The sequence below is a fragment of the Cydia amplana genome, chromosome Z (assembly GCF_948474715.1).
Source record: "Cydia amplana chromosome Z, ilCydAmpl1.1, whole genome shotgun sequence".
Lineage (NCBI taxonomy): Eukaryota > Metazoa > Arthropoda > Insecta > Lepidoptera > Tortricidae > Cydia > Cydia amplana.
In genome coordinates, this window is record NC_086096.1 from 11,041,861 (window position 1) to 11,171,351 (window position 129,491).

General features: G+C 37.9%; 2 protein-coding genes across 3 annotated transcripts; both read right to left on the bottom strand.

The window, feature by feature from the left end:
* Window positions 1–642: 642 nt before the first annotated feature.
* On the bottom strand, window positions 643–8,063 carry LOC134661601 (uncharacterized). Its single transcript, XM_063517741.1, has 10 exons — window positions 8,048–8,063; window positions 7,647–7,884; window positions 6,749–6,962; window positions 6,127–6,248; window positions 5,160–5,338; window positions 4,452–4,624; window positions 3,698–3,830; window positions 1,547–1,711; window positions 1,000–1,158; window positions 643–811 (listed from the first exon to the last, which is right to left on the bottom strand). The coding sequence occupies exons 1-10, from the start codon at window positions 8,061–8,063 to the stop codon at window positions 666–668; spliced, it is 1,545 nt and encodes a 514-aa protein (XP_063373811.1). The 3' UTR covers window positions 643–665.
* Window positions 8,064–14,096: 6,033 nt separating this feature from the next.
* LOC134661324 (amyloid beta A4 precursor protein-binding family B member 1-interacting protein) lies at window positions 14,097–104,185 on the bottom strand. 2 transcript variants are annotated; one of them, XM_063517336.1, is made up of 15 exons: window positions 103,915–104,185; window positions 69,291–69,334; window positions 41,382–41,477; window positions 22,481–22,670; window positions 21,454–21,584; window positions 21,026–21,115; window positions 20,653–20,887; window positions 20,237–20,386; window positions 19,112–19,303; window positions 18,665–18,912; window positions 17,593–17,685; window positions 16,683–16,801; window positions 16,305–16,396; window positions 15,793–15,975; window positions 14,097–15,698 (listed from the first exon to the last, which is right to left on the bottom strand). In XM_063517336.1, the coding sequence occupies exons 3-15, from the start codon at window positions 41,475–41,477 to the stop codon at window positions 14,488–14,490; spliced, it is 3,030 nt and encodes a 1,009-aa protein (XP_063373406.1). In that variant the 5' UTR covers window positions 69,291–69,334; window positions 103,915–104,185; the 3' UTR covers window positions 14,097–14,487. The 2 variants fall into 2 exon arrangements, with proteins under 2 accessions (XP_063373406.1, XP_063373405.1); XM_063517335.1 differs by lacking the exons at window positions 41,382–41,477; window positions 69,291–69,334; window positions 103,915–104,185 and adding an exon at window positions 31,824–32,118.
* Window positions 104,186–129,491: the final 25,306 nt, after the last annotated feature.

Consider the following 129,491-nt stretch of genomic DNA (forward strand, 5'->3'; position numbering starts at 1 on the left):
ATATATCAGACTCTGGCGGTTAAAGGGTTAATACACCTGTTATGTAGACAAAGAATCTGGTAGCATAATAATCATAATTATGTGCAATGCAATGTATACCCAAAACACACAACTCACATTGATAAATTCACGCGGAGCGTGCAATAGGCAAGGCATTTTCACCTCGGCAGCTCGGTTTGTTCCTGGTTCGTCGGATTCCTGTTTCGTCGGATTCCCTATTCGTCGAAATGTGCTAAAAATGCTAGAAAAAGTACGATCACTGGTGATTACATTAAATTTTCATATTTAGGTAGTAAATACTGGTTTACTGCACGACATTTAATTATATGTATATAATTCCCACGAAACAAGAATACGACGAATCAGGAATCCGACGAAACAGGAATACGACGAACCAGGAACAAACCGGCAGCTCGAACAAGAGTACTTTACTTCGCTGCTTGAAATAAAAACTGAGCAATACCACATTTTACTCACTGCGAGAAAAGTTACCTGTATACTATTCAAATGTCACTTCAACGTGCAGGGCCTTATAATACAAGTTAGAAATACTTTAATAGTATTGCATATATAGCGCCATCTTCTTCAGCTGTCAAACTCTGCTAAATAAAAGTTTAGTTTCATAAAAAAAACTAAGTGCTACTGTTTATTTATCATATTTTTATTTAGCTTTTATAAATTTCTAATTCAAATCTAATTTCCAATACTTGCATTATATCTTTATATTCTTCCAAAATATTTTCTATTACACTTTTCCAATAATCCCGCTTCGCCATTTCATCTTGAATTTGTATTTTCAAATGTTTCAGTTCTATAAAGAAGTAAAAAGTAATTAATATTTGTGGCCAATACTTTTTCAACCGACTTCAAAAGGAAGTTGCATTTTTAAAGCTAAAACTGGGATGTGAGAAGTTATGGTAATTTTTTATACTCTTATTACATATAATCAAAATTATAGGAATATTTCTAAATAGGTATCTAGTATTAGTGGTTTTATACTATCGCAAACTCCTGATGCAATAATGTGCAGCATTCGCTGGAGGTCGACTTCATCTTGGCAGCTGCCGACGTAGAAGAAACGCACCAGCCGCGGCATCAGCTCGAACACGCGCCGCAGCGGGAATACAGCGAAACGCCATTGGTGGATACTCAGGGCCGCTGCCGACAACAGTACCCCACGGATAGAATGGTCGCGCTTTTATCGCTTGGCGTGTCATGGGTATGGGTCACTCGCGCTCAAAGGACGTGACAGGAACAATGACAGATAACAACTTAAGGTTATTTCGGTTCCTAGAGTGAGACCAAGATAAGGTCTACAACGATTTTGATAGCACACGCAGTGCAAGTTTTATTTTAAATGTCAAACTTCTATGAATGTGTGGCCAAGTGTGGCAATATGTTGCACTTTAGGTATCGGGAAGAATAAGTGTTCCGAACGGCCACGCTCCACCACCACCAGATAGACAAAATCTAGTTCGAATAGCAACACGAACCCTGAGTATATTACCTAGGTATTATGAAATAACTAAACTAAACCTATTCCCACCTAGAGTGCTCGCATAATAGAACGCGACATGCCGCACGATGCAGCTCACGTCAGAATCCTGTCTCTGGGTCTGCGTCAGGTCTATTCCGAGCTGAAAGTGCGCCTCACGCAGCGGGATGCTGGGAGACAGGAACCGACGAATGTCGTCGTAGTTGCGAATGCGGCCTGCAACCACCAGCAATATATGTAGGTACAGTCAGCAGCAGAAGTTGTTAAGCAGGCCAGGTGTTCAAAATGATCTTGCATTATGAACACCTCGACCGCTTAAGCAACTTCTGCTGCTGTCTGCTAGTAAATATTTTGTGTTACACTTGGTGGCAAATTTTGTTTAACCCTCGTGCCTTGAATCTAGAGATGCCCCGAATAGTGGTTTTGGCCGAATACCGAATATTCGGCCCCTCTCTTGGCCGAATACCGAATATTCGGCATGAAAAGCGAACATTTTGAATCACAATTATTATGAAAACTGATCGCCAACAAAGCTCAACGTTAGATTACGTTAGCTAAGATATTATTTTGTTGAACAGAATTAATGAATAGAGTCAAGCAAATCAGACTCATGATAAAAATAAAATGTTTTTTAACCAACAAATATATGCTCAAAAACAACTTACCAAGAACACATTCTAAATATACCTACATTAGTTTTTGGTTATTTTTATTGTGCAATTTTTCTTTTTAGGTAGGTGCAACAGATATTCGGTATTCGGCCGAATAGTAGGCAACATTTGGCCGAATACCGAATATTCGGCAAAGTGGCCGAATACCGAATAGTTGCCGAATATTCGTGGCACGAGCCTTGAATTCAAGGCACGATTCAAGGTACGAGCCTTGAATCTAGAGATGCCCCGAATAGTGGTTTTGGCCGAATACCGAATATTCGGCCCCTCTCTTGGCCGAATACCGAATATTCGGCATGAAAAGCGAACATTTTGAATCACAATTATTATGAAAACTGATCGCCAACAAAGCTCAACGTTAGATTACGTTAGCTAAGATATTATTTTGTTGAACAGAATTAATGAATAGAGTCAAGCAAATCAGACTCATGATAAAAATAAAATGTTTTTTAACCAACAAATATATGCTCAAAAACAACTTACCAAGAACACATTCTAAATATACCTACATTAGTTTTTGGTTATTTTTATTGTGCAATTTTTCTTTTTAGGTAGGTGCAACAGATATTCGGTGTTCGGCCGAATAGTAGGCAACATTTGGCCGAATACCGAATATTCGGCAAAGTGGCCGAATACCGAATAGTTGCCGAATATTCGTGGCATCTCTACTTGAAACCCTCGGAACGCTCAAGATTCCGCTACGCGCGTGGTTCAATTTTGGAATCTTTCGCTTGCTCGGGTATCAATATTAGCACGAGCGGTTAAACAGAAAATTTTCCCCGTAGTAAATTAAATAACTATTGTCACTTTCAGCTGCATAAGTGGGTGGATCAACTATTTCTTGTTGTTATTCTGTCCGGTCAGCCAAGAGGCAATAGTGGCATAGTTTGTTAGAAGACATCGCCCACCGCCTTCTTCTGACACGTTTGGTAGACGACCCTCTATGGAAAGGGTTTACAAGTTTCACATAAAAGCATGTTTGGAGAATTTAAATGCCTAAAAATGAGGTTTTAAAGAGTGACCCAGGGGAACGTAACCATGACAACGAGTGAAAGAAAATGTTGATTCACCCAAGTAACATCTTTGTATTTCTAGTCCGAGCCTGATGAGGCCGAAAATATGGTCCGCTATCTTCGATTTGTTAATTTTACAAACGCCACAGATTAAGAAAAATTTAGCATAGGTAAATTAATCGCGTTAATAAAATTGTTATCTGCGTAATCTAGCAACAGTTTTCAACGCCATAGTCGCCATAAGTCGGACCAAGCTTACTCTGCATCGCATTTGCAATCACAAAGTATGGCCATGTCATCATTAATGTCAAATTTCTATGAAAATATGACGTTTATAATGTCACTCCTTCACTTTGTTCTGTTCAAGTCCGTGCAAATAAGTTTGCTTAGACGGACCCTACCTAATTGACTTCTCGGTCTCCCAGAATAGGTGGGTACATTTTCAATTCATGTGCAAAAACACATTATTAAGGGCCCACTTTTTACACCGTTGACTACTTGACTTTTAAAAAACTTACAGAAAGCCATGAGCAGGTAGAGATCTGGACAGGTGGTGGCGACCCGCCTCCAAGCCAAGTCGGGGATGACATAGCCACCTGCGCCCAGCGACTGGTCCGCTCGCCCGGGAATCTGGTCTTCCCGGCACATCAACTAAAATCATGTGCTCATTAACCTTTTGCCTAGTACATTTTAGTAGTCTTCTAGAAAATTATCGTTCTATTTATTATTGAATCAACTACCGTAAAACGGGGTGAGTAGGTTTCGCGGGGAGAGGTGGGTTACGAATGGGGAGAGAAGGTTTGAGAGGGGGGTGAGAAGGGATTTTAAGGCTACTGCTACAAAAATAATGTATTCTAATTTAAAATGGAGCTATAGTAATACGCATAATAAAAAAAAATCGATCCAACAATCTTCCAAAATCACCTATGTATGAAAACCCCTCTCACCCTAAATACGAGGCACTACGGGGTGAGGTGGGTTTTCCTCTTTATCGTCAAAGTTATGAAATAGAACTACCCAAAATAAAATAAAAACTAAAATACAAACGTCCGGAACACTTATTATATACACCATTCAGTTTACATATGTAAAAATAAAATGTTATCGAGGTTTGAATTTCAGTTTTGACCCTACTCACCCCATTTTACGGTACCTATCAAAAAGTCATTTTCATTTGGCTCTATTGAGGATAAATGCGCAAAGCTCAACGCACGGTGATCGTTTAGGTTCCAGCTTCGGGTAGGTAGTTCAAATTCCGGTCGTATTCCGTACCTGTAATCTCATACGGGGCCGTTTGAGGACCGTGATGAGGGCGATGAGCGCGCCGCCCGTGGCGTCGGCGAGGTGCGCGTACTCCAGCGCCAGCACGCGCAGGTTGCGCAGCTCGCCCAGGCTACGCAGGAAACAGCGCCGCGTCTCCGGCCGCGGTATGTATTGCCCGCTTCCTGAAGGCCCATTACAGTAGGTACAAACGAATCAATTGGTAATTTTACTTTGGTTACAATTTAATATAAGTTCACACATGTTTTTTTTTAACCTTAAGATTTTATTTAACAACGACAAATTGTGTCCTAACGGATTTAAAATCCTGTCATACTTACGCCACACGCCTGTCGTGCCATCCGCATCGAAACGGTTAAAGAAATTGTTGTCGACAGGTGTTATGAAGCTGGCGAGTGGCGACTTATCACGTGGTGATCGGTATTAAGAAGCTTATATGTATATGAAAGAGATTTCATACTTACAGGGAAATATTGTAAGTTCCCTTTGTGAGTTTGACAATTATTTATGTTTCTGTTCTGGGTTTTCATTCATATTTAATACGCCTTCGTAAATTCCTATGTTTAATACGAGAAAATGTACGTATCGACTAGATATAGCCGAAGTGTAGTTTAACGCCAGTAGATCTTACTTCCACTGTATATATCTATAGTAGATACTCAGCGTCTCGTTACCGGGAATGGGAAATCTCAAACTAACCAGTGATGTAGGAATAGTTGATGAGGATAGGGTTCTCGTTGGGCAGCACGAAGCGCCACAGGAACAGGTACTTGAGCGAGTGCGCGGCGAAGCAGGCCAGCTGCTGCAGCAGCCGCGCGCCCTCCAGCCGCGAGCAGCACAGGTTTTCCAGCGATACCAGCTGCAGCCGGTCCTGGAAACTGTATCATGCTTGCAATACGCCGTTGCAACCGAACAAGAACAATGTTTTTTTCGTTAGCCTACTTAATATCTCACTGATAGCGCAGCAAGACTTTATCCCACCACTCGAGCCTCGAGCTATTGGCGACTTTTTTTTACAGAAATGAGGCAATTATACGACTATATACTAGTACCAACCTACCTATAACGATTTCGGCTGGTGGTACCTACACATTTACTTAAATACTAGAATATGGGTGACCGAGCTTCGCTCGGAAAACATATAAAAACTCGAAAATGCGCGTTTTCCCAGAGATAAGACCTAGCTAGATCGATTTTTCGCCCCCGAAAACCCCCGTATAGCAAATTTCATCGAAATCGTTAGAGCCGTTTCCGAGATCGCCGAAATATATATATATGAGCAATTCTTGTTTATTTATTTATTTATTTATATATATATTTCGGCGATCTTGGAAACGGCTGTAACGATTTCGATGAAATTTGGTATATGGGGGTTTTCGGGGGCAAAAAATCGATCTAGCTAGGTCTTATCTCTAGGAAAACGCTCATTTTTGAGTTTTTACATGTTTACCGAGCAAAGCTCGGTCTATCAGATATTAAATAAATAAACAAGAATTGCTCGTTTAAAGGTATTAGATAGATAGATAGATAGATGTATAGGTTAGGTAATACTAGCACGTTGCAGGGTCGAGTTTCAAAGACATCGATCTTTACTTTTGGAGCATTGATACTTACTTACCTGAGTTTAGTAGATACCCAAGTTGTGATTGATAATTTTCAGTCATACCTTAAAATGTTATTAAGCAAGCGAAAAAAGGTTTTTCGCTTAAAATAATCAAGGCAGTTAACGTTCACTATTTGGTCCGAGATAATAAGACGATCCATTTGTTCCTCCTTCATTTGCATTTTCTAGAAAAAGGAAAAAACCCGATTTAGTGTCATATCGTCTTTAAAGAAAGCTCTACTACCTAACTTTTATGTTGCGGGTTGTCGTTACCCGATTGATGACGGCAGGTTATAATAGGGTATTTGACTGTATTTAAAATCATAGAAGGATCCTATAGAAGTGGTATACGCGTGCCTCCGTGAGGGACAAAAAATACGCAATGCGACAGTATGATTTGTCGAATTTATTTGTTGCCCACCATAATTCATACTAATTTATGGTGGGGAATAAAAAAAATGTGAGACTGTGACAAGGACAAACAATAATAGCGCTTTCGCCGCTACTCCTACCGAAAGATACATAAGACTATCCCGTTCGGTCATTTTCCCCCACCCCTCATGCCAGATCCAGTTATATATAGGTACTAGAATTACTAGATTCATGATTTAAAATAAATTATTTTACACCATCTAGAAATAAAGCACCAAAGCTAAAATCTCTAGTGGGATCGTATAACTCTAACCAATAAGGTAGTTTCCAAGGCTCTGTGGAACTCTTTAAGATACAGCCTGGTGGGCAGTTTGAGCGCCGTGTTGGAGCTCCAGAAGTGCGCGCCGAGGCGCGAGGGCAGGCGCAGCGTCGGGTACTGGCACGTGAACAGCACGTTCTCGCAGTGCAGCATCAGCTCGGAGTAGCGCTGCACGTCGTGGATGCTCCAGTACCGAGTGTCCGTACTTCTGCACTTAACAAACCGGTTGGTTTGCACCTAGTTAGATGCAATCCAATTATGCCGAATATTTGACGAACCTATTGGGTAAATACTTAAAAACCATTTACCTACCTAATAACAGCACAGAATAACTAATAGTATAACAGTTAGGTAATCTGGAGTTCGTTGGACTTATTAGGGGCGCGTGGGACGGGGGAGGCTTTTGGATATGGGTTGCTCCGGCGCTGCGGAAGAGCAGCCCTTCCGCTTCGCGTGACGAAGCTACTCTCCCTCCGCGCCTCCGATTTCGTAATTGCTCTCTAGGGGTAGGACAGACAAGGCCACGTGGATAGTGGGATACCCTGATTCGGTTTTGGGTGACCATGAGATGTTGGTGGCCTTGACAATAATGCTGTGATATTAAAGTTATACCTAAATTGATAAAACAGCAAACCATAGTCACCCTCTGCAGATAACCAGCACGTTTACGTTAACACTATTGAGCGCACTAATAATTCGGCAATTAGCAAACGTGAAAACGTTTGTAAAATGACGACGCCGTTTGTAAAATGCCGAATCTTACAATTTGCCTGCGACATATCTACGGCATTATGCATAGGTAGGACACGGCGTGAAACTTTACAATTTTTCTACAAATATCAGAACAGCTAGTTGGGTGGTTTAGGTAAAGTGAGAGTTAAGCATAGCATACCTCAGCACGTCATCGTGGGGGAGTAAGCCGTCGGCGCTGGGGACGTAGTGCAGCCACACGTGGTGGTCGCGCGTCCAGTCGCCCAGCGCCAGCGCGCCCGCCGAGGGCCGGTAGTCGCGCGGCCGCAGCTGCCAACGCACCGCTTCCAAGTGGCCGATCACTTTCGCACATTTACAGTCCGCTACCACAACATTAAACGTTTTGTTGAAGTAGATAGAATAAAATCTACCGCTGTCCGCTAATATCGTTATCTGCCTCTCTCATCGAGCGCGACAATGACAGGTCTGTGGCCTCTCTATCGCTAGAATGGGTATACGATAGGCCGATAAAGACAATTCGATTTTCGCGGTGAACCCTCAGGTTTGCGATGACATATATTCATTCATTAGTTGTCTACTCACCTTCGGTTTTGTCCATAATTTTTAAATACAATCACTTAATTAACAAATAGAGAAAAAGTAAGTAATAAAAAATATCAAAAATATGAAAAGGTAAAACAACACAAATTGTTGAAAAATGTCATTTTTTTATGTCATGCCTAATCTATAATTGGTCAAACCAAATTGTCAGTAAATAAGAACAAACAAAACTATACTCATCCCTTTTCTTTTGGGTGCTATTACTAGTGTAAGACAAAGATAGTATGATTCTATCTGTCTATGTTTGAAATGAGGCAGTCCTTTGACAAACTATATTCGGGATCAGAGCGCCTACCGCGAACCACGTTCGACGTGTTGCCTTGTCACACTTGCGTACGAATTTACAAGTGCGACAGAGAGGCAACACGTCGAACGTGGTTCGCGGTAGGCTCTCAGACATGAGGTGTGGGGCGAAATTACCGAACGGGATAGTCTAATGTATCTTTCAGTAGGAGTAGCAGCGAAAGCGCTATTATTGTTGGTCCTTGTCACAGTCTCACATTTTTTTTATTCCCCACCATAAATTAGTATGGGTTATGGCGGGCAATAAATAAATTTGACCAATCATAGTGTCGCATTGCCTATGTTTGTCCGTCACGCGTATACCACATCTATTAGGATCCTACCATCTATGATATTTAGCAATGTAAACTATGTAAAGCAATGGAGAAGTATGGTATCCCTAGGAATCGAACATATATACTTGGTCAACCAGATCTTGACAGTAGAAAAAGTCGGCAAAGTTGAAAAATGTAGGCGATATCGTCCCATAGAAAATTTGAATTTCGCGCCTTTTTTACTGACAAGGTTTGGTTGACCATCTATAATATAAAGTTGGTCAAATTTGTCATTTCAAACATAGACAGAGAGAATCATACTATTATATTTGTATTACACTAGTATACTAGCACCCAAAAGAGAAAGATGAGTATAGTTTTCTTTGTCCTTATTTACTGACAATTTGGTTTGACCGACTATAAATCACTTCCAAGATAAGATATAAATGACATGCGATTTTTTTTTAATATTTCAAACGTAGTGTTGCTACTCCGCGATTTTTCAAACTTGCCGCTTTTTCTACTGACAAGATTTCAATCAATCAAGTATGTTATGAAAATTCAACTAGCCACTAAAAAACGTAGTGGTTAAGTATGGGTTAAGTATATTCTCTTTGCTAGCCACTCCGAACAAATCAGAAAGAAATAAGTCAAGCAAGTGATTATATTATATGCCCTTATTGTTATGAGTGATTGATGGCGAATTACTATGTAGCGTCCAATATTGTTATTGTTACTATAGCAGTCACCCTATAATTGATTTAAGTACCTAAATATAGATTACACTTTACAGTATGATTCTCTGTCTTTGTTTAAAATGCGACCAAACAAAGTATGTCGGTAGTTGCGGCCTTCGTTGTCGAACATATAACTGGTCAAGCAAATTTTGTCAGTAAAAAAAGACACGAAATTCAAATTTTCTATGGCACGAAATTCCGTTCGTGCCTACATTTTTCAAATTTGCCACCTTTTTCTACTGACAAGATCTGCTTGACCAAGTATAGGTACTATTGCAGCCTGCAATAGGTACAGTCACCTGCAATTTGCATGATGATGATGATGAGATGGTTTTTAAAAAAAGTAAAAAAACCTAAAAAAACAATACCTATACTTGGTCAACCAGATCTTGACAGTAGAAAAAGGCGGCAAATTTGAAAAATGTAGGCGCGAAGGAATATCGTCCCATAGAAAATTTGAATTTCGCGCCTTTTTTTACTGTCAAGATATGGTTGACCAGCTATAGTAAGTTTAAGATTTATACTGGGTCAACCAAATCTTGTCAGTAAATAGGAACAAAAAACTATATTCATCCTTTTCTTTTGGGTGCTAGTACTAGTGTTAGACAAAGATAGTATGATTCTCTCTATCTATGTTTGAAATCAAACAGACCTTTGACACACTATATGTACCTACCTATATTTTTATTATTATGACTAATTATGAGACGAAGTGTACAAGATTATATAGCTGGTCAACCCAATCTTGTCAGTAAAAAAAGGCGCGAAATTCAAATTTTCTATGCGACGATATCCCTTCGCGCCTACATTTTTCAAATTTGCCACCTTTTTCCTTTTTCTACTGTCAAGATAACTTAGCCAACCAATGAGATTTTATAAATTTAAAATCCACCTTGGGTCCAGTTCCAGTACCCTACTATAAACTGATAACAGTCTCTTGTGTCAATGAAACACATATCCAATTTGAAATTTCGTTATATTTGAAAAAATATACAAAGAACTAATATTATAATTAATTTGTTCTGTACAATTTAAACTTAGATATCCATGAATACTAATAAATGCGTTACATATAATAGTTTTAGAACTAAATCGTATCGAATACCTACATAAATTTATAACGGCTGTTGAAAATAGTAGAACCCGTATCTAATATTCCAGTTTTCATTTTTATATTTAAATGCTTAACATAGGACACATTCATTAGTAGGTACAATATCAACTGTTCATTTACAAAAGTTAGCTACATAGCTTCCTACCCCATACTATTTATTAGTCTTGGTTGCCCTATGTTTAAAGATCAATGGTAATAATTAAGCATTGTATAACTAAATAATTATTCAAATTATTCCTCGTTAATTAACAAGTTATTGGTGAATAATAACACACATTAAGGGTGGGTTGCACTATACCACCAGTACCTAATCACAATAATTACGTCTCTTTATTTATTGTAAAGGGAAGTTGACAGTTCTCTGTCGAGCTATGTTAATCAGTCCATTGGTAGTGGTTAGTGCACCCGGACCTAGGTCTTGTCATGTCTTGTTTACACAATAATGGACTGCGGACTCACCGGAGTCATAGAGAAAAAAATACATAGAGTGCTCACACCATACATCAGTTTTAGTACCAAAAAGACTATTAGCATCTAGCGTCGAGTAGCGGAACTATCAGTACTGCTACTTGACAATAGATGTGGCACCGACCGGAAAGTCTTATGCTGTTGAGATAAGACTTTCCGGTTGGTGCTACATCTATTGTCAAGCAGCAGTACTGATAGTTCCGCTACTCGATGCTAGATGTAGACACTGAAATTAATAGTCTGAACTGATGTATGGAGTGAGCACTCTTGTCTTACTATATTGCTCTATGCCGGAGTTGACATACGCACCATTTAAAAAATAATATTTATTGTGCCAGTGCTTGACACTGGTCCAGTAGTTGCCATTTTCAATTTTAATTCCAGTAACGTCAACTATTGGAATTAGCCGTTAAGCAAGTAAATTAAGTAAGTGGGACCTCTCTATGCCAACATTGGACGCAAGTTTATTGTCAAAATCGGATCAATTATGTTTTCAGTCTTCGTAATCCGAATTTGAATCTGGATGGATTCTCGTTGCCTATTTATACGTGCGGTGATTACTTAATGACGCTAACATGTATAATAATTATGTCTCAAACGGTCTGTTCGTCATCGGCAATATTCAATAGTATGAACACTAGGTAGGTAGGTATAAGAAGGTACAATCTTACAATGTCATAGTGTACAGTTTCACCTGAGTTATTACATATATAAATTAGGTATATACTTAATGCTGAAAAAGTTATCTCTAGGATCACCCGATGGTAAATGTAGGGAGTTAGACTAGCTAAATATTTAGCTTTTATATTTCGTAAACGAAGTAATATTAACCCGACTTAACTATAACTAGGTACAGTGTAACGTGTTCTTTTATCAGTTTTATTAAATATTTTGATGTCTACGTGCCACCAGCCAGAGCCTGTCCATCGCTTTTCTTCCCTAGAGTGGTGTAAAGCTTATCAAGTATGAAACATAAAATATTTGTTACCATGGAATAGAATCTTTAAAATTTGCGCAAGTAGCATTCACTTCAGATCCAAGTAACCTTTTTTTATTGGGTAGGTACGTATACAACTCAATATCAGAAACTAAGCCAGACACAAAAAAGAAATCACAGCCCGAACATAAAAATAAGTAACGCATTCTGACTACAGTACAGTGAGATCTTAATGATATTGGAGTTATGTATTTTTTTTTCATTGCCTATATTTCGTGTTTGCGCAAACGTTATATAAATTGCAGCTGTAGGTACGTACGCTTCACATTTCTGCATGCTTCAGTACGCACATATAGTTACTATGTGTTTTTTAGCTAAATAAATGAAAAAAATATATTAACCTTGCTAAAAAACAACAAAATATGTTTTCATAATTATGGCACTAAATTAGGAATTGTGAAGTATATAGCTATACCTATTTTATTTGCCGTCTAATGTTAAGGTCATGACATATCTTTAAATAAAATAGTTTCCCTAAAATGTTAACCGATTCTGTATTTTAATAATTTACAATAGTTACACAATATGTTCTGAAACGAGTGCAGGCCTGAATACACCCAGGGTGTGTCTAGTTGTTGTATGTGTAAATTAGCCGGTTTCATTTCGCGAATAAAACCAGAATAAAAGACCCAATCAAATTATGTCTTAAAGTAGGCAATAATCAATATTTTAGGGAGTGATTAAACTCATGTTTTTCGTATGTAGAATAAATGCAAGGTGGAATGGTAGATATCCTTAATTAGTGCTACCACAATTCAACTACAATACAAACTATTTAGCTGCATTCTGCTTTGGATAAAATAGGGCATTCATAAGGAGTAACTGCAACATATAGTGAAAATAATAGGTAACTGTTTAATATCATCGACTCCGTTCCAAGGACAAGCCACTCTGTAACTCTGTATGTATAATCCTACGTTTAAGCAGCATCCAATGTTTAACATTGCAGGATATCTACCATAAAATATCATAGCATATTAAAATACATAGTACATTCCAAGTAATTATAAATTGTGCCAGCAATTAGAGTCAAGTACACTAACAAGTGCAACTCTCTTGATTAAGTAGGTATATATTAAACAGGAGGCCGGGGTAACTTCCACGCCGCCGGCTTCATGTCATGTCAGTTAGCGTTTGTAAGATGACGCATTTGATTCAAATAGAACATTAACAATTTTACATTTATCCCTCCTTAAGCCGCAAGTTTGAAGTTCTTGTCAGTCAGGTACTTTATTTCCTGACATCACTTGAATGTACCAAGATTTTTAAATGATTATATCTTGTTTCACTAGGAACACAAAAAAAAAATTGACACAAAACTCCAACTAGCAACTCATGCCCTGAACCATTTTGACTGTCTACTTGTAATAAACTAACTTAGTTAATTAAATTAAACTGTCATGTTATTAAATTTAAAAATAAATAAATAAAGATACTTTTCTAAAGAATACTTAGAAATTATTTTTAGCCTAGAACTATATTAGGTAGCTCATTTTTTAAGCAGTTTCATTACAAGTAGACTTGCAAATTACCTACAATACATTAGTATACCTTTTCAAAATAGCACCGCCATTCAAATTACGATAAATTATTTATTATATTTTTTAAAATAATAACATTTTAACATCGAAATTGGTCTTCACTTTTCTTGTCAGAAATACACTTCTGTAAAATTATCTAGATACATCACTTTTAGCAGGTAGAATATATAATATAAGCTTCAACTAGCACACTTATAAGTTTAGACCACATTTGTCTTTTCCACAGAACAAGTTAGAATGGCGATGCGAGCAGGGTACGTCTCGCCGCCGGTTCTGAGCAAACGCTCGCATGCTACTCGCCCGCGCTGACCGAAAACGAAGTAAACATGCCTTTTGCGCCAATAGCCTTCAGATTAAGAAGCCAGACATCAAATCTGTCTAAAGGAGGCGTATCCATTCACCACGCACACAAGTTTTTACTACCGTTGCGCGAGTGTTAGTAAATGTGGAGAGGAACGAGCGGCGACACCGGTTCCGATACTAACTGTGCGCGATAGCCATTCTAACCTCTTTAATATGTTCTGTGTGGTCTTTTCTTACATTACTTGTTTAAATTTAACGCGCTGAACGTATTTTGCAAACGATTTATTGGATACAACAAAACAAACTGTGCTCGCGCAGTTTGGTACATACTAGTAATATCGGTACCTTACCTACTTGAAATATTATCATAATAAAATTTGTTACTAGTATAGGCATATGTCCACTTGTTGGTTACTTATTAAATTACTCCTAAACACCCAGAGCATTTAGTAATCAGTTGTGTAAATGTAATAATTATAACTATTCAATATAAAACAGAAAAACTACACCATTCACCTCAACGTCCAACAATCTCTGCCCGTGCGTTATACACTATACAAAACGATATCACGCGCGACCGTCAACCGTACTAGTGGAACTGTTCAAAGTACCGCAGAACCGGCGAGTTGTAAACTCGTCATGTATGTCGTCGGCGCCGGGCGGCCGGCCCGTCCACAGCCAGCAGCACGCGCGCCACAGCGGGTTTCAAGCGGAGGGGTGCACGGCGGACGGCAGGGGGTGCGAGCTCAGGTGCGTGGAGTCGCTGCGGCGCGGCGGCGCGGGCGGCGGCCTCTTCTTGATGGGCTTGGGCTCCTCGCGGCGCGGCGCCGAGCTCGCCTCGCGCCCGTACACGTTCTCGTAGAACGGGTCCTCCACTGCGCTGCCGTAATGCTCCTGCACCCACATCGACACGCTCGTCTCTTTGTAGTCCTCCGACAGGGGATATTCTCGGAAGCCCAGTACTTCGTGAGGTGTCGTCGCAGGCTCCAACTTACATTTTTGTGCGACCTGCCACTTCTTTCTCATCACACGTTGTAGATCTTTAAGAAATTCTTTGGGCGGGTTGCTGTTGGAATCCGCCAACTTCTTGGGAGACGACAGTCGTGTGCTTTCGTTGCGTTTCGGCGGGGGCGGCTTGCGCGGTGACGACGGCGGTGCATCCTTCAAGTTAAATGTGATTTTCTTGTTCTTTTTCGCAGAGTCGGTGCATGTCGGCAAATCGTCAGCGAAATTCACTTTCTTCATTGATCCCGTGCGTTCCTTCGTTGGCTCCGCCAATATTTTCTTTTGAATGGAAGGACTGCCGTTGCTCAACTTCTTGTTTTGAAGTTCAGCCAAACAGGCACCGTACGCTACGTTCTGTTGACCGTAAATGCTCTTATCGGAATGAAGGGAGGAAGTCCGCGACGTGCCAGAGCTGACGCTGTCCAGGGAGGGCTGCCGCGGGAACGAGCGGCTCAGGTCGGAGTTTCGAGAGTTGGCTCGTGACAAGCCCGCTCGGGCGGTCTGTTCGATCTGATGCGAAGTCAGCTGATTGACGATGTCGTGCACGCGGCCCGGTTGAGTGTCTATGGTGTGTTCAGGCGGCGGAGGAGGCAGGCTGAGCTGAGAACCCGACAGGTCCTCGACGGGATCGGGGGGCGGCGGGGGCGGTGGCAACGAGTCCAGGCTCAGTGTGGAGCTGAACATGGCGTCGGGCTCCAGGGCGGGCGGGAGGGGCAGGTCGTCGGCGGGCGGCGCGTGCGCCGGCTCGTACAGGCCGACGTACCCGTAGAGCGAGGAGGCGGTATCGGCGGCCGCCGGCGCGGCATCGCGCGGGATGCTCTCGTAGATGCCGTAACCCGGAGACGTCGCCTCGTCGCGTGCAGGGCTGTTCATTAGTGTCGTTCTGCCATAAATTGCACTTTCTGACGGATCTGTAAAAATAAAGCTTGTATTAGTGGACCTTCTGAATCAATTTATACCAACTTGAAGTGAATTGGCCGAGTGAGCGTCATTTAGAGCACGTACTGATGTGGTGCCTGCGCTTGAGCGTGGAGTCGTCGCAGGCGGCGCGCGGCGTGCGCGTGAGCGTGCCGCCGTCGCCGGCCTCCTCCGCCTCGGCCGCCTCCGTCTCCGCCATCTCCTTCAGCTGCCGCGTCATCCACGTCAGCGGGATGTTCGGCTTCATCGACGGTTTTCGCTTTATCGTTCCTGCAACCAAGTACATAAGTTAACGATATTTAATTACCATTTTTTGGCGAAAATTCCTGGCAGGACTGATTTTTAATTATATTATTTTGGTGTTACGTCGCAATAGAAGGAAATCCCCAGGTGTATTTTGTCCTTAGCAACAGGTGCACGTAGCAGCGACACGTAAAACCAGTTTTATTTTTCAAAAATCATTAAAGACCCTTCCCATGTACCTTTTCGCTCGCCAAAAACTTCAAGCCAGTACTGAGTACGATCAAGACTCGTTTAAAACTAAAATCAGCTATGTATTGAGGCGCTGCACACGCCACCCAGTATGTTATGCGACTCACCCATGGGGAACTCGCAGTCGAAGGCGCTCTCGGAGGCCGTGCCGCCGTCGGACAGGCAGCCGCTCGAGCTGGAGGACGAGGCGCGCGAGTGCCTGCACACAACAGCACCATCACTGCACCACCCATCATTATAAACGTGACAACACGCCTAAGGCGTAAGTTTTGTAAATATCTCTTACTGATTTCAACGCTAACCAATCTACTGCTCAAGCAGTTTGAAAGCGCAGGGCTACGTTTTGGAAATAAATAATGGATGTGTGTGACTACTATTTTAGAGTACTTAAAGACATCCAAAGAAAGAAAACTAAAGCAAATTAAGAACCGAACAAATCATGGTGACTATAGGTATAGGGGCGCAAAGTAATTAGCAACACGTACCTGCCGCTGCTGATGTCGGAGTTGGCGACGCTGGCGCTGCTGGAGATGCTGGAGGCCTGCGCCGGGCTGCTGGCGCCCACCGAGGCCGCGCCGCCCGTCTTCGTGGGGATCGACGTTATCTGCACACACGTCATAGTCAGCATGTCTTCGCAGAACCACCACCGAAATCGGACGGTACTTAAAAATATTTTATTGCACAAAAAGTATACAGCAGTTGTTTCTAAGAGTTGGCGCATAACAAGGTGGACTACGGAGTTTCCAGGAGTCGCCGCACTAGGCTAGGCCTGTATGGCGGGGACCGATGTACATTTAAATGTAATGCAAGTCAACGAGAAAATAAAAGATATTATTAGTTGTGAGGTGATTTTCTATCATAATGTTTACCTACCATCCAGCCTTTTAGGTTTAGGTTGAGTTAAATTGAGGCAGGCGTGTCTCACTCCGCGATTTCGTCGCTTTGCTACAGGTAGCTAAAAGTACATCCGTTCGGCCCCAATTTTGGGGAAAGCCATAAGCCGCGCGTGGCGCTGTCGCCACCTAGCGGCCATATCTGTGCTGATCGTAACAGACGCGTTTTGTTAGAGAGTGAGTCTTCTGTACTTATTAGTACTATTATTTATTCTGTGGTTGAGGTGCAAGAAAATAGGTATACAGAGAAAAAGGAGGGAGGAATGTGATGCAGACTATAATGATAGACAGGTCGTACGAGTACAAAGACAGTCACAGGGCTACATAAATATTTCGGGAAAAAATTAGGCCCAAGCTTATCTTAACGTGCCGTTGCCAATTACAACATTAGTTACAAACTTTCATTTGAAGAACATTTGCATTGCCATGTATAGGTACCATACGGGACATGGTTACATATGGAAGTTGCCTTTAGTTAGAAAATGAATGTGAGCCGTCTCACCGAGCAGGAGCGCGCGTGCGCGAGGTGGTCCAGGTCCTCCTGCGTGAGTTCCTCCACCAGCGAGCGGTGGTTCTCCAGCAGCTGCCTCCCATGCTGCGGGTGCAACACAAACATATGTCACCTATTTACGACACCTTACAATGCTTTATCCTCTAGCCCAGTGGTTCCAACCTGGGGGTAATTACCCCCGTGGGGGTAAAACTGGTATTTTACGGGGGTAATAAGCTAACCTAATATAACAATACAACAAACGTACACGTTTTATTTTTTATTACCATTGGGAGGAGGGGTAAAATCAGGTTCCCTAGTTAGTCATAGGGGTAACCGGACTGAAAAGGTTAGGAACCACTGCTCTAGTCGCCCAGAGCTATAAAAAGGTCTCCCGTTCCGTTGAAATTTGAATCTTTAAGTAATTTGACAAATCAAAATTGCATTTGTCATGGCAGGTTTTGATTCGTGGGCGGCTTAGAGGATATGTATATAATTACCTGATCATGTTACAACAAAAAATTAGAATTAGAATATAAGTTCAGATTAGCCCTATAATGTTGTATTTGACGAGTATTGTAGGCCCAGTAGTTAAGAAAGATTATTCAACTCTTTTTTTATAACGTTTTTTTGCAACTCTGCACAATTAACAGCAATTGATTACATTCGCGTCTCTGCAAAGACTATTTTTTACATAATTATATATTCTGGATTACCTGAATACCGAATAGGTAATCAGTTCAAAGTTTAAAATGAGTAAAACCAAGCTGGGCATTTGGTTCCATAGTAGATGCTAAAATATTAATACATTTCATTTATTAATTACGAGTACAATCAAACAATTATGTACCTAGTTTGTAATTAAATGAAGCGATCATCGAAAACTTGAGTTGAGCCTAGATAAGCTTTACTGGGGCTACAATCGCTTTGCCAGAGTCAAGAAACCAAGAAACTATTGACTTACAGAGTTCGATCTATATTGGATTCCTTAAACACATTTCACAGCTGCCAAGGCAAGGCAGCATGATAGTAAATTTATGAAAGATTTATTCATAAATGCATGTGATAATATATCGGAGCTCACCTTGGCTATCCTCATGGCGGTGACCCATCGCTCCAGCGTCCGCTGGTCGTCCGCGCACAGGAACTTAATAAACTTAACACTCTTTGGTTGTTGTAGCCTCGGGTGCTTGATAGCAAAACAGTAGTCGGTCGGGGACTTGTATTTCTTCTTCCAATTCAATCCTAAGTAAACTTCGTTCGTGTCGAAAGTCGCTAAGCAGACTAGTTCTTTCAGCGTCTTCACTTTATCCTTCGGCGAATAGTATAGACCTATTTGAGGGACAAAACATAATGTAATGGCAAACAGAAAATATTGCATCAGCGTAAACGGTATGTATTCGCAATGGCATATAAATCGCAGAGCATTAAACTAATAAGTGTGGCCACACAAATAGTTGCACCCTCAATGTTTCCTTATTTAATTTGATCGGAAAGCAGAGAGGGGACAACAGATAGAAGGACAGTTTACCGGAAGGCCTGAGGACGAAGTGGTACTTCTTCCAGCCCTTCTTGGCGTCGCTCTTGAGGTAGAGCGGGCCCTCCATGGGTGGCACGGGGTGGCCCGACACGGACGGCGCCGCGCTGCTCGCCGCGCCGCTTTGACCGAAGAATTCTTCTAATATCACTTGTCTCGAATGCTCATCCTGCTCGCTTGACCATCCTACGACAAACAATATTCAATACAACCATGCAAGCAATGCTTTTTAAACACAGTAAAATAGTTGGTATATATATATACAGTGAAACCTGGTTAAGTGGGACCTGGATAAGTGAGAAACCTCTATAGCTGGGACTCATGGTGCGGTCCCGACACTTTAGCACTGAATTACCTCTGTTAGTGAGAAAAAACGAACCTCTATAACTGGGATTAGCTGTTGTGATTTTATAGTCACATTTACCTCTATAAGTGAGACAGAGAGTGTATTTTACCTCTATTACTGAGGCTATATTTATAAGACTACATTTTTCTAATTGTTTTTTTAGAATTGTATAGGAATTGACCTCTATATCTGAGATAACGTCAATCTATGACTTCTCTAACTTGGACTTTATTGATCAATTTCCTTATTCTTACTAACTCTTAGTCTATGCACAAATTCCGCATTTGCTTAATTGTGTATAAACAACTTCAAGTTTCATTTAGTTACTTTATGTAGTTAAAACTATCGAAACGAAAGCTGAAATTTTGATAAGTAACACGAATAAACAGATTTTCATTTAATACATTTCTAAGACGCAATGAAGTCCGTATCAAATTTAATTGAAAAAATCTATCCTTTGGAGAATCATTCAAAATAAATTCAAAGAAATATTTAAACAGACTTAAAAAATATTTAGGGACAAGGATTATTTTACCTTATTTATTTTTAAAGATAATTACAAAATACCTTATTAACCACCTCTATAACTGAAATATATCCTCTATTCTCACCTCTATTAATGGGACCCTCTGTAAATGAGACAGACATTTATTTGTACCTGGCTAACTGAGAGCCTGGGTAAGTGAAATACCTCTTTAAGTGAGACAAATCTGCTCGTCCCTTGAAGTCTCACTTATCCAGGTTTCACTGTATATACATGTAAGTTAAATTACCTCTATCATCCTCCGATAAAAGGAACTTCTCCGGAGTTTGAAACAATGATATTTTGTCTGGTCTTTCGGCGAATAATATTTTATTTTTCGACTCTCTTGTCCATAACATTAAATTATCCACTAACATTTCGTGGTCTTCATACACACGCTCTGCAAAAAAGTAAATATTTACTGAATATAAACTGCATTTTATAAATATTTCGCAATGAAGTGAAATAAAATATACCTAACTATATGTATAATCGATTCAACTACCAAATGCGTGAATTGTGCTCATATTGCAGTCATTAGCAAGACACTTAAAAATTTAACTCGTACGGCCCAAAGATTGACCCTTCAGGGTACAGCTTATTAGCACATAGTGACAGAAATAGTTGTGTTGACTACATCTACATGTGTAAGGCATTGCGACTGACCCATATGCAGATCGGGCAGCTGCTCGACTACGGCCCACTTGGGCTCCATGGAGACGTGGTTCTTGTCGGCGAGCAGGCGCGTCACGTAGCCGCAGCTCATCTTCTCGTCCACCAGCAGGCTCTTCGACGAGCCGTCCGTCGAGAACGCCTTGATAAACAACTTCTTGATGTTGGCCTCGCGCATGCGCTCTAACGCTAGCTTTATCTTGTCAGCCTTCTGTTGGAAACTCGCATTCTGAAATTATCCATGTGTTAATCAACTCAACTGAGTTTTTCTAAATCGGTGTTCAACCAATATAAAAATATATACACTCCAGCAATAACTCTCAACATGGCATGGTAGTTATCAAGCGATGTCGACGCATGTATTTACCTTTTGATCTTGTTGCAGATTGAGTTTTATCGCTTTACATTTTGCACTAGTACTACTCGACGCCGAGGATTCGCTCGACAGCATTGAAACCTATAAAACATACAATTTTAGGCAAGGCAGACAAGACATCACTACCTACTGGCCAAAATCTTCTTATTACAGATACATAAATATGTAGTTTCTGGTTTGGACTAGTCTTGTTCTGTTGTTGTGTTGTTGTTTGTCTTGTTATTGTACTAGATCCTTGAATTTTTTAGACCCTTCAGCACAAAAGATTTCGAATATGGAAAAAACGCTTTTAAACGCATCTTAAATATCATCATGTTTGTTACAGAAGTATGTAAGATATGAAATGGAATAGTAATATACTGTAGGTAATGTAACAGAAAAAACTAAAGGAATAGGATTGATGAAGAAAAGTTAGTTACAGTATCACTAAAGGCGGAGTCATTGTCGGGCGAGTCTGTCCTCGCCACGGACGCGCCGTCGCAGCTGTCTTTGCACTCCTGCCGGCGCGGGCAGCCCGGCCCGTCGCGCTCTTTGCTGCTCGACGAGTAACCTGCACACACACCTATCAAATGTGTCGTTTCCAAGCAAAAAGTCCCATTTTGACGATTCGCTTGCCATAAGGACTCTTTGACTGGCTATTCGTATAAAGATAAGAAGCAAAGCTCGTCCTTATGGTAAGTGACAAAATGGGACCTTTGCTACACTTCGACACAGATATTAATTTACTTAAACGCGGCGACATATATGCGCTGCAAGAGTCCAGTTCACTAAAGGCTTGGCCAGACACAGAGCGCGACGCAGCGCCGCGTCCGCGCCGCGCGACCGCGGCACATGCTAACAGGTTACCGACGTCAAACAGACTGCGTCCCGCCGGTATCACGCCCCGCTTCTGTCGCGCCCCGCGCCGCGCGGACGCGGCGGGACGCGGCGGGCCGCCGCGTCGCGCTGGGTCACATCAGTCGGATCGGACGTTAGGCAGCGAGCGGTGGCGCGCGGCCGCGCCGCGTTCCCGCGCGGCCGCGCCGCGTTCGCGCGCGCGATGAAGCGTGTTGAGAGCGCGGTCCGCGCGCGCCCTGTTTGAACAGTCATCGCGTCGGCATCACGCGGCGCTGCGTCGCGCTCTGTGTCTGGCCAAGCCTTAAGTTCGGCCTAAGGGCGCCTGTACACGGTGCCGCCGCCGCACCTTCGCGCTATGTAAGTACACGAGACGCGTAAAGCCCGCCGCCGCGCCGCCGCCGCACCGCCGCCGCGCCGCCGCCGCACCGCCGCCGCGCCGCCGGTATCGGCGCGGAGGCGGCACCGTGTACACGCGCCCGCGCCCTAACTAGTTAGGTTTAACTTTAACTGACATGGCATTAGTTGAACATTATAAGAATTCAGGAAACTCTATGCAGTTGTTACGAATTGAATAATAAGAGCTCTATACATAGTGGCAGTTGAAGTTACCTGAAGAGACCCTAGATATCTCCTCGTCGTATTCGGAGTCGAGCGCGCAGAGCTCGCCCAGAATGGCGTCGAGGTCAGCATCGTGCGTCTCCTCCAGGTTGGCCATCGAAAATCGGTAGCTGTCGATGCGCGGCGCCACTATCTCGAGCGGCCTCAGCGCGCTCTCGCCCTCGTTACACGCATTTAGACCCTGAAACAGACATTTTCTTTTTAAACTCACGTGTAGCTGACGTTTTGTTAAAATTGTTAAATCAGCTATACCTTTATGGGGTCGGAAGAGTTTAAATAACTTATTAATATTTAGGAACCTTGGTTTGGTCAGAGACATGCATCATATATAAACTTTTTGGTACACTAGTCAAACTGTATTCAAGTATTATTCAATCCTATTCATTGAATATCTCAGTCAACATCTGTGCCCCTGAACAGAGACTCAGTTATCTCTCAGCGACGATGAATGGTGTCTATTAGACAGTACACTTGTTGATAACAGGTACGAGTCCTACCGAGCCGATTAAGCATTCCAACGAGCACCTTTAATGAGCCCCAGGAAACTAATTGTGAGCTATAAATGTGGACACACGGTTTGAATACTAACTAAGAGCCCTTTAACGTTTAAGAATCAATTATTCGTGAAGCTACAGTATACTTGTAATCACTTAAACAGCACAAAGTTCTACATTCCTATACGTTACGAATGGCCAGTTAAATCAATCGTACCTATATAGAATTTGTGATGTTTGTAGGTTGTCAATTAAACGGAACCCTGGAGTCCCTATATACGACTCCTTTTATTATATTTAAATGGGTAAACTGTGGGTAAATCTGTAGTCGAATTTGAATTTCTTAATCTACCTATCTATAGAGGGAAAAGTTGTTGAAATGAAAATAGCATACCTAGGGGTTCAGGCGGAGTATGTCACTTTCTTAGGACGTCACATTCTGAGTTCGTCACTTTCTGACTTTGTCACTTTCTGAGATCGTCACATTCTGAGTACGACACTTTCTGAGGACGTCACTTTCTGAGTACGTCACTTTATGAGAACGCCACTTTCTGAGGACGTCACTTTCTGAGTTCGTCACTTTCTGAGTTCGTCACTTTTTTAGCATAGGTACGATTTAACAGTATAATATACCTGCATGAAAGATGTATACTGCCAGCAACCAGATTAGCTGTTCGACATACGGTCGCTTTTATATCCTACATACCAATACCAATCTCTGTTTGCCTTACGCCTGACTGGTAGAGAATTCCATTTGGCAAAACGTCCTATGTGTCGTGCAATAAAGTGAAAATAGAGAAATAAATAATAATAAAAAACAATGTAATTATGTTTCAATCAGAGTATTTAATTCAGAATAAATACCTACTTAGAAACTACAAGCACCAAAACATTTAGCCACAGATTGGAGTTAGGCCGGCAACAGCTTCGATTCAATACACATAAATGTTTCACACAGTAGGAACCATGATTTTATCATTCGCCGCTGTGATTAGCTCGTGAAGGTATCACGGCAAGCTCGCTGACACCAGTAGAAGGTCATAATTCCAACATATTTACATTTAAACGGACTGCCGCTCCTTTCGTGACAACATATTCTTCAGCATACCGCGTCTTCTGTCATGTCTCCATAAACTCAAACGTCTATTTTCTGATGATAGTGTAAATTTTGGATACCTATCTGCGTATAAAATCAGCATTGCAGTTTTGTTTCAGACAATATTTCTTCTCGTGTCATCTGTGGAGAATAGGCGAGGCGTCAATGGATTTTTTCTTCAAAGCGTTGCCGAATTTCAGAATATATGTTCAGCTATCAATTACTTCTGCGTATGGAGTGATCCATACTCTCATAGTTCTCATGTTCTTTATTTGTTTGTTTTCTTCCTATATAGGTTACACGATGAATTTTTAAATTATTATTACATTATACTTTTAGCCTGACAATAAAAATCTAGCATGTCGCCGATTTGACAACGCTGATTTTTTTCTATTTAAAATGCGAAACTACAAAAAGGTTATTTATATATAGTTTGTCAAAGGACTGTCTCATTTCAAACAGACAGAGATAATCATCTTTGTCTTACTCTAGTACTAGCACCCAAAAGAAAAGGATGAGTATAGTTTGTATTGTTCTTATTTAATGACAAATTGGTTTGACCAACTATAATTAGATAATATGGTGCGCTAGCTTCGACCCACGACTTCATCTGCGTGGAAATATGATGATGATAATAATTATGTCCTTCCCCGGGCCTCAAATCAAGGGGAACGAAAATTTGATTATTTTTGCGCTACGACGTACAGTTTAGGAGATACAGCATTATATATTTTTTTTGTTTTTTTTTTAATTTCTTTTTTGTTTTAATTTTTTTTATATATTAATATAAAAAAATTAAAACAAAATTAATTATACTAATTATAGGGGTTTCTTACAGAGGAATGAACATTTTATTATTTTTGCGCTACGACACACGGTTTAAGAGATACAACCCATAAACCTTTTTCTTTCTTTTTTTTATATTTTTTGTTTTTCGTGTTTTTGAAACATTACTTAGGCATTTCAGAGGGGAACGAGAATTTGATTATTTTTGCGCTACGGCGCACGGTTTAGGAGATGCATTATAAAGTTTTTTATTGTTTTATTTTTATTTCTTTTTTGTGTTTTTTTTTAATATTAATTAGGGGTTTCTTACAGAGGAATGAACATTTTATTATTTTTGCGCTACGACGCACGGTTTAGGAGATACAACCCATAAACATTTTTCTTTCTTTTTTTCTTTTTTATTTGTTTTTCGTGTTTTGAAATATTACTTACGGATTTCAAAGGGGAACGAAAATTTGATTATTTTTGCGCTACGACGCGAAGGACCTAATTATTGTTTATAAATCATCATCATCATCATTATATTTCCACGCAGATGAAGTCGCGGGTCGAAGCTAGTGCAACATATTATCTACAGTCCGTTAACTCTAATGACCTTCGGATTTTAGAAAGATACTTACATCGGGTATCGGCGGTAACACGCGAAGGTGATATACTGCTGTTCTGCTTTCTTACTCACTCACAAAAAGTTTTAAGCTTACCGCAAAAAGTAAGGGATACCTATTGTCTCAATGTAAAATAAGCCCTAATTTAATGACGTTATGCTTAATATTTGGTTGATGACTATATTGCTATTTGACTTTTTGTCATATTCTATATAAAATAGAATCAGAATTTGAAAGCAGAACGTCACACCGTCATTTACTACTTCTGGCTGAAATTATATAGAGTGGTAATAACACTAATAACAGTCACATTTTTTTTTGGAAATAAGTAAGTATATTTTATAGTTTGTGTTGTTTATTTTATCTCTAGTTTTAATTCAAAATTACTTTAAAATAAAAGAATAAATTAAAACAATAATTTTAAATTTAATTTGTAAATATACAGTAAGTACTTAAAAGTCACATATAGTGCGTCAAGCAAATCTTGTCAGTAGCAATGTACTGCAAATTAAAGTAGGGTAACACCATGTAACACTCAAAGAGCAGAATTGCTCTAAGAAAAGCAGCAATGTTGAATGTACATCGAACCAAAACTTGTTTATTTTTCCGCCCTTCATACGTCAGTTCGAGTGAATTATCATAACCTCAAATTTTAGTAATGATTACCGTCAACGAGCATGATTGTACATTGTAGGCACCTTAGCTTTGCTTGAGGTCATGCATAATCTTGGTATTTAATGGTGGCAGCAGAAATTTCTCTTGAAATAGAAACGATTCAGAATGTAAACAATAAGATGATGGCTGTCATTCACGATCCACATTCCACAGATAACACACATATGACACGCGATTTTGGAATTATTCGAACACAGTGTTGCTAACCCGCGATTTTTCAAATTTGCCGCCTTTTACTACTGACAAGATTTGACAAGGTGGTACAAACCTCGATGTCCAAAAATTTTTTTAGATTCTTCACTACGTGGGCTATCAGATTACTATACTTGGTCAGCCAGATCTTGACAGTAGAAAAAAGGCGGCAAATTTGAAAAATGTAGGCGCGAAGGGATATCGTCTCATAGAAAATTTGAATTTCTCGCCTTTTTTTACTGACAAGATTTGGTTGACCATCTATAATTTGGGAAGTTTCCACCTCGGTTCCTTTGACCGGCAACTCTGTCAAATTATGATGTTATTATGGTGTTAAGGTCCCTTTTTAGAGTTTTTCGTAAATAACTCTTGAACGGTGGCCCGTAGCAAAAAATGTTCTACTACATAAGTAATCCATATAAAATTTCCTTTTTCCAATGTTTGGTGTTCGTTTGGTGTACTATAGTATAGGTACATAGGGTATCGTCCTGGTAGAATGTTCGCGATCCCAGGACGCCTCCCCAAACGGCATATTGTGGGAAACGCCGGTGTGGGTTTAGTGGGTATACACTGAAAAGAGCTGGGAGGTGAGAGTCCCACATACCCCCCATTATGGGCCCACGTCGGGGCCAGGGGGACGATGCGTAACAGCATTCCCACATCGACAAAAAAAAAAGGTACATAGGGTATATTCTAAAAAAAATATTGGATGTCGTGGTATAGACCACCCTGTATAGTTTTAGTGTTGGATTGCAACTAAATGTGCAGTACGACGCTGTCATTTTCTATTACGCGACTACGTCCGATTTTACCCGAAAAACGAAGTTCATTCTGAGAGTTAATGGACTGTAAGTATAGTTCGTCAAACCAATTTGTCATTAAATAAGAACAATACAAACTATACTCATGCTTTTCTTTTGGGTGCTAGTACTAGAGTAAGACAAAGACAGTATATTTATCTCTGTCTATGTTTGAAATGAGACAGTCCTTTGACAAACTATATATAAATATGTAACCTTTTTGTAGTTTCGCATTTTAAATAGAAAAAAAATCAGCGATGTCAAATCGGCGACATGCTAGATTTTTATTTTCAGGCTAAAAGTATAATGTAATAATAATTTAAAAATTCATCGTGTAACCTATATAGGAAGAAAACAAACAAATAAAGAACATGAGAACTATGAGAGTATGGATCACTCCATACGCAGAAGTAATTGATAGCTGAACATATATTCTGAAATTCGGCAACGCTTTGAAGAAAAAATCCATTGACGCCTATTCTCCACAGATGACACGAGAAGAAATATTGTCTGAAACAAAACTGCAATGCTGATTTTATACGCAGATAGGTATCCAAAATTTACACTATCATCAGAAAAAAAGACGTTTGAGTTTATGGAGACATGACAGAAGACGCGGTATGCTGAAGAACATGTTGTCACAAAAGGAGCGGCAGTCCGTTTAAATGTAAATATGTTGGAATTATGACCTTCTCCTGGTGTCAGCGAGCTTGCTGTGATACCTTCACGAGCTAATCACAGCGGCGAATGATAAAATCATGGTTCCTACTGTGCGAAATATTTGTGTGTATTGAATCGAAGCTGTTGCCGGCCTAACTCCAATCTGTGGCTAAATGTTTTGGTGCTTGTAGTTCCTAAGTAGGTACTTATTCTGAATTAAATACTTGAAACATAATTACATTGTTTTTTATTATTATTTATTTCTCTATTTTCACTTTATTGTACGACACATAGGACGTTTTGCCAAATGGAATTCTCTACCAGTCAGGCGTAAGGCAAACACTGATTGGTATTGGTATGTAGGATATAAAAGCGACCGTATGTCGAACAGCTAATCTGGTTGCTGGCAGTATACATCTTTCGTGCAGGTATATTATACTGTTAAATCGTACCTATGCTAAAAAAGTGACGAACTCAGAAAGTGACGAACTCAGAAAGTGACGTCCTCAGAAAGTGGCGTTCTCAGAAAGTGACGTACTCAGAAAGTGACGTCCTCAGAAAGTGTCGTACTCAGAATGTGACGATCTCAGAAAGTGACAAAGTCAGAAAGTGACGAACTCAGAATGTGACGATCTCAGAAAGTGACAAAGTCAGAAAGTGACGAACTCAGAATGTGACGTCCTAAGAAAGTGACATACTCCGCCTGAACCTACCTAGGTAGATTAGGTAGGTATGTACCCAATTAGCCCTACATAAATGTAGTGGAAGGAGACGTAGATAGCTATCAGAGGAAGTGACGTAAATATTTTATAGAACCACAACACTATAGATAGAACATTGTTCCCTGGCCTAAAAACAGGTCGTTTAATTAGCTCGACCTATTTCGGGCTCCTATAGGAGCCTATATGTGCATGGCGATTGATGCACATATAGGCTCCTATAGGAGCGGCGGCTCATACCTACATAAGGTATCCTCATGTGCAGGGTTTCTCAAAATTTTACGTCGCGGGGTACGCAATTTCCTAATTAACTGCGAACAACTTGAGGAAAAATAAAGCACCACACTGTATTTAAGAACGACTGGTTATGGAACATATGGATATTTGTCGCTTGTTGCAAATCCTTTTACATATACGAGTATATATTAAACAGTGGACGCCCAGAAAGCAGCGGTGCTGACAGCCCTGACCGTCGCGTCCCTTATCAGATTCCTTCTGTCAGATTCCTAGAAGGCGTACGGGCATGTCGGGCATGCAGGGCATGCCAGCAGGTGCGCCACGGTTTGCGGTGCTGTGTCGCTAGCACATTGGGTAAGAGTCTGATGGTAAGAGTAAGAGTGGCCACGACCTCATTTACATCTCTTGCGAATTGCGAACCCTTGTGGGTCCGCGTACCGCTCTTTGGGAATCCCTGCTCGTACAGTACAACAACCGAGGTAATATCAAGTATATATATTACTAAGTACTTATTGCGTCTCATCATCATCTTCCTCGCGTTATCCCGGCATATTGCCACGGCTCATGGGAGCCTGGGGTCCGCTTGACAACTAATCCCAAGAATTGACATAGGCACTAGTTTTTACGAAAGCGACTGGCATCTGACCTTCCAACCTAGAGGGGAAACTAGGCCTTATTAGGATTAGTCCGCTTTCCTCACGATGTTTTCCTTCACCGAAAAGCGACTGGTAGTAAATATCAAATGATATTTCGTACGTAAGTTCCGAAAAAGTCATTGGTACGTGTTTTGAACCCGCGACTTCCGGATTGAAAGTCACACGCTCTTACCGCTAGGCCACCAGCGCTTTTTTGAAAAACAGTGGCAAAGTTATTTTGGTCCGACCCTATATAGTTAAGTATATTGTAATTATTGTACCTGTATAAGTATGTCGTAATTGTAAGGTGTTGTAAAAGTAGGCATCTCCTTACTTAGGTGGATTTGTATTTAGCTATGCATTGAATACTTTTACTTCTGATTCTGATTAGCTTTCCCTCGAGACTTCGCCTGTGTGGCGCCTGCAGCCCAGTCAGCACCAAAAAGAAGCTTCGCAGACAATAATATTCGGGTAGGTTTTAGTTTATTCTATTTTATTTCAGTTAGGTTTAGTTATATAGTATATTTATTTTATTTCAAAAGTACCTACCTATAATAATTTTTTTCTACTCCAGCACTTAAATGTGTCAATTAAATGACTGACAGTGATATCTAAAGCAATGTCATTTGAATGCTTTGTCTATAGGCTCATAAGATGACTGCTAGCAGTCATCTTATGAGTATAATACAACTGCTTTATTTTTTTTAAAGATACAAGTTCCGATCATCTTGATTGAAAGAGGTATGTTTTCATTTACAATAATAACTCTTTTTTTTTTTAATTATAACTCAATTTTTTTTAAATAATAACTCTTTTTTTTTAAATAATAACTCTTTTTTTTTAATAATAACTCTTTTTTTTTTTAATAATAACTCTTTTTTTTTAATAATAATTTTTTTTTTTTTGCTGCAGCTGTCATAGAAAAAGTAATGTATGCAACAGCTCATAATTGGTTCTTAAAATTCTCGGGTCTTTTTTTACAAAACTCGACTACGTCTCGTTTTGTAACTTCGACCCTTGAATTTTAAGAACCCTTATTATATCACTGTTGCATAAACTACTATAGATAGTTTCGTTTGTATAGGTACATTATTATGAATGCATTAAAGTTTCTTCCCTGGACATTCTCTTCTGGACCATTCCAGGGCTTTTGCTTAAAGCCAATGATATTATACAAATATAGATAGATTATACTCATAATTTAATTTTAATTTAATTCAGTACCTACGAATGAATCGATTTTTGCAGATGAATTTTCGCATATACAGAGTGACATTTGAGTCGTGATCAGTAATATGTTTTTCTAACTCCATAAACAACGAGAAATTTAATGCCTCTACTCTTACTAAAATACGTACCATTCATCTTTGTCATACTCGTTGTTAAACGTATGCTTGTCTCCTTCTCTTCCGGGAGCTCGTAAGCACGTGCACACATCTCGCTTGCCTAATTGCGATTAAAGCCAACTTGTACAATTTCTACGCTTCAATTTTGGAACGCCTATAACGTGGTAACTGAAGTTATAATATTATCATTGTTTATAGCCATATTCTGTGGGTCGACCTGGGGATCACGTGATTTTTCGTAGCATCTGTCATCCTGATATTATTTTCTTTTCGACCGGCGTTTGTCGATTGTACGATTATCATCTTGACTAGGCCCCCGGTTCAGTAACCTACTCTCACGGTTAAAATATATAAATCGTGGATTGCATATATTTGGATTACCTACTAGCAAATTATACTGCGATGCGATACGATTCTTATGTTTGTATCGGATAGGTAAAATAGGTAATGAGATTTTTGATGACATTTAGGTATAGTATGGCTCTTCTCAGGTGAACTTTTCGCTTCGAACCTTAATCTTGGCCTTTGTTTGAAAGATTAAGGTTCGAAGCGAAAAGTTCACCTGAGAAGAGCCATACTATAGGTAGGTATGTCGTTGAACAAAATAAACTTGCCTAGGCAATCTAGGCATAGGTGTAAAACGTGTATACGAAGGTATTCGAAGCTGTGGTGGACAAACAATCGGAATTTAGTGAGATAACACTCCCATTTCCGACATGTAAGCTAGTAACAGAATAGGGAGGGCTTAACTTATGGTCCGGGCCTAAGTTCCTTGTTCCGGAGCCGGGTCGGCCTACAGTATACTCGTACCTACTGCGCTGAGCATGTGTGGCGGCTGCCGGTCGACGCTCCAGCCGCTGCCACCCTCCGCCTCCTCTCGCGGTCTTTTTCCACGCATAGCAGGCACGCAGATCACTACACGTGTTATTATTTTTACTCTACAAATTACCACGGGGACTTCCAGAGGACGCTTTTCAGCAAGCGTTAAGCTGCCCTCATCCCCCATCCGTAGTTCCGCTTCCATTGGATGCGTCAACATGCAACAGCACTGTTTGTGTACAGTCGAAAACTATGGAGGTACCTACTCACCGTCGATGACATCTCAGGAATGCTTATAATTGGTCTGCTTTCGATATGAGCGTTTTTGGATCTGCCACTGGCCAGCCGAAAACTTCTGTTAAGCGTATACAAGAGACCCCCACGATGCCATTTGTTCGGCTCGTTCACTTGAACATCCATCATTCCGCTTACATTGCAACTCGTGACTCATAAACCAGAACTTCACATTTTATCGGCTAAGTATGCCAATGCGCCGGCACGGCAATGCACTTTAAAACTTATTAAAAACAGTTCATAACTGCTGTAATTTTGAATGGTGTCTTGTACTTCAGGAAATACTAAAGAGAAAATATGCAACACGGTAGGAAGTCCTAAAAGGAGTAAAATGTCGGAGTGAGTGCCACAGGAGTCTGCGCGCGACCTAATACAGACACAGTTATTCGTACACTGCTGACCTCGCCCATTCACTTAGACGATATTGAATCTTAATACATAAATACTCGATTACGACTTGAAACTACTTGTTTATACATTGTACGACAAAGACATTTTACACTGCCCGCTTACAAAACGCGTATAACGTACGCAATCTCAAACACAACTAGAGTTTTGACACATTATGGACCGCGAGCGCCCGCCAAGCAGCAGCGAGCAAGCTACAGCGCAGGGGAAGGGAGGCCAGTATAAGCACTGCGTAATGTGCACGTGTGCGGGGCGCGCGGCTTGTTTGTGTGTGCGTGAGTCCCCCCGGCTGAAGCTCGCCTGGCACCCGGCGCTTCCCTACTGTCCCGATCACGTCGGGCGCACCCACACTCCCCAGACGCACGCACACAAAAACGTTGACCACGACGCGTTGTAGGCATTATGTTATGTCACGAACATCAACCGTACCGTACCAATCTTCACCCGCATATGACCAAACCCACAACTCATGATGGGGTGGAAAACAGAAATCAAGCCCTCACATTCATATTCATTCACAAGAACGTTAAAAAGTCGAGTAGATATATAGTGAAATCTTTTTCTGCACACCAGGTCGATAAGGCCCTCTATATTCTACAAAAACTGATGGTGATGAGATAGTTGCATTTTATCCACAAGAGTGGCAAAGTAATTTCATGCAATGTTCAAGTTGTTTCCTCATTTTAGCTGGTAGCATAGCCTTTTCAACGATGATTTTGAATGATAAATATTTATAAGCATTCATTTGGATGTGATTTGTAGGTAGTGTTGCACAGTTAGTATTCACTATTTTCTTCATTCATTCATTCTTATTTCATTCGATAGCAAAGTTTGTGTAACACACAAATCGTGGCTTGAAACAGTTGAAACCCTCGCAACGATTAAGATTGAACTCGCTACGCTCGTGGTTCAATTTGGGAATCATCCACTTGCTCGAGTATCAATATTATATAGTACGAGGGGTTAAACAACAACTTTGCCCCCTTGTAAAACAAATAACTACTTATTACGATCATGAACTTAAAAATAAATAAAGAGAAAATAACCACACCACAATATTATGTATTAGTGTTATCCTCTTGGAAAAAAAGTATGTGTGTCTGACGCACGACGGAAGTTTGCTCCTTACGTTACGTTACGAACGATAATAAAATATGTAGAGTCTGTGCGGAAAGAGAAGAGTCGTGGATTATAGGGGAACCAATAATGAACTAATACATTCTACGACTCTTCTCTTTCCGCACAGACTCTACATTAATTCTCTATAGTATTCTACATTCATACAACTCTACGTTGTTATTGTTGACATTGAATAGTAAATAGAGTGATTCATGCTGCAGCCAATAATAAAGAAGTGTTCCGCATGAAACATAACGTAACGTATAAATGTTCATACCCCGGGCTTATATAGTACTGTAATGAAAATCGATTATTATGGAGTAAACTCCAATAAACTCCAAAATTTAGTTTGGTGGTAAAGATTATATCTATTGGGGTTACTTCGATATCGCCCGTCATTTCGACGGAATTTGATAGTACTTACTCGTATAAAACTCCAAAACACAAAAAAAAACTCCGTTCGCAGGTTTAGGATTCATAATAACAGCCTAAAACATTATACCAAAACAACTCCTTCAGAACCTCATTCGATGTGCATAATAATTAATAGTAAATTACGATACAATTGCGAAAAATAGGAAATTTGCCACGAGTGGTGATAAATAAATAAAAACCCGATCGAAGGGAGTGTTTTAACTAAACTAGGTACACTAAAAGTGCCTTTAATTGCATAGGAAGAGCTTAAGTACATGTCCAGTGCCTTTAGGTACCCTTCCCAAGCTGTTATGTTATCGCTATTAAATTAATCTCTGCTTCCGGACGGATTCTGTAAGCATACGGCATTAGGAGGTACCGCAGTCCGCAACCCGCATAAAAAAGATGGCTGAGCATAAAAAAAGCAACAGGTGGTGTCTGCCTCCACCTGCCGCCGCGACAGATGTGTCATCGGCATTAAATCTTCGGCGCTGACAGACGCATCAATTAAATACGCCGAAACACGACCACTTTGCTCTCAACCTGTACTTTAATAAATACATAATAGCAACTCGTAGTGTGCGTAGTCGGCAATTATGTTGACTATAAGATAAATCACAATATATTGCCATGCAATGCACCCCCCTGCGGTTCGGCAACAATACAGTAGAACGGTATTGGTTTGGTACACGTTAAAATTAATTAAGGCCGCGTTTACATTTAAACAGGTACATTTTTAGGGTTCCGTAGCCAAATGGCAAAAAACGGAACCCTTATAGATTCGTCATGTCTGTCTGTCTGTCCGTCTGTCCGTCCGTATGTCACAGTCACTTTTCTCCGAAACTATAAGAACTATACTGTTGAAACTTGGTAAGTAGATGTATTCTGTGAACCGCATTAAGATTTTCACACAAAAATAGAAAAAAACCAATAAATTTTTGGGGTTCCCCATACTTAGAACTGAAACTGAAAAATTTTTTTTTCATCAAACCCGTACGTGTGGGGTATCTATAGATAGTCTTCAAAAATCATATTGAGGTTTCTAATATCATTTTTTTCTAAATTGAATAGTTTGCGCGAGAGACACTTCCAAAGTGGTAAAATGTGTGTCCCCCCCCCCCTGTAACTTCTAAAATAACAGAATGATAAAACAAAAAAAAATATATGATGTACATTACCATGTAAACTTCCACCGAAAATTGGTTTGAACGAGATCTAGTAAGTAGTTTTTTTTTAATACGTCATAAATCGCCTAAATACGGAACCCTTCATGGGCGAGTCCGACTCGCACTTGGCCGCTTTTTTTATAATTATCAGTAGTCAGTACCTAATCTTAATCATGCTTGATCGGACTGATATGTTAATAACACCTAAAACAATATTAATATTATACCACTGTTACGAAGTAGATGTGCAAATTGCAAAGGTTATTAGGTATAGAAATAACATCTTTGAATATTATGCGATTCGCTATTGACCGAACTTTATTAATTTCTTGGATAAATTACACAAATAGATATCTGCCTCCAAACTTTTTTGCAGTAAAAGGAGTACATCGTGAGATTGTTTTTTTTTTACATGTACCAACCTACTAATTGTTTTTTATGGGACCAACAAATAGTAAATGCTCGAGCCACATTGAAGCGAAAGTAAAGTCAAGTCATGGTTACCGGGAGGATGTTAAAACAAAATCAGTGGCGGGTGCACCTGCCACACCACGCCACGCCACGCAAGGTGACTGAGAGCAATCTGCTCTGCGCGGCGCACCACTGCCGGATAATAGCGCACACCTGGCTTACAACTTACAAGCCAACACAAAATATTTTACATTATACATTTAATTAATTTTAGGTACAATGTTATTAAGATATTGCTTAATAAAATAATGTCGTGTTCGGCATAAGGTCAGGTGGGGTAACTGGGTCTACGGGATAAGTGAACCTATACGTCAGAAATCAAAAACTAAACATTGTAGCGTGATGTTACCCAGTCGTTAAGATAGTACTTATAGGCTGGATACATTTTTTCTGAAAAATATGAGGTTAGATCACATATGTGAGAAAGGAGGGTATGCCAAAAAAATCAGTCAGCTGCCCGTCTAACATCGAGTTATCGAACAAATATTCCTGCTGCTGTAAATATAATAAATAAAAGTGCTTAGGAGCTGATTTTAAAGGTAAGTGCAAGGTTATAGTTAGTGTTCCGTTTCCTTGGCGTTATTTTATTGAAATACCGTTGATTTGTAGTTTTATTGATAGTGGAAAAAATATAACCTATGATATATCAAGTAGGGGAAGTGGGTCTAGTAATACCGGGTCAAGAGAAACATATGTCCCACTTTCCCTGTATCAGATGTAACAAACATTTTCATTGCCTGTAAAAAATTATAATAAATTTTAAATCTGTTATAATCAAATCGTAATAATTTAGAAATTATAATGGTAGCAACATTAATTTAAAGAGATTCAATATTTTTGAGCTTATGGATATTTTTAGATGTGCCATGAAGTCCCAGGATATTTTTAGCAGATGTTTTAGGAAAACGTCTCTTTGCATAATATTAATTATCGTTTTATTTTTATAATTAGGTTTAAAATATACAGTGTGTCACCAGCACCCGGGTTTCTTTAAATTAGGTTAAAATAACGTCGATCTGTAACATAACCATGACATTAGCTGAATTACAAAACAGCAACCAACTTAAAATTAAACTTATTTCCCATTAAGTATGCAAGTATGAATTCAGAATGTTTAAAAAAAATTACATGTTGCATACCAATTACTCTCCGTAAGATGACGATTAAAGTAACTACGTAAGTACTTACTATAATAACCTAATGATAAAAACGTAATACGTATACGTATTTTCACAAAAATAATTGCGTTAATTATTTATCTTTACCCTGATTTGCAAAATCAATCGTTATTTCTCGTAATATATTTCTAAATAAGGACTTCAACTATTTATTTATAAAAAACACTACCAACTGTTGTAAACGACTGATTGTGACCTATATGTTTCACTTGCCCCATTTTGGTAATGTCACCTCTGGTAGGGAAACTAGATCCTTTATCAATGCAGTAAGTAATATTTTGGACTAAGATAATTATCCTTAAAATGTTGTTCCACGAGATATTCTGCTATCGCTAAAGATTGGTAAGTAATAAAAACAGTTTCTCTTACCCCAAAACAAGGGAAAGAGAAACTAATTGGGTCTATGTGGTTTACTTGGTAATTTCAGCTTTATACAGTGCATGTGGAAATTTAGATGAAAGGGTACGTTAAGCTTAATATTATACCATTATGAAACACTTAATTAAAAAACGAAAATATGCTTTAGAACTGAGTAAAATCGTTTTATAAGTAACAACAAGTAAAGTATGTTTCTCTTACCCCACCTGACCTTAAATAAATATATTTTGAAAAAACTTGTAAATAAAACGAATAACTTGCATAAAGCAGCTAACAAATAATTCTCTTCTTCTTCTTCTTTTTAGCACTTTTCAATCTTAAGATGTAGGCCTCCTTAATTTTTTGCCATTATGTTCTATTTTGTGCTCTTTGCACCCATTTTGATCAAGCCGTTCTTTTGATGTCGTCATACCAACGCATTTTTGGTTTTCCTGCTCGGCGTGACTCTCCCCACGGTCTCCACTCTACCAGCCTCTTACACCACGAGCCGTCTTTACGGGCCACATGTCCAGCCCACAACAAATAATTAACAAGACACATTAATATTAGGTGTGAGTTAAAACAATACCTAGAACATATTACGATTAGCTACAGGTATATACTATATTGACAATTTAGCTAGGCGTGAGCACACGCTGGCAAAGAACTGTTCACGCATACAGAACCAACTGGCCGGCTTTCGCTAAGAAAGTAAAACAAAATTTACATTTGCATGAGGGAAGACTCTTTGTAATTCGCGAAATCTCTAATCTATTGTGTGATTTGTGTGGACTATTAATATGACTGCAGATGTTAAATATACTATTAAATATTTGATCGAAGGTACAAATGCTCATAAGAGGCATAAAAATAAAGAGTGTTATGTTATGGTGTAATTACACTTATATACACCTCTGTATAAGGCCCCGTGGGTGCAGTAAGTAGGTACCTAGTGGTCCTTCTCTTAATCTCACTGAGCGTAAGCGTGGCTGTGCGTGCCTGGGAGCGGATATCACGTTTATGATTATTTTTTTGGTAAGTTTGAACAACAAAAAGTAATCAATGAGTTCGGTCAAAAATAAAATTTCGCCTTTTAGAAGCCACATACATATTTTTACCTTTAGTGCAAAAGGCCTATAGGTTGCTAATTAAATTTTTGAGCTAAAGATGTAGTGCTAGAGCACCGGCTAGAGCTAGTTATGATAGAGCCCATAATTCTGTAGGTAAGTATCTACGGACTAAATTAACGTCTAATAGAGGCAACGGGCGGAAAGAGCATGCACGTGCTTATTCACGGACCCGCACAGCATGTGATGATTGTGATGTGCCTAAATTTCGAAGAGGCGTTGTTTTTTGGCCGGTTCAGGCGGATGACGGGCCACAGCTGTCGTTGCTTTAGTGGTTGCGAACGAAAAAATAAAACGCTAGCTTTCCTTTATTCATAGAGAAAAAAATACATAGAGTGCTCACTCCATACATCAGTTTTAGTACCAAAAAGACTATTAGCATCTAGCATCGAGTAGCGGAACTATCAGTACTGCTACATCTATTGTCAAGTAGCAGTACTGATAGTTCCGCTACTCAATGCTAGATGTAGACACTGAAATTAATAGTCTGAACTGATGTATGGAGTGAGCACTCTATGTATTTTTTTCTCTATGCTTTATTGCAAGTGATAGTTCTTGAAATAATCCAGTTTCAAAGCACACTTTAAATAACTAACAATGACACGTTTGCAACTAGGTACTTATGTCTACTTCAATTATGTATGTTGTTGTATTCCGTTGTATTCATATGAAAATTTGCTTTTTAATTTAAAAATTAATTCAATCATATCAGTGAAACTCTCGGGGTTTGGCTTAAATAATTTGTGTGGACGAATCCGATTACTTTGATGTTTGATTTGAGATTTTTGAGAGCGTAAAGTACAGTCGGCAATAATAATCGTGTGTCAAAACTGTCAAAAGTTCATTATGACTAGGTATTTAAGGTTACTAAGAACTTTAGAAGATAAGATTGTACATTTTATGACTACCTACGTAGAATTTCAACGACATCCTCTGATAGAGCCGCAGGCAGGGCAGGTATTTAACATTTATAGGTAATAGGTAACCATATAGAATAAAAGTATCGGGCAAAAATTAAAAGGAAAGGGAAAATAATCATACAGTGTGAATGTATCGACGTAGGTAAATAAAAACTCTTTAATTACAATTTTAATATGTAATATGTAATCAACAAAGCTAAGTACTTTTTTAATGTGATTCTGTGTTAGATTTTATTTTGTAAAGATTTTATAAAATGTATGCAATATTGTAATCACTTGTACTTTAATATTTGCTGTAATAAATGTATTTATTTATAATGCTAAATACAAAGCTACATGAGGCGTAACCTTCGAATCTCGTAACCTACCTATAGGTACTTAGCATAGATACCAATTTGTATAATTGTTAAGTACCTGAACTTAAAATTGCTACTCGAGAATTTAATAGCCGCGACTGCCAATTAAACTACCACTATAAAGAAACACTGTCCCGTGTTCATATCCGTTGCAGTTTAAGAGCCTGTAGTAAAAGGTGTTTTGAACAGGCTGAACATTGTTCCTATTCGGAGACGAGAAGATAATAAATATAATAATTTAAAAGCTTTCGAGCACGAGCAAAATCATGGCGCGGGCGCATACGGTCGCGCACCTGCCGGCTGCCGCGGGCCGGCTGCGGCTGCATGCTCCACACGTGTGCGTATACGCAGATCTTCATTTTTTTTATATTTAACCATCTCGTTATGTCGATTCGCTGTTTTGACCAGGTGGTGTTTTTGAATCATTAACAACGCATGTCGAAACCCAGTTTATATAGATACCTAAGATACTTCTAAGTATTTCATGTGCTTAACAGAAATAAAATATATGTATGTATTACGACATCTATTTCAGTTGAGGTACATACATATATGTACTGTAGGGCCTGTAGGGAAGTGTCGTAAGCGTATTATACCTTGGCATTCTTATTTGCATTATTTGACACATTATGACTGACGTTTAAAGAGATGTAACTAACCCAAATCGATCGTCACAGCAAGCGATTACGATTGGATGGCACCTAGACTGAGGTATCGAATTGTGACGTTTAATGAATTTTTATTTAAATAAAGCTAGAATTATATGGTTAATAAATAATAATAAGAGGATATAATAAATTTAATAATGCTTGTAATATGAATGATTTATAACAAAATTTACCTAGATTTAATAATGTTTAAAAATTTGACGTGTAAAATGTATATTTTATGAATAAAACATTGAATTGAACTGAATTATTTCGACCTAAAATGAAAAAAATATATCGATTTACTTAGACGACTACCGATTCATAACGGTGGTGTCCGGCCAACCCTAAATTAAAAAAAACAACGGGTTGCACTCCGGGAGTGCCGACAGAAGTGAAAACTCAATGACTAGTCCAAAATGTCTGCAGCACTATGTATAATTGACCCATCCTCCTTTCTATTGAAAAACTTTAGTTCCGAAATTGCTGGCCAGTGAATTTGTATAAATTCGTAATTCAAATTTGTAGCGTTAATTGTTTAACGTAAAGCCTCAAACGCCGCAAATATGCGACACTAGGTAGTAGCTACATATTTGCGGCGTTTGGGGTGGAAACCCTGGGGCCGTGGGGACCTAGCGCACGTAGCCTCTATAAGGAGCTCTCAAAGCGCCTTATAGAGGCTTCTGGCGACCAGAGGGCTGGCCAATATTTTGCCCAGCGGATCAGCATTGCCATCCAGCGGGGCAATGCGGCCAGCCTTCTGGGTACCCTACCGAGCGACCACGACCTAGGCCAAATTTTTTATTTATAAGTTTTTATTTTTTAAGTGTTATTAAGTTTTTCATTAATAATTATATGTGTTATTGTTTAAAATTCGAATAGAAATTGTAAAGTTACCTTGCAGACCTCGCATCTAAATATATTTGGTCATGATATTTTGAGTTTTATTCACCAGTACTAGAGTTTACTTTTATTAGCGATTTCAAGAAGTAGCTTTATTGAATTATATTTGAGTGATATAAAGTTAGAATGTAACTGTGAGATCCTCGTATTTCAGCCCGTACAAGATTAGAACCTTTTTCATGTAATGTCATTGAGTTTTCTTTATTGATATAAATGCCATCTAAATGAGTGGCCATCTAAACCTTACGGTCACGTGATCGCCTTACGGTCACGAGATATTTACGATACGAGAGATTTTCACTTCAAAAAAGACGTAGAACGTAAACGTTCGCAGTGCAATTGTCTTCCTTTGTGATTTCGATGTGCAAGACATTCTACGTTGTATTGCTATTGTGAGTGACATGTGTCAAATAATGCAAATACGAATACGGAATAATGCCACTATAGTAAGAGGTGGTAGGGTCTTACCGCCGTGAGCACGGTGAGCTCGCCGAGCCACTCGTTGAGCAGCGCCTCCGGGTCGTCGGCGGCGGCGCCCGCGCCTGCCTCCTCCACCAGCGCCATCTGCAACGAACAACACCATACATCACACCATCTGCCAACACACGGCCCAGCTGAAACTACAAGCACGAATTTACTTAAGTGTGCGTAAGCACGTACGTCTACGAGGAGCAAGATGGCGGTACCTAATCATACAAGTTATCTTTACTTACAAATACTGTCATTCCTTCGCCGAATGGCTAGGTAAAAACAATATAACAACTTGTTTATTTAGGTATGCTTTCATACGATCATTCGATGTCTTTCTATTTTGAAACACAACCACAGAATAACTAATAGTACTACCGTACAGAAAATTCACTCCTTCACAAAAGTCAGATTTAGGTATAAAATTACACCTATATCGCCGCCTGCAAGCAAAATTGAAACTTATAACCGCGCATGAACCGTGAATCTCCTTTGCGCGCCGCAGTTTTATGACCGAGCTGTAAGTGTCGGCACGGGGTTATCACTTGACAAGTTTTTATACCTATACCCACTGATTTATTATTTTTAAGATAAATATGTAGGAATTACAAACGTTGATTATGTAAACATACATTTTTTATCCGGAGATAGTATGTCTGATTCTCACGGAAGTAAGTTTCGAAGCCATTGTGTATTTTCAATTCTGCGCGAGCGCCGCGTGACACGACTATCGTGCACGCCGAGCGGCAGCAGGGGGGTGTCACTCCGCAGTTTAGGTACATTTGGCCGGCGCGCCCATCAGACAGGCGTATGGTAGTGGGCTGCCGCTCGGCGTGCACGATAGTCGTGTCACGCGGCGCTCGCGCAGAATTGAAAATACACAATGGCTTCGAAACTTACTTCCGTGAGAATCAGACATACTATCTCCGGATAAAAAATGTATGTTTACATAATCAACGTTTGTAATTCCTACATATTTATCTTAAAAATAATAAATCAGTGGGTATAGGTATAAAAACTTGTCAAGTGATAACCCCGTGCCGACACTTACAGCTCGGTCATAAAACTGCGGCGCGCAAAGGAGATTCACGGTTCATGCGCGGTTATAAGTTTCAATTTTGCTTGCAGGCGGCGATATAGGTGTAATTTTATACCTAAATCTGACTTTTGTGAAGGAGTGAATTTTCTGTACGGTATTAGTTATTCTGTGGCGGCAGCCCACTGCCATACGCCTGTCTGATGGGCGCGCCGGCCAAATGTACCTAAACTGCGGAGTGACACCCCCCTGACACAACGTCATTGAGTTGTAATAGGGATGTTATTCCTCTACTTAAAATAAATTATTTCACACCGTGCACGAAGTAAATGTAATACCTTTAAACGAGCAATTATATATATATATTTCGGGGATCTCGGAAACGGCTCTAACGATTTCGATGAAATTTGGTATATGGGAGCTTTTCGGGGGCGAAAAATCGATCTAGCTAGGTCTTATCTCTGGGAAAACGCAAATTTTTGAGATTTTATATGTTTTTCGAGCAAAGCTCGGTCTCCCAGATATTAACTATATAGATAATTAGATAAATCGGATGAAATAAAAAAAGTAGGCGAGTTGACCGTGACAGAATTAATGGAAAGAGCACGTGTGCCTAAATGACCTTTGGAAAAGAGCTGGGGCCCGTTTCTCAAAAGCTTGTAACTTGTAATACAAGTGGAAGTCCCTTTCTAACAAAGGCTGTCAAAAAGTGACATCCGCTTGTATTACAAGTTACAAGCTTTTGAGAAACGATCAGAGTCCCTGCTGCTCTCTTAATTTCGTTGTTTTGCGAACTGGGGGCCGATTTTTGAAATTCGACCGCTCGATTTCGCGTATTTCGTTCAGTAATATATCCACTACTAGGCATGTAAATTCTACTAAATAGAATTGAAAACGAGTGGACAATACCACTAGATTCCCAATTTCTATCGCTCGTATTTCAAAAATCAGCATATCGCCGTTTTCCACCGATTTTCGAGTGACGAAATCGAGCGATCGAATTTAAAAAATCGGCCCCCTGAACCAGGGAAACGCCTTTCTTGCTTGTTTTACTAAAAAGCAAAAAATACGTGGTTTTTGTTGTCGAATAACAAATACGAACAGTACTGAGCAGATAGCTTACATAAGTTACTCTTATTATTATGCATGTTGTAAAGCGTTGGCCTGGCCTGTGGCCATATCATTGCATCTCCGTGCAACTCTACTATCTTGATGTGCAAACAGGCCACTTACCTAATATAAATATATTATTATATCTCTTATAGGTTTAGTTAGATATACGAACTTTCATTTCTTTTGGAAGGGTTTCCACGGAAGACCAGCGTCAAGGTACTCATAAGATGTGTACCTTGACACCAAGCTGAGTGGAAACCTTTTCAGCGACGTTTTAAACCTTTTTTGTGACATATTTTTGTAAAATGTTGTATAAGCGTCCTGAATAAATTTTATTTTATTCTATTCTATATATATATCTGGCTGAACTCGCGGCTAACCGAGTGAGAGTTTACGACAATAAGCTTAATGCTCTGATCATATCAACAGATTTGTATATGACGACCCACTTGATATGGCGGCTATCCGTAAGTCCGTTTATCTTGCGAAAGGTTTCATTGTTCCATACTTGAGCAAATGCAGCGATACATTTCTAAATACATTTTAACTGTGATAAGTACCTTTTACTCGGTAAGAACGTAGTTTTAATCATTTTCATACTTAGTTCTCATCAGATAGAAATAAATTAATAAGTTAGTTACTCTTTCTATAACCTCGTAAGATCGAGGGCAATTTTGGAGCGTAGTAAATAGTTAGCAATTATCCTCTATAAATACGTAAATCGTATACATGTTCGCACGTGACATTATAATGACGTCTCGTGACCTGACCCTCTTCCTTCGACACCGACCATAATATCTATAAGATACGTACTTAAGCATAAGTCATACATATAAATTGCAGTAGTCAACGAAAGCGGAACGTCGCAATACTGGCAATTTAGCTATCGGCAGTCAATCGGCCACATCGGCCCTTAGCATTAAGTTTTTGTTATAATATCGCCATAACCAGGAAGGAAAGCCGGCCCACTGTAACGTCTTATATAACGTCTATCACAACAAAATATAACGCGCCAATTCGTTGCTGGATTAACAAAGGAGTCTGCGAACATATATCTAGTGAATAAAGCAAGGAACACATTTAATTAGTTCTTTTTTCAGGCTATAGTTTTAGTGCAATAAGAAAATTGAGAGACCCGGCTGCAATTGTTGATGATGATGATAGTAAAAAAATCTAAAGTCGTATTACCTATATCGGAGAAAGTAAAATAAAGGGGGTAGGTGAGCATGGGGCACTTTTTTACTTAAGATGGTGTTATTTTTTAACTTAATCAACTTATCTGTGTCGTATATACATATCATTAGCACACATATTTGGAAATGATTACCCAGAACACTTACACATTATACTTTGTCTCAACATTGCAAGGGATTATGGTATCGTCTTGGGTCGTCCCATTCGTTTATCGTCAAGTTCTTAAATTAGTCCTATTCTGCTTTCGTCAGGCATTCTACATTGAAAGCCACCGACGATTGTGACGAATGTAGAATGGGTGACGAAAGCAGAATAGGACTAATTTAAGAACTTGACGAAAAACGAATGGGACGACCCAAGACGATACTGGGATTATCTTAACGCCTGTCAAAAGTGGCCAAACCTCCCCATGGGTCGGGTGGTTAGGGCACCATGGTAAATTACTTCAATAGTAAATGATAAAACTCTAAAAACTTTCTATAAAATTGAGAAACAATCCACTGTTTTCAACTAAATATAAGCTTTGATGGTTGCGACTCTGCGTAGCACATGAATGATAATACATATTTATGTTCAAACATTATTACAACTAGGTACTTCCTGATAGAGAACTTGAATGTTTTTATTTATGTAAGTACTAATTCATTGAAATATTTTTTGTAGTCGTATTTTTTGTAATATTGTACCTCAATTATAATACCACTACTTTGACGTGCAAGTGCAATGAAACGTTATGATTATCGAATACAGGTAAAAATTTTTTACAAAGATTTAAGTGGGGCTCCCATACAACAAACGTGATTTTTGACCGAAGTTAAGCAACGTCGGGCGGGGTCAGTACTTGGATGGGTGACCGTTTTTTGCTTATTTTGCTATATTTTTTGTTGATGGTGCGGAACCCTCCGTGCGCGAGTCCGACTCGCACTTGGCCGGTTTTTTATTTAATCTGGAGGGGGCAGTTTAGAATTTATTAAAGTAGCTATTCATTGTAATTAATGTTTGGTTCTTTTAATTTATTACTGATTAATTGGAAATAAATTTTAATTCAAAAGTAATGAAACGGAATTAGAGCTATGAATAAAAAACTCACGATACATTTTTATTCGTAGCTCTTAGAGACCGCATCCTATCTTCACTCAACGTCGCGGGCGGACCGAACCGGCGTGTTCTTAAGATACGTGAAGCCGTGATCACGCCTACACGGATCTACACGGATTCACGTACCCTAATTTCACGTAACCGAATGTCACGTGCGGAACGGACCAGAAAACCGTTGCCGTGATTCACGAAACCGGGCGCACGGCTACGGGTTCACGAATCACGGACACGACCGCGAGCCCTAGAAAAATCCGTAACTAGTGTAACTACATAAAACACCAGCACGAAAATATAATTGTATTGTTGTCATCGTAATTCATAAAGCGGCAATAAGACTGAGTGAGTTCTAAATCTGAATACCAAGTATACCAGCTATAAATCACATTTACAGTACATATGAGGCTACTTTTCCGCACTAGTGCGTAAAATAGCACTTTTCGTGCGTATGTCGAAACTTTAAAGTGCCATATGTACTGTAAAACGTTGTTCGATACACGTGCGAATAGGTAATTCGCAACTCGTGTCGATTTAAAACACTCCCTTCGGTCGTGTTTTAATTTATCGCCACTCGTTTCGAATTTCCTCTTTTTCGCACTTGTATCGAAAATAACTATTTCTGACAGCTCACTATAATTGCTCTTTCAAGCGAAGCCACAATAACAACAACTTTTACTGAAGCTAGTGCTAATTCCGCTTGACTGCCAACCCGAATTACCGATAGTAAAGATCCAGCTTCAGAGCTAGTCAAAACTAGCTCGTGGCTCTGAATGTAATTGCGTTGTCATATCGTGCTGTAATGTATAGTCATACACTTAATACATAGATGGTAGACTTAATACATCGGGCTAGGCTAGTCCCGTTTAGTGGGGGAAAGTGTAACGTCAGTTGTGTTAGATTAAGAGTCACACGAACCCTCCGACAAAAAGCCGCTACCAAACATTCTAAAACCACACACTTAGATTACCTACATGAAAAGCATGAAAATATACGTAACATATAGGTACATATTTATGTCTGTTACATACCCACAACTTTTCGTTGGTATAAATTGTTATACAAAGGAAATAGAGCTAGTAGAAGTTTTACATACAAAACTTCTACTAGCTCTAATTTATTTGTATTACAATTTCTAGCAACGAAACATAGTACCAGACATAGAAACCTATGGTAACTATAGGTATTTGAATTTTCCTATCAAATTTCATGTTATTTTATTACAGAATGTTGTTTTAAAATAAGACCGTAACTTAAATTGTACGTATACTTATTGTAGACGATTCATATAGGTATATAAGACTTATAGAGGTACATATTACATTAATCATCCATCACGCAATATACAAGTGGCGCCTGTGATGTCACAATAAAACATTAAGAAGTGACGCATCAGATTGTAATATCAATTAGTTGATGTTTTAAAGTATTTCTTTAAGATTAAATTTAATTGATCACAACAACTGTAGGGGACGTTTAAACCTAAAATTAAAAAGCGGCCAAGTGCGAGTCGGACTCGCCCATGAAGGGTTCCGTATTTAGGCGATTTATGACGTATAAAAAAAAATACTTACTAGATCTCGTTCAAACCAATTTTCGGTGGAAGTTTACATGGTAATGTACATCATATATTTTTTTTAGTTTTATCATTCTCTTATTTTAGAAGTTACAGGGGGGGGGGGGACACACATTTTACCACTTTGGAAGTGTCTCTCGCGCAAACTATTCAGTTTAGAAAAAAATGATATTAGAAACCTCAATATCATTTTTGAAGACCTATCCATAGATACCACACACGTATGGGTTTGATGAAAAAAAAATTTTTGAGTTTCAGTTCGAAGTATGGGGAACCCCAAAAATTTATTGTTTTTTTTCTATTTTTGTGTGAAAATCTTAATGCGGTTTACAGAATACATCTACTTACCAAGTTTCAACAGTATAGTTCTTATAGTTTCGGAGAAAAGTGGCTGTGACATACGGACGGACAGACAGACGGACAGACAGACAGACATGACGAATCTATAAGGGTTCCGTTTTTTGCCATTTGGCTACGGAACCCTAAAAATGATGTCCTTGCATAGATAATTATTTAGATGACAGTTTATTTTGCTGAAAATCTAGTACCTATCAAGCGACGATCAATTGCTAGTTCCGTAAATTCCCTTTGAACACTCTATTCATGCAAATGTAATGGTTTCCTTAAAACCCCTAATCTAATAGGACCTTCATGAGAATTAGCATCTTATTGCTACAAGGTTACGTCGAGTATAAAAAGTCTAATACCTACCTACTTTTTACTAGCGATACCGTCCGTGATACACAAACTGTATAAAATGGGAATGTGATTAGCAGCAGTAATTATAATTCACTTTGTGGGCACCAGCACTGTTTAGTGCGCTAGCTTCCAACACGCCTAATACAATTTGTGCATTATTTGTGTTCTGTCTAACTAAAGCACCCGCATAATATTATCTAGTTTTAAGTATTTTATCCATCCATTGATTACATTATATTTAGTTACAAGTGCGTTGCGTTCGAATAACCGCGGAATATTAAAATATAGATACCTTTCTTCAGTTTCTTCAACGTTCGTGCCTAGTCAGTTTTTAGGGTTCCGTACCCAAAGGGTAAAAACGGGACCCTATTACTAAGACTCCGCTGTCCGTCCGTCCGTCCGTCCATCCGTCCGTCCGTCCGTCCTTCCGTCCGTCCGTCCTTCCGTCCGTCCGTCCGTCCGTCCGTCTGTCACCAGGCTGTATCTCACGAACCGTGATAGCTAGACAGTTGAAATTTTCACAGATGATGTATTTCTGTTGCCGCTATAACAACAAATACTAAAAACAGAATAAAATAAAGATTTATGTGGGGCTCCCATACAACAAACGTGATTTTTGACCGAAGTTAAGCAACGTCGGGCGGGGTCAGTACTTGGATGGGTGACCGTTTTTTTGCTTGTTTTGCTCTATTTTTTGTTGATGGTGCGGAACCCTCCGTGCGCAAGTCCGACTCGCACTTGGCCGGTTTTTATTTAGGTCTAAGACAATTAACTATTCGCTTGACCTCCACCGGTCGGCGTCTATCACGATATCACAGCGACAAACGAGTACAATTGTTACTAAATGCTGATGTTGAGTCAAACCCCATAGCTCACTCACTATTGGGTTTGTCTTTCCAAGCTCATGACTGACCACTCTTTATTCAAAGCTCAAAATTAATATTATTTAATAATCAATTCTAGTTAGAAGTGACTAGGTACTACATTAGAAGTGGAACCCCGAAAGCAAAATAATAATCGAGGATTTACATATTATTTATTGTACTGACCTACTTCCTACTTGTACTTACTGGCGTGAATATGTGGGACTACCTAATAGGTAACTACTATATTTGATGAATTACGTAGGTATTCCAAATAGGTACGTTGCACTTGTAGATAAATGTAAATGTACAACAATAACACCAGAACATTATCATTATCAAATCATTCACCTAATGTGTTATGCGGCTACTTTGTAAAGCCGGATTATATAAATACGGCCGTGAGAAACTAACACGGTGGCACAATAGGCGGTAAAATTATTCAATCATCGTCAATCAATGCTCTAACTAAAAGGCATGTCACTGCTTTTGACTGATAGGAACATAATACAGGTATAATGGTATATTTCACAAGCAACCTACCTTATTGACATTCGCAATGTGGCCTTAGATATCGCTGTCTCTTTCCATAATGGAAATAGCCTTTAGAAGGATCAACTCTTCAATACCAAAACTGTCACAGTCACATAGATATGTACAACACTACTGCGCTAGCGATGTTGCACTGCAGTACAAACGCAGTCTCCATCTCCATTGCAGTCGACAAGGACGACTGGCAATTCACTCACAATCGACTCACATTCAACTCAATTCGTTTAACGATTCTCGACATAAATGATAACGCGTTATTACATGTTTGCTTCGGCTGCCAACGTTTAAATGAATGAATAAAGTGCTCATATACTGCTAGGCAAGTGACGTCATCGCTATGATAGATATAGTAAAAAATGTAAATTGCGTCATGTCATCATGTGTCTGAGTCTGACTAATTCCTCCGAGGCGCCGTGGCAGAAAAAGCGAGGAAATGCCACGACTTCACTGTAAGTAATTTCCGAGTCACAGGTTTGCTATGCCTGGCGCTGGCGTGCGACGAGCTCAATGTAAACTCTCTATAGCCGGCCTTAGGTTGAAAAGCGAACGCTTTTCACTAGGTTTACTGCTCTCGGGTAAATGACTCATTTAAGATGTTTTGCCAAAACTCTCACAGCCTCAGTTTGTTTCTCTCTATCTCTCATCATAACTACGAGTAGGTATCTCCACTGGATACGTTACGTGAATTACAATAATAAAATACAGTAAGTAGGGTACCTTAAGTAAGTAAGTAGGTGTTCAGTATGTATAGATTTATACTGGCAGGTTACTTATTATGAATCTTGACTAGAGTTCTATGTCAGATGTCACAGCGTTACAAAACGAATATCTATATTGTGTTATGTATGTTATATAATGATTTAATTTAAAATATATTTATTATGTTTCCAACATCTGTGTATCATTCATTCAACAAATTGTATAAACAATATTGAGGTTGTCTTTGACGGATAAAGTATCCTGTAGGTATACATGTCTGACCTACCTACTTAAAGAACATTGACCTACAAAAATAAACTAAGGCGAAAACAAAGTTATCGCAATCACAGAAAAATGTGTTTGTGTAATATAATAAATACAATATTACCCGACGGTTCTGTTGTCGCCCGTTAAACTGCAATGGATTAAACATATAAGGCCGTACATGTGCATGTGATGCAAGCGCGGGTTATTTTGGTGCGCAAGTCCACTCGTATTAAAATTAACTCGATTATAGCCACTTACCCGAATATAGTTCTTAACTCTTTTACATAAGGTTGTACATAATCTTTTACAAGGTTATGGTTTATTGTAGGTACAATCGTTACACGGCATTCGTCGTGCCCGATACCATGTACTGATGTCGACTAGATACCTATCTAAAAAATCGACTTACTAATGGTTGTCGCAGACACTGTCAAGTCAACGTTTCTTATAAGTTTATTTTAAGTTTGTTGATTAATACATGAAGATTACTTAGTTTATTTAATTTTAAATTTTACTGTATTTTGTCGTTTTATGTCCCAATAAACTCCCATCTATTTTCTATTATTCCTGGGTAAACGTTAAATAATTACTACAATATAACAGTGATGTTATTTGTACAGAGATGAGTTAATATTTAATAATTAAATTTGGAGATGTAAAAGTTCCCCGATGTCAGAGTACTATATACTAATAAGATTTGGAAGTGTTAATTTAACTTACCTACCTAAATCAGTTTAAAGTTCCTAAGTTTACACTATTTACGCAAGTGTGCGCATCAATAACATGTTACTGTTTAGAAAACAGATATACCTAAGTACAATTATTTTTTACTAAATTGTATTTTACTGTTTCGTCGGCGTGTTTGATAAACATTTTTGGTGTGTTTAATAACAACAATAAGATTACTCATTAAAATTCAGCCCCCTCACACTGCTCGGTCCATGTAATTTAGAACTAGATTTTTTTCTAGATATGTGGTACGTATTTCTTTATGTTAACTTATGTTATACATTGCCATGGTTTGTTTTATAATTAACTAGCGACCCGCCCCGGCTTCGCACGGGTTAACAAATTACATATAAACTTTCCTCGAGTCACTCTATCTATTAAAAAAACCGCATCAAAATCCGTTGCGTAGTTTTAAAGATCAAAGCATACAGACAGACAGACAGACAGACAGCGGGAAGCGACTTTGTTTTATACTATGTAGTGATACAGAGATAATCATTAGCTCTATGCGTATACCGAATGCTCTCACGTACGTCGTTAAACGGCTGAATAACCAGGAATTTCATAACTTAGGGGAGAGTGAGGTCTTAATTAAAATGAATTCTTCGAAAGAGCGAGTGCGAGCGTAACGAGTCGGTTGTAGCTGTCAGCGCTGAGTGAGGCTGGCCCCGTAGACAACATACCATTCGCTAACGCTACGTAGCGAACGAAACGCAACTGTCACTGTCACACTAATATGGAAGAGTGATAGAGAGACATAAAGCGATTCGATAGCGAAGCGCAAGCGATCGTCACCTTGGCTAGGCCGCCGTTCCCTTGCTCCTCGGGCTGACTACAGACTTCATCGGCTATACAACTATGACTAGAGAATATTGCTGCTACGGTTCAGGAATGAGCCTCGCTTGTTACCTTTAAAAACCGTTTTGTACCATATAGGACAATATGTATCAAATTGACCATGAACCTATAATATTACGGACAGAGTTGCGCTTACAACACAACTGTGATTCCAACATCCACCAGTTTCATAGTATTTACGCGTGACACACACATATTGACAGCCCACATCCACCAGTTTGCCGTCAGACGAATCGAAACGTCATTGAAGTAAACATGTCGAAGAAAAATATAAAATATGCCGGCATGCGTAGTTAAATCCTGCTAGAATTGTACCGATCGAAAGAAAAAAAGTCACGGAATAACTTTTCATACTTAAGTTTATTAATTAGTACGTAAAATCACGATAATTTGTTGTTTATAAATTATCAAACTGCAAAACAGGAGTGTGACCAGTAACATGAATAGGGTAATTTCCCGAAAGTAGGGTAATAGGTATCTATTTATTATTAATTATATCTATCCTTCTTATTAAATCATTATATATTAAGAGATCATTTAGGTAAATGGTTAAATTATTGATTGTGCATTTAAACTAGGTCGGTATGGTAATTTCCCGATACTAAGGAGATTAGACGCTTACATGCATGTTTGATAGTTAACGTTTGTTTGTTATGTACTATATTTTTTTTGTTGAAAACCAGATATGTTTCAAGTTAAATGTATAAATTAAAAAAACATGACGAACTGATTTCATTACGATGCTAAATATCATTAGGTATTGAAAATAATGTTTGCACAAAATAATTGTGCAATATTGCGTATTTTCAAGACCTATAAAATCAGATACGTACACACCTTTTTTATTGTCTAACGTAAAACTATCCAATTTTTTTTATTTGAAAACAAGGACGATATTAAAAATAATTGTTTCACCATTAGGGGTGAATTTGTGTTACATGGTAACACTCGTCTACACGCACACATTCAAACCGTCCGCCATTGCAGTGTCACAGTTTGTCTTAGGTGACAGTCCGTCCGTAATATTCTAGGTCCATGAAATTGACATTCATTAACTGTAATGGAAAATAAACTTTATCCTCGATTTGGAAATTTCCTCAAATTTTAGCCTAGCTAAATAAGCTAGCTATAGTGTCCGACCGAAGGTTCGGTTTCGGTTTCGGTTTCGGCCAGTTTCGGCCAAAAAATCATGTTTCGGCCGTAGTTTCGGTTTCGGCCAAAAAACGGCCGAACCTTTCGGCCGGGCCGAAACATACGCAATGGTAGTTCGTTCTATGAAACTAAACTATGTGACAAAGACCAAAAGTTGTGGAACAAGTAGGACAACAATATTAATATGTATACTGATTTATGTATACAGAAATTAATCGGTTTATTATTAAACACAATTCCACTAATGATGGGGCCACTGAACGGTCGACGCAGTCTTAAGAGGATGTCAATACCTAAAACGCGCACACTGTAATTGTATCGTAGTAAATGAGATAGCACTGTCGCATGTTACTGGGCCTGGGAAAGGGAGTAATAAGAAAACTCATCATCTTCCTCGCGTTATCCCAGCATTTTGGCCACGGCTCATGGGAGCGTGGGGTCCACTTGACAACTAAACCCAAGAATTGGCGTTGGCACTAGTTTTTACGAAAGCGACTGCCATCAGACTGACCTTCCAATCCAGAGGTAAACTAGACTTTATCGGGCTAGTCCGGCTTCCTCAATGGTAAATATCAAATGATATTTCGTACATAAGTTCCGAAAAACTCATTGGTACGAGCCGGGGTTTGTAGTGTTTGTATCTGCGACCTTTGGATTGAAAGTCGCACGCTCTTGCTCACCGCTAGGCCACCAGCGCTTAATGTGGATTATTTGTGTAATATTACTCGTTAGCGGTTTAGGTTAGGTATAATTAAATGTTTTGATAAATAGATTTTAATTTCACACACATAAGTCAAGAAATAAAGACATTAGAACCGTTTAATGGTGATTTTAAGACCAATCTTTGCAATTATTTTCTATCGAGCCGATGTCGTTCAATCATGTATCGAGTGCGGCCACGGTCTTAAAATATAATAAATATTAACATAGGTATACCTAAATATATTTTTTTCTTTACTAAATCAAATAGTTTTTCTTAAAAGGGGCTACCTGCGGTTTTCATAGATTTTTGACAGGTTTTGAATTGTATCTCCTACTTTTGCACTACAGATAGATTTTTATAATACAAACGGCTATCGGTTCTTCAATCTTTATCTCCATTATTGTCTACCGGATTTTGAAATAAATTGATACTATTTTATGATTTTTTTAAACATTGTCTAAAAGAACACTGTTTTCGTATCTAGATTGCTGTGAAGGATATTACTTTACGAAATCTACTTATTTGGGTTCGTCTTTGACGTGTCGTAAAACGTGTCTAGGGTTTTAATTTTAAACGAATTAACACAAAAGTTATGGCCAGAAAACCAGTTTATATTGCTTAAAGCCGTTGTTGTTAACATGATAAGCTACAAAAAACATAAGAAAACTAAGGGATTCAGATCGAAGGTCATTGGCGTGGCGGAGCCCCTTAAGTAACATCGATTTCCAGGACATTGGGTGTTGACAGCCCCTTAATATGAGTTTAAAGCGGTTTTGTGACATTTTTTCAACGATTTTAACAAGTCTTCAAAAGTTTCGGTTTCGGTTTCGGTTTCGGCCGAAACTAGAGCCAAAGCCGAACATTCGGTTTCGGTTTCGGTTTCGGCAAAAAAACATGTTTCGGTCGGACACTAGCTAGCTAATGGCCTTTTTAAACGGTTGTTCACTAAAAATCACAAACCAACTAGATATTAGATATACATATTCATCTATATATTGATTCTTCTCCTGTGTAATACTCATTAAATTTAGGGTTCACCTAATTTAATCTAAAACGTCTCTGAGTGGCGTGCTGAGCAAGGTTTACTCAAGACCAGTGGCCTATTTTATAAAGCTACAAGTTACAATTTACAAGCGGAAGTCTCGTTCTAACACATAGGGTTAGAAAGAGACTTCCGCCTGTAACTTGTAGCTTTATAAAATAGGCCACAGGAAGTCGTTTATTAGCGTTTTTATCGAAGAACTTACACCGATTGCACGCTGACTTACTTTTCTATAAGTACATAATTATTTCATTGCCCATCAATAGTTTCTACTCTACACCTTTCGGTAAATGGATTTCTTAATTACACGGTCCATCTTATTTTAATTAGGTATAAGGTAATTAAAAGTAAAAAAATAAAGGTTTATAGATTTTTTGTTGAGATTTAAAGTTTGTTACTTCAAATCTCCACTCGGAACAAATTTTTAATTTTAGGCTGAAGCTGACATTTTAAACTACAAGCAACAACGGTTGCACTCCGGGAGTGCCGATAGAAGAAAAACTCACCTCACTATGTTACCGACGCCCGGTAACACGATACATACGTTTAGCGGAGGTATTCTATTTATTTATTATATATTATTATCATTCTCAAATAAGATCACACTTTTTCATTGACATGTTTATTTACATACTGCCATATTATGACAACGTCAAATTATTTGAACATAGGTAAAGAGTCTTGAAAAGGAGTCCGCAACATAAATGTCAAATAACATTGAGTTTTTCTTTATTGATTTAAATGCCATTTAAATTATGAGTGGTCACCTTACGGGGCTTACGGTCACGTGATCGCCTTACGCCCCTTACGGTCACGTGATCGCCTTACGCTGTCTCGAGTTTATCATTTTTTCCCCACCTCAAAAAGTGTCCAGCGCCGCTAAAGAAGTTTTCACTTCAAAAACTGTGGAATTAATTCAGAATTACAAAGCCTAATAGACAATAAAAAAACTCTTTCGGTAAGCGTAGGAAACAGACAAGAATTCGTCAATGCTATGTTTTATAATATAACCTACGCTCCGATTTCATGAATACATTTTTCAATAGATATCGCGTTCGAATCGCCCGACGCCCAGGAAATCGATTTGATATATGGAATAAAATAAAATGGAGATGAGCTAATGTGGATTATGTGGAAAGGTGATTTAAATTCGCAGAATTATTTCGTTGGAGCGGACGGGAAACGAGCCGCATTACATTTGTTTTCGATGGCATTTTCAGAGCATGTTGAAATTGTTGACAATAATGGATCAAACATTGAAAGTTAGCATAGTTACTAGTACATAATTATATCTTTGGCAGGTTTACAAATTCCTGGTACAGTAATACATAATTAACTCAATATCTCATATTACTACAACGAACAAGACCAAACTAAGTAGAGATTCCTCAAATCCTAAATAATTTCTAAAAATCTCCGGACATTGGGCTTCTCCTCTCAACAGACATATAGGTACAAATTATTTAATATTTGGTTCATCATAGTGTTGATTGTTTGATAGGTAAAGTATGATAATGAATAGATGATCGTTGGGGTCGTGAGTCTGCCGAGGCGGGCGGTGGCGGTGGAGGTGCACGCTCGCGCTGGCCGGGGCGGGGGCTGGGGCGCGCCCCAGTACGGCGGGAGGCAGAGGGATATTGATCGGCGCTGTTGGCGAACGGCACTGCACCACCTGGCGTTGCAACTCGAAAAATCACAATTCCTCTTCTCCACTAATAGATATTGCGCGAAAATTAAGGACAGTTTATTTGTTTGCCGATTCAATTCAAAAGTCTGCCATTTTATCCGAGAAAATAAATGTGCCTAATATCGTCGTAAAGGCTTTAATGGATCGATTAAACAATATTTATTTTGCGACATACATGCAGTGCCACCCTGGACCACTCTCCACGTAAAAGCTGTTACGTACTCGACTTTATTCAACGATATCTCGGTGTGGGTACCTAATCTCTTAGTCGGGTCAAATTTATTTATACATACTAGCAAAAAGCAGAGCTTTGTAAGGGCTCGCGGAGTTTTCCTACCTAAACGTACCGGACCGCGACATTGATCCAGTCCGAGGCTTGTTCCATGATCGATCGAGTGGGTACCTATGTAATAAGTCCGTTAAGAACGCAGCTATAAGTGAGAGCAAGAAAGAAAATATACTGACCGGATTCCGGTTGCTGTCCGGTACGCCTGTCTGTTACAGCTTTTACTTTGTCCATTAAAAACGTGTCCAGACGACAAAATCAAATTGCCAATTACATCCACATGTAATATACAATTTCATAAGTGCTTATTATTACATCCTACACGGTCGCCCAGTACTTTTGTACTGGCTTTCCTACATAATGTTAGGTCAGCGAGCCAATGTCCTTGAATTAAATTTTTGCGTCCACACCACACAATTGAGCGAAAAACTATCCCGTCTGGACACCTACTGGCGGTAATCACGCTGCTCCGCACATAAACACACACACACAGTTCCACTAGGTACACCCAGGGTTCAGCATCAGCTCTATCTTGGATACTGCTCTTCTAAGTGCTCATTAAGACGTGTCAGATGACCAAAACAGCGTGTGCCTATGTTGCACCAAACCTATCTTGGGTACTAATCTCCTAAGTGCTTATCAAGACGAGTCGGATGACTAAAACAGCGCTGACTAAAACAGTTGCAACAAACCTGAGTTCCACTTGGTACTGCCAGGGTTCAATATCAGCTCTATCTTGGGTACTGCTCTCCCAAGTACTCATCATAACGAGTCGGATGTCCAAAACAGCGTGTGTCTATGTTGCACCAAACCTGAGTTCCAATAAGTACAGCCAAGGTTCAGCATCAGCTTTATCTTGGGTACTACTCTCCTAAGTGCTCATCGATACGAGTCGGATGACGAAAACAGCGTTTCAGCAACAAACCTGAGTTTCACTAGGTACAGTCACCAGCAAAAATATATGACTGTGGGCAGGCGTGCAAAAATATCTGATGCTCCATTGGAGGCATAAGTAGGTATATGACGACACTACCTCGGTAAAATATGTGATGCTTTGTAGCTGGCTAAAACATCGTTAGTCTGTATCCGCATAAATATCGGATCGGGACGCTTACAAATATTTGACGACTCATAAAAATCAAAATTATGTGATTACTCTCATCTGGCATAAATATCTCTCCACTGTGAATGCAAATACATCGGACGGCAAACGGACCGCCTATATATCTGACACGAAATTATGAAATATGTCATCAATCGGCAAAAACAAACCATACCAGGATAGCATAGAGCCTTAAATTGCAATGAAGTGATTTGACAATTCACGACAAGAGTGCAGACTTGTCATTGCATATGTCTTCGTGAATTGTCAAATCACTTCATACAATTTACGGCCCTATACCAAACCTGTATGATTCGTTTTTGAAGGTCGATAACATATATGTGATTTTCCAACGTGTTTCTTACATAGGTAAGAAATAATAAGAATATACTGACCCCCTCCCCCTACCCCCCTACCCCCCTACCATATACATATTACGTAAGAATCTAAAGGAAAAAACGAGTACGCGTTTGATTTGTTTTAGTGTTTATTTTTCAAAAAAATATTTTTATGAAAGTTTATTTGTACGTACGTTTGTACACTGACTGAGTGTAACACAAAGTCAGGAGATGATCCGCTATACTTGGAACGTGGTATCATTGCATGCAAACAGGACAAAGGTACTTGAGCTCGTTTAAGCTAACTCTGCACCGTGTTTGATAGCATAGAGTGTGGAAGTACTATTCTTATTTTAAACGTCACAATTTCATAGAAATTAAAAAAAATCGCATCTTTGTGATCTTACGTAAGAACTATAAAAACCCCCTCCCTCCCCCAAGTAAGAAAAAAATTGAAAAAATAAGATATCTACGACACCCCTCCACCCCAAAATCGTCTTACGTAATGAATGAATGGCGCCAAAACTGTTTCTCGAACTGAAAATACCCGATTTATGTTTGCTAACACAACATGACTGATCAGTTCCTCAGCGTCACAAAACATACGAGTAAATTGACCTCCGCCAGGCGTGTCTCACTCCGCGATTTCGTCGCTTTGCTACAGGTAGCTAAAAGTAAATCCGTTCGGCCCCAATTTTGGGAAAAGCCATAAGCCGCGCGTGGCGCTGTCGCCACCTAGCGGCCATATCTGTGCTGATCGTAACAGACGCGTTTTGTTAGAGAGTGAGTCTTCTGTACTTAGTACTATTATTTATTCTGTGCCTCCGCAGTGAATATACAGCGAGATTGATTGTTCTAGTAGGTATTCACAGAAACTTAATTGCTAAATTAGGAATCAAACCAAGCGAAGCGAGGTGGGTCTGAATCCAAAATTTTAACCCACTTTTGTATTCATCGTTGTTAATGGCATACGCGCCATCGACATTATTGAAATTGAAAACACCACATAGGTATCTTTGTCTGAGTACCCACAACGCAAGCCTTCTTGAGCTTTTCTGGGGCTTAGTCAATTTGTAAAACAACGTCCAATATTTATTTATTTATTTACTACTAACGCCATCTGTTAGAGAAATATAACATTACCACGAATGTTAATTCATTGTTTTGCCAAAAGATGGCGCTAGTAGTAATACAAAGTGTTATTACATTATTTTATGTTTTTAGGTTTATAAAATGATATTTTTATGTTTGATAACACATCTAGACATGAATTTAAATTACTATGTTAAATCTCAAGCCTAACAGTGCAGTAGTTTTTCCGTAAAGTGTACCACAAGAATGCATAGTTTGTCGAATAGTGATAGGGCTCGCTTCGCTCGCCCTAATAATAGTTTTCCCTTTTTATATGAGCATGCGGTATGTAAGTTGTAACGCAAGAACTAAATTAACAACACACTCTACTGCGTTTTTTACCAAGAATTTAAAACACATCGTATGTATGTATATGACTTTAAATTGTAACTTTTTGTTTATAATTACTGATATAATAAATGTAGGTTGATGTAGGTAATATTTGTCCAATTTAATTGTTTCGACACTACCGACCCAGGCGCCTCCTTAGCCAGTTAGCCACAGTCGAAGCTGGAAGGTGAGTGGATGAACGTGGGTGTCAGAAATAGCATCCGGCGAGAGGGTGGGTGTCGGAGAAGAGAATGGGAGGTGGGTGAGCAACGGCCCAGACCTTCAACTAACGGTGCTATTGACCTGCAAACAGATTTTGTAACGTCATGTGAGCGTAATCGAGCGTTAACAAGCGAGCGGGCTCGCGGCGCAGACATCGACAGAAGCCGCCAAAGTAATGCATACCGACACTTAGGTATTCATGTATGTATATACTATTAGACGACAGTCAGTTGCTCCGATACGCCTATGCAATTGTGTCGAGAAAATGCTACTTGTGAGTACTAGACTTGATTTTTGGATGGGGGTTTTCATTTAGCCAGGGGGTGCGGTGCGGTCCTTCAGGAAGCTTAAGCAGTGCGGTGGCCGGCGCTGGTCGGCTGCAAGGTCTGGGTTTCTGGGGTCGACGCCCGCCGCCCGCCGCCCTGCCAGCTGTCTCCGCCCGCTTATATTTAGACCGGATGGCAAAGCTCTCACTGAAACAGTTTCTCCCTTCTGTTTGCATAACTATTCACATTACTCGATCACGGGGTATTCATTTCGGGGACGGAAGGCGACGCGGCGTTATTTGCATCGACTGTCGACCAGCGCAAATCAATCGCCGCCTACGAGTAGGTACTTAATTATTAACTGGGAATCTTAATTGTTCAGTGCATTATTGAACGATGGATGCGCGTAGCAATTTCTATCAGTCGTCTCCGTCGTTCATGTGGTAGGGTGCACTCCACTCCATGCCACTCACATTTAAACGATTGTAAATTAATTCTATTCCTAAAAGGGCGTGGTACCGTTATTTTACTAATGCAGTGAGATGCAAACGACGCGCCTGAGGAGCGCCGGTGTGCACAGTTATATACACAACACGGCGCGACACGACATGTCGGTGTGAATCTCGCCTCTTAAACCAGGGACCACATAAAAGTATTAAGCAAACCATTATTTCTGTATAGAACAAAACACAATATCATTAATACATACAAAGCCTGGGAATTACCGGCCGAGCGTGATATAAAGGACCGAGCGAAGCGGGCCATTTTATACCTACACACCCCAGCTGAGGCGTGATGAGGCTTTTCTCAAAAAGCGGCCAAGTGCGAGTCGGACTCGCCCATGAAGGGTTCCGTATTTAGGCGATTTATGACGTATAAAAAAAAACTACTTACTAGATCTCGTTCAAACCAATTTTCGGTGGAAGTTTACATGGTAATGTACATCATATATTTTTTTTAGTTTTATCATTCTCTTATTTTAGAAGTTACAGGGGGGGGGGGGACACACATTTTACCACTTTGGAAGTGTCTCTCGCGCAAACTATTCAGTTTAGAAAAAAATGATATTAGAAACCTCAATATCATTTTTGCAGACCTATCCATAGATACCCCACACGTATGGGTTTAATGAAAAAAAAATTTTTGAGTTTCAGTTCGAAGTATGGGGAACCCCAAAAATTTATTGTTTTTTTTCTATTTTTGTGTGAAAATCTTAATGCGGTTCACAGAATACATCTACTTACCAAGTTTCAACAGTATAGTTCTTATAGTTTCGGAGAAAAGTGGCTGTGACATACGGACGGACAGACAGACGGACAGACGGACAGACAGACAGACATGACGAATCTATAAGGGTTCCGTTTTTTGCCATTTGGCTACGGAACCCTAAAAACGCTTGGAAACAATCTAAAAACCAACAATAACTTAAAAGGCGAAGTGTGACACGCGCTCAAGTTGTGCCTTGAAAAGAAGTAAACAAAAGTTATTTGTACAACAAGTGATCAAAGTTTGATATTTCTTCGAGTGCTTATTTTGAGTCCCGTGCAAGCGAAAGATTCTATAATAGATTCACGAGCGTAGCGAGTGAATCTAATTTAGAATCTTGAGCGTAGTAAGGGACTCAAAGCGCACGAGATGTAAATAACTTTGATCTCGTGTAGTACACAACATTTTTCACCTCAGAGCAGTGAGAACATACCTATTAGACAACTTGAAAAATGTAATCCTTCTTCATCACTTAATACCTGTAGGGCTATGATGGTCGACTGTATAAATGATATAGTTGTATAAATGATGATAAAACTGACATTTTATCCAGTTTTTATTGATTTGTCGTCTTCTCCACTTTTGACAGCGATAGTCGTTAAACGATTAACTGCAGAACATGCTCGTTGGATAATATGTCATTTGTCTACTTTTCCAACTTAAACTTAGTTGATAAGTGGATAAGTTAAATGATATAAAAGACACTTGTCTAGATTTATACATTTTTATAACATTCATACCGTTTTGTCCACTTTGACAGCGATAGACGGTAAATGGCTACGTTTGTTGGATAATTAGACATATAGTCGATTTTTGACGGCTAGCCTTTGATTAATTTATCGTAGTGCTCACTGGGCACGACAAGGTGCTCTCATGGTATAGAAGTGGTGAAAAATACAATTTTTAGGGTTCACTCGTGCGTCTGCCTGTCCGTCTGTCACAGCCTATTTTCACGGAAACGACTAGACCAAAATTAAGTTGAAATTTAGTACACAATGTAAATTAGTGACCCATCACCCAAAGACGGACATGGCTTCCTCGCGTTGTCCCGGAATTTGCCACGGCTCATGGGAGCCTGGGGCAGCTTGGCAGCTAATCCCAGGAACTGGCGTGGGCACTAGTTTTTACGAAAGCGACTGTCATCTGACCTTCCAACCCAGAGGGTAAACTAGGCCAGTATTGGGATTAGTCCGGTTTCCTCACGATGTTTTCCTTCTCCGAAAAGGGACTGGTAAATATCAAATGATATTTCGTGCATAAGTTCTGAAAAACTTATTGGTACGAGCCGGGGTTTGAACCCGCGACCTCTGGATTGCAAGTTGCATGCTCTTACCGCTAGACCACCAGCGATTTTTTAAGTACAATAAATAGGTTAGAAGTTATTTAAGAAAATAGCCAAAAAATTACCCCCTCTCCCCACTTTTATCTCCGAAATTACTGGGTCTAAAATTTTGGACTCGCACTTGGCCGGTATAGTTTTTTTTTCCAAATATAATATATACTATTTGAACTCCATTTGTATTCATATAAGAATATCATTACATTATTTGTAGGGATGGCAAAGATATCATTTCTTCTTGGCAGCTGCTGCCATGGAAGAAAAGCATCAACAAAGAAAAATTCAACGACGTGCCATAAGGGATACATGGAACCCTTTGGATATGCCCAACGAGGAGTTTCGGCACATATATAGAGTGCTCAAAGACTTGGCACTCTATGTGTGTGCCGAACTAGACGCCGACCTCAAACTCAACATGGCGACGGATTGCCGGCACATCTTAAAGTACTTAATTATGCCATTACTTACTTTCAAGAAACTGGTCAAAGCACACTTTCTCGAGTTGCAAAAGGGAAACCACCCCCTCACTTAAACTCCTAACTAGCTCATAGGAAATCAAATAAAATCAATAAAATAAAATCAATAATCTAAATCAAAGTTTAATTAATTACATACACGTACACTCATACACAAACAATTTATATATATTGTATACAGTCGCACACATCTTGCAACCTATTCTTAGTTAGCCGTATAGTGAAACAGACCGACCGGAAAGAAAAATATATAAATAAATAAATAAATAAAAAAAATATATATATATATGTTTATGTTATACGTATATCTATATATATATATAAGGGACCAGGCTGAAAATCAGCGCTGGATATATGCATGCCACATATCTAGCACGAGCTGAGACTGGTACCCATTGCCTATAACAATATGAAATTTAAATTAATGTTAGTTCCTACCTACTATGTTTAAGGTGTTTATTCTAATTGTAAGATTTCTAGTTGTAAGAATGTAAGATTTCTAGTTGTGGCAATAAACTGTTTTTTATCTTTTATCTTTATCTTTAATTAAAGATATAATGTTGCACTGAGGACGTCACTTTCTGAGAACGCCACTTTCTGAGGACGTCACATTCGGAGTTCGTCACTTTTTTAGCATAGGTACGATTTAACAGTATAAAATACCAGCACGAAAGATGTATGTAATGCCAGCAACCAGATTATCTGTTCGACATACGGTCGCTTTTATATCCTACATACCAACACCAATCTCTGTTTGCCTTACGCCTGACTGGTAGAGAATTCCATTTGGCAAAACGTCCTATGTTTCGTGCAATAAAGTGAAAATAGAGAGATTAATAATAATAAAAAAACAATCTAATTATGTTTAAATCAGAGTATTTAATTCAGAATACTTAAAAACTACAAGCACCAAAACATTTAGCCACAGATTGGAGTAAGGCCGGAAACAGCTTCGATTCCATACACATAAGGGCGCGTGTACACGGTGCCGCCTCCGCGCCGCCGCCGCACTTTCGCGCTATGTACACGAGACGCGTAAAACCCGCGGCGGCGGACTATACTTGTCTCGTGTACATAGCGCGAAGGTGCAGCGGCGGCGCAGTGGCGGCGCGGCAGCGGGCTTTACGCGTCTCGTGTAAATAGCGCGAAGGTGCGGCGGCGGCGCGGCAGCAGCGCGGAGGCGGGACCGTGTACACGCGCCCTAAATGTTTCGCACAGTAGAAACTATGATTTTATCATACGCCGCTGTGATTAGCTCGTGAAGGTATCACGGCAAGCTCGCTGACACCAGTTGAAGGTCATTGCAACATATTTACATTTAAACGGACTGTCGCTCCTTTTGTGACAACATATTCTTCAGCATACCGCGTCTTCTGTCATGTCTCCATAAACTCTAACGTCTTTTTTATCTGCGTATAAAATCAGCTCTTGCAGTTTTTTTTTTCAGACAATATTTCCTCTCATGTCACCTGTGGAGAATAGGCGTCCAAGGATTTTTTCTTCATAGCGTTGCCGAATTTCAGAATATATGTTCAGCCATCAATCACTTCTGCGTATGGAGTGATCCATACTCTCATAGTTCTCATGTTCTGCATATATTTAATGCAATTTATTTGTTTGTTTTCTTCCTATAGGTATATGTTACGCAATGAATTTTTAAATTAATATTACATTGTACTTTTAGCCTGACTGACAATGAAAATCTATCATGTCGCCGATTTGACATCGCTGATTTTTTTTCTATAGATGGTCAACCAAACCTTGTCAGTAGAAAAAGGCGCGAAATTCAAATTTTCTATGGGACGATATCCCTTCGCGCCTACATTTTTCAAATTTGCCAACTTTTTCTACTGTCAAGATCTGGTTGACCAAGTATAACACTTGCACTGCGTGGGCTATCAATATCGCTGCAGACTTTACGAGTAGCAAGGACCTAGGACCGCCTTAGATTGCGATGGACAGTCTTTGCATCAGGAAAAATCCGGAGCGGGGGTCAAGGCTCCTTTCAAACAGGCGAGGTCCCAGCTCCCGGAGCATCCCGAAGTCTCGACACCGAGGGAGACGAATAAATACCCGCTCAGCGCCGAGTATTTATCTTTTTAGGGTTTCAGGAAAAACGGGACCCTATTACTAAGACTCCGCTGTCCGTCGGTCTGTCTGTCTATTTAGATGATATATTTCTGTTGCCAACAACAAATAATAAGTACTAACAACAAAATAAAATAAATATTTAAGTGGAGCTCCCATACAACAAACGTGATTTTGTTGCCGTTTTTTGCGTACCTAATGGTACGGAACCCTTCGTGCGCGAGTCCGACTCGCACTTGGCCGGTTTTTAAGAGACGCCGCATGCTCAGCAGCCGCTCCTGCCGACCGCATTGTACGACTAAGATGCGGGGCGGCAAAAGTACTGACGCACGTGGCGTCCCACAGTAAGCACTTACCTCTTTCCCACGGCACCAGGGTCTAGCCGTCAGGCCTTATGCCGTCCGATCGGCTAAAGCCTGGCGGCTCAAGCATACATGGGATATTAGGTAACTCTGACAATAAGGCTCTCCTAACGATGTCATTAAGAACATGGTGCCGTGGGAACCTCCCAGCGCAACGGCAGCAGCTCAAGACATGGTGGCCGTTGCTCCCCACAGTGGAACCGTAGATGCATTGGTGGGGTTGGCATACCCATGGCAACCTATTAGGCGGAGAGCAACGGCCACATGCATCGAGCAGTTGTCTTAGTAAGGTGGCTAAGTTTGGGGAGGGCCTACAATTTAGTTGATTTTGACAGATGGTTTGACGTATAAAATTCACCGTATTTGAGGTTAATAAGGTCTACTGTCCTTAAAATTTTGTATGAATTTACAAGCAAATATGAGCCTTCGTTAATTAAGTATTGCAGCCGGTTCTACCTTAATTCGATAATGTAGCTTATTTCAAAGACTATAAACTCTAAGTACTTAGAAATAAAGCTTCAAAAGCTTTAACCGTGGATAACTTTTAACTATCAACGTCACATGTGGATAAGTGGTGATAGGATGTCATTCGTTAAAATACGCTTTAAGTAAACTTGTTTAGAATTGATTTTTCAAAAGCTCAAACCACGGATGATTTTTATCAGTCAATGGCAAAAGTAGATAAGTGGTGGAATGTGATTAAGTAATCTATTCTTTAAAATAGGCCTTAAGTCATCGAGATTAAAATTGATTTTTCAAACGCTCAAATCATGTCACGCTATCGTTAGTCACTTGTACTTTATCCTCGCGTCTTTTTACCACATTTAATCACTTATCAGGTATTTCACATATCACGCAATAAATGATTAATGATTTGGTGACAAAGCATCATAGCCCTCCTGCACTCATGTTTTCTTAAGATATACAAACAATGAAGTTTAATTACCGCAATGGAACACAAAAACAAAACGTAATAATAAATTCCAGTAAAATAATATAGAAATAACAAACATTAACTGAAACTTCAATCGACAACTTTTTTTGTAAAAAAAATCTTTGTAAGATACGGTCCGAATTGCGGATACGTATCCTATTTGTCAACTATGGTAGAAATTCTTAAAAGTAAAATAATTAATTTTGCATGATGATCTGTGTACTTTTTGAGTTCGTTATTTAAATTGTACAATAAAATACCTAAAATATAGTATTTTATCAGTTTTTATCAAATCTTAAACTTTATTTTTATTTATTAATTAATAAGAATTCATACTCGTACGTGGTTTGGAGTCGGTCTGAAGTTTTTCGGGGGTCTATTATAAACTGTAAATATACTGTTGAATGTCGTTTTAACTTTTTTTTTGTGTTTCTTTTTGCTAACAGTGTGAAAGGGACAGAGATAATAGAACCCAAGTATTTCGAACTTTTATTAGACCCCGCATGTTAAAATGACATTTGACTATAAAGGTCACTTGAATGTCATTTTGTCTCACTCAGTGAGCAAAATCGCATTTTGCTCACTGTTTTTATGAATCAAAGTACCCTTGTTCGAGCTGCTGAGGTGAAAAATGTTGTACGAAATTACATTGCCAGCGGGCATCGCTAATACGCGTGCAACTCGATGTTTCGCAACCTATTATTATGAACGTAATGACAATATGATTGAGAAAAAGTTTTAATTCACTTACTTGGTTGTGTCGCTCTCTATTCGTCCACCCGGCACGCGGGTACACTATATGACTATTAGCAACGACGCAAAGAGGTATAGGAACGGCCAACTCGGTTTTAACAAAGCTGCGTTATCACACATACGCTCGCTTCTCAACTTCAGATGACAGTTTGCAAAGCCAGTATTATCTCCTTTGCAAAGCTTGATCATACCGACACGTATACATCGTAAGGATTGTTAGTATGGATGCCAAAAAAGTTACAATACGCTAAAATGATACAAATGTCGTAGCTTTATGTAACGCAGCGTTATCAAACAATAAATACCTACAGTATTCGGTATCAACCGTCTCATTAAGGTATCTGATCTGAACCAGGAGAAGGACCTATCGTGTTATAAATATAATATATTATATGGCCTAAGGCCTAACCCTTAAATGCATGACTTTTCCTTTCTGCCCGAAATTAATATATGTATCACATAATTGTTTGCCGATTCTAGGAAAAATAACTGCGAAATCAGTGTTAGAAGTTGAATTGGCTAAATCATATTTATGTAAATATGTAATTTTCAGTAATAGATATATGAAATTTTTTACTACCATTAGAAAGGTACACTATTTGTGATATACCTATGATAAAGTTTGTAAATATAAAATAATTACAAACCCCGAAAAATCTGCCCAAAATCACATACTAAAAATCATCAACTTCCAGGTTTTTCTAAGTTTTCCGACATTTCGTCTATAAACAAATGTAATTTTTATAAATTAAAATACTGCGTAAATTTATGTAATAATTCGGAAAGTTTATTAGTTTTACTATTGAAATAATATACAGGAACAAACAGAATTTGATTAACCATTAATCTGTGAGCTGTCTAATGCTTTGTAGACATTTGGCAACACTATGCATTTAAGGGTTAATGTAATATGTACTACATCCCCTGACCCCTGTGTTTATACATATAGGTACCTACACCTACTACACCTACATATGTATACCGAAGTCCTTAGTTAAAAAAAAGGACGGAAATGCCACTAATCTAATAGAAGCCGGTAAAAGAAAATTGTAATGTCCGAGAAGAAGTCAGATGATAATGACTAATAAACTTGATAATAAGTATACCCCAAAATATACATCCCAGTAGATAATGCTTATACCTGTGTCATGCACACTACGCAGTTCTGGGAGTTAGCCAGTCAGTTTAAATCTGGCGCCCCCATGAAAACAGGGCTAACCGTAAACGTTGCCGATTCCCGGGAGAGATTCGTCATTCAAAGAGTAATTGCGCGGGTGTCCGCCCTTTGAAGCCTGCTGTGTGTGTCCCTCGGCCCGTGAGCTTCAAAGTACACCTCGGTGCGTTCGAAAATGAGCCAACCACACAACTCAGCTTTAACTGCATAACAGCATATACGTAGCATGTACTCGTACTTATTCAAATTGCAATTGCGCCAAGAGTGAGAGCTCCATGTTTGAACTTGAATATATATGTTCGAGATCGGAGCTGGAGTAAAATTTCGCTCATATTGCGATATAAATACACGCCGAGTAAAAACTTTCAAGGTAACGGGTGGCTTTTTTGTGGGAATTACAAGATTCGACATATGACTTAACGATATAATTGAAAAAAAAAAACGTTACCTCCCTAGGGATTCATTTTTCCATTTAGTATCGTTAAACTTGCGTGGAGCAAAGAGTAATGAAAATTATGAAAAATAATTAACAATTACAAGTGCTATTCATTAACTTAAATATCACTCTTCTTTTACTCACCCGCTACTTCAAGAAGGTAATTGGAACTGCATTCTCTCCAATATCTGAAATAAAAGACAGAAGGTATAGATACAATTAACTAGATATATTTAAACTAGATTTTTCTTTATTTTCGCCTGCATTTTACAAATTTTTAAAACAAGTTTCTTGATTATCTGTTAGCTTTCCATGACGTGCTTATGTATAGTTTGTAGATAAGTAGGTAAAGTAAAATGTATTGTTTTGTAATGCAGCTCGCAAAGCACCTAAAGGAATGGTGCTGGCTTAGAGACGTACGAGCCATTTCCATTCATGGCAGCTAAATGTCGCAAGCAGGAAACCGCGGGCCATGTATGGCCGTATGGCGCACTAACAATTTACAACAAACATATTTTTCTATAAACATGTTGGCATTAATGTACGTAACTCCTTATGTAAAGCGATAAGCTATATTATTATGGTAAGTTTACTATTTTTATAAAATCTGTAGGTCTATCTATAAACGATTGTCAGTTGGCTAGGCCAGGTACACTTTTAACTCGGAATAATAAACCAACAGGAACCGCCATTAACAGGCGTTCCCCTCTGCCAAAAGTCGGCGGCCGCCGGTCAAGGAGGTTATATAAAACTAGTTGCCATACGTCATACGCCATTCAGCAAACGTCAGTCTAAGTGGAATGTTAGGAGCAGAAAATGCCGAATTGTAGCGTTTTCTCCTGTAAAAACCGATCGGACACATCTAGCGTACTTAAAGAACACGTTTCTTTTCATATGTAAGTACTATTACATGTAAATATTATCAAATAGTCCACTAATTTAGCAAAAAACTAAAAAACATTGTCAGTCTGAAAGTGATACCACTTCATGGTACTAGATCTAATTTAGGGTAATATTTAAAGAAGACTTTCTAAATATTCATTAGGTATACCTAACTTCTAATTTGCGTTGCTTATTATTATATAATTTATATAACAAATTATTTTTCTATAACACCTTATTTTTATATCAACATAATCCATTCAAAGAAATAAATAGTATAAATCATAAGTAACGTGATATTACCGATCTGGTCATTGTGCTAGTTTCCGTCCATGCTCTAGTCTCTAGTTTTCGTCCACATGACAAAATAAATAAAAAATAGCAAATTAAATATCAAATATGTTATTTGCTGATTAGCAAATAACATATTTGATATTTAATTTGCTACTTGCCAAATACATTTTTTATGTAGATAGATACTCGTATATTGTCTCGACATTAAGGATTGCTTTAAGTCCAAATTTTTGCAGCAATGTAGATTTATATTCAATTTCTTCAAGTGGACGAAAACTAACGCACCTACCCTACTACTGTTTGAAAATTCATTTTTCTCTTAGTTGCTATCGTATATTTTTTATTTTACATGTCCAATATTTGTATTGTATTTTATTTATTTTAAGGTATTTACTGCCGTCATTTTCCATAAATAGGCACTTTTAATTTATTACTCTGGTATCACTCTACCATAGTTAGCGATGGGACACCATAAAAACCAATATCGATAAAATCTATATGAACATTATAAATATATTGTTATTTTGATTTATTTTTTATAGATTTCCAAAAGATGCAATAAATTTTAAACATAAGTAGTTTTCAGCTTACCAAGCCATCGAAAACCTAAAAAATATTGCAATATCAGTCGCGTTTTAAAGTTCTAAGAACTGCATAAGTAAGTTTGTAATTCCATATAAATATATGCTATTACAAAGTTACTGTTGCAGTTCCTACAAATAGTAGGTAAAGTAAAGGTACACTACGATGATAACCGACTTGGTTTCACATTAGCATTACATCTCAAAACTTTTTTGTAGTAGAAGCGTTGCGAGACTTGCACCTTTTTAGGGTTCCGTACCAAAAGGGTAAAAACGGGATCCTATTACTAAGACTCCGCTGTCCGTCCGTCCGTCCGTCCGTCTGTTACCAGGCTGTATCTCACGAACCGTGATAGCTAGACAGTTGAAATTTTCACAGATGATGTATTTCTGTTGCCGCTATAACAACAAATACTAAAAGCAGAATAAAATAAAGATTTAAGTGGGGCTCCCATACAACAAACGTGATTTTTGACCGAAGTTAAGCAACGTCGGGCGGGGTCAGTACTTGGATGGGTGACCGTTTTTTGCTTGTTTTGCTCTATTTTTTGTTGATGGTGCCCCCGTGCGCGGAGGGTTCCCCGTGCGCGAGTCCGACTCGCACTTGGCCGGTTTTCACATGTAATGTTTTTGATGGTTATAATTGACTAAAGCAGACAGTTAAAATTCAGTCAATAAAATATCGACAATATTATCGACAAGTCCCTCGCACTTTTACGTTTACTTAAAACTGACATCATCTCGTTCACGGACAGGGTTGTCTGTGTTTGTTCTTGTATTTGTGTGAATATAGTTTATGCTAGTGTTTGATAATTTTGTCGTGTGCGTGTGTAGCGACGCATGCAAAAAATGCATTAGTGTTTACATTATTTGTGTGCGTTCCTCGCCCCCCGCGCCGAAAACGGCAGAATTTTTCACATAGAAATTAGTGCGTGTCACCACTCCATATTGGATTATTCCTCCGAGACTTTTAACGACAAACTAGTGGTACATTTTTTTTAAGCAAACTGGTGGTAGCTACTATTTTATACTTTTTAATTTCGGAGTTGGGCGGGTTTTGATTAACATTCTTATAGATAGGGTCAATCAAATCTTGTCAGTAGAAAAAGGAGCGAAATTCAAATTTTCTATGGGACAATTGATATCCCTTCGCGCCTACATTTCTCAAATTTACCGCCCTTTTCTACTGACAAGATCTGCTTGACATCTATATTTACATTTCTTTGAAGGAACAAAGACAATGCGTAGGCACAGCTATCAAACTTACTAACACTATTCCATTTAATGAATAAGATTCCTACTACTACTGTGTACCTATGATCTATCATTAAAACCGGCCAAGTGCGAGTCAGACTCGCGCACGGAGAGTTCCGCACCATCAACAAAAAATAGAGCAAAACAAGCAAAAAAACGGTCACCCATCCAAGTACTGACCCCGCCCGACGTTGCTTAACTTCGGTCAAAAATCACGTTTGTTGTATGGGAGCCCCACTTAAATCTTTATTTTATTCTGTTTTTAGTATTTGTTGTTATAGCGGCAACAGAAATACATCATCTGTGAAAATTTCAACTGTCTAGCTATCACGGTTCGTGAGATACAGCCTGGTGACAGACGGACGGACGGACGGACGGACGGACAGCGAAGTCTTAGTAATAGGGTCCCGTTTTTTACCCTTTGGGTACGGAACCCTAAAAATTATCATTAGGCAACAAGTATTGTATTTTCTACACCACCACCAAACTAGAAAGTTTGTTTAACCCTTAAGCCATTTAATACTTATCTCTAGACTCTATAGTCATTCCATTTCGAATCGTAATTCTTATTGTGAGATGCGTAAGTATGTTGCCGCTATGGACTTAAAAAGAGTTAAAATTGGTATTTGAGTAAGCCTAGTTCGGTTAGGTACACTATGTTCTGCGGGAATTCGTTTATTCCGCCCTAGGAACTCTTCAAACTTACCAAATGTCAAAATCTGATAAAATGAAAATTAACAAAAAAAAAGCGGCCATGTGCGAGTCGGACTCGCCCATGAAAGGTTCCGTCTTTAGTAGGGGATTTATGACGTATTAAAAAAAAACTACTTACTAGATCTCGTTCAAACCAATTTTCGGTGGAAGTTTGCATGGTAATGTACAACATATATATTTTTTAGTTTTATCATTGTTTACCACTTTGGAAGTGTCTCATGCGCAAATTATTCAGTTTAGAAAAAAATGATATTAGAAACCTCAATATCATTTTTGAAGACCTATCCATAGATACCCCACACGTATGGGTTAGATGAAAAAAAAATTTTTTTGAGTTTCAGTTCTATGGGGAACCCCCAAAATTTATTGTTTTTAGGGTTCCGTAGCCAACTGGCAAAAAACGGAACCCTTATAGATTCGTCATGTCTGTCTGTCTGTCCGTCCGTATGTCACAGCCACTTTTCTCCGAAACTATAAGAACTATACTGTTGAAACTTGGTAAGTAGATGTATTCTGTGAACCGCATTAAGATTTTCACACAAAAATAGAAAAAAAAACAATAAATTTTTGGGGTTCCCCATACTTCGAACTGAAACTAAAAAAATTTTTTTTCATCAAACCCATACGTGTGGGGTATCTATGGATAGGTCTTCAAAAATGATATTGAGGTTTCTAATATCATTTTTTTCTAAACTGAATAGTTTGCGCGAGAGACACTTCCAAAGTGGTAAAATGTGTCCCCCCCCCCCCCCTGTAACTTCTAAAATAAGAGAATGATAAAACTAAAAAAAATATATGATGTACATTACCATGTAAACTTTCACCGAAAATTGGTTTGAACGAGATCTAGTAAGTAGTTTTTTTTTATACGTCTTAAATCTCCTAAATACGGAACCCTTCATGGGCGAGTCCGACTCGCACTTGGCCGCTTTTTTTTTCTATTTTTGTGTGAAAATCTTAATGCAGTTCACAGAATACATCTACTTACTAGGTTTCAACAGTATAGTTCTTATAGTTTCAGAAAAAAGTAGCTGTGACATACGGACGGACGGACAGACAGACAGACATGACGAATCCATAAGGGTTCCGTTTTTTGCCATTCGGCTACGGAACCCTAAAAAGCAGCCAAAAATAACCTTTTTTTTTATAAATAAGGTTGACTGGTAGAGAATGCTTTTGGCATTAAGTCCGCTTTTTGTACGATAAGTTTTTCTTTTGTGCAATAAAGATTAAATAAATAAATAAATGCTTTGTTTACATTACTAAAGAAAAAGGATTGTAGGGTTTATATCAAAAGGTTAACCTCATAAGGGTTTTCTGCATTTATTTAACTTGCCCAATTTTAAGCAAAGAAACGATGAAAAAAGAAATGATCACAGAAATAGTGCTAATGCCCTATTACAGCGGTCGGCAACCTGCGGCCCGCGGGCCGCATGCGGCCCGTGAACCTGTCATTTGCGGCCCGCGAGCCTCCCTGGCAATTTTGTATGTAATATTGACAAAGGACAATGTTTGATAAAGTCATAAACTACTATGTGGCCCTTGGCTGCTAAAAGGTTGCCGACCGCTGCCCTATTACATAGGTACTAGCTACTTTCAAACAAACACAGTAAAATAATGTTACGTAAATTAAACTATGTAGTATTGTCAAAGACGTCGTGGTAGTAATTTCGTAGCTAAGTAATATGTATTCATTGTTGTTGACGCTGTTTGACTTTTTTTAAGTTAAAAATCATTAAGCCTGGGTATCATCTCGTATGCCACAGGAGTCCTCTTTTCTCGTCCTTTCCTTACTGGACGGATTTAGAACTTGTATTCTAGGTAATTATAACTTATAAGTTATACCTTTAAGGCTCCGTTAACGATTTTAGGGCCAAAATGTAAAATTGATAGATTTAGTCGTTGAAATTGTACTCCTTTTGTTACGTAATATCTAAATAACAAGTATTAGTTTCTATTAACACGTCTTCTCATCTTGCCTTTTAATAATCAGGTCCCAAGCGTGCGTCACCGGAAATATATGACGAGAAGGGGCAGTTTTTAAAAATTCATCAAAAAATTATAGTTATAAATTATAAAAAATGATGTATAAGAACATTTTCAGGAAATGTTGTAGATTGTTTAAGTATCAAAATTACGTTGAAATTAAGTCGATTTTCACGAAAAATGTTCACTTGTTTTGAAGTAATTTCTGGTGAAAATTGATTTCGTCTAACTTTCATTTACTCTTGTCAATATCATATAACAAAAATGTAGTCTATGAAAGTTGGAGTACAGGATATGTGTAATACAAAATTACCATTTTTAGCAGTCACAAATAAGATCGACTAAATCAGTGCTTTACGCGCATTTACCTAAACGTCCATCAGAAAAAAAATCATTACTAATTTAGTGAGTCAGTTTTCAAAAAAATGATCTGTACAAATGCAAGATAAGAAGACGTGCTAATAGATACCAGTACTTGTTGTTTCTATTACGTAACAAAAGGTGGACAATTTCATCGACTCAATCTATCAATTTTACATTTTTGCGACTAAAATCGATACCGGCCTCTTAAGAAGAAAAGTAAATTATTCCCGAGTAGGCACAATCGAATCGAAATTCTCAAATCAATAAAATGTTTCTTTGACCATTACGATAATTTATTTTATAATTATCTATTTAACCTGGCAATTAAATACCAACCCGGGTCCTAAAACCTACCTATTCATATAAATAAATAGGTACATTAACTTTATGTCGACATTACATTAGGTAACCATAGGTAACTACCAATAGCCTGCGTGACACTGACGGAAGGTTAATATTTATTATTTAACTAATCGTGGACAGCATCCAGCGTGATAGCCGATAGCGACATCCCGGATGTACTTATACTTCAAAATAAAATATAATTCAATACCTAGTGAAATAAATACTGGCCTCCCTTTAGTACGTTTTTACCTAATTTTAACGGCTCCTCCATCATGTAATTTTAAGCAACTATAGCGCTGGATGGAGTATAGATAGTGACGTGGGGGAACGATGGAACCTCACAGCTACGGGGATAGAATAAATATGTATATTAATAGCGGAAAGACAAAATTAAATAAGATACAAAATAGCGCAAAATATCGTTTTAATAGCGCCATCTGATGGTCAGTGGGGTACAATGTACATGCATAAAATTTCAATTTCATAATGTTTGTTAAATGACACGTTCTATTTTTTTTAGATTTAAGTAGTTTTTAAGTTGTATAGGTTATTTATTAATTATATTTTATTTATAGGTGTGTCATGTTATATTTTATACATATTAACCTTTTGGACGCCAATATGACCGATATATCCGCATCGTAGGTTCTACGCCAAAGACCGATTAATCGGTCACAGACCACAGAGCAACTTCGACCTACGTGCATATACATAAAACTTCAAATTCAGTTTTGACACTTTAATGATGTGGCGTCTGAGTGACAGCTTTTGTGTTTGTCACGGCGTGGAAAAGGTTAAGTTTGTATGCAATAAATTCGTACTTAGGTATGTTCATTATGAATATACATATCTATATGCGAAATTTATATGTAAATGCGAAAGTAACTCTGCCTCTGTCTCTGTTATCTCTTCACGCTTAAACCGCTGAACCTTACATTTAGATGAAATTTCGTGCAGAGATCATTCCACGCGGACGAAGTCGCGAACAGAAGCTAGTTCATTATAAAACTTACACGTCATGCAAAAAAATGCATTTATTTTGTGAATAGAACAATTGTAAAAGCTATTTTCATTAACGATGTCGAGAACCATACGTGAGTAAATGTGGGTCCATTATTACCAAAAGCAAACAAGAAGTTATTGTCCTGTGCGTGGGTTGAGACGTTGGGAGAGACAATGTCCTCAGACAGTCACGGATTCGAGCTGTTTCGGACGGAGCGTTTAGTCGACTCGATGGGCCGAGAATCAGAACGGCAAACAAGTTATTAGGCAGCGGATTTTAAGCTGATAGAAAATATACTTTTTGCGGAATCCCGAAGAGGTTTTTTTTTTCTTAGCCTATGTGTGTCCCACTGTTGGGCAAAGGACTCTCCCCTGGTTCTCCATGACTCCCGATTCAGCGCTTTTTCCGGCCAGTTGTTAAGGAAGGCGTCAAAATCGTCCCGCCATCTCTGCCTCCCAAAGAAGTTAAATTCTAGTCTACGCTGATTAACTTTTTCGCCTAAGTATTTCAAAGGCAAGTATGGCTTTGGACTGGTTCATGCAGCTCATTAAGTATGTGTTTGAGGTACCTTTGTCGGCGAACTCTCGGGAATATGCAACCAAGTCACGAGCGACATCTGCACGACTTGCAGCGACTGTGTATGATATGAATTTGAAACATCCTTATTTTACACTAAATTCTGTTCTGCAGATATTGTCCCAGGGGAAATAAAGACAAATATAGGTAGGTACTTAGTTTTTTTAGCATTAGAAAGAACTTAGCAGCAGTAAGCTAGTGGGTCCAAATTGGGCACTTTTTGCGGTACCTACTTAAAATATGATCGGCTACGTAATCTGCTCGTACCCAGACAAGTCCCATGGCACACGTTCATAAAAGTGATCCTAAATTTCGAAAACAGAATTGGCCGAATGCACGAAAAAAACTATCACTTCCGGTGACAAAAAAAAAGTGAAATTATCGTCATCTTATACCTAGATGAGACTGTTGGCAATATATTATAGCAATTTCTATGTAGCTTCAGAAAACACTCGTTGTCTTTCCAGCCCTCAAATGGCCGGAAGTAAGTCTGTCGAGCATTTCAAAGTTACGTCATCAGTAGATGGGGATACCTTTGAAATGCTTCTTTGGGATACTTCCAAAATGTCATGGTGTTACTTAACTTTACTTATTATCTACGGCTTAAATCTGTGCTCGAGTCCCACCCACCACATAAACTAGGCAACAATAATCTGGTGACATACATATTATAAGTTATAAGTAAACAATCTAACTAATCGATATCTTATTGTTACTTGCCCTTGTTTAATGAAGTTTGTATTGTTTATATAACAATACGCATCGTTGGGTATTTAGACGTAGGTACTTAGTCGTTCTTGTATAGGTATGCAATCCCTGTTTCCGCTGAGGCATTAATATGCCATAGCGCTTTTCTCAAACAACTTAAACAAGAGTCATAAATATGTATACTTATATCAGTAGGTGTAGGTACCTACTGCTATATACATTTCTACCAAAAATATGCAAATTCAAGTTATTTTGATATTTTTAGGTACCTGTACCTACCAACAGTAACCGTGATTAACTAAGTATGCCTAGCAACTTCTGGCAGGTTCAATGTATTTTATTTTATCACTACCAGCAACAGTACCAGTGAGGCAAAACTAATTTTTGAAGAGCAATTGGTTAGCGTCAGAGATACCATAAACGTAAATTCTAAGACCATTTTTCTGTAAACGTGGCTGGGTAAAATTTATATTCCTATTGAACGGTAATACGAAATCAGCAATGTACCTACAGTAATTTCTACAATTAGGTCAGTAATCTATTATGAGTACTTATTATAGAATAAATAATACTATTTTTATCTTTTGTAGTGATTCGAAATATGGTTAGAAGTTCTAGAACTTTATATTAAATTTTTGAAGTGAAAACTTCTTTAGCGGCGCTGGGCACTTTTTGAGGTGGGGAAAAAATGATAAACTCGAGACAGCGTAAGGCGATCACGTAACCGTAAGGTTTAGATGGCCACTCATTTAGATGGCATTTAAATCAATAAAGAAAAACTCAATGACATAATTCAATAAAGCTACATCTTGATGAAATCGCTAATAAAAGTGAACTCTAGTACTGATGAATAAAACTCAAAATATATTTAGATGCGAGGTCTGCAAGGTAACTTTACAATTTCTATTCGAATTTTAAACAATTATCGCTACAAATTTGAATTTCGAATTTTAAACAAGCTCACCAGCAACCAGCGACCAGCAATTTCGGAACTAAAGTTTTTCAATAGAAAGGAGGATGTATCAATTATACATAGTGCTGCAGACATTTTGGACTAGTCATTGAGTTTTCACTTCTGTCGGTACTCCCGGAGTGCAACTCGTTGTTTTTTTTATGGAGAACCAACAATACTTAAGTGGGAATACTGGAAACGAGCGCGAGATATTTTAACAGTTGACAATTGGCATTATAAATTATAATACGTCAGTCAGGACAAGACGCGGTGGTGACGTGCCGCATATCTGTCCATCACTTAATTAAAGTAGGTACCCGCAGCATACATTTATGCTGTTGAGCACGTCCTTGTAACAGATACGGGCTCAGTTTCAAATGTTTCAATTGAGAGCTGCACGCGTTTAACATAAAATACATGCGTTAAACCAGACTCTAGTCAAACTGTAAATTATCAAATATGAACACAAAATAACAGAGTCGAATTTAATGCACGACGACTTTGTCAATTGACTATAGTGCTCTCAAACATATTGTCGACGTTTAACGTCAGTGTCGTCGCTAAAGTTATTTTAAAGTCCCGGCACGTGTTGCGCGGTTGTTGGGGTCCAAAACCGCCGGAAGGATGTCCTGTCCCTGTACCAAGCGCGAGCGTGCGTTAGCATAACTTGTAACGCTTGCCATGCAGTCGTCGCTAGCGCAACTGTCATATTTTGTTTTATAATATATTATTTATATATCAAAATTGGAACAAACGTCTAACAAGCTTGGAAACCCGAAAGCTGACAAACCGAACTTTATTTATAGGCCTGCGCTGTTGGTCCATCTGTATCTCATGTGCAAGCAAAAAAAAATATAAGTAATTTCGGCGATAAAGCAGCATATAAACAGCATATACATACGGAGCAGTTACGAAGAGAACTAACCACGATAAAGCTATACATCTTAAGTCTCAAACATTAACGACGTGGAAGTGGAAGCGCGTTTGCCGTCGACAATCTCCTTAACTATGGGAATGTAAACATATGGCGCATAATGGAGACAATCCAAGCGCACGCACGCCGCCGACCGCGGTGATGCCGGCATTTCTGTCGCAATGTTGAAAGATGCAGTAAAGAAACAAAAGAACCAATAATCTTGGAAAATGAGTGCGGCCTATACGTGCAGATCTATCTTGTGGCGGAGTTTGGGATGCGCAGAGGGAGGCGTTGTTTGATATCCGTGTCGTCAACACTGACGCTCATTCGTACCTCTCAGATAAGTATCGCCGTTATACGCGCCACCAGCATATGCATTATGCATCCGAGGCACACGCCACCGCTTTAAGTCCACTTCCAGGTTGCTTGGGTTTGACGATTGTGCCGCCCTTCCATTCATCGATTAAAATCGCTTTTCGACCGTAATTTTTTTTAATGTATTTGCCTATGTATTATTATTGAGATTTTCGTGCCAAAACTTTGCTTTGTGTTAATTTAAACTTGACCAATTTATAATTTTTTACAATTTAAATACCTCCATCCATTTGGTTAACAAAGTTATGTGTGAGAAGACTTACTTTAAGTAGAACAAAGTCACTATTTTAGATAACTGTGAGTAACTTATAAGTAAAATATTTGATAGCTCACGTGGGTAGGTATAGCAAAGCACACCAGCGTTCCCAGTTCGCCGAACCCACACTATGCCCGCTATGACGCGAGTATAATGTTTATGACCGCACATTTCTATAACGTCGGCTAGAAATGGTTAGTTATGAGTGTTACGACCGACAGTGAAAAGCGAGTGTGTGTGGGAAGAAAATTATCTATACCTACCTAGGTAATATGATGTTCTGCGTTCAGCTCAAACTGGTCTAATCATCTAATGAGCCTAACCTATCGATGTAGACCACGCGCGGCTTCATCGAAAGGCGAGGCCTGTAAAACTGTACGTAGGCACGTCACAGGCGGTCGGTAGCGATATCTAGTGGTATCAGTTACAGCGTGAATTCTTTCTCATAATAGTCATAATGCATTATCGCTGCGTGTTATTGGTCCTACAGTATGAAGTAGTAAGTAGGACATGCATGTTAGTAGTTCTCGGTATTTCAGCAGCTCTAAACGTCATAATACCTACCTACCTACCTACTTGGCGCCGTAGGAGATAAGTACTTACCTAATTTTTCCGATTGTCTCGGAGGGCAAGGTTTAGTGTTTACCTTTTTAGGCACCTAGGTACCTACCATAAAACAGTATAAATATATATAGAGTGATTTTGAATTACCTAATAAAATCACTTGAAAAATAATCTAAAGGTGACAGTCCATTTCCAACCGCAGCTGCACTACTGTTCATTTTACTATGGAAATAGACAGTAACAGCGACGCGTTCAGTACCAGTAGTGCAGCTGCGGTCAGAAATGGAATGTTACCCTAAATGGATTATTAAATTTATCCTTACATATACCTATTATAGTTTTTGTACTAGTACCGGTTAAACCGTTTCAATATTATTACTCACTTTTAAGGCAGTTTACTAAAACACTAATCGACTTAATAATTATTTATTAAATCACTCTATATTTAATATTATACTATTTATACTGTTAGTATTTAACTCTAACAAAATTTTGGTGGTAACTACTGGGAATAAATTATTTTTCCCAGTAGTTACCAGTGGTAAAAGGTTGAAAAAAAATTCCCAGTAGTTACCACTGGTAAGAACTTGGTGGTAACTAGTGGGAATAACCCGGCACTTCTTGTTCGCTTAGCCTGCTAGACCCTTTATAATTATAACAATAGGTACACATTTGATTGGTTTCCAATGTACGAACAACTTTAACGTTGACAATGGCCTGTCAATTATGATTTTTTGATAATAATTTATCGAAGTCGTGTTTTATAAATTATTTTACATATTGTATTTAATATTATTTAAGGATTGCGATTACGAGTTTAGGATCTCATTATGAAAAAACTACTAACATTGCTCCAACTTCACTGGAACCAAATTTATTACATACTTAGGTAATTATTCTGTCTTCGGGCCGATATATCGATATCTAAAGATCCTTACACCAACCAAACCCCCGGATTAGTAACTATTTTGGTGACAGAACTCTAAGGAAAAGACTTCCGTATTACCTGCATAGTCTACCCGAGAACATTCGGCATGAGCCAAATAAGAAAAAGTTCAAAAGCGCCTTGAAAACTGTACATACTGCAAACACTAAAAGTGACAATTGCACATGTGCAAGTGTTTAAACCTAAGTGCATGTTTAAATTCAATAATAGTTTAAAAATAGTACTTTCTTAAAAATATGTGTATAAAGAGACTCTTACCTGAAGGCAGGCAAACCGTAAATAGTTTTGCAGGAACTTGTCTAGTTATAAGCTTTGTACTGTAGATTAGTAATAATAAATCAATCAATTCACCGCCAATCAATCACCGTCAATTCGACTTTAGCATTAAGTTTTCATCCTTTGCCGTAAAAAACATCCTCCGGTTGTAACGCTTACTGGAAATAAATATTTTATTTATTTATTTAAATAATAAATAAGACTGTAAAATTACTCTAAACACATCTTATTAATACATTCTAAATTTAAGCCCTTACAATTTGATCTTTATTTACAAATGACAGCAATCATTAGTTAAGCAAGCTTTAAGCTTAGCTATATGTACCTACGTAACTACATATTTAATCAGCGTGTAGGTAATAATATGTAACATCAAACGATATTATATTCCTGCGCTTCCATATTACGCTAAAGTATACAAGCCTGCGAGAAAACTAGCTGGGAACGGGTCCACCCACGAGCACGAGGCGCTGCCCACCGCACCGACACAGAGCCTCCGTTCCTTTCACAACATTGCCACACCGAGCGCGGAGCACGCCCTGTGGACTCCAGGCTCTTACACGCAACAACCCACTGACAGATCTCATATAAATGCCACCTGCTATGAGACTATATTATAATATCGGGGAGACCGAGCTTTGCTCGGAAAACATAATAAAAACTCATAAATGCGCGTTTCCCCAGAGATAAGACCTAGCTAGATTCACTTTTCGCCCCCGAAAACCCCCATGTAGCAAATTTAATCGAAATCAGAAAATATAATTTAAAAAAAATACAATAATTGCTCGTTTAAAGGTATATATAATATATTATTTAGAACATTCTATGTAGGCTCACTTGAAAAAAATAGATGTTGTCAATTATATTTACATACCCCTACTACCTACCTATAGGTACAGAGTTACCCTTTATAACTTCTAAAGGCACAGTGACATGCACTTAAAATCCACCAGTTAGTGTATAAAAATCACGACCTACATTTCATGCTGCTCTAGACTAAAGGATGCCATTTTTGCCATTAAGTACCTACCTCTACAACAAACAGTCAACATCCATTTTTATCCCTCACAAATTAATGGTTTAATATCGTCGATGCTCGGAACTAATCAGAGACGAGCGAACTGTCCTGTCCTGTAGATAAATTTATTCTTCGAATCGAATACGAAGTCCCATACAAAAGCGAAGTATATCATTATTTGTAGTTTGGACATCTCGGATACCGATGGCGTAGAAGTAAAAATAGAATACCCGACATCAAATATAATGGCAGCCACCAAACATACTCAAAAATACCTGAACACGCTTTAACGTATTGATGCTGATTGTACAGTCGCCAGCAGATAGGTAGTTACAGAGTGGTTTTACTTTTTGGGTCAGTGAGGGCAGCTACCAGATTCCGTGCTACGCGAAAATGGTCTCGGAGATCAATGGAGACCTTCCCTGGATTTTAAATTAATGATGATTGGAGTTTACAGATATGTATTTGAAAAAACAGACAGGATGCGAAAAAAAGGTTATTTAAAAAAATATATTTTTTTTAGTTGGGGATGTGGCCAAACAGGGAATGTGGATGAAACGGGAATGTGAACCAAGTGAACCTATTGGATCTTTAACTTAAACATATTGACTCGTTGGACATTTTGGCCCTTAGACATATTGACACCTTGAGCATATTGACTCCTTGGACATGTTGACCCCTTAGACGTTTTGACTCCTTGGATGTTTTGACTTTGACCCTTGGACCTGTTGACTCCTTGGACGTTTTGACCCTTGGACATTTTGACACCTTGGACATATTGACTCATTGGATGTTTTGACCCTTTTTATAGTTTTTCGTAAATAAGTCTTAAAGGGTGGCCCGTAGCAAAATATGTTCTATGACATAAGTAATCTACATAAAATTTTCTACAATAAAGATTCATAGTACACTTTTTTGCTAGGATCAATGATGATATTGATGATGAATTGTAGAAGAGAGTTAAATTGGAATGTAAAAAGCATACCTACTATGTTTTTGATTTAATCAAAACTATTTCACCTATTGCACTCTGTAATAGATAGCCAATAAATAAGTTGACTTCCGGATGAAGATTTAAAATAAAATTATCATTGTTATTAAAATATTGTTTCTGCTCTCTACAAGTCTACATTCTTTCAATTACAGAGGTAAGACTTGTTTCAATAATAGAGGTAATGAGAAGAGCTAAAATAACGGATTTTTTTTAGCACAGTGTCAATTATAGAGGTCTTAGTTGTAATGTGGTCAATTACAGAGGCAAAATTCCGAAAAGCTATTAAATCTAAATTGCAATTATAGAGGTTCCAAAATTTCAATTATAGAGGCCTTTTGGTCTCAAGGGACCGGGACCGGACCTTTGGTTGCAATTATTGAGGTTTTGCATTTATCCAGGTGTCAATTAACCAGGTTTCACTGTATTACACTCGTTACTTAACAGTATTTAGCTGCAATGATGTAACCCGATATCGCGGTTAGCATTGTTTGTTGACAGATACGTAGGTACTTATCTGGTAGAGGTTTATCATAAAAAAGCAAGCGGTCACAATCAAGTTAGAGTTTGCGTTGCGTAAGGCCATCACGGGGAATCAATGTAATAATACCAAATGGAGCACAGCAATAGATTTGAACTCAACATTTTTGTTTTAAGTAGAAAAAAAAACAAATCCGGTAAAAAAAACAAAGTAAAAAAAAACCTGTACACTAGAAATTTTAAACATATATATGTATATAGGTACTGAGTATGCGCCAACGACCCACTTCATTAGAAAACTACTTATAGAAGATACAAATCAAAACCAAATTAAACCAATGCAATGCAAATATGATTTGTTCTCTTATTAATACACATGCATTAAATTAATAGGTACTACATATTTGCTCATTATAGTTTTGTGTAGAATTCCCATATCTTCTTAGCGTTCATTCTTTCTATATAAATACATAAGTATTGTGAGACAATTTTTCTCCGATTTATCCATTGCCAGAATTACTGTCATCCTGCTTTTCAGTAGGATGTGGTCGAATCGAGTTAAATATATGTACTTGCATAATAATTAATTGGAAGGAGGAATAATTGGTTCAGTCAGTTCGGACCGAGCCGCGAATGTTCCTGGCGTTTTGACAGCTTGATCTCACAGTTCGTTGGCTAACAAACGCTGTTTTATAATTGTGGGTAGGCATTTCAATTCAACCGTGCACGAAACAATGCTCAGCCTAGTATAACATAATGATATTAATGATTTACACACTGAATTACCTAATGATAATCATAACAAAAGGCTTTGCATGATAATTGAGTGTTAGGTTAGCTCCTCCAAAAATTTGCATAAGAACATATGAACGAACAAAACTTATCTTTTGAATTGTTAGTCAGTTGCTTAAGCAAATAAAATTAGGTACCTATTTTTTGTGTTATTTTTTATATTATATGTGATATATTCCTTTGGCTAAATAACGTAAACTGATAGTTTTGCTTCTGCGACTGGACTAATCGCTGGGTGAGAATACGTTTGTGCCATACGCCACTTATTTAGGAAATATTGCACTTATTTATCATTTAGGCACATATGTTTACTATTTATAGTACTATACAAATATTGTGAATATAGTGGTAATCATGAAATAAAAGCACTTTTATCATTGCCATATCCGTTTTTGGTGAGTAAATGTTAAACGTACAATGTATGATATGACACAAAAGTTTTGGATATGTCACACTTTTGTGATAATTTTCTGTTTATAGAGTGTAATTATCCTATAGTAAAATGCGGATATGGCACAACATTTTTGAGAAATATGTTTTTCCAAAAACCGATTAGTGTCAATTATAGCATATTTTTTGTTATTTTAGAAATCATTAAAAAGCGGCCAAGTGCGAGTCGGACTCGCCTATGAAGGGTTCCGTATTTAGGCGATTTATGACGTATAAAAAAAAAACTACTTACTAGATCTCGTTCAAACCAATTTTCGGTGGATGTTTACATGGTAATGTACATCATATATTTTTTTTAGTTTTATCATTCTCTTATGTTAGAAGTTACAGGGGGGGGGGGGACGGGGACACACATTTTACCACTATGGAAGTGTCTCTCGCGCAAACTATTCAGTTTAGAAAAAAATGATATTAGAAACCTCAATATCATTTTTGAAGACCTATCCATAGATACCCCACACGTATGGGTTTGATGAAAAAAAAAATTTTTTGAGTTTCAGTTCGAAGTATGGGGAACCCCAAAAATTTATTGTTTTTTTTCTATTTTTGTGTGAAAATCTTAATGCGGTTCACAGAATACATCTACTTACCAAGTTTCAACAGTATAGTTCTTATAGTTTTGGAGAAAAGTGGCTGTGACATACGGACGGACAGACAGACGGACAGACAGACAGACATGACGAATCTATAAGGGTTCCGTTTTTTGCCATTTGGCTACGGAACCCTAAAAAACGATTATGCTCAAAAATGGATATGGCACAAACGTATTCTCAGCCGGCGTAATAGGTAGTTGTGGTGTGCATGGTTGTTAGGTATGTACCTAAGCGCGGAGCCAGTTTAAGTGCGGAGCGGTTAAGAATCCCTCCCTCGCTTTCATGACGCTAATCTGTCTAAAAATAGTTCTTCCATAAAAACTCCATTCTCGCACTTCCGCTTCTACGTTCAAGAATCATCAGTATCATCACCCGCATTTTTCTGGCCTTAAATTGAGACATCGTAATTTGGTAACCATCATACTCGATAATATTAAATATTACGTTAGGTATGTATAAGTTTAAATAAAATTTTAAAATTTGTTATTTTAAGCACTTTTGTTTAAAAAAAATGTTATAAACAAAGGCCGTGGCGCCCGTGGCAGTCGGTATAAGGGACCTCCTTGTGCCTTAGTTAGTAGCTTATCAGCCTGATTATTTTCTAATGATGTGCCACGTAATTTGTAAGTGCTATACTGAATTTCAGCATTAAAAGGTCAAAGTTGACTCTACCTCGAGTGACGAATTTGAACACTCAGTCTCTGAACCGCTCACTCCAGGCACCAGTGGCGCTCCATCCAAGATCCCAAGGCCAGTTTCAAGGAGAATAATGGCAACATTTGAGTTTGATACTGCTGTCCCAGAAGCTACTGTTTTATGAGGCTAGGAAGAATGATATTTTTCTTTCTGACACGGGATATCATTTTATATCATATACAGATAGATATCATTTTGACACGGGTATAAGCCGTGTAAGTTTGAATTAGCCCCAAGCAGTCGCGGTGAATCAGCGCCGCCGTCGCGCCGGCGCGTCGGAAGCGTCTTCCGGTTGACAACGCGCACGTTCCAATAAGAATTCACGACCCGTCTTAACCCTACAACGGCTAGAACCCTACCCTACAGGCTTCACTATGACACGACTCCACGCGCGCTACAGTACATTGCCTAATATATATGTACTTACCTCATGTGGTCATTCATTTCCTTGCACACATTTTCAATGCAAATTTATAAATTTATTTGTATAAAATAACACAACATAACACCACAAACAAGGAGTCAAGATATCTCAAAGTACCTATGTAGGTTTGTAGGTACTAAAATATTAGGTACAGGTAGGTTAGATAGTTTATATGACATTCATAAGTGCATTGTAATAGGACTAAACTAGAAAATAAAAATGTTAATTTTCATTTAGGTACTTTTAATTTTTAAGCCAAAGACCAGTTTTATAAAGCTCATCTCTACCGTACCGTATTAGAAATTAAATGTTGGTATGATGCGTATGAAGGTTTAGTACAGTGGTAGAGACAAACCAAAGAAAGTCTGCAGCGCTAGATTAAAAGTAGTTTTTAAAAATCAGTAGGCGACAACACCACAGAAAATGGATTAAATAGTCTTGATACTTGTGAAATTTCTACCATATTTACCGTCTATGAAAAAATTAAGCTGTATGCACAGCTTAATTTTTATGGTAAAATAAATTTCATTCCAACAATAGATGTCACTATTAATATGTAGACATATACTAATATTGATAAATAATATTGGGAGAATGTGACATTTGGCTTCATCAAAATTAATAAGCTTTTGTAATATCCGCGACGGCGGTAAATAGGTACAGAGGGCCTCCGCGAACACCGAAGTTCTCAATATGCGAGCATCTTTCTCTTTTACTCCCATTAAGGCGTAATTAGATTGACAGAGAAATTGCCCGCAATTTGCGAACTAAAGTTTTCGGAAAAACGAAATAAACCATTAAAACAATAAACATATATTAAAAATTAATTTTAGCTTTAATTAGTAGGTACCCATGCCGTGAGCATAAGCATGGAGGTTGTGGGTTCGAGCTCAAAACCCGGCTAGTACCAATGAGTTTCTCGAAATGTTAGAGGAAGTTCATAAGTATGCCTATACCTATTAGGTGTGTTCAATTTGCTGTGAAACCTTAGTCTAAACCAATATTATATTATCTAAGTAGGTACATATGGTGAAGTATTAAGATGTTTCATTCCACTTACCCGTCATCAACTCCAAATTTTGTAAACATTGTCGTTTTTCAGCTTGAATCGCCTCGTGCTGACTTTTTACAAGTGTAAAATTATTCGTCATGCGGAAAAGTAACTCCCGCACATCGGTTTTGTAAGGTTTCACCATGTTTATTCCGTTCATCACAAAACACAATGAATATTTAAACGATTTTGACAAACACATACCATAGTGCATGACGTTTACTGACTGCTTAAAAAACATTGCCATATGTAGTTTTTTAATTCGATGTCAAATTATTGCGCTGCAGACTTTCTTTGGTTTGTCTCTAGGAATATTTTATTACCACTCACTAACACAATAATGCTGAAAAGTATTTTACTAAAGTTTGTGACGGCTAACTGTGGCTAGTCGGACTCAGAAGCACTAGGGATCCTATTTAAAGCCCTCTAGACTAAATTTAACCGCGCCGATTGTGTCGGATGACTGACTTCCAATAGGGTGTGCGTCTACATCTACAATTACTGCAAGCACCAAGTTCCTAAGTACAAGCAACTGATAAGCTGGCGCACATAATGATGTATTATGTACCTTAGATATACAGAAGGGAAATACGTATGTGCGATACCGTTATACCTAGGTAAATTTGAGGACAAAAAAAGAACAGAGCGCCTGGTTCCAAGCGAAATAAAATACATATAATGTGATATAGGAATAGATAAACCTCATACGTAACGTAAAGCATTACTAACACCATAACCGCATAACGTATGTGTTACTTAGGGGAGCGGGGGGCTTGTTGTAACAGTTTTAGGAAAAAGGCCTGGATTGTCTAAAATATGTATAATTTTATGATTCTGAGTATGAGGGTTTGTAAAGTATTTATCTAAGCACTAATTCCGATTACAAAATAATTTTAAATGTTTACGCATCATTTACACCAGACACTTTTTGAAAAACTGGGAGTTGTCACAATTTACCCCGTATTTTTTTTTTCAATACCTGGTCGAAACAGAGCTCGTATGCACATCCACTCGCTTCGATGTCTGGCGGGGCAATGGCGGTGTTCGGTGTTTACGTTATTCCTCGAGTTATAAGAAAATCATTCAGCAAAAAAAAATGTTTTTAATTCCCCGTCAAAATTGAGCGTTACTACTTACCCCTGTTACATTAAGCCCCCGGCTCCCCTACATGTTATCTACGAATACCAACAATCGCTAACTTTACCTGTGATGCCAAGAACGACGTGATTATCGACCTATCCGTGCCGTTACAGGTATTTATTCTAAGAGTTAGTCGGCTATATTTATTTGCACGGGTAAAACGGAAATTAACCGTCGTTCGATATCGCGGCGCAGCGTGATCCGTCCTGATGGATGGTCGTTTCCGGCGCTGTGCGCGGACGCCGCGCCGCGCCGGCCGGGTCAAGGGTTGACCTTTTATTGTTTGGGTGTCGGTAAGCGAGGCGCCGCTTTCTCGCTACTTCATACTGGCCGATTGTAATTGTCTCTGACCAATTTTAGATACAAATTCTAGGCAACACAAATAAGAAGGCAAATTAAATGTAGCTTTAGGTATAGCAACGCATTTTCACATAAGCATGTAAGGCAAGTGTTTTATATGGGTAAGTGTGGCTGGTCCTCACATTGGGCCGGTTTAAACGCGAGTTCATACATTTGCTAATAAACGCAAGCAGCAACTGCAGCAAGTAGCAAATGACACATTTACATTTATGATATTACATGTTAAGAATACCTATTATCTTACACATTTCGATTTTTTTAAATCCCCATACACTCTTTGCCCCTTTACATTATGTACTTAGATAATGTTCCTTTGTGCAATTTATTAATATTTATTTAACTGATACTTAATATCAGATAAGGGTATTAGGACTTTTATTCGTAATACAGAAAAACGTTTTAAAGTGTAAGTAAACAACCGTTTTTAGGGTTCCGTAGCCAAATGGCAAAAAACGGAACCCTTATAGATTCGTCATGTCTGTCTGTCTGTCTGTCCGTCTGTCCGTCTGTCTGTCCGTCCGTATGTCACAGCCACTTTTCTCCGAAACTATAAGAACTATACTGTTGAAACTTGGTAAGTAGATGTATTCTGTGAACCGCATTAAGATTTTCACACAAAAATAGAAAAAAAAACAATAAATTTTTGGGGTTCCCCATACTTCGAACTGAAACTAAAAATTTTTCTTTTCATCAAACCCATACGTGTGGTGTATCTATGGATAGGTCTTCAAAAATGATATTGAGGTTTCTAATATCATTTTTTTCTAAACTGAATAGTTTGCGCGAGAGACACTTCCAAAGTGGTAAAATGTTTGTCCCCCCCCCCCTGTAACTTCTAAAATAAGAGAATGATAAAACTAAAAAAAATATATGATGTACATTACCATGTAAACTTCCACCGAAAATTGGTTTGAACGAGATCTAGCAAGTAGTTTTTTTTTAATACGTCATAAATCGCCTAAATACGGAACCCTTCATGGGCGAGTCCGACTCGCACTTGGCCGCTTTTTTTTGTTTTTGTTTTATATCTACATACACATCCTCTTCCTTTTTATACTGAAATTTTTTAATCCTCATATATAAACTGTCGGAATCGGGTCGGGACATACTAATATTCCTTCATTATTGCCAACTTTTGGATTGTAACATCTGCATAAACCTAGTACCTAGTACCTGGACTCAAAATTAGAGTGTTTATCTACCACCTGCTACGTCCTTCTATCGTAACACCAACGATACATTAGATACCGAATCACTTTAGGTACCTAACCTACATTATTGCATGTACATCTACATGTTCGTTGTTAGTGTTAGCGCCCGTTATTTTTTCCGTAAAGTCATGAACCCTGAAAACGTAAACAGTTTATAATTTTATATAAATTACAAAGTGGACATAATTATGTCTTAAGAGCCAACAGGAGCTAAGATTTAAATATTTTAGGTAAATATACCCGTCTCGCTAACGGAAGCAGCTCCTAAAACTAGTGCGATAAGGACAAGGCGAAAAATCCTGCGTAAAAATATAAAATCGAGGTTTCGTACTCGACTGTTTCCTCCTCCAAAACTTAACCAATCGTAACCAAATTTGGAAATCTAAATGATTATGACATTTATGACATTATCTGTGTCGGACCGTTTTGCTTTTTTGACTAATTGATGTCAGTTTTAAATAGCACGCCTCTCATTGCGGCATAGTCAATTAGGCCATTTTGGCCATTTTTGAAGGGCTCTAGCACCTTAAAAAACAAAAATATCAAAAAAAGCAAAACGGTCCGACACAGATATTGACAATATTAATCTGTGTTGAAAAAATCATTGCTATAGCTTCAAAACCCACGGAGAAAACAGTCGAGTACGTTTGTATGGAGAAATGACCACTCCTGTTGGCTCTTAACTCGGTTACAGTATTAATAATTTACAGTATAAAAACTGTTTCTATAGGCTTAAGATTCTATATCAAGTTCGGAATTACTTATCCATAGACCTGAGAATTACTCTATGCGAATCACTGATACTATCGAAACTTAATTATGCTGACACAGTTGTAGGTCCCTGCCTCTTATCGTACACAAAGAAAGTGATTCAGCGAGTCCAAAATGCTTGTGCACGTTATTGTTTTACAATACCACCAAGAACTCACGTAACTCCATATCTTAACAGAAGCGACCTAATGAACATGGAATCTAGGCGCTCTCTTCACTTTGCTTGCCTACTGTTCGGGATTGTGAAGTCTCAAGCACCTCGATACCTGCATGAGAAGCCCCGGTTTTTGCAGCGCCAAAGATTATCCACTCTACTCATGTGTCCAAAACACAAAACTGCAGCATTTCGTGGCAGTTTTAAGTATACCGCCACAAAATGCTGGAACAACCTGCCACCACCTTTTAAGCAACTAACTTCTTTACAGTCTTTTAAAGTTAAACTAAAAAGTTATCTTCTGTCAAAGCAAAAAGTAGTCTCAGAGCCATTTCAAAAACCAAAGATAAGCAAAAAATAGAGTCATTTCGAATTTTTACCTACTGTAACTGTTTAGACTATTTATTTATTTTATGTATTGTATTTATATATATAGTCAGCCAGACACACTTTCGCATTTATAATATTAAGTATGGATGTTACATTTTCCAGACCATGCTAGTCATACTATCATTTGATGTCAACTGCTTCATTGCCGCTTCGTTGTGTATTATCGTAATTAATACAATTAATATAGTTATCTTATTAACTCTACTGTATTTAGCTGGTAGCTGCGCGCAACTACGCTCCCTACAGGTGTTCACGGAAGACCAGCGTCAGGTACTACTCCAGTAGGACCCGGCATCATGCTGAGTGTTCACCTTTTTCAGTGTAGTGACAGTGTACAAGTTAGTTATAAGTTTTTTTTTTCTTTCTTCCTGTGTATGTACCAGGGATGTTGCGAACATCCGCATCCGCATCCGCAACCGCGGAACTTCCGCATTATTTTCAACATCCGCATCTGCATCCGCATCCGCATAAAATCGATGCGGAGCTTATGCGGATGCGGATGTCGAACAAGTCGGTACAGGAATGTCTTAGCATCGGCGTAAGTGCTAGACTGCTAGGTAATTTAGTCATAAGCCAAAAAAGCCTATTAGAAATGAGCAGTCAAGCGTGAGTGGGACGTAATGTACGGAACCCTTGGAACGCGAGTCCGACTCGCACTTGGCCGGTTTTTTGAAATTAAAATTATTAAAATGTAATATTTGACGTTTTTTATGTACCTATCTTGACATCCGCGTCCGCATCCGCATCCGCGGATGTGAGCCTTTAAAAATCCGCATCCGCATCCGCATCCGCGGATGTCAAAAAATCGGCATCCGCAACATCCCTGGTATGTACTGTATAACTGTGTACCTATGCTGAAATAAATCATATTCTATTCTATTCTATTCTTCTATTCTAATAAAATGTACATTATGTAGGTAATGGGTGGTAGGTGGTTGATAGTAAAATGGCGCACGCTGCCGGATCCTTCCTACTCTCGGACGGAAACGGCGCGGCGTCCGCGCCTCCTGCTCGCGGCTCTCGCCTCCCCAGGGGTGAATGAACGTCTTACTACACAGATTTCTATTACGTGAACTCGATTGCCAGACGTTATGCGCTTCACCTAAACAAATGTAGATAATTTGCTTAAACGGGACTGGTTAACATTTTTAATCATAAACTTATTGCTTTACTTAATTAATGTATAAAGGTAGTTGTAGTATACAGAATCAAAATCAGATAAAAAGAAATTAGCTCACTAGGCTAATTTCAGATTAAATGTAGGTAGTATGACTTTTATAATCAGGCGTAAAATACCTATCACAAGTCTTATCTGCTGTTTCTGGTGCAGTTGGACGCACACATAATATTTAGTACTCGTATTAGGTATATTTTTTATCTAATCCCAATGGCATAAGGTACATAATAGATTACCCACGTTGAACTCGACTGCACGATGATAATTATGTATAGTCAGACATTCGATTTAGGATACAGACCAATTCGGTCGACCGATAGGCAGACCAAACCCGCAGTGTAGGCTGTACTGATTAATAGTCCACCAGCATCGTAATACTTTGTTTATTCACAAAAATAGCTAGTTTCGCTGCTCTGTATATACTTAAATAGGATAATATGATCGAAACTGTCGTGATAATTGTACGTATGAAATCCACGAGGAGGGTGGAAAGGTCGTAGTGATGTCACAGCCGGCAGGGCACTCCCTTGTCGGGGCCGGGCAGTGACTCATCACTCGTCAGCCTAATAATATTATGTATATACCTTGCCAAAAGCTGTAAGAAGCCCCGAAATGATAAAGGGGACAGGTTTACAGTCCACACTAGTGCACGCGAGTCAGGCGGGGCTTGCCATTTACCGCCACGGAAACCAAAATACTGAAAGCATACATTGGATAAGGTTTTTAGTTATAAATATACCTATAGGTAACTATTTATTTTGGAAAAACGAGGGATTGATAAAATGAAATATTGACGTACTACCATTGTTAAAGATAGCTTACGCGAAATAGAAATCTTTAATATATTATTATACCCACATTACCCACTTGCGTATGTGCAATTATGCACACTAATACAGATAAATAAGCGTTAAGCTGGATTGCAAGGAAATCGACACCTCACGTTGCGGTCTCGGCCTTAGATCAAGTCACGTCTCGGGTCCAATATCAGTTATATATATATATATTATATATATAGCAATAAACATTACATTCACAATATTTTTATTCAGTGAATCGCTTTTAGTGAAACTCCCACAGAAATAGAAAAAATGCTTTTATATCTGCAAATAAAGCAAAAACGCAGGACTTGGATTAAATATAAATACTAACAAAACTAAAATAATAACCAACCATAACCAAACCCCGATTAAAATAGAAAATAATTTTTAAGAAAAAAAAACCGACTTCTATGCGGCCCGGTGAAAGATTATTGTAGATGGTGCGCTATGTAGAAAAGGAAGCATTTCGTTTCTGTAAGGTTCGCGGTTCTAACCTAACCTAACCCACTTTTGTTCGGTTCTGTGAGGATAGCAGTTCAAACCTAACCTAACCCACTTAACGGCGCATGCGGTGCGGTGTACGGGGGTTTGAGTAGGAGGGGTTTGGCCTCATCATACTTTATACCTACATTTTATGGTAGGTAATCATAGTGGTTTATTTAGTTTAGGTATCATGGTGGTTTTCCAGGTCAAGGTCCGGGTCTGTGTCCGAGTCCGGGTCCGAGTCTGGGTCTAGTCCAGGTCTGAGTCCGAATCCGAGTCCAGGTCCGGGTCCGGGTCCGGGTCCGAACCGGATCCGGGTACGAGTCCGGATCTGGATCCGAGACCGGGTCCCAGTCCAAGTCAAAGTCGAAATTTGAAATCACCAAACATGTACTATGCGTCGTTGAAGAGTTCTGTTCTGATCATCATCAGCAGTTCCAGTTCATCAAATGCGACAGTTTTTAATGTTAATGCTTTAGTTTATGATGAAAATACAGAAAATTCTATACGTGTGCCTTTAAGATTTGAGGAGTTCCGTCGATTTCTCATGGATACCATGTTCAGAACTTGAGCTTGACATAAATATGGCTTAAAAACCTAACTTGCTTAACAAACATAACGAAAAGAAAAAATCGCCAAACGCGAGCTATGCGTCGTTAAAGAGTTTCGTTCTGGTTATCATCACCAGTTACACTTCCTCAAATGTTACTTTTTAAATGTATATGCTTGATTTGTTGATTAAAACACAACAATCACTATATGTATGCCTTTAAGATTTGAGGAGTTCCCTCGATTCCTTATGGATCTCATCATCAGAACTCGAGCTTGACAGAAATGTGGCTTAAAAACTAAACTTGCTTAACAAACATAACGAAGAGGACAAATCGCCAAACGTGAACTATGGGTCGTTGAAGAGTTCTGTTCTGATCATCATCAGCAGTTCCACTTCATCAAATGCGACAGTTTTTAATAAAAATGCTTGATTTTCTGATGAAAATACAAAAATCTCTATACGCACACCTTTAAGATTTGAGGAGTTCCCTCGATTCCTCATGGATCCCATCATCAGAACTCGAGCTTGACAAAAATGTGGCTTAAAAACTTAACTTGCTTAACAAACATAACGAAGAGGACAAATCGCCAAACGTGAACTATGCGTCGTTGAAGAGTTCTGTTATCAGGCGCGGATCCACCGTTGTGGGCACGGTGGGCATGCCCACAACCCTAAATAGTATGTCCTATCGATTCCCTGACTAGCCGATTTTTCACACACGCTTTGGCAGAGGAACCTTTCGCAGAATTTCATTGCGAATTAACCTATTGATATGCGAATTAACTTTACTAGACTGATCGTTTGGTACCTAACTGTCACGATTACCCGAGTAACCATTGGTTGAGAGTGTTGAAACACAGTAGGTAGTGTGATCAACTGGTAGTCTGGTACCTGGTACCTATGAATTAGAAATTCTCGTAATTTAATATCAGCTGACACAGAGTCCTAATTATTTGCAAGCATAAAGATTATATACTAACAGGGGCAATTATTTTTAGCTTATGGGGTCTTAGAAATCTTAAACATTCACAAATATTAGTACAAAGCCAGCCAGCTTTTAAAACTGTCACGATTACCCGAGTAACCATTGCTGCCGTGTCACGCCAAACTCCGTTAACTCGAGTTACATGAGTTACGGGTAACCAGTCTATCGTCTTAAAAACCATTAAATATATATCTTCTAAAAGAAGATTTTGAAAATCTTCATTATTTACTGAGAAAAGCATATGACTAACTCATGTAACTTCATTTTTTTGCCGATGGCGTCAGACACAACTCAGTTAACTTGAGTTGCATGATATATGTTCTTAAGTTACCGGAGTTAGGCACTTAGGCATGACTGGCCGAGCGCTTGGTTTATACGACAACAATTATTATTTCGCTTAATACGTGGCAAGTCTGATCACGCGTATATCATGTAACTTGACTTACATGACTTCGTGTGACCACTATAGTATGGAAGAGTTGGTCATGCGGAACCATTTAATTCGAATAAAATGAAAACTATTCAATTATGCGAAAAAAAAATTAAAGATCCTATTCTGTTACCATATTTCCTACATGTATATTAGAAAAAATTTTAAAATTACGATAAACCGTCAAGGATAACAGCATTTGAATATTTAAAATTTTAAACGTAATTATCTCGAAACTCAACTTTTAAAGTTACACGGCAGATTGGTTGAAAGTGTTGAAACACAGTAGGTAGTTTGATCATGATCAACTGGTACCTATGAATTAGAAATTCTTGTAATTTAATATCAGCTGACACAGAGTCCTAATTATTTGCAAGCATAAAGATTATTTACTAACAGGAGCAATTATTTTTAGCTAATGGGGTCATAGAAATCTTAAACATTCACAAATATTAGTACAATTTCCTAATTTAATTATGCCAGCTTTTAATTTACAGGGGTATTTAGGAGTTTTTTTTTCCGCGTAGTTAGCGTAGCATTTATTTTTATATTTATCTATGTATAAAAAGTGTTATCTATGCATCACCGAATCAATGTTGTAAGTAACGCAATTGCTAAATCACTAATTTACCCGTAACTTTAGTACTTTTAGACTTTAGTAGTCTAGTCTACATGCTCAAAATGATGAAAAATTTAGATACTGCACCCAAAAAAACGTGTGATACCTGATACGATTCGGAATAATGTCTAGAAAATGTATTCGAAGCGCACATTGCTAAAGTTATCCTCCTAAGCCCAACGAAAAATTGAGTATGTAGTCAGTACGGCCCGTAGTCCTACCTATTATTGTTTTATACTCATTCATACCCAAGTACTTAAAAGACTTTTTTTAATTTTATTGTACTTATACAGCACCTTGTACAGCACTTTGATTTATTTTTTTACGAACTTGTTAAAGGGCTCACAGACAAAACAAAACAGTCCTTTAGAAGTTCGTATACGCCAATTTCGATAAGCGCAAAATTTGAAATGGGTTTTCTATTAAGTCCTACTGGTAGGACCGTGGTACGCTATGACTACACAATTGTTGTAGGAGCTGGGTCTGAATAAGAAAGTTAATAAGTACCTACTATGGGTAGGACCTTGGGCCTTAGGAGGTTATAATTATTAACATTAAAAAATACATAGGTATGGTATTTCGTTTTTGGCCAGTACATATCTCATAAACTAATTGGCGTGAAAAGGTAAAATGTTTTTAAAGGTACCTATTTATTAAATATTCATTTAAAAATTTGGAAAAAAATAATGGTGTAGGTGTGGTGTATTTTAAACATAACAATGCAGAAATTTCTAGACATTGTTCTGAATTCAATGAGGCATCACACGTATCTCTAGCAGCAGTATCTCTACTTTCCACCACCCTGAACTCGTCGACTAGACTATCTACTTAACTAAATCTTAAAAAAAACCGGCCAAGTGCGAGTCGCACTCGCGCACGAAGGGTTCTGTACCATTACGCAAGAAACGGCAAAAAAATCACGACTAAAAGTTCCTTAAACGAGAAGATTACTCTGCCAAATGAAATTCTTACTATAATTTTATTGTTCTGCTAATTAACACAAAAGCGAATTGAACGGTATGTGAACCAAAACTAGAAAATGTCGTCTAAAAGTTCGGCGAAACATAGTCTGTGAATCGATAATCTGCGAAAAATTGCTCGGAGAATCATTAGGTACCCCCCTAAAAGACTTGTGACGTCATCACAGTCTATTGAGATCGGGATGGTCGTTCAAGAGTCATAATTGTTCATGAGCGAGTTCGACACCTAATACTCTGACTCGTACTTGAAGATTTTTGGGTTCCTGTGACCACAACCCTTTTTGAGGGCTGGATCCGCGCCTGTCTGTTATGATCATCATCAGCAGTTCCACTTCATCAAATGTCACGTTTCTGAATGTATATGCTTGATTTGTTGATAAAAACATAAAAATCACTATATGTATGCCTTTAAGATTTGAGGAGTTCCCTCGATTCCTCATGGATCCCATCATCAGAACTGGGTTTTGACAAAAACGGGACCAATCTGTATGAATATACATACAATCAAAAAAAGAATTTTCAAAATCGGTCTAGTAATGACGGAGATATGGAGTAACAAACATAAAAAAAAATAAAAAAATAAAATAAAAATAAAAAAAAACATACAACCGAATTGATAACCTCCTCCTTTTAGATTTGGAAGTCGGTTAAAAAGATGAAACAATATGTCAAAGAATATACATAGGTACTCTCGGAATACCGTCATTGTAGCCAACTTTGGCCGCTTTTTTCGAAAAACCACGAATTTCTCAAAAAAAATATATGACATCATATGACTTTTTTTTGCTCAGCACGTCCATTGTGATCGAACGCGTCAGTTTATTTGAAGAAATTTTTTTTTAATCTTGCTTTTATCCACTTTTTTGGCGTTTTAGAGGGCGGGCAAAGATATCCGGGGTTATGGCCAACATTGCCCACGTCAATTTGGTGCTCAAATATTGCTCTTATGACAATGATGTCCAAGGATCACAAAAATTTTTTGGGCAATCCTACCATTCCCTGTAAATACCTCAGCGATAAGTATATAAACTTTTGAACAAATTGGGTGGGCAATGTTCTTTTTAGTTTAAACCTCAATAGACATAATCTATGCTTCATGTTTTATAACTGAAACCCGGAAATATTTGTCAGAAGGTTCTCAATTTTTTTCTACGAGGAGTACGAGCATACATTTTTCAACAACTTTTTGCCCGCAGTAATATACCCTATATTTGACAATAGGGATTGCTCCCGGTACTGGTTTTCTATACAAATACAGTACCGGAACCGGGAAATTCCCGGTTCTTGCCATACAAACTCAGTACCGGGAGCAATCCCTATTTGACAACTCGCAGAAAATTCCCAAGTCAAGTTATGCACATTTTTGGTATATAGTATTGTCACAAATATAACCTATTTTCTACTAAAAATACCAGGGTGGCCAGAACTATTTTAAATTTTTCTACATTAACTAATTTGTTTAAAATTGTCGATTTGGGCAAAGTTTCCCCTGGAGGCAAAGTTGGCTACAATGACGGTAGTAGATTGTTAACAATCTGGGTAACCAAGCGATGAAATGAGTTTAACGCTACATTTCGAATACGAGGAAAGTAAGATGCATGTGTTTAAAAAAAACATGACTAAGTATACATTTTTATACTATTTCTTGAGGATAGCTACACTCAATTAACGATTTAGGTAAGTGTCGTTACATGTGGAATTGGGAGTTCAATATCAGAATGGAAATTGTTTAACAATACCATTTAAAACCAAATTTCAATTCTTTATCTCAAAAAATCAAAAATCATAGGTACTGGGCTACTGGGAAAGTAAAATGCTCTAGTGCAGAAAGTTATACGTTTTTAGAACAACAATGACCCTCTTATGGGTAATAAAGATCCTGTTCACACACATAAAAATTACTAGTCGATAATCAATTTGAACCCTAAACGGAAGAACGATCGATGATCAATCGATCGGTTAATCGTCGACTGTTGCCTTATAGACCGACTAGAATTGCTTTGGGCTAATAAAAGCTTGGCAAAAAATATGATATCATTGGTTTTGTAGGTATCGACAAAGTGGGATCCTAGACACGAAACTTTGGGGCCCTACAAAAATGCTTCAATTGGTCATGTACCTAAGAGTTGCAATCAAAGCCACAGATTCTTTAGTGATCAATCCCGTTAGGCTAGTCGCCTTCAGTAGATCGAAATAGGTACCTAAGTAATAAGGGTACATTTTTTATATTATTTTATTGAAGTCGGATTCGTTACAAGAATGCAAATATTTGCACACGTTGTTTAGTCTATCGCGCGCTGCGGGGCAACCGAAGGTTGGCAATTAGGTTTCACCTCGTACTTTTAAAAACTCACAGACTACCTCCCTATCCCATAGAGGCATAGACATATAAGAAATTGAAGGGGTTACAGAGACTCCCAGGCATTTACATGTGGCAATATCATAATCAACAAGGATTAGCTGCCATTATTAATAACTGTGCCTATTATTAAACTTTGGGAAAGTTACATAGTAGGTACTTTTCGCTAGCTTGTTTTTCACCTACTACCTAGTATGTAAACCACCACCTACCCATTTATGAGCAGCGAAGTAAATCAGGCGCCCACACGCTTTCTGTCACTGGTGATATTGCCTTCCTAACCACCTGTAGCGGGAAATTGCGTAAGTTTGCTAGTTTACTATACCACAATCTTGTGTAGGTTGGCGTAAAATATAATGTATGGAATAATAAAAACAGAAAGGAAAATGGGACGTCCTTTGTTAGACGTTGGTATTTTTTTAATTGGTTTAGCTCCCAAAGTTCTGCGAAGAATTGCAGGGTATCATAATATATGTTTAGTAGGCAGTAGGTAGTTTATGTCTAAAGGCAGGGTGTAATGTGGGTATAACTGGCGTGCGTCGACGATTAGTCATGCGCGTGTGTGCTGTGTAGGTAATGTTTGGCCGATTCTCATGCAACGTTGTCAGCGTTTTAACCAGTGATTCTGATTATCCACTCCATCCTATGTATTCCTAATGTGTAAATTACTTGCCAATCGTACAACAAATCTATGATCTAATTGTAAAATCAAAATCTATAAGTGGTACATAAGTACCTACATAAAATTATAATGTTTTTGATTCAAATTTAAAATTGCTGGGCTTGAAATCATAGCGTTTTGCACTGATGAGAATTGCTCCTTAGAAGTACGAGTTTTGTACGAAAGTGGAGAATGGTCAGCGTACAGATTGCGACATACAGCTGTTTCTTCTACATTAAGGAGTAGACTCTGACCACGATAACTTTGAATCTCGGGACACATCTCGACTCGCGACATTCAATCTCTACATACATTTTGATCCATCTAATTCCTTGACCTTCAGACCATATTAGAAAATAAAAAAATTGTATTCATCTGCCCTACGTTACACGCCAAATTTTATGAATATAGGATAAAGAATAAGTACTCATATATCTTCTACCAAACAAATGGAACATCCAAACATGAAAGTGCTCTGCCTACCTACCTCCCCTGTCTCTTAAGACCTTCGTTTTACTCGGTTGATATGATATATTTTTTCACTATAGCCTTTTTCATTTTTATTACAATTAGCACGTTGCTCCGATGTTTGAGCGAGACAATGCTGCGAAGCTCCTTAACTCTTCACAGACTTTGCAAGTTTTCAATGACGAAGTGTCATCATGAACGTTTAATTTCTATGAAAATATGACGCTTATTGACGCTGATCTGTCAACCTGGATGCAGAATTAGACGGACTCGAAAGTCCTAGGGCTGATTTAGACGGACTGCACGCTGACGTTGCAGTTGGTGTGCAATCGAATGCAGTTCCCATTCCCATACTAGTTGCAGTCGGGTTGCAGTCCGTCTGTATCGGGCCATACAGTGATTTTTTCAAATAAGAGGTTTGTGGTCCTTCGGCCCGGATATGAATCAACAACTATTCCCAAAATTCATATCCTACTACACTAGATAACGATTTAAAAAAGTTTCTCTCAGTTAGTTTTATGTACATATGCCGCTAATAGGTTGTCGCTGTTCATTACGAAAGGTTTACAAAAAAACAAACTAAATGGGCAATTAGGCATATCTTAGTCTCTGGAGTTAGATTTATGATTTCTCTGTATCTGTATAATATAATGCCATACGATTAAATGAAAGTATGTATAACAATGGTTAGATCTTTCAGGCAGGCTAGTAGGGTTCTGTAAAATAGCAGTTGCAAGCATGACAGCAGCGGAACGGTGCGTTTACGAGTATTACGAGCACGACCATTGATCCCGGCCCGCGGCGACTAGAACCCCTGCAACACTAACGTTTTTCTATACACTTCACACCCCCTGAAAAAGGTTTTATAGACTGTGCACATTCCCCTGGCATTTCATAACATTTTATTGCACGATTAACTTTAGTTCTGGCACTTAAATGTATTGTCCTGAATTGCAAGATATCAATCAAAATTGCGTCCTGAACTGAAAAAAAAAACAACTAACGGATTATTTCAAACCGGTGATAGAGGTATTTAGTTATTCGAAAATAGCTCAAAGACATTTAGAAAAACTTGTATGCAATTTATAAGCTGGTTTTAATTGCTGCATACAGCAAGTAGGTACCTACCTATACTTCAAACAATTAAAGCTATAACTGTAGTAAAATCACAAACGAGACATCCTAGTAGGTAAGTAAGTATTGTACCTAAGCCGTTCTTCTAGAAAGTGACCGGTGCAGGCGTGCAGCAGTGCACAACTTGGCGAGCTATTTATTGTTAGTGAATGGAACAGATAGGTAAATAGAAAGGGTTTTCTTACTTTACTACTTTTTTTAATTGTCTCTGCCACATAAACATACACACAGATTCTGGTTATAAGTAGGTACTTATACCTACCTATATCACCTATATGTTAAATTGCACATTGGATGAAAGAAAGCCTACTCCTGCAATGTAACAGAAGTACCTATGTAGGTAGTAAGTAAATTTCTGACAGCATTATATTGTAAATCCTATTACTATCATTAAAATAATATAACACACAATAGGTGTCCTTTAATTTAATTTACGATTCCAAATGCATGTCGGTATCTAGGTACCTAGGTAGTAGGGTACCTATATGGTTAGATCCAGATGTCATTAGCGACTATGAAAAAAATGATCTTGATCTTCAGTAAGACACGTTTCAACATAATGCACTACAAAACATTTTAAACTTACCATCATACAACGCCGTCCGTCACAATTCAAAACATATAGTTCACTCACTGTCTGTAAAGTAAACACGATTTGTATCCCACAACTTAATAAAACTTCTTATAGGACCGAATGTAATTTCACTTACGGAATGTTTACTAATGAACAAAATTATCGTTTGTGATCCCAAGAGTCGTCAATGCACATTCCGGTAAGATTTATTGCACACTGAAATGAGCCCGTCCAGTGAGTACGACGGTCGACACCCGTGCCGTACCGACCGTACTGACTCCATACGGCTACGCTACGATAGGAGAGGGATACCTAAACATAATGTGTAGGCGGAAGCGTATCTTGCATTGGTATGAGTCGGGACGGGTTCGGCGCACTGCGAGTTTATTGAAACATGACGCGCCATCTATAAGCTCACGCTAGTACCATTGTCATCCTAGCTAGCGCTAATCTGCGGAATTGGCGCCATCTGTGGGGAAGGCTGTTAGGTTGTAACGACACGTAGTGTCATTAGAGGGCGTACCAAACGTTATCTCTTACGATTATGACAAATTAGATTCGCATATCACTTTATCTACTAAATACTCTTAATAGTCTAAATAGGTAGATGAAGCATACATATTATTCTCGATCAGGAATATCAACACACGTAGGCGCCCCATAATAAATTTACTATTCTTAAGATAAAAGACATATTTAATAATAACCATCTCCTCCGGATGTATCTCATTGTGCGTTCGGGGATGGTATCCGGCATGTGTATCCCTTGCTTTTAGATTAATTTGTTTTTAAGGGCCTCTGCGCTGCCGGCTTCGGTCCCACGTACGCCTCCCAAAAGTCCGGGGGAACACCATGGTCCTGAGACTCCTGAGATATGGAAAGACAGACAAATAATAATATAGTTATAGTACGTCGGTTTCTCACTCTGCGGCCCTCACCACCGGCAGCTTCGGTCCTGCGGGGTTGCCAACCGTACTATATAATATAGTATATACAGGTGATTCATGAGACGTGAGCAGGACTAATCCTGCACACTCAGTAACTGATAATTGATCGATCACCGTCGTATTTAGGTGAAACAACCACACTTTTTCCTATTTTTTAACTTTTTGGTGAGGGCAAATTTAATTCTCTACAATCATGGTCACCCTACAAGACCTAATTAATAAACAATATCTGGGTGACCGAGCTTCGCTCGGAAAACATATAAAAACTCGAAAATGCGCGTTTTCCCAGAGATAAGACCTAGCTAGATCGATTTTTCGCCCCCGAAAACCCCCATATAGTAAATTTCATGGAAATCGTTAGAGCAGTTTCCGAGATCCCCGAAATATATATATATACTATATATATATAAATATATAAATAAACAAGAATTGCTCGTTTAAAGGTATTAGATAGATTAGATAAAATCAGCATTTTGATTACGAAGAAAATAAACTGTCAAACTTGAGTAAGATACGAATTTTCAAAAGTAACCAGACCGTAATGACAGTGATGATATTCAATTTGACACAGAATATCGGTAGTTTAGTATTCTAATTTTAGGGTGACCATGCATGTCGTAAATAAATTAATAACTTTTTTTTTCAACACGACTAGAAAATTAACGTTAACCTCACTAATATACTGATACGAAACAGTTGCTTATAATTTACAAGTTAACAATGCGCAGTGTTAGTCCTGGTCACGTCTCCTGAATCACCCTGTATAGTACGCAATAAAAAAAGGGAACCGCCTTCAAAAAACCAACCCACTGAAAAGTACAAAATAATTTTTATATGGCACCCCTCTACGTGTCCAGTCCCTATCCCGTCGTAAAGCAAATTTTTGCCAAAAAGTAATTAATACCTAATAATAAGAAAATTAATAATCATCCGGGTAATTACTTAGTTTTTGAAGTCGGTGCCAAACCAAAATTTTTGAGAACCGATATTTTAGACAACGAAGAACGCTGCACTTACTTGCATTATAAAGACATACTTAGTTTACTCATTAATTTAGTTCTTGTAGGTACTTTTTTTTCTGATTGGTAGTAAAGACTGTTTTTGTTGGTTTGGCACCGCCTTCAAAAACTAAGTAATTACCCGGATGATTATTAATTTTCTTATTATTAGGTATTAATTACTTTTTGGCAAAAATTTGCTTTACGACGGGATAGGGACTGGACACGTAGAGGGGTGCCATATAAAAATTATTTTGTACTTTTCAGTGGGTTGGTTTTTTGAAGGCGGTTCCCTTTTTTTAAAAAAGATATTATATTAAGTTATTTTATTTTTGTTTATTTTTAATTTTTTAATTATTTTTTATTTATTTTATTTTATTTTTTACTTTTTAGTGATACGTAGTACTTCATTTATTTTAGGTTTTGGGCTAAAATACTAGTTTGTTAGGCTCTCCATTTAGTTTTGGGCTAGTAACTAGAGCCAAACCAAAGAAAGTCTGCAGCGCAATAATTTGACAGCGAATTAAAAAACTACATATGGCAATGTTTTTTAGCAGTCAGTAAACGTCATGCACTATGGTATGTGTTTGTCAAAATCGTTTAAATATTCGTTGTGTTTTGTGATAAACGGAATAAACATGGTGAAACCTTACAAAACCGGCGTGCGGGAGTTACTTTTCCGCATGACGAATAATTTTACACTTATAAAAAGTCAGCACTAGGCGATTCAAGCTGAAAAACGACAATGTTTACAAAATTTGGAGTTGATGACGGGTAAGTGGAATGAAACATCTTAATACTTCACCATATGTACCTACTTAGATAATATAATATTGGTTTAGACTAAGGTTTCACAGCAAATTGAACACACCTAATAGGTATAGGCATACTTATGAACTTCCTCTAACATTTCGAGAAACTCATTGGTACTAGCCGGGTTTTGAGCTCGAACCCACAACCTCCATGCTTATGCTCACGGCATGGGTACCTACTAGTTAAAGCTAAAATTTATTTTTAATATATGTTTATTGTTTTAATGGTTTATTTCGTTTTTCCGAAAACTTTAGTTCGCAAATTGCGGGCAATTTCTCTGTCAATCTAATTACGCCTTAATGGGAGTAAAAGAGAAAGATGCCCGCATATTGAGAACTTCGGTGTTCGCGGTAGGCCCTCTGTTCTGTACCTATTTACCGCCGTCGCGGATATTACAAAAGCTTATTAATTTTGATGAAGCCAAATGTCACATTCTCCGAATATTATTTACCAATATTAGTATGTCTACATATTAATAGTGACATCTATTGTTGAAATGAAATTTATTTTACCATAAAAATTAAGCTGTGCATACAGCTTAATTTTTTCATAGACGGTAAATATGGTAGAAATTTCACAAGTATCAAGACTATTTAATCCATTTTCTGTGGTGTTGTCACATACTGATTTTTAAAAACTACTTTTAATCTAGCGCTGCAGACTTTCTTTGGTCTTACTCTACCTACTAATGTTGGTGATGGCCCAACTCGATGATAATCGCGACACAACATAATATGACGTTTTGGTGCTAAACGATTTGTATGTATATTGCTCCCACTTCCACTCCCATTCCCAGTCCCAGTCCGAGTCCGACTCCCACTCCCACTATTTAATCTAAATCGGTTTCAGCAATATTATTATCAGCAATAAATTTGTTGGTAGTCATACCGATAGCATGGCCACCTACCGGGTCCAATTGGTTTTTCAAACCATCCATGTACTGTACACTAAAACCTACTCCAGAATGTAACAAACACTTTTCTGAAAACCGCATCAAAACCGGTTCAGCCAAACGCGAGATAATCACGAACAAACATACACACATACATACGTACATAAATACATACGAGTCAAACTGAGAACGTCCTTTTTTAAAGGCAGTTAGAAAAAAGTTCATCGACCCACCTAGTGGAACTCTGCAACATAGGCACACGACGACAAGTCGGTTAACCAAAACAAAGTGTGCCTATGTTGCACCAAACCTAAGTTCCACTAGGTACAGCAAGGGTTCAGCATCAGCTCTATCTTGGGTACTGCTCTCCCAATTATTCATCAAGATGTGACAGATTACCAAAATAGCGTGGGCCTATGTTGCCCCAAACCTGAGTTCCACTAGGTACAGCAAGGGTTCAGCATCAGCTCTATCTTGGGTACTGCTCTCCCAAGTACTCATCAAGATGTGACGGATGACCAAAATAGCGTGGGCCTATGTTGCACCAAACCTGAGTTCCACTAGGTACAGCCAGGGTTCAGCATCAGCTCTATCTTGGGTACTGCTCTCCCAAGTGCTCATCAAGATGTGACGGATGACCAAAATAGCGTGGGCCTATGTTGCACCAAACCTGAGATCCACTAGGTACAGCCAGGGTTCAGCATCAGCTCTATCTTGGGTACTGCTCTCCCAAGTGCTGATCATGATGTGATGGATGACCAAAATAGCGTGGGCCTATGTTGCACCAAACCTGAGTTCCACTAAGTACAGCCAGGGTTCAGCATCAGCTCTATCTTGGGTACTGATCTCCCAAGTGCTCATCAAGATGTGACGGATGACCAAAATAGCGTGGGCTTATGTTACACCAAACCTGAGTTCCACTAGGTACAGCCAGGGTGAACCCTACCAGCCAGGGTGGTTTGGTGCATCAGCTCTATCTTGGGTACTGCTCTCCCAAGTGCCCATCAAGATGTGACGGATGGCCAAAATAGCGTTGGCCTATGTTGCACCAAACCTGAGTTCCACTAGGTACATCCCGAGTTCCACTAGGTACATCCAGGGTTCAGCATCAGCTCTATCTTGGGTACTGCTCTCCCAAGTGCTCATCAAGGCGTGTCGGATGACCAAAACAGCGTGAGCCTATGTTGCACCAAACCTGAGTTCCACTAGGTACAGCCAGGGTTCAGCATCAGCTCAGATCTATGTATACTAAAACCTTCTCCAGAATGTAAGAAACACTTTTCTGAAAACCGCATCAAAATCGGTTCAGCCAAACGCGAGATAATCGCGAACAAATATACATACATACATACATACATACATACATACATACATACGGGTCAAACTGAGAACCTCCTTTTTTTTTGAAGGCGGTTAAAAATACTATATTTCGATGAGTCTTTATGCTGCGCTTTTTCTTTTCATAAATATGAAATAACAACATAAGTACCTACATAACTCAAAGTTCTTAAACTGAACAAGCGCGAGTGTTGCATGCTTCTGAACGTGAACCTACATGTCAATGTCTCTGTCAAGAGTGTTAAGTCAAAAGTGACAGTGTCTGTGTCACTGTCACGTCACTCAGATAGAGCGCTCAACCAACTGTCAACGGTTTTTTCATCTCGTGACTCGTGATATGAAGTTTCAGAAGTTTGTAACTTTGCATCGACAAAATAAATTAAAACAATATTCCAAAATTTCCAAACAAGTAATAAATGGATGACGAACTAATGTGATAATACAAAAGTAATAAGGATTATTATAATAGGAACAATGTCGACACCGCGCAGTCTGACCTAGGGTTACCAACCGTACTATATTATCTAGTATTGTACTATATTTTAGCTCTCTGTACTATATAATTTTTGAAAAATATATAGTACGCTAAAATACTATATTTCCGATTAAACGTATTTTACACTTATATTTAGTATTTTATCTAAAAGTACTATATTTTTTTTTTAATTACTATATTTTTGATGTCTTATTCTGGAAAATACTATGTTCCACCAAAAAATTGTTGGCAACCCTAGTCTGAGCACACCGGCAGTGATTGCAATGATAGGGTAAAGGCACCAGTAGTCAGCCTTATAACGACTTTTTTAAGTTTGAACGTTCGGCATTTCTACAGGATTAGTCGGATAATTAAATAAATGACATGGTTAGATCAATTGTTTATCATAGTTTTAAAACAAAATATTTAAAAAAATTACAATCCTCTTTATAATATCTCTAATTAAGTTTAAACAAAAAGTGGCACTTTTCTCCAGTAGTCAGCCTCCAAAATCCAGTAAGCAGCCTCTGTGTACCCAGTACTCAGCCTATATAAACTATTCATATAATTAGATCAAAATCACTAATATTTATATCAAAATCAACGATATTACAATATTTATTTTTTCTTTATAATTTTTGGTATCGTTTTTGTAGTTAGTTGTAGTTTTTAATTTTAGTTTATAATTTTTTGCATATATCAAAATCAATGATGTTATACAAATATCTATTTTATATTACTATTTTAGTTATTGTTATTGTAGTTAGTTGTAGTTTTTAATTTTAGTTTATAATTTTTTTGCATATACATATGTATTACTTACCTACTTGTTTACTTATTTAATAAATAAAAAATCTTACAGGTACATACAATTCTTATGACACGAAATTTGTTGGCCATAGGTACTTAATTAACTGAACACTATTCTTGCAAACTAAGAATCGCAATATTTATTTTCTAATAATTAATCCGTCAAAAATTAATGAGGTAAATCAGGTAATATATAATTATGTTCCTAGTAGGTATTCGGTAAAAAATAATCGAGTCTATGCAGATCTAATTATCATTAATAAACAAAGTCATATACCGACCAGGAAAAAGTAAAATGATAGTTATGTATAGTTAACGTCAAAAATATGTATACACTTTTGAACCTTATTTCAATGAGATAGGGTTTAAAAATGTGGACATATTTTTGGCGGCGACGTACCAAGCAAGGTCAATGGCTGAGTACTGGATCCGCGAAACCCAGTGCTCAGCCGCATTAAAACGTTATTTCAAATGCGGCTGACTACTGGGTTTTACTTTAAATTGACTAGGGCATGCCTAACTAAATTTGAAAATGTAAATTTAACGGTCCTAACGGTCGCATTGGCTCGAAAATAATAAAATAAACGAATAACCCAAAGGTCAGCCGTGGGGGGCTGGGCACCGGATTCTTTGGAAAAAAAGTGTTATCCAGTGGCCAGCCCCCTCAATTTATAAGTGAAATATTGATATTTTCATTCAAATATAACGCAATTTAATAGATAAACTAATAAATAAACCAATCATTAACAAAAACAATAACTTTTAACATTAAAACATAGTTTTTCTTGCCTGTTAAGAGAACACCACTTGCAGTAAAAAATATGGCGGACATGACACTATTGCACTCGTCGACAAACAGCACCTGTATGAACGAGTATATCTCTTCCCCCCGTTCCCTCACCGCACCTGTCGTGTGACGTATTAACCAATAATGAATCAAAGCTCCTATTTGAGTACTCGCGATTTGTTTAAACGAATATACCAGATATTTATGACCAATAAACGGCTCAAAAGGCTGACCACTGGTACCTGGCTGGCCACTGGTGCCGTTACCCTATCATTTTCAATAAAAAGACACGTCAAGATCATTTTAAAAACGACCAAAATAAAACCCCTCCTCCAACTAAAAGACGGAAAGTTCAAAAAATTCCTCAGAAATATAAAACCGAATGGGAAGATAAATATGCCAAAGACATAAAGCCAATCCTTTTAGGCTTTTACTATTAAAGATTTTTATTTTTTTAGATAAATAAATGTAAAATTAACATAAAAGTGTTTTTGTACTTCCTATTGTTCCTTACTAACATTGATTATAACAACCATCATTGTGTGCCGAATTACGAGTCTATCGATAGGTATTGAAAAAGGAATTATAAATAGAATTGAAAAAAAAATCTACTGATTTCAAGCCCATCCCTACGCTGTACAAACAGCATATGAAACAATTTATGCGTGAGGAATATGCTGACTAATTACCACCGTTTCATACTGTTCGGGATGCTTTGTACAAAGCACGCCAGAAATTGGCAAGAACGTCGAAGTTCGAGACATTCGAAGATGTGGCCATACCTGTACATCTCTCTGAAAACTTTGATTGCGTTCACGGCTGTAACATTATAATTTTTATAACAAATGAGTGCAAGCAGTGGATAGCTGGGTTAAAAACCTTTTTTTTATATGGAACTTTTAAAGTATCTGTATGAACGGCTCAGGCACGAGCCGTTCATTCAGTTGTACTGTACACGATACATGGCGACATAGATTCCGACAAAAATTGCACGAAGGTAGTACCCTACGTATATGTGTTGCTACCTAACAAGCGGCAAACCACGTACGAACGCATGTTTCAACTCATAAAAGAAAATAAGTATACCTAGTTTTCAACCTGATCATATAAAAATTGATTTTGAACTAGCAGCTGCTCCCTCCGGTCGACTTTGGCCACTTCCTAATTTGTATCTTTCCAAACTTGTCCACTTCCTAACCTGTCTCTTTCTTATCATTTCCACTTCCAAACTTGATTATTTCCTAACTTGACCACTTCCGAACTAGTGTATTTCCTAACTTGTCCGCTTGACAATTTATCTTTTTCTAATTTGGCCACTTCCTAACTTGTACACTTCCAACACATGTTTGAATTTAGCATCACGAAATCTCTCATTTCTCACAAGGACCTCATTTGTCACATGACTTTTCTCAAAATGTGGTGTCAGTTATCTTGAATTCCATAACGGACCACATTTTTTAATATAGCACTCCTACCAAAACCCTAAGGACCCCATGCGTCATAGGTACATCTGTCAAAAAAAGTGGTGTCTGCCATTTTGGATTCCAAAAAGAGCCCTGTTCCTCCAGCTCGTCCAGTGTGGCGTCAGGCAGTGTGTGGAAGCCTGGGGAGGATGACGGGAGCACGACCGACTCCGACGCCACCAGGCCTTTGAGTATATAGCCTAAGGAGATGTGATACACGGGCGACCCCCTCCGGCAAAGTACATTGGTCAACTGTTCAAACACGTTATATAGAACTACTTGAAGTCGCTTCACCGCCATTTTACATCGTTCCGTGTCGCGAGACGTTTCTCTTAAAAAATGATGACTTGTGCAGTATTATCGTGTAAAAGGCGATCTGATAGCTCAAATTCGCAACAAGATCGCGTTTCCTATCATATATAAGTATTTATACTAACTATTAAATGTATATTGAAGTACAATCTCCATTTAAAGAAAAAACCGTTGCGATACATAAACGACAGAAAAATGTAAACATGAATACAGTGGTACGGGGACGAATCGGTCTTAAGGGATGTGACAAAGTCAAAAAAGCGACTCAACATTTGAATGATTGAATGAATGTACTTCCTTGCGGAACGCCGAATTTAATCTGTTCCTTAGAACTTTTAAAGAAGCCTATTCTGACAAGTTGCTTTCTCTCTGATTGGTAACTTTCAAACCACGACAGTGGGTCTCCATGTATGCCGAGGTTTTGCAGTTTGCAAAGTAAAATTGGTTTCGAAACAGTATCAAAGGCTTTAGTCAGATCTAGGAAGATGCCAATGCAGTTGTTTACATTATTTGCTGACACTTATTTTTCAAAAGTTTTTTTCAATTTAAAGGACATGTCAAGGTTGTTCACTTCCTAATATACTTACTTTACTCTTTGTTGTTCACCCTTTAATCTAATGCTAAACAAATCTAAGTGTAGAATTATACCGATGCTTTTAGCATTCACCTCAAAATCGGTAACCTAATAAGAGAAAAATGTTTTGCAAGATTTCGCAAGCACATCCACCTTAAAATGTTTATATTTCATTAACTTTTTTCAATTTTTTTATTGATTTTTTTATTTGCCATAAATTGTATGTTTACATAAGATGGTACCATTTTACATTCAATTTCTTTATATAGTTATATTTGGTTTTAGTTACTTATTTATTTAATTATTTGATTTAAACTTTATTTAAAAAAAGAACAACTTAATGTACAAAAGGCAAACTTAATGCCATGATGAACCACAGTGAACCTTAAGGCAAAGCAGAAAAGATTGTAGGCGGTGAATTTGAAAACCAAAAGAAAACGTTATACTTACCAACACATAAAATTTACACACATACGTAAATATAATAACAACATTAAACGAACTTACCTGTAAGTGAAGTTACATCTGTAGGCAAGGTGGCTTCTTCAAGTGAATTAATAATTAATATACGATGTCTCGGGCTAGGCAGTATCGTATAATATATCACATAATACTTTAATACATATTGCATTAATACATAAATATAGATTAATAATATATATATACATATACCTACACATATGTACGTATAAAATATATAATTATTCAACTTGTCAGACACATACTTTATTCTTCTTTGAATGCCAGTAAAGAAATCACGCACAGATTTTTTAAAGCTGTTTGTTAGGTTAGGTTAGGTTAGAACCTTTACTTATAAATTTATATACCTACTTATATCACATAATTTCCAAAATGAATATATGTATTTTTAGCTATAGGAACTGATTTAAGTATTCATTAACTCCCTAATCTCCCTATATTGAATACAGTTTATTCTTATGAATTTTTATAATTATGTAAGTATATCTAAAGATCAATAAGTAGGTACTAGTGCGTACTGATTACTGATCTTGGTATTCTCGTATGCATACTACCTTGGTCCACGATACGTAAGATGTTGGATCCGTGTAAGGACATATTTAGCGAGTCTAACGACAACCCGTGTTGCATACCAATGATGCCGTTTCCGCTAAGCACTTCCAACTTCCAACATGAGACGTCATACGTACATAGCCGTAGGCTTAAGAGGATAGTGAACGACCGAGGAGGAAAATGGGAACCACCTTTGTATGGAGAAGCGGTTGTATTTTCCTCTGTATTTATGTGAAATAGGAGCTACCTACTTCTTTCTAAATGACGCACCATTGTTATTTATATAAATATGTGTTGAGAGGGGGCCTACAGCCAGGAAAATAGAAAGGAACAAAAGATATGCCACGATCCCGCGGTTTCTTTACGGTTTAACCTCAATATCTCAGAAAATATACTTCTGATTAAAATTTTGCTAGTCTAATCAAATATTTTATACTAAAATTATATTGCTATGATATGCAGGGTAACGATATAGGTACGATTGAAATTAAATGAAAAGCCTCGGTAGAGAGTACCATTTTGTACCATTTGGAGTTGAAACTCTAGGTCCATGGGGTCCCAGCGCGCATAAGTTGTTCGCAGAAATCGCGAAGCGTCTGGTTGACGTAACTGGTGACCGAAGAGCTGGCGGCTACCTCGCACAACGTATCAGCATTGCGATACAGCGAGGAAATGTCGCCAGCATCCTTGGTACAATGCCTCAAGGGCCTATTTTAGATTTAAGCTAGTTTTTAATTTCTTTTAGTAATACACTGTATATATCTTGTTTGTAAATAAATGATTATTTTAATGAAAATTATACTTGGGCAAACTAATAGAGTTAGACCAAGAAAAGTCTGCAGCGATTTTGATAGCCCACGCAGTGCAAGTGTTATTTACATGTCATAAATTCATAGAAGTTTGACGTTTAAAATAACACTTGCACTGCGTGGGCTATCAAAATCGCTGCAGACTTTTATCGGTCTGACTCTATCATTCTTGGATACAGATACAGCAGAAATAGAGAGGCGCATAACATCGAGTTGGAAACGCTACTGGTCACTAAAACATTTGTTCAAATCAAAAATGCCAATACCACTTAAAAAGAAACTTATGGACTCATGCATCCTACCAACATTGACATACGCCTGCCAGACGTGGAGTTTAACTAAAAAAAACGCTCAAAAAATTTCGGTTTGTCAAAGAGCGATGGAGAGAAGCCTACTCAATATCAAGATTAAAGATAAGATCAAAAATAAGAACATTCGGGAAAGAACGAAAGTAATTGATGCATTACAGTATGTCAAGAAAGTGAAGTGGAGATGGGCAGGACACATTGCACGCTACGATAGCTCGAGATGGGCGAAACGAGTGACAGAGTGGAGAGGACCGGGGAGTGGGGATAGACACGCAGGACACCCGCTCAAGCGCTGGGTGCATGATATAAAGAAAATTGCTGGCATGGGGTGGCCACATGTGGCCCAAGACCGAGATAGGTGGCAAAAGCTGGAGGAGGCCTTCACCCAAGAGGGGATCCCAAAATAATGTTATTTTAGTTGACTGTTACAACATGGTTACAACTGTTCAAAGGGATCACAAATAAACGGCTTTTTTATTTTTATTTTTATTTTTTATTTTAATGAAAATTAGACGTCAGACTACATTTTCGAACTACAAGCAAAAAACTGAAAAATAACTTAAAAAATTATGCACACTTCCTGGAATTGCGCAAACTCGGATTACACGCATTTAGGACTGAATCAATCAATCAAACAAACTTTTATTGATAAAATAGAAGTATTTTACATGTCAATAGGTACATTACTTCCATTACAACACACGTTATTATTTTATACATGAACATATTAACTTACACAGAATATCATTATTATTTTAGGTCAAACTATTTCAACTTACATACTTAATACTTTTAATGCAAATTATAATATATTTTTAATTATTATTGTCTATCTAATTTAAAAAAAAATATTTTAATTATCGAGAAGATTAACAGGAAGTATGTATAACTTATTTCTGTCACATGTAGTAAAAATTAAATCTAAATTTAAATTTAAATCTAAAATAAATAAATAACAATCTTACATTAACAACTTTAAATCTAAAATAAATCAATAACAATCTTACATTAACAACTTATAATTAAATTATTTGATGGTATATACTCATTATACCTTATATTAATATTGGGCTTTGGCAAGTAATCAGGTGGTTCCAGATGGCTGAAAGAAATCATTTACAGCGTATAGTGCATCCGTAATTAACTTTGCCTATAGTTTGTTTTCAAATGATTTATTACTATCTGCATTTCTAATATCATCCGGTATTGCGTTATATACTTTTGGACCAATTGAGTGTAGCAGCTTTTTAGACTTTGCCAGTCTAGTCGGGGGTGGTCGCAATTTATGTCGCTGCCTTGTATTACGATTGTGAACGTCGCCGTATGTTGCGAATTGGTTCAAATGCGTTCGTACATATTTTGTGATTTCCAGGATATACAGCCTTGGTAGCGTTAGTATCTTGGACTCCTGGAACAGATTTCTTTCGTCGCTATTCCACGGAACTCCCGCCACGACTCGCATCGCTCGTCTTTGTAACCTGAACGCTCTTTCTCGCTCTGCAGCATTACCCCAGAGGTCGACGCCATAAGCTAGAAGTGAATGAAAGTAGCCGTAGTAGGCTTTTTTCACATTGTCGGTGTTAAGGCTAGGCTAAGGTATTAAACGATTTCCAACTGGCTGGGAATTAATTCCCCAAAACGCTTTTTTTATATAATTTGATGGGCCTTTTAGTATTTCATTTGACAATATATAATAAAATATCCACTGAAATAATAACTTCAGTTGAAGTAGAGATCCCGGGAGAAATTGCAAGAAATCCCCTCGGGTAGGAGGGTCACCAGTCAATAAAACAGCAAAATAAACAGAGCCAATTAATCTGGGACTTTCCCTGCTCGCAGCCCGGCAGACCCGACTCGATGATTTAATTTACTTTTCGATGCCGTCGACACTTGGTTGATGCATTTCAAATAGCAGTCCAATACTGGACGGTTTGTTGTTTGTGGATAAACAATACAGCTTTATATAAGTACTTATCAAGTTAAAAATATACTTATGTACCGCCGTCCTATCGATATTTTTTTTATACTTTCTTGAGATCTACCAAATACCGCAATCTAATGGAAATCGCATGCAAGCTTTTGATACATAAATGGGGAGTATAAAAAAAGATGTTAATAGGGTTGTCATTTTTGCTTGTCAATGTCCTTCGATGTCCCAGTTATTTAGGTTTCATTGTACTACAGCAGCATATTGTCATATCAGCAGTGGTGAAACATTTTTTACATATCACTTCGTCCCTATTATACATCCCTAAGTTTCCTTTTTTGGTAATAATGTAGAGTCTATTGCAAGAAGTGCTCATGCCAAGGTTATATGTGCTATGAATAAACCTCTTTTTCCTCGTCTCGGCGTATGATTTAGCTACTAAATAGGCCGGAAATGAAGTAGGGTAGCAGTGATTTTAACCAAAGTAGGTCGTCATCATTGTTTTCTTCTTGCTCATGACGAAGAATTTTCATTTTCTCCTTCTCAATCTCAATAAAGGCTTCTAAATCATTTTCTTTTCTTTTTCGTGATTGCCTTTTGGTCGCTGGCACGGGCGAAGATGAGCGAGATGTCGGCAAACGTGATGGTGAAGGCGTTGGAGCTGAACGCGATGGAGCTGAACGCGACGGAGCTGAACGCGACGGAGCTGAACGCGACGGAGCTGAACGCGACGGAGCTGAACGCGACGGAGCTGAAGGCAATGCAGCTGAAGGTGACGTGCAGACGTGCTTTTATGCCTTCGGCCCCTCCGGGTTCATCTCTTATATTTGATTGTTCACTAAATGTTCACTTATTATGATATTTATGATGCTTATGATCGAGTCAGTATAAAGTTCTGCTAAAGTGCCTCTTTCACTTGCTTGTTATAACTATTCGGGCGAACGGAAATGTTCATGTCATCTTCTCTATGCAGTCAAAAATTCGATCCCGATACAAATTTTCCACCCCTTTTAACCACTATCGAAGACGAATTTCCAAAATTCAAAAAAATTACTCCTCTTTTATTTTAATACAAATACCTTTTTTTAAAGTTTTCAGTTCCTAGCTTAAAATAATCAGACCAAATGAGCAGCGACTACGAGAACTAACCGAACAATACATATATTTTTCAATGGGTTACTAGTTACCATTACCACCAAGTTGTGTAACAACTGAGATTGTTTTGTCCCAAAAATAATTACCAGTAGTTACTTACCATCAAAGTGAGTTGGTGGTAACACTGCTAACTACTGGGAATTAATACCTAATGATAAAAATACCTAGATAAATACGAAGTGGGAAATCAAGTTATACGTTGACTGGTGATTCAGTAGTAGGTAAGCTACATAGTAGTGTGTAATGGATATATAATTGTTAATCAGATTTATGTAGAATGATTTCATATTATACAGTTATTAAAAAGTTTTGTTCAGTTTTAGAGCAGTTTACTGAAACGGCAGTTGATGTAAAGAATAAACCACTCTATGTATATTTACATTATGTATTTTTTATTATTTACATTATTTCAGTACTGAGAATAATAAAATCCACTAGTTAGCACCAAAGAGAATTTTATCCAAGACATATTGCACAATTAGGTACCAGTCTTTTAGGTATCAAACAATATCCCCTGTTGACCATTATCATAATCAGCACCGGACAACGCTTAACCAAAAGTTGAAAGAGCAGAAATAAAATTATCTACAACAAAGAAGTACTGTAGTCAATTACATACCTAAATATGAATAATGCAAAGCTTATAACAAAAGCCAAACAGACGTTCGTACCTACTTAGAAAAATGGCAAATACCTAGCAGCTTCTTGGTAAGTTAAGCTATATAGGTGTTATTTAACGAGCTATACTAATAGATAACCAAAATGTTTTGTCAGATTTTATCCAACTCAACAAATCTCAAAATAATGTTTTGCAAAATAACGATTAGACATTCCCTTATTTTTGTAAAAAAAATCTTACTAATGGCCACTAATTGCACCATTCCACTAACCCGGAGTTAATCCGTTAAACCGTTAACCCAGTATCAATTTGTACTGGTAACCATGGCAATTCCAGGTTTAACCGGTTAATTCCGTGTCAGTGGGATGGTGCAAGTGGCGATAAGTGGTTTAATTAGGCGCGGTGTATAGTAAAAAGTCATTACCGATAAAAAAGATGAGTTTCATTAATTTTGGAGAAACGGATTAGCTACAGTCACAGAATAAATAATAGTCCTAGCTACAGTATACAATATAAACACAAGCTTTTTTTAGGCTTCCATAGGGGATTGCCGAAATTCCTGGACTTTCACTCTCATCACCAGCAGATGCTGAGTTGTCATAACCTGGGAAATGTACGCCCTTGTATGCGGCAACTAAGTAAGTACGTGTTCGTCAGTTTTAAAATATATCTCCTTTATAGGTGGGCAGTTGTCTTTTATCTCTTGCGTTATATTTTCAGACTCCATCAATTGTTCTTAAGATTGGAGCGTCTAAACCTTTAGTTTTACCTTTCTTTTCTGCTTTTCAGAATTTCTACCTTTACTTTTATTTAATTGAGCCGTCAATTTAGATTTAGCCTTTTCCTCGCGTTCTTTCTTTCGAAGCTCAGCTTTTTCAATTTTTCCTTTTTTTGTTCTGGGTCTTCCTGATATTACAGGTACTCCATAGCACCAGCAAGCGTTGAAACCAATTGCTTATTTACTCTTCGTTTTGTTTTTTTTAGTTGTGTCTGCTTCAGGCTATATTGGTAGTGCGTTATTGAAAGGAATGGGTAGCCGTGCTTTCTTTGTTAGGAGTGCTATCATTATGAACTTCGGTTATATAAACGGCTCCAACGGCTGAGTCTGTTACCGACTGCTTTGCTTGTGCTTGTGCTGCAGCAAGTACGTGGTCGGTTGCCTCACAATAGAGTGTTGTGCTGGTAAATGCAATAGGCCAGAAATGATTTGAGAGGAGATTTTACACACAACTGTTGTGATCAAGTCAGGGAGTCAAAAGTTGGTTGTGGAAGTATTATTCTATACAGGCTTAAGTAATATTTATTAAACGTACATTTTCTGCTTCGCTCTCAACAGGCTCGCTTACTTCTGATGGTGATCTGGAAGAGTTTTCACAGCATTTGGAAATATTGTTACTTACTTGAGTTAATTGTTCCCAACATTACGAGAAATGTTAGTAGTATTACGAGCACAATTCCTAACCTAATAAAATATTTTCAATAATATGTAAGTAACAAATTTAACAAAAGTAACCTTAAATTAAAACTACAGGGTGGCCAAATAAGAGGTATACACTTTATTTTTGAAATTTTATTCTATAAAACAAAATATTAAGTATTCCTTGTTAAATATAATATGTAGGGTCAGCAATTACACATGGAAAATAATGTCAGACAAATGTCCACCTCTAGCAGCATGGCAGATGCGAACCCTTTTCACCGCGTTTTTCATCACTTTTTCACACATTTCTGGCGTTATCTCAGCGACAGTGATTGGAATATTTTTTTTAATTGCTGAAGGTTCGTTGGCCTATTAGCATAGACACGTCCCTTAAGATAGCCCCACAGAAAAAAGTCAGGAGCTGTTAAATCAGGCGATCTTGGGGGCCAGTCAATGTCACCGTTTCTCGAAATTAATCGACCGGGAAACGTTATTTTTAATGTTTCTATTGTTTTTAATGATTAAAACACGTTGTTCCGTCGTAAAACGCTCCATAATAAATTTGCCGCATCTACACAAACTAATTTTCATGCAATAACTGTCATATTTACCGCCAAAATAAAATGGCGGCAAAAAAAAGTTGTATACCTCTAAGTTGGCCACCCTGTACTTACCTACAAAACTAAACTAACATTGAAATAAACCTACTTAAAAATTAAACAACAATATAAAAAATAGCCACCTATGAAAGGTCCCCCAATTAAGTCTATGCCCTGCGGAAGGGTGACCATGAGGCTGGCTACATTTACCCCGCTGGATGGCTATGCCCAATGCCTATTCGTTGACCTAGAAATGAGCCAGCTCTAGGGTAAGTAATTTTTTTAAATGATATTGATATTTTTTTTGTATTTCGATGTGGATAACCACTCACATGATTCCGATTTTAACAAAAGGTGCCCTGAACTGCTCTGCCATTTCGCAGATACGACGGCACAGTGTCATGATATTTTCAAAAATCGATAACTTTACTTCTGCTAAAGCATTTTCAACGATTCTTTTGGTTTTTTAATGTTAAAGAAACAAAGAATTTATTTTACTACTATAGCATTGTGCTGTTATACTAAAAATAATTATTAAAAATTCACAAAGTTTACCCAATGAAATAATGTCCGCGTTATAGTAGAAAACTATTTTTAATTAAAAATCTAAATCGATAACGTATCTTTTTTTTGTATTCAATTTAAAGAAGACTTAATAAGCTTTTAATTGGTACTAAACACCTTGATAGCTCACCTATGAAATTGCAGAGTAAAACTAATTCAAATTCCGATAAGAAACTTTCGAATTGCTCAATCTGCTGTGAAACTATATATTATGTTCATGATTTTTTTGTGGCTAATTTAGACACTGAAGTACTAAAATATAGTAAAAAACAGTTTAAGACACTAATAATCTTGAAATAAAATGCATAACTTATGCAATTATAACGATGATAGTAGCTATATAACTTAAAATAACAAAAGAGTATCTACGTACCTACTAAATTTTGGTGTTTTTATAATTTCCGATCACCAACAACCGAACTAACTTATAACTACACTAACACGTTTAATACATCCACCATAACACACACTTCACAACATATTAAGCACAATAAACCAATAATAACTATTAACACATAAAATTATACTGATTACAAACGTAAATAAGCCGGTAAACTGACTTCTTCCATCTCAAAAATAAAGATGGCTACCCATTTAGGGTGGAGACACAACAGCGCGTGGTGCAGATGTTCAACAGAAATAGGAACTTTAAAATAGTAATACCTAATTAATTATTTATTTAATCGTATAATTATTTAGTTTATTCAATGTAAATAGCAAAGAAATATTAGTAAATACAAATTATAAGTAAGTAGTAAAAAAAATCCCAAAACGCGTATGCAACGCGTCTAGTACACCACATGCCTTACGATATGCAGAAATGCTTTAAGCAACCACAGTTGCCGGGTTTGTACTTACAATTTACCGTCACATGTTTTGATCGCTAATCCTGTGTAATACACAGTGATTTAATACATTATATGGTTTATTAATGTAACTTAATAATCGAACTATTTAATGGCTATTGGTTGCTCAAGATATATTTAGTAATCTTAGAAATGTAGGGCATTCAAATAAGAAACACGTCAAAAATCTACAGAACTATTGTTTTGAAGTGATATTATTTGGTCATCAATATTAAGTAGGTCTAAAATATAGTTTTAAACTAATAGACCAATAAACGCGGAGTAGTTTAATATACATTACTAATAGAAATATCTAAATTTGAATACTTGAGGCATTTTAAAACACGCAGCAACTTTTTACACATCGCACTTCCTGAACAACTTGCAAAATAAAATAGATAAGAAATACTGTGGTTATGTCTATATGGTTGAAACATTTTTTAAATATTGTCACGTTGGTAGTCTGTGTTTTAAAAATTGTTTATGCCGTATCTGTGCAGCCCTTCACAGATAATAAATAAAAAACCGCATACACTCCGTTTTGCAACTCGAGTTGCGACGATCATTTTAGAGGTGCGCAATCTTGAAACTCTAGTTGCTGGAATCATGTGAGTGGATAATGTCGTCGACCTTTTGACATAAATGCGGAAATTTAAAAAAAGGGCTGCATCGCATTGCGTATGTAAATTTAGGAACAAAAAGACAAAACTGAATGATAATAATGCCATGTGAGAGTTAATTTGGAGTAGGCGGTCCGAAAGTTCAGAAAAACGATTTATTTGGGTATCAATGTAGTCTGGTATTGAATCCTCAAAGACTGGGCCCCGAGGAGATGAAGCGAGCTCTTAGTTAATAATTTTATGGCAGGGCAGCTTTTATGAGGGTCGAGGGGGCTGCCGGGTGCTTATACTTTGCAGTGTTGTGAGAGTTTCAGGAGTATCTGGCGCTGAGGTGTCGGAAGAAAAAAGGATCTGTGCTGCGCCTTTATGATCCCCATCATTAACTTTTGCCTCGACAATCTTCATTATATCGCGTTTACAAGGCTTGGATGTATGAAGGGATATGTTTTGTGTAACGTCACAGTTTGGCTGGGAACAGGTCAATTTTATTTTGGAGGTAAGTGAACGGTGACGGGAACCTTTTCTGGATACGTGTAAGGTTTTGTAAATGTATTATTATTATTATCTAAATTTAAAAATTGGATTCTCGTATTGTTTGGCGTGCAGTCGTTTGCTTTCAGAGTAGAATCACCGATTCCAATCTCGTCGTCGTTGCTGTGCAGTGCAACCATGTATACCATAATATTTTCTAAAAATAAAATAAATTTGTATCTTTCATGACTCCTTGCCAAATTTCATTAAATCGTTTGAGTTTTTCCATGCCCAATAGCTTTTCAAAATCCTGGTTTGAACTGGCTGGCGATAGAGTAGAGTTTTTCCCAGTTTATTTGCGGAGCTGCGGGATTTGTCTAATTATGCATAAAATTTGATGTTTAATGTTGTGTAGGCTGCAGCCTACACTATGCATTTTTTTAAGGGTTAATATTCAAATCGCATGAGTACAGCCGGAGCAGCTAAGAACGTTTAGACCGGCCCTCGTAGGGTAAACTTATATGACTCTCCAACTTATACGACTATAATTTTTGAACGTCATTTAATAAAATATAACGTGGTTTAATTTTGGAAAATAGTTGTTATTTTGACTACCAGTTTATTAATAGTTTAATTGTTACTTTCGTAATTGCATCAGGTAAAATTTATTTACAATAATTGTGTATTATATTATGCTTACTTTAAGGTCAAAAAACTTATCAACGGAGCCGAAACCGTTTATTGAACAGTTGTAATTTATTCCTAAACAAAGTTTATAACGGTGCCATTGTATACTGATCTATCACCGGATATTTTGCAAACAGAAAAACCGGTCAGTCGCGACTCGCCACACCGAGAATACGAAATTTCGAATACAAATTCAAATATTAGAAAGAGTATTTGAACACCGCTGTTTAGAGTTCGATACCCTAAGGATGACAATCAAAATCGTAATACTAGGCTTACGCGATCTTACCCTCCGTATGTCAGTCTCTCTGCCATTGAACTGTAACTCAAGAACCGTAATTGGTAAGTTAGACAGTTTAAATTTTCTTAGAGTATATTTTTTCTATTGCCGCTATATGCCGCTATACACAAACAATAAAAAAATCCGTAGATAAATGTGACGTTCCATGGTCAAAGGTACCTTATGGCGGGTATGGAGTTATGCATACCCCAGTAATCTACAATAAATAAGCTATCGATAACACAAAAGATCAACCTCCTAAGTTGTGTAGTTACAGAGATATTATTTTTTGAAAATAATGTTGTAAAATGAGCAACTTTACGATAGAGAAGTTTTAAGTTTAGCCACCTAAAAAACTATGTTCCTGAAGTAAGTTACATAGTTGACTACAAATAATAATACTTTAGACTCTTGAGATTAAAAAAATGTTGCGACTTGTTCTGTAATATAAATAGAAACCTTTGATATCGACCGATTTATGTGTTTATGTGTGTACCAATCGCTTGAAAATAAAGTTTTGTTTCATTTTCACGATTGATTGCAATGAGCTCTCAAGATTTAATTTTATCTATTAGAAAACGACTCTGAGAGACAGTTTAAGCAAAACAAAATATCGATTTAGACGTGAAAATGTAATTTCTGACTTTTTCATGTAAAATCACAAAATTGAATATTTTTTACTTTTAATGTGACCCACAATCAATTTTTCTGAGCACATAGGAAATAAATTCTGTCATTCAAATGAAATAAGTCCTAAAACCGCAACTAAATACTGTATTTAACCTCTTATGCCACTTTAAACTTACATAACAATAACGGTCTTTGCTCCATACATTTAAGAAAAGGTACCTTATGGTTATAAATATAAATTTAATAATACATCACTACAAAACATCAATTACATTGAAGTTTATCTTTTATGAATTGAAAATCTTAATTTACATTAAACTGCCACAAATTTAATTAGTTCCTCGTCATAATAATCTTAAAAAATACCAATAATTTGTATGTAAAGAAAAGGTACCTTGTAGTTAAGTTACATGATGAGGAGGAGATGATTGATGATGATGGAACAGTTAGGATAAACTAATAATATTTTGGGGTTAAGATGGTATAAATCGTCTATTTCTTATCAATAATATATTTTGGTTGCCATTGTAGACAAGCGGCTTTGAGGTTCGATGACCTCAGATATTACCTATAGGAATGCGTCCGGTATTGGCATTTTTCAGCAAACCAATGGCAGATTTATTGCATACGACTGAACCAAATGAAGATTATTCTAGTTAAGAAAGGCTTGACGAGAGTAACTTTGGTATAATAGCAGGCTACTCGGATTTGTAATGTCGATCGATGTACGTTTATAATATTGGCTAGGCCCCCCGACCAGAACTGAAATTATCAAATTAGTTTTTCTGAATGCAAATACAGTTCTCTACCAAACTTCTTTTCTCGTATTGACTAGTTCTTTTTGGGAATTTTCAATCACTTTTCCATAAGGTACCTTTTCTACTAAACTTTGAAACGACATTACTTGGCTTATAAGTCACTTATAACAAAAATAGAAACAGGTAAACAATCGTTAAGCATTAAGGTTTCAGATCACACAATAAAAAGAAATTGAGCATTTTTTCACCTTTTTACAAAACATTGAATATCTCCGAAACTAGAAACGCCCATAAGGTACCTTTTCCCGTGGGACGTCACAAATAGCCTCACATCCTAAACGGCCTTATTAATAAGCAATGCTGTGGTCTGAACGAAAACCTAACTGGAATGAAATGAGAACATGGTTGGCCTGTTTCATCAAAAATATTATATCATGGCTTGAACATTTGAAAAACCTGGGGCTACCTACTAATTGACCGCATTTACTGACATGTTTAACAGATGCAGTTAAGATCTAGCCAGGAGTCTTGGCGCTTCAGCATTATGAGTTGAGTTCGTTTGAGCGGAAGTACTTTTAAATCTACCGATTATAAAACTAGGTTCCTACGCGTCCTATGGTGCTTCAAAAAGGTCAAAAATAAAATCGCCCATGAGCAACTGATGTGTACGAACTATACGAGTACTACGAGTTTAAGGATGACTCACGCTATTCCTAAACAAAGTTTAGATCTTGAACAAGTAGAATACCACCCTAAGGAGAAAAATTGAGTCTCCGTATTGTCAGGAGGCTCCGGGACGTGACCGGCCCGGGCCCGCACCGCACCGCGTGCCACTCCCGGGCCCCGGTGATTACGTGATGCTTTCCATAAAACTCCGGAAGCTCCGGCCCGGCCACGGCCCGGTCTAGCGTGAGTCATCCTTATCCGTGCTGAATGGGAAGAGAACAGTTTCTGAAGCGTCAAAGTAATCAACGCTCGGTGGAGAGTAGAACAAGAGCTGACTGAAGAAATCATTCAGTTTGTTGTACATATATCAACCACAGCTATGCCCCTATGTTTCTTTTTTTTCGATTCTTTGATTATTAGAAGAGTTTTAGGACCAGTATTTAAAAAATTTGTATGATATCTGTTTTTCGCTGTTTTACACAAGTAAAAAATATCGCAAAAAGTCAAATCGTTATAGACGGTTTCAAAAAACTAAGTTCGTATATTATATTGTTAGTGTTCGTAATTTATTAGTTCATAGTGTCGACATTATCCAATTAGCTCTTATCACGCAACACTACGAATAGATAATTAATATTTTATTGATCACAACTGATCCCTTAATTGATAGTTACTTATAAAGCTATTCCTAATAGGCCTACGGTTCCTAGGCAAAAAACAAACAAATTGTCGTCTGAGGTTTTATCCTTAACTGTAGTCTTATTACTTCCACCTAGAATTAAAACATCAAAGATAAATACAGTTTCCATTTTATAAATGATACTAATTATGATGAGTCTACTGATGATGGTCATAATTTTTAAGTAATTAAGCTAGATATTAAGTTATTATTAATTTTTATTTGTTATTGTATACCTACGTATATAATATATACTACGTATATAATAGTTTTTAAGTGCATATCAATGATGACGATGAATGTAACGCGTGATAAAGAAACTTCTAAAATTGAAATTTTCGGGGAAGATGATTTGATCATTTTACATGTCTTATTCAAGTAACTAGGCCGATCAACAAGTGGTTTTAAATCGTCATAATATATATACATATACAGTGTGGAAAGATAAGTCGGGCCCTGGAGGGAAACTACCTTAAATCCTTAAGCTGGCTCATTTTACTTAAAGGAGACATTCCTTTATTTTTAAAAAGAAATAAAACTGGATTTAAAGATTTTCTAAAACTTGCTTGCCTCGCCCGGGACTCGAACCAACTAATAAATTAAAAAAACAAACACTCCCTATTTTATTATACTAATCGATAGTATTATTCAGGATAAAATTTCTCTAACAAACATTTGCTCTTAAAAATAAAAATGATCGTTAAATCTAACATTAACTTTATTTTACCATCAATTTGTTACACTTAAATTATTTAACTGATAAATTGTTCGAAATGAGCCCCCTCGTTCCGGCTACACAAAATTAGTCGCCGTTGAAATTCATTTCTTGTAGCCTTCAGCAAACTGTTGTAGTGTATGCCCCTAATAAGATTTTCTACCGCGACCCCTTAGCTCTTGAACGGTTTCATAGCAAGTTTCATAAATAATTTTTTTTACATGACGAGAAGTCCATGGGCGTCAGGTCTGGACTTCTTGCAGGCCATCTAATCGTCCTGTTTGTACCTATCCAGACATTGAAATTTTCATTGAGGTAAGCCCTGGCAATTCTGCTGTTGTGGGCAGGTGCACCATCTTGTAACAAATTGATAGTAAAATAAAGTTAATGTTTGATTTAACGATCATTTTTATTTTTAAGACCAAATGTTTGTTAGAGAAATTTTATCCTGAATAATAATACTATCGATTAGTATAATAAAATAGGGAGTGTTTGTTTTTTTTAATTTTAGTTGGTTCGAGTCCCGGGCGAGGCAAGCGAGTTTTAGAAAATCTTTGAATGCAGTTTTGTTTCTTTTTAAAAATAAAGGAATGTCTCCTTTAAGTAAAATGAGCCAGCTTAAGGATTTAAGGTAGTTTCCCTCCAGGGCCCGACTTATCTTTCCACACTGTATAAGATTCTCACTCTGTAACTCAGACAAAGGTGAGTATTTATTTATTAGGTATAAACAAGTAATATAAACAAGTCTTGAGTCAGACCAAGCCCACTCTGCACGGCATTTGCAATGTCAAAATGAAGTAATGTCATAATTAGGGCTCATTCCCACTGAACAGCCTCTAGGGATCCTGCAGAAAACCGTACCCGCAAAAAACGGGATCTTCAGTGGGAAAGAGTCCTTAATGTCAAATTTCTATGAAAATGCTCTATGTATAAATCTATTTAGGTAGGTGTAATAGCGTTGTATATTTTATTGGCGACTACGGTAAACTTATTTAATGTGTGCACAAAATGGACAAGAATCTTTCAAATATGGTGCTTCTCGGACAATTTAACCCAAAAACTGAATTGTGTCATTGGTGCCAAATTATTAATAGAAATTGTTTTCAGAGCTTACAGAAAAATGTTTGCTCCCATACAAAAATCAGGGACACAGTGGGGACACACATTTTTGTATGTAGCAATTTTTTTTCTGCTGCGTTACCGTACAAAATTTCATCTGATCAAGTTGTTAATTTTAATGTGTTCATTCAATACTTATGAATCTAATAATGCCCCTGTAAACAATACAAGTAAAACAATCAAAATGAATTTTGAAAAATCGATTTTTTTGCCAGGGAGTCTATTCGTGTTTCTAACACGAAATCAGTGTTCTAAAAGTACAATTTTCCCCTTTTAC

Excerpts from the sequence above, each read along its gene's own strand:
- LOC134661601 (XM_063517741.1), bottom strand. Across the intron at positions 5,339-6,126 it reads TTGCTTAATAACATTTTAAG|TTTCCAGGACCGGCTGCAGC; the intron begins GTATGACTGAAA and ends AGCATGATACAG. Across the intron at positions 812-999 it reads TGCATCAGGAGTTTGCGATA|AACTGAAACATTTGAAAATA; the intron begins GTATAAAACCAC and ends ACTTCTTTATAG.
- LOC134661324 (XM_063517335.1), bottom strand. The coding sequence starts at position 31,976 with ATGATGGATGTTCAAGTGAACGAGCCGAACAAATGGCATCGTGGGGGT. Across the intron at positions 22,671-31,823 it reads TTCCTGAGATGTCATCGACG|GGTCTAAATGCGTGTAACGA; the intron begins GTGAGTAGGTAC and ends TGTCTGTTTCAG. Across the intron at positions 16,397-16,682 it reads TCCGACATCAGCAGCGGCAG|GCACTCGCGCGCCTCGTCCT; the intron begins GTACGTGTTGCT and ends TGTTGTGTGCAG.